This window comes from Balaenoptera ricei, chromosome 2, assembly GCF_028023285.1.
Source record: "Balaenoptera ricei isolate mBalRic1 chromosome 2, mBalRic1.hap2, whole genome shotgun sequence".
In the NCBI taxonomy this organism is placed as follows: Eukaryota; Metazoa; Chordata; class Mammalia; order Artiodactyla; family Balaenopteridae; genus Balaenoptera; species Balaenoptera ricei.
In genome coordinates this window covers 66,638,300-66,782,478 of record NC_082640.1, presented here as the reverse complement: position 1 = coordinate 66,782,478, position 144,179 = coordinate 66,638,300, and positions in this window count along the sequence as shown.

The following is a 144,179-nucleotide window of genomic DNA, read 5'->3' as shown; positions in this document are numbered from 1 at the left end:
GCCAAGAACACACCCTGTGTCTGCCGAGCAGTGCCTGTTGGAGGAAGAATTCTAACAGAGAATGTCCGGAGGGGAAATGGACTGCCTTAGGGCGCAGTCAACTCCTTGTCTCTGATGTGAGCCAGCGGAGGTTCAAGGTCCACTGGGGACGTGGGGGGAGCATGAAGAGGGGATAACGGCCTCGAATGGGGAGGCGTTGCGCTGGGAGTCGCAGGATGTACCAGAGGACTTTTAAGTCCCATCCAATTCTGAGAGTCCCCAACACAGAGTCTAATACAATTTTTTTTTTCCTCAAGTGGATGAATGGATACATTTTGGGCACTAAGAAAGTAAAGAGCTTATGAAATCCAATAGCCTGGCTTAATGAGCAAATAAGTATCTGAGCACTGATATCCTTTCTTAAAGGTAGAGTCTCATGAGATCAGCGTTCTCAGCTCTCGTGAGGTTGACAGAAGGGGGCAAGAGGTCACGAAGGGCTGTGAAGCATAGCTGTAATTTACACGTCAACCTCAAGGAAGGCTGAGGGAGGAGTCAGAGCCTTGAAACAGACCAAAGCCATCGTGGTAACAGCCCCATAAGGGGGACACTGGCGCTTCATCGCGTGGTAACAGCCCCGTAAGGGGGACACTGGCGCTTCATCGCGTGGTAACAGCCCCATAAAGGGGACACTGGCGCTTCATCACGTGGTAACAGCCCCATAAGGGGGACACTGGCGCTTCATCATGCACAGCGTGTTTTCCCTGACATCCTGAGTGCTCGGCGATGACTATCTCCAGGCTTATTATCCTGTATCATACATTGTCATATATCTCTGAAAGTATTAGCATAGCCTCAGGAGAAGAAGTGCTGCCATTCTCATTGTATAGATGGGCAGGGAGATTTTCAGAGATTTGTTTTCCTCCCCAAGATCACATAGCAAGTGAGGGTGAGATCCAAGACTTGAACCCAGATCCTCTGACTCAAAGTGATGGATTTTTAAAACAAAAGAGCACAGCTACTCCAGGCGCTAGAAGCTGGGGCTGAAATCAGTTCACACGCTCCTTGGCCCCTGAGGAACTTTCACTTTCAGCCTATAAGCCTGTGTGGGGAGAGATGTTACAGGGAGAGGAAAGCTCTGAACTGCTTCCAGGCAAGAGGGGTTTTCTTGGGAAAAGCCATGGACTGGGGGACACAGTCCTGGAGTGCAGACCTTGACCCTTTGACCCACTTCATGTCTGTGAAACCTCAGTTTCCTCATCTGAAAATGGGAGGAAAGACATTGATCTACCTTAAAGGATTTCTGTGAGGAAATCCAATAGAGGATGGGGTGAAAATGTTTTGAAAATCCTACAAAAGTGGAGGTTCTTATTTCAAGTAACAATGTTTCAGCTGCGAGTAATAGAACAGCTGGCTCCAGTGGTTTTACCAGCTGAAGCTTTCTTTTTCTCATGAAATAAGAAGTCCCTGGTGAGTTGTATAGGGCAGGGCAGAAGGTGATGTAATAATACCATGGAGGGCCTGGCCTCTTTCTGTTTTTCTGCTCTAACTTCATCCTCACACCGCTACCTCATAAACACAAGGTGGCTGCGGCACCTCCAGGCCTCATGCTCAAGTTCCAGGCAGGAAAAAGAAGGGAGAAGGAGGAAGAGTTGGGGCCTATAGTAGGAATGCAAACATTTTCTTAGAAATGCAATAACTCATTGGCCAGAACTGTAATCGAAGGGCTAGCTTCTAGGTACATAGGAGGCTAGAGGTGAGAGGATTCGTGGCCAGGCACACCATCACTCTGATCAAATCCAGGGTTTGGCTGGAAAAGGAAAGGCCAGGATCCATGGTGGGTGGCAGCTGGCTGTGCCCACCACAGCTGTGCTATTGAGATGAGCGCTGAATTCACAGGGATCTTTTATGTTCAGTCTCTGGATTGAAGGCAAATTGGGTAGCCTCATCCATTGAGGAAACAAATGAGTCACAGCATCCTACTGTCAGAATAGGAAACAGAGGCAGGCTGGGGACCAGAGGAAGGGTGAGTGTTGCAGCAGGTCTGGGAGGCCAACGGATAGAGGTTCAGTGTTCCCTCCCTCCCTCCCTCCACCCCACCCTCTTTCTCATTTGTTCAGTTTCACGAGTCCCGTTGGCTGGGGCTGGGAGAGCTGAATCCGGGGAGCTCATTTCTAGCCACTGTGTTTGTGTATGTCTCCACCCGAAGATGTCTAACCACAGACTTCCTCTTGACTCCTGGCAACAGAGAGAAAACAAAACCACAGCAGCTTTCATTGCTGAAAACACAAAACTGACTCGTTTGCCTAATAAGCCCAGACGGAAGGGCTTTATTTCTGGGAGGAAATGCTGAAGCCTCTGGTCCAAGGAGCCCCGGTTGGGCAGTCAAATTGCCACACTCTGCGCTGCGATGCCCAGGCAGAAGGCAGCCACTGGCCCAAGGGTCAGTAGGCCGAGGGGCAGGTGGCCACATCACCGATCGGTGGGGCCTGGCCTGACGGGCATGCTTGCGGAACCTGGGGCCTTTGTCCAGCCCTGCAACACCGTTAGTCTCTTTAGCCAGTTTTGGTTTCATGGAATCTGTGTATTTTCTTTTCTTTTCCCTTATTTTCTGTTATTAATTTCAGCCATTGATTAATTCCCATCTCGTACTTGCTTTTTCTGTTTGCTTCTTTTTCTCATTTCTTATGATGTGTCTTCAGCTCCTTTATTTTTAGTCTTCTTTAATAATGAAGGCATTTCAGGGCTGTGCATTTCCCCCTGAGTTGAGCTTTTTTCCAGATCCCATAGGTTTTGGAAAGAAAGTGTTCCCCTTTTCATCTCTTTCTAGATGATTTTTAATTTCAGCTTTAATATTTCTTTTGATCCCTGCGTTATCTAGAAGAATGTTTATTAATTTCCAAGTAGTTAAGAATATTTTCAGTCACATTATTATTTTTTGTATTTAAAAATTTTGGATTATAGTAATGAACTGTGGCCTGATAAAATCTCCAATTTTAAATTAAAAAAATTTTTTTTCCTTGTGTCCAAATATGTGATCAAACTTTATAAATGTTCTATGGGGAAGGGAAAGCTGAGCTGGTCAGATTGATATAGAAAAGAATGGAGTTACAAAATATCCTAGTTCTGCAGCCACATGGCCCAGTTTGAAACCTTCTGTCCCTTTCCAGCTGTGTGTCTGTCCATGAAGAAAACACAGAATTTTTCTGAGCTTTACTTTCCATCTTTAAAATGGGAACAATCCACCTCGTCGCCTTGCTGTAAAGATTATCCTGAGATAGTGTACGTAAACATGCCTAGAATGGGGCCTGGCACAGGGGAGGTACTCACTAAATAGAAATGTTGCTATTTTCATGGTTTTGTTATTTTTGCAAAAAGGGAGGAACCTTTACTGTCTGTGCCCTGAGCTTTATTCCTAACCCAGAACTGTGGTTTATGGTTATTGTGGGGATTAGAAGAAAAGAGGAAATGGATGGCTCAATGTAGCCATGGCCCTCCCTGTGAGGGGAGGCACCTGCAGCCCAGAAGGATGGGGCCACCTTCCCAAGGAAGCACAGCAATTTGGTGGCAAAGCCAGGCTTCAAAGCCAGGCCTCAGCCGGCCAATCCCTCCCCCTCTGCTGGCAGCTGCTCTAGTTCTCTCTTGAAAGAAGAGATAGTTGACCGAAGGTTGGCCTCTGAGATGCAGGGAGGGCTGGAAGCTCGGGTGGGGTGGCAACTTCTGAGCTGGTCATGTTATACCTTAGCCATGTGGGAAGAGTAACTCTGAGGTCAGTAAGTTCCAAGAGAAGATGTAGAACGAGGCTTGGATTGGGTGTGGTTGGCTGCTTCGGGCATCACTCTTTCTTTGCTCAGTGGGGGCAGGGGGAGGAGCTAGGCTCGATCTGTGGGAGGGTCCTCTAAGGCACCCCAGGAGGTGTGTGTACTCCTTCATGCCAGTCTGCCATGCTGCCCTAGCCCTGACACTGACCCGGGCAAAGGCTGGTCCTCCCCGGGACCCCACCTTCACCTCTCTGGCAGGTCTTCTCTGGAGCAGATGTCAGAGGCAGGAACCCTACATTACAGATCAGGGTGGCTTTGCTGCACAGATACGCTCATGGAAACTGGAGGGACTGGGGTGACAGCCCGAGTGGCACTGCGGAGGCCTAATTAATAAGTAAGGCAAAACGGAATGTGGGGCTGGCTATGCCCTCCAGCCGACATCTGAGAGGGGCTGGCACTGTGCCCTGGGGCACACAGAGGGCACGGGACCTTCTTTATGGTGGAAGGCTGGGGAGGGGAGGGAATTGCAGGACAGAATTACAAGGTGGAGGGTGGCTGAGTTATCTGATTGGGGCCATTGGCCTTGGGAGCAAATGACCATTTCTTGGCCAAGGATTCCCTATAACTGGAAGCATGTAACCACGCTGGGCACGGACCACGAGTGGACAAGGATGCCTGTAACAGATACAGCAGCACATGGTTAAGGCTCACGTGTGGACATATCTGGGCAGCCGGTCTCTGACCTCAGACATGGTACATGCTGTGGGTAAGGCTCGGGATTACAGGCTGATGCTAGTGGTTCCTCCATATTTAAAAAATATGGCTCCCTCATGATGATTATAAAAATTAAGTCAGTCAGTGTGTGCAGGAGTGCTTTGTAAATATCAGCACAAGTACAGAAGAAAGTTACGGTGTATAGAATTTGGTTAGAAAATGCTTCCTGATTCTCTACTCTGCCCCCAGCCCTTTGTTAGAAGCTGTAGAGGAATCAGGTGGGGTTGGGTCTTGGGCTTTCTCAACTGAAATGCTTTGCAAAGGTCATCATCCCTCCCTCTTCCTTTGAACACACTTGAATTACGCACCTAGCGTAAGCCAGGTTTTGGTGAGGAGCTGAATAATACAGCGATCACTGTCTACTAGGGAGAGACAGGAGCAAATGGGTGGGTACGAAGCCCAGTGTGGTAGCCAGGGACAGAGAGACGGATCGGTTCTGTGGGCACGAGGCAGGAGGCGACGGGCAACAAGCCCAGGAAGGCTGCTGGAAAGCTTCAGGTAGAGGGCGACACTGAGGTGCATCTTGATGAAGGAGCCGGGATGAGGAATTGAATCCTCATGGGGAACCAAGGCAGAAGGAACAGCATGGGCAGAGGCATGGAAGTGCAAAATCCACGCACACAAGGGCAGCAATGAACCGCGGAGTCTAAATCCAAGTGTTGATCCCAGGGTGCAGATGGGCAGTCTTGTTGGAGCTCAGAAAAGTTGATGACCCCAAATGGGACACACGTGTTTAAGTGAACTCCTTATGGTGACGGTGTGGGCCAAGGCCATGGACGAGTTTGCCCATTAAGTAGTGGGTGTAGTGGGAAAAGCACAGGGCTTGAAGCAGATGGTCCTGGCTTCTAATTCAAGCCCTGGCACTTGCTAGCTCTGTGACCTTGGTCACTATGAGCCCCTCTGAGCCTCAGTGTTATCATGTCTAAAATAGGGACAGGTGACACGAGCATTCTCTTGGAAATCTACGTCCTTGGTTGGAAGGAGTAGCCAGAAGGTGGCATGGGTGGGTGGGTGGATAGAGGCCAGTTTACACTGAACATGGCACTGGGGAGACCCAGAGATTAAGCTGTGATCTCAGCCCTTGCAGAGCCCACGGTGTCTTTTCTTAAAAGACAAGAAAGCACGGTCTGGTCTGAGTTTTGATAGGCTGAGCAAGGCCAGGAGATATGGGAGTCCAGGGGAGGAGCCCTTAGACCAGCCTGGGAAGTTAGAGTCTTCCTGGAAGCAACGTGTGTGGAACTAGGGGCCTTCCTGAAAGCCAAGGGGAAGTTATCACACCAGAGAAGGAAGCGAAGGGAATTCCAGGCAGAGGGAACAGAATGGGCAAAGGTATGGAGGTGGAAGCCAACTAAGACACAAAATCAGAAATGGGGGCGATGAGGCTGCAGAAAGTAGGCAGTGACCTTGAATGCTGTGTCAGGGAACTTGGACTATATGCCGTATGCAGCGGGGAGCATTTAAGAAAGAGAGACACAAGGGAAAGGATTAATCTGGCTCTGCCACCAGTAAGGTAGTTGTGAGTGGGCCAAGGGGAGGCAAGTTGCAGAAGCCCTAGATGCCAGCATGTCTGAGGTGGGACCCATCATACTGCGAGTCCAGAGCACCATGGAGGTTCGAGGGACGGGCAAGCTCTCTTCCCCACTCAGCCCTCCTTCGCTCCACAGAGGACAGAGGACAGGGCCCAGGGCCGTGAGAACTCCCCTGCAGGCTGGGGTCTTCAGAGCAGCCCTCTGCGGGGAGGGCTTCCTCGGGCCCTGGTGGTCTAGCTGGGGCCCCTTGGCTGCAAAGGACAGCTGTTTGCTCAAGCAAAACAATGAACTTGTGGGAAGGATATGGCAGTATTTCAACAAAACCCAAGGGTGAAAACTTCAGCCCTGCCTCTGAGGAACTAGGATCAGGAACTGCAAAGTCATGCCTGTGTCTTCCCCCCTCCGCCGGACCCCCTCCCCTGCCCACCCCTCCCACCAAGCTTCTCTTCCTCTTTTTTCTCTCCATTTCCGGCCAGCTCCCTCTGTAAGCAGGAGCGCACAGCTGGCCCCGCTCCTGCTTCCCACTGCCCAGTGTCCCATAGAGGCTGAGGAGAGAATCTGGGTCCTAGTCTCCCAGGGGATCATCTGATTGGCTGAGCCCGGGCAGCAGATTGCAGACCTCAGGGCGGGACCCCTGAAGTGGTTTGTCTCCTGGATAGCTCCAGAGCCCACCCCTGTGGGAGTGTTGGGAGTGGTTCTTAGGGGAGGGGTGCTGGCCCTGGACTAGCCCCCAAAAGTGGTCTGTTCTCTGCAGACCCTTACCCTGGGGGAGTATGGTCAGGCCAAGGGCATTTGGGGGAGGCGGTCCTCAAGACGCACAGTAGCCAGAATCCACAGAGACCTTGATTTACCTCTTCAGAGAGGGAGACAGAGACAGGGAAAATAATACTCGGAAGAATCTCCATGTTTAATATTGAGGTGTGCCCTCTAAACACACCTTGTGAGGGCAGCCAGGCCAAGACCTCATCACTCCCCGGGCGCAGCTCAGATCTGACCTTCTTCATTATAGCTTGCCGAAGACCTGGGAAGGAGTTCACCTCTCCCTCCCCTACTCCCCAGGCTCAGAATCTCAATGAACCTGTGCCAGAGAGAGGCAGCGTCCTGCAATGTGTGACAGTGCATCTCAGATGTGCCACTTCAAGGCACACCTCTACCTGTGTGACCTGGGCTTCTCTGTGCCTCAGTTTCCTTGTGTGTCAAATGGAGAGAATACAAAGAGTACTTTTTGCGTGGGGCTGTTGTGAGAAGTTGATACACACACTATCACAGACACTACCACCTGGCACCTAGGAAGGGCTCACTCAAGGTTGGCTATTTCTATAACATAATCTTCAAACACAAATTTTAATGGCTGTGTCATCTTCTATTGCGTGGGTAGATTATAATTTATCTAACCACCCCCTTGTTACTGTAGCTGTTTCCAATCTTTCACTCTTATAAATAATGCTGCAGTGAACATCTTGCGTATAAATCTTTCTGTTTATCTCTGATAGCTTCCTTAGAAGAACTCCCCAAATCTTGCTTGTCTTTGAACAAAGTCCTCTTCCCTCCTGACTTTTCAATGATGCCCTTTGAAATAAAAATAAAGCCTGTTTTCCTTCAGAGAAAGAAACATATGGAACACGTTAACCAAGAGGTGGTTCAGGAGGAAGGTAGAAATCGGTTCAAGATGGGTTTGGATCCATTTCAGGACATCTGACACAGAGTCAGTTATAAAGTTCCCCTCGAGCCCCCTTCCCAGAGGAGAGACAGCATCTTGATCCTCAGGGACCACTGCTTTCTTTCTCTGAGGCAATTCCAAGGGTCTTTGATGTTTTGGGCATTGGAAAAGCAACAATGACAGATCAATAAATGAAGCCAGAGTTTGTGGACAATACAGGACTCCTCCAGCCAGTAGGGGGCAGTATCGCCTGTCTCTGCCAGCCGGATGGGCCTTGGTGGATTTCTTGCTAACAAGGACTTTGCTGTTGTCTTAAAACTTTGGCTTACATTTTAGGTATTTCTCCCGCCTGCTTTCCTCCCCTTCCTCCCACCTTTGCACTTTTCAGATTCACTTTGGGTTCCCCCCTAGTCGTCCATTCATTCAGGAGAAATCTCTTGAGCGCTCCCCCTTGGCCAGACATCAAGATGGTGTTCAGACTTTTAAGACCTAAACACATGTTTTGGAAGCTCCACTCTACGCATATCAAACCTACTGAAGTTCACCCATATTCCAGATTAAGTATGTATTTTTTTCTGTTAAAAAAAAGAATTATTTTTCCAACCTTGCTTTTGAAATTATGTGGCCACAAGTAATTCATTCGATTTACAATTGGCTTTGATGCCTCAGCAATGATCGGGGTACTCAAGAATTCTTCCAAAGTGAAAAAATCCAACCTGCACATCGTTTTCAAATGTAATGAAATTTTTGTGAATTTTTATGAATACTCAGTGAAACCATTAATGAGGTTGATGTAATATTTTGTTTGGTAGATATTTCATTAAACTTTTATTCATTTCTATTGCAGAGTTTCCCTTCGTGTCTTGGATCCAATTATTTTGTTTTTAGGTATCCAACTTTTTCAGAGATCTTGGAGAAGTTCTCAGGCCCTGTCGTGCCTAGCGGCTAGCAGAGCCCTATCAGGCTTAAGATGGAGAGACAAAAGACTCAGTGTGGTTTTTACAGAGTTCCCAGGCTGTTGAGTGACAGATGAGCAAACTACTGTCACAGAAGAGTATGGATGTAATGGGGTGTGATCAGGGCACAGGGAAAGTATCATCTCCCCTAAGTCTACTTGGGGCAGGAGGGGGTCAGTGAAGAATTCAGGGAGCAGACACTGCCCAAGCCAGAATGGCAATGGCGAACAGGAGTTTTCTAGCAAACGTGAGGGGGAAGGGCATTGTAGGCAGAGGAAACAGCACATGCAAAGGGGCTGGCCTGGGAAAGGACCAACCAGTAAACAAAGCTGGCTGACCACCCAGCTCTGCCCACACTCATCTCTAGGCCCTTGTTGTTCAGACCAACAGCATTGGTATCGCCTGGGAGTTTGTCAGAAATGCAGAGTCTCAGGCTCCCCAGGACCCCTGATTCCGAACCTCCGTTTCGACAGCATTCCCCGTGATCCACGGCCACACCAAGATCTGAGAGGCAGGCTCTAGTGCCACCTGGATCAGAGACAAATCTCCTGCAGGCGCTGGGGGTCTGGGAGATGTGGGGTTCTGGGGGGCGGCTGGCTTGGGGAACTGCCACCCGAGCAGAGCTGCAGTGGTGCCTCAAGTTGTTTTCAGGTTTGGCCTGAAAGTTCGTCTCTGGGGCCCAGAGTTTCCTTGCTTGGAGCGTTGGGACTTTCCCACTTAGAGACTCTTCCACCCACTGGGCCCGCACTGTCCTTTCTGCTGGCCTCGGCTCCAGACAGCCGGTCTTGCCTGCTGGCTCCTGAGCCAGAGCCCCACTGATTACCTAATAGGCTGCAGGCTGTGTGCATAATTTATTCCTGCGAATAATTGATCACATCAGGATGAGCAAGGGGAAGTACCAGGAAGGGAAGGGAGAAGAGGCATCGATAACCAGGGGAAGGAAACCCACTACAAACAAGCAGCTAATTAGATGTTTCTCTGACACAGCCCTTTCAGCATAAGCGTCCCTCTTGCTGTTGTTGGCTGACCACGCCCCCTCCTCTGCCCACACGCATGTGTGGCTGGGCTTTCAGATGAGTGAGGGAGAGTGGAAAGAGCTCTAGACTGAGCTAGAAACCTTGGCTTCTAGACTACATGATCTTAGCCAAATCGCTTCTCTTGGGGGACTGGATTCACATCAACTGTAAAATGGGAAGGGCTGGATCCATGGTTTCCAGACACGGCTGATGTCAGAGAATCACCAGAGATACTTTAAAAATATAGATTCCAAGGGTGCATCTCCCCAGTGCTGAGACAGTAGGTACAGTGGGAGGCAGGAACCTGTGTTGTAACAAGCACCTCGTATAACTCTGACCCAGCTGGTCCGATGGGCAATGGGGAACCACTGGATTGGAAAGATAACCTCAAAGCTCCTGCCCAGCTTTGACATTTTCAGATTATCGATAAGGATGGATTTTCCCATAACCTCTTGCAGAGCATTAGTACAGCGCTGAGGAAAAAGAGATGAGAAAGGCAAGAGACCCATCTTCTTCTCCTGACTCTGTCATTAATTCATCACCTGATAACACTCCCTCCCTGAGCCTCACTTAACCCACCCACACATCCACTGACAATGTCATAGTGCTTTTATCTGAGCACCTGGGGAGATTTTAAAAACACAGCTGCCAGGTCCCCATCCACACAAAGATTCTGCTTCAATACATCTGGCAGGGGCTCAGGATGGTGTATGTTCAGAGGCTGCCAGGTAATTCCAAAGATCAGCCAGGTTGGTAAGCCAGTGACCTGTCCAAAGGCATTGCTCAGTGGGACAACTTGTGCATCCAGACCCAGGCAGATCCTCATCATCATTTGGCCTCCAAGTGAGTCTGGACAAATCCTGCCGATGGAGGACTCCACCGTGCTGCACCAGAAAGAACAGAAGACCTGTGTTCAACGCTGGGGCTGTCACTGACAGGGTAGCCTTGGGCAAGTCACAGGAGCAGCTTGAGTCTGTTTCTTTGTCTGTGAAATGGGGTCAGTGGTAATTCCATCCTCCCAGCCCAGTTGGGATTAAGCAGAACAACTTGGAACCTGTGCTCTAGGAGTGGTCACCTCCGTGCAGATTGTCCACCCATGGCCAGCTGCCCTCCGGCCACCTGCACTGGGACCAGTGGGAACCAGCTTGGCTGAGTGTTAACCTCTCTCCCTCTGATGAAAGTGGGCCCTGGAGAGGGTCTGTTGCTCCACTGGGCCTGGAGGCCAAAGGTCCAGTGAGGAAACAGAGTCCCAGCTGTTGGTCCAGGTGGTCATTTCTGGAATTACTCCACACAGCCAGCTGCCTTGCTCAGTACTTTTGTGTTTTCTCTGATCTTTTGGAGCCTTGTTGAACACCCGAGTCGGTCAGCAGGGGCCTGCACGCTGGCTAGTTAGTGAGACTGAAACCAATTCCAATGGGGATGAAATCCTGCATCTGTCACTTTCTCTCCGTGCTCTTTCTCATCATCCGAAGCCAGGGCACCTCCAAGGGACCATCATTGCCCTCTGCAGATGCGTTCTCCTCATAGCAGCTGGAGGGGTCCTCTTAAGATATAAATCAGGTCATATCATTAATGTTGACTGGCTCCCCATTCTCACTGAATAAAATCCAAACTGGTGTGTAAAGAATATCCTGGAATGCCTGGTGCATCATGGGACAGGGCAACATCCAGTTCACATTTCCTCCCCTGGTTTCCATAGCCCTGGACAACCTGGCCATCTATTTCTCATCTCATGCCACACTACCGACCCTTAGTCACTTTGTGAGGCAAAAGATGACATGTGTTCTCCTAACCTGTTTACTGTCCTCCTTGGTACATAGCTGGACTCCATCCCCAGCCCCTCTGCAGTCAGGCGGCACCATGCATTTCAGTTCCGGTGGATGGAATATGAGTGGAAGTGACGTACACCACCCCGGGCTTTGCCCCCAAACGTCCCAGGACTTTTCCTCTTTGCTCTTGGCTGCAAGTGGGGGATACAGTGGCCAACTCCAGGGAGATCCAGGGGATGGCAGACAGAGCAGCTAATTAGAAGGAGTTTGGGTTTTGAAAAACTGAAGGACCATCCACCAGACACCGGATGGGCTTTGACGAGAAGGAGGAATAAACTTTTGCTGTCTGAAATCGCTGAGATTTGGGCTCACCAGATGTGCTCCAGCAGCAAGAATCACTTACCCTGACTAATGACCTGTTCTCAGTGCCTGGAATGTGTTAAGATTCATTCTGCTTCTCCCACGCTGTTCCCTCTGCTTGGAATGCTTTTCCCCACTATTCCTCACATGCTTGTCTCGTCAGCCTCTAGATCTTCATTTAAAAGTCACCATCCAACTGTTAGCCTATATACTGAGTTCTTGTCTATTTTTTTAATAGAATTTTTAAAACTTGTGTGTTTTTAAAAATTTGTCTTTCATGGTGTTTCCCCCTAGCAGGTAAGCTCCCAAGGGCATGAATCAAGTCTGTCTCATTCCCCTTTGTATATCCTATGCCAAATAAAGTGTCTGACAAAAAGTAGTCACTCAGCAACTATTAGTTGATGGATTAAATGAATGAATGACCCAATTACGTACGATTCACTTCAGTTCAATTCACATGTTTACTGGGCACCAACTTTGTGCAAGGCACGTATTATGCAGTCTCTACTCAATTGTCATTAAACCCTAGTGAGGAGGTAAGATTATGATCCCCACTTTACATATGAGGCAGTGCTAACAACCGTAGACAGATCCTTTATTGGAGGATCCTTTATCCTCCAATCACCATCATATTCCGGAAAGGTAGGCACCATTAGCTTCATTTTACAAAAGGAAAAACTCATGCTCAGACAGACCAAGTCACTTCCCCAAGGTCATGCAGCTAATGAGGTCATGGAGCTGGGATTTAAACCCAGGCCCAGGAGGAGGGGATGGAGGAGAATGGGGACACTCCTCTCTTACAGCGCTATTCTTCCGAAAGTCTGACAGCCTCATTAGAAATCCCCAAGGAATATCCTGAGTGTGGGTAGAAATGGAGACATGGAATTTCTCCAGAGTCTTATGAGCTTAGTCTGCAGTGGGATTTCATTTTAAATGCAGGACCCATTTGTCCCCTGAGACGCCTGGGATTAGGGGGTGCCATTTTTGCATCCTGGGAATGCAGCTCCTGTGACACGTCTGAGCCTGGCTGGGCTGGCCACCACGGAGAAGCCGGAGCCAGGAGTGCCCAGGTTCATCTGGGGAGAGCAGCCGGAGCAGTGGATAGGCAGAGAAAATCTGTGATTAATTATGGCAGATGAAAGTATGAAGTAATGGATCCTTTTTGAGGGCTGGGCGAGCTGAAGCGTCTCATTCTCTGAATGCATTTGGAGACTGCACAACCCCTTCTGAAACCAGCAGTAAACTTGAAGGGCTGCAAGTTCTGTGACTTGGCAGGCTGGAGATTGGATGGCGCTTAGAACTCATGAATTGTCTGGGGTGGGAGCTAATTAGGGTGCAATTTTTCAATTATGGAACATTGAGTGAGCCTCTCCCCCGGTCCCCCGCCATCATCCCTCAATGGCTACACTCTATTTGTCTATTTTCCTTTATTTCTTAATCATTTGATGATATGACAGCAATTATTTGTCATTTGGAAGAGAAAATTGTCACCGAGCTATTGTTTCTCTCTTCAAACCCCAGGTCTTCTGCTGAGATGGTTACATTTGATAAACGTTTTGCATTCCCCCCACCCCTCTCCAACTCCCACTCGGGGTTGGTGTGGCAACAGGAAAACATTAGCCTGTGACGCGGGCCTGCTCTGATTGAAATGCCATTTGCACAGAGGCTTGGAAAGGAGCAGGACTGAGTTTAAAAGCGCCACAGCTCAGAGCGCCGGGCCCACCCACGTCACCTAGGTTGAGACTGTGGGACATTTGCTTTGGGAAATTCGGTCATTTCTCTAAGCTAATAAGCCAGCCTCAGGATCAGGAATGCAAAACAGAAATGGCTCAAAAAGAAAAAAAAAAAAAGGCAAAGGAAAGAGTAGCACTCCCCCAGAAATAGAAAAACTTAAAATGACTTTATTTAAATGTCATGGTACTCTCAAAACCCTGTTCTCATATGTATGCAAGTTAATTAAATGGAAAAATGTCAAATTAGTTGCTTTAAATTTTAATGGCAGGAATTATCCCTGATTCTAGAGCAGGCAGAATCGAGGAAACGAACCTTTCAGGGCTTAACCCTTTTCTTGGTCATCCTCTCATGAAACAGGGCTTTCTTTCATCCCCGAAGAGATCGGTGACTCTAAAGGGTTTGGTGGGCTTCAGGACAGGAGCTTTCCAGTGGGTTTGTAACCTGCCATTCTCTCTGTGACACAGGACTCCCTAGGGGCATTTATTTATCAGCTTTGCAGGGGGGATTTGAGGTCCCTGGAAAGGCCCAGTGATTATCAATCTGTCCTAATGGTCTGTTCTGTAGTGTGGGTAATTTGCCACTTTTTCTTTTGGTTTCTGAAGGGTATTTTGGCTTAAAGAGCCCTTTAAAGTGCAAAATAGGAAACGATGGCACAAAAAGGGGTGCCAGTGTTCTACTCGCCAAATAGTGATTCAGTACCAATGGGGTCCAGAGCCTGGGCTGAGCAAGATGGTGGGAAAAGTGAGAGTCACAGACTCGAGGGTTTGGGACCTGGTAGGGAGCCAGGGGGCCCCTAATCTAGCCTCCTATTAGCATGCAGGGTAACCGAAGCCCCAGGAAAACAAGGACTATTCCCACAGCCACAGAGCTATTGAGCGGTGAGTCAGGCTCATTCACTCCCGCAGCACAGTTCCTGCCAGCCTCCCCCAGGGTCTTCCATATATTAGGAGAGGACAGGGCAGAGAGACGCAGGACAGTGCATGCTGTGTGCCTAACACCGCAGAAGGAAGAGTGGAGGGTGGAAAGTGGGGTATATGGGTATCAGGGAGACTGCACCTCCTTAAGACAGAAAGCATTTACTGTCTGCCATGGCAGCCGACCAGCTGTCATAGTTTCTCTCCGCCCCAGCCAAGGCAGGCAAGGAAGGCAAATGCCATTTATTGAGAAATTATGGCTAGTCCCTGTGTAAACACACTCAAAATTCTCTCCAGTAATTCGATCATCAGTTTAGCTCTGACAGATAGACATTATCCCTATTTTACAGATTAGGAAAGTAGGAGACCACCAAGCAAAGAAAGTGGCTGAACTGAACCTGTAGGAACTTGTAATCCTACAGTAGACACTGGGATATCCGTTTATCACTAACTACAGATTAACGACAGAAATGGCCAATAATAGGGGGACGGCCCAATTTCCGAAAGTGGCATCCTCAGAAGAAGGGAGGAGATATTTTTAGATGTGGGGAAAAATTCCAAATAATTTAGGGAAACTCTACATATCCTTAGCCTTTTTTGTATTACTCTGTGCGGTAAACTGAATTACAACCCCAAATAAGCCACATACTAATCTCCAGAATTTATGAGTGTTACCTTGTATGGCAAAAAGGACTTTGCAGATGTGATTAAATTAAGCATCTTGAGATGGAAAGGTGATCCTGAATTATTCAGGTGGACCCAATGTAATAACAAGGGTCCCTGTAAGAGGGAGGAAGGAGGGTCCACGTGAGGAGGAGATGTCACAACAGAAGCAGAAACTGGAGCGATGGACTTTGAAAGTGGAGAGAGGAGCCATGAGCCGAGGAATACAGGTGCCACTAGAAGATGAAAAAGGCAAGGCAAGGGGTTTTCCCCCGGAGTCTCCAGAAGGAACCAGCCCTGTCAACACCTTGACGTCAGCCCAGTAAGGCTGATGTTGGACTTCTGACCTCCAGAGCTGTAAGAGAATAAACGTGTATTGCTTTTAGCTGCTCGTTTGTGGTGATTTGTTACAGCAGCAGTAAGAAACTCACATGGTCAGTTAACAGATAAGTAACAAATCATCTCAAGGCTGCTTTCTCATCTCTGGGCTAGGGGCTGCATATGGCAGCTCTGGTTCAGATCAGGGCTTGGGTTTTTGTTTTTGCTTGTTTGTTTTAATTGAAGTAGAGTTGATTTACAATGTTGTGTTTAATTTCTGCTGTACAGCAAAGTGACTCAGTTATCCATATATATATATATTCTTTTTCATATTCTTTTCCATTATGGTTTATTACAGGATTTATTTTTAATAGATATTTTTTGGAGTATAATTGCTTCACAATACTGTGTTAGTTTCTATTGCACAACAAAGCGAATCAGCCATATTACAGGATATTGAATATAGTTCCTTGTGCTATACAGTGGGACCTTGTTACTTATCTATTTTATGTATAATAGTTTGTATCTGCTAATCTCATACTCCTAATTTATCCCTCCTCCCACTTCCGTTTTGGTAACTGTGTTTGTTTTCTATGTCTGTGAGTCTGTTTCTCTTTGTAGAGAAGTTCATTTGTGTCATATTTTAGATTCCACATACAAGTGACATTACATGGTATTTGTCTTTCTCTTTCTGACTTTTCAGATAATCTCTAGGTCTATCCATGTTGCTGTAAATGGCATTATTTCATTCTTTTTTATGGCTGAGTAGTTTTCATTGTATATATGCACCACATCTTTATTTGTCAAATGGACATTTAGGTTGCTTCCATGTCTTGGCTATTGTAAATAGTGCTGTATAGCTTGGTTTTAAGTCTCTCCACCAGCTACATTCTGGGATAGTGGCTGCTAGGGGTGTGCTCTTTTCATGGCAGTGGCAAAAACAGGAGAGAAAACTAGCAGACACTTGTCATGTCTGTTCCCATTTCAGCTCTGAGGCACCCCACTTTGGCCCACCTTCCACTGGCCAGAGTCAGTCACGTGGCCAAGCTGAACATCAGCGGGAACTAGAAATATACGCAGCCTAGTCTAGTGGGAGGTACTGCAAAGTCACATAGCAAAGGGCAAGGACCTATGATTCCAGCACTGTGGAGGGGTAGTAAAAAGTTGGGACCTGCCACACTTTCCTGGAAAATGCACATGAACATGGCGCGAGCTCTGAGAAGCTCAGAGTAAACAGGCCTGTCTAGCTCTGTTAACACAGTGTTCCCCAAATTTCTTTGAGCACAGACTCCTACTACCATCCTACAGGATTGATATTGTGAGACATGCTCATGGAGACAGTTCATCTTCAGATGTTCAAGGGATGAGAAGGCTATGGACTTGACTGGGCCTGGAAGAATAGATCCAGCTGAGCAGTTGATGAAGTTTCCCCCTGGTAGAGCAAAACTGAAAAGTTTTCATATGAGTTAAAGTCCCTTTCCTCAAGGGATCTTTCTCATGAGAATCTCATCAAATCCTCCATTTCCCCATGGACCAGAAGAACCCAGGATATCCGCGTGGTCTGAAAGAGAACACAACTCTCTTGGAGTCTGGTCTTCACTAGTGCAAGGCCTTATTGGAAATTCCTCAAAAGGAGATGCAAGAGGGAGGAGATATGGGGACGTATGTAAATGGATAGCTGATTCACTACGTTATAAAGCAGAAACTAACACACCATTGTAAAGCAATTATACTCCAATAAAGATGTTAAAAAAATAAAATAAAATAAAAATAAGAAAAAAGCAGGCATGCACCTCTTATCCAAGGCCTGGGGCATCTCCTGCCAGCTTGGCTTCCTGCAAACACGCCTGGATTGGGAAGTGTTGCTGGATTGGAAACAGACAGGTAAGAGGTGTGTAAGACAGGTTTCCCACCAGAGTCTCGTCCTCTCAGGCCTGCTACTAGAAGTTCCCCTGGAATGGAGATGTGCACTCTGTTCCCCTTCCCATGAGGACCTAGGCTAGGGACAGGCAGAGGAGCAGGACACGTGGTCCCCAGCATGGATGCTTCAACTCCAACTTGTGCGGGAGGACAGAGGCACCGGGAGCGGCATCTCACACTGACTCTGGGAGGCACCCAGAGCAACAGCGCGAGTCCTCTGACACGTGGGGGCGGGGGGCTTCCTCTGCTCTGAGAAACAGGGCTGAGGAGGATGAGCTCTCCCTGCACCCTGTTTCCCTCCACCTCGAGACACCTCAGCCGTGCCTGGGTAGGGCTGGCCACTCTGTGGGATGGTGACTTATTTGACACACTTAATTAGCCTATTACCATGTAACACGTTTTAACAGAGGCCGTTACAGCCTAATAAAAGGAAACAATAGTGCCATAAATCCCAGGATCAATAGAAGAGAAAGCATCTAGGCTGGGAGCGACTGCCTCTGAAAGATTCAGAGGGGCTTCAAGAATGAAATTCCCCTTGAAACTGAAGGACAAGGGGAACGAATATTTGCCAGCTCGCTCACACACTTAGCAAATATTTAGAGAGCACAGACCATGGTGCAGGACACAGACAAAAGGCATGGGCTAGTAGGGGAGAAAGACACAAGAACAGGACTGTTACTGTTCAGTGTGGCCAATGTTATGAACAAGAGCTGGAGGGAGAGACTTCCCAGAAGCAGAATATTTGAATGGGTTTTGAAGGATAAACAGGAGTTTTCTGGCTGGAGATGGGAGTGCGGAAAGACAATGCTAAGACAAGGAGCAAGGCTCAGAGGCAGGAAAGGGGTGTGGTGAGCTTGGAGACCAAGGAGTGAGAGAGAAGCAGAGACTGTAGACGTGGGGAAGGGAAGGTGTGGCTAGCGAGGTATGTTGAGGCCCCGTGCGGATGGGGAAGAGCCTTCAGTGCCAGCTGGATTTTGGATTCCTTTGAAATCCAGAGAAGCTGAGGGAGATTGGAAGGCACCGTGATCAGAGACAAGTACTGCAGAGAGGATTCCTTGTCTCGGTTCATTTGGGACCCCAGGGGACTGGCCCGGGACCCAGGTAGCTTTGCAGGAGCTTCGGGTCCTGCTCTCCCAGGCAAACATGGTAGGGGTGCCATGGCCGCTTCTGCTTGTAGCTGAGCAGATGTGTACCTCAGCACAGCACCAGCGCACAGGTTTGGAGGCAGGACTGGGGTGGGGTGGGGGGGAAGACAGCAGAGGAGGGACTGATCCATTCACCTAGAAGGAAGGTGCTTGATCGGGAGACCCCTGTGAAGGTGTTTTGAGGGACACATGAGATGTTCACACTCCAGGTGGCTCCAGGAAACACCACCAGCTCTCCAGGAGGTACCATGCGAGTGAGTGGGTGCACGCCTGTGCCCGCTTAACCTAGCGGTGGAAACCTCACGTAGCAAGGTCAAGGCCACCAGCTCAGGCCACTTTCCCGTTAACAGTGATCAGAAATCTCACAAGTCCATTAGTTGTGTGCAAGAAGAGAGTTGGATCCTTAGCTTGCCTTTGCCATCAGCCAGTGACTTCACCTCAGATGATGCACTCCATCTGTCTTAAAGACAGATAAAGACATCTCAGTGTCCTTATGGTAAATGGATTTTCCTCAGTAGCTCTCTCCTTCACCCAATCATCTGATCTGTTGCCAAGTTCAGTTGGTATGACCACAGATATGTTTGCTTTCCCCTAGTTGAGGCCACTGTCATATCTCACTTGGGAGCTGCCAGAGCCCCTGACCTGCGCTTGACCTCCAGTCCTGCCTCTCTGCTCTCCAGGCTCTGTACTGAGTCTGTGAAGAGCTGGGTAATAGCTATTTAGGCTTTGGGAGCCACACACATCTATGTTGCATATTCTTCTCTGGTGGAAACAACACAAATGTCCATCAGCTGATCAACAAAACGTGATCTATCCATTCAATGGAATATTATTCAGCCATGAAAAATGATGAGATCCTGTCCATGCTATGACATGGTAGAACCTTGGAACATTGTGGTAAGTGAAAGAAGCCAGACATAAAAGGCCAGATATTATAGATTCCATTTACATGAAATCTCCAGTATAGGCAAAGCCATAGAGACAGAAAGTAGGGCTGAGGGTGAGTGGGGGGATAATGTGTAATAGCTAAAGGGAACAGGGTTTCTTTTTGAAGAGATGAAAATGTTCTAAAATCGACAGTGGTCATGGTTGCACAACTCTGTGAGTATGCTAAAAGCCATTGAATCATCTACTTGAAATGAGTGAATTATACAGTATGTGTATTATGTCTCAATAAAGTTGTAGTAAAAAATTATAAAAATTGTTTTTTTAGTTCACAGGCCATTAAAAAAAAAAAACAAAAAACAAGCTGTGGACCAGATTTGGCCCATGGGCTGTGGTGTGCTGATCTGGGAGGTTTACACTGCTGTCAATACGAATGGTCCTAAAATGCAGATCTGGTCTTGTCCCTCCCTGCCGGGAAATCTTCAATGGCTCCCCATCTCCCACAGGGTAAAGGGCGAAATCTCTGGCTCTCATTCATGGCCTTGCACATTCTGTCCCAAGCTTGTGCTTCTGGTCTCATGTCCTTCCATCCCTCTCATGCTACAACCACATAGATGAGTTTTCATACGCACTGACACTACCCTTTGATTTGGTTTCTGTTGTGCCCTCTGCCTTCAGTAATTTGGAAAGTTCTTATTCATCTCTCAAATTCTCACTCAGGTGTCCCTCTGCTCTATGGAACCTTCCTCAGTCTCCCCGGGAGAATGGATTGCTACTATGGGATGTGTTGTCTTATATGTATTTGATTAAATATATGTTTCCCTTCATAAGACTGCAAGCTCCTTGGTGGCAATGACTGGTGTGCAATCAAAGTTTAGTTAACTGCTTTCTTGAAATGAACTGAAGCCCAGTTCAACTTCAGCCCAGTTCAGCCCAGCCTGCTGTTGAGAGCAGGCTAGTTCAACTCTACAAGAGAAATTCAACAAAATCATACTGTGGAAAAGGCTCTTCAAGAGTCTCCAGTAGCCTAAGCCCCAAATTTTTCATGATAAAACCAAGGTCCAGAGAAGGGAAGTTACTCACCTGGAGTCACCCAGCAAGTAGGGGCAGAGGCATATCTAGAGCTGAGTCTCTACCACACCTTGGGGCTCTCATGTGCACACCTCCATGCCTTTCTACAATCCCTTCCAACATTCATACTCAAGGAATCAGGGTGGTTTGCCACAGCGAGGTTTTCTAGCCATCTCCTTGGCTCAGTTTAGCCAAACATCCCATGGCCAGCAGCCTGGTTCTCTTTTCTCCCTCCCACTCCAGCCACTCCGAATCTCCCAAGAAGGGGTCAGCTACCTCTGGAGTAGCCCAAGGAGTTGGCCAGCAGCTCTCGGCAGCAACACCGGCTGCAGGAACAGAGAGCTCAGCCCAGCCTTTGATGCAACTGGAACTGGAGGTTGGAACCCAGCTTGGATTTGGATCCCACAGTTTGATTTATTGCATCAGGTACTTGTTCTGCATGTTTTTCTGATGCTCGGTGTCACCCCAGGCTGACTGCAGTTTTCTCTTCCTTTTATCATGTGTGTACGTGTGTGTGTGTGAAAAAGAGAGAGAGACAGAGAGAGACAGAGAAAGAGAGGGAGGTGTATTTCTGAGCCAGATGCAGGATCAAAGTCCTTCCAGGCTGCTAAAGAATGCAAGACTACAGGATTTCACTAAGGCCTGTTCCTTCCATGCGGGTGCACGTACGGCCATCTTCAGCCTCCACAGCCAGCCGCTGAGCTTCTACTGTGTGCCAGGGACTCAATCCATTTCAGCCTCACCACAGTTCCAGGCAGTAGCAGGGATTGTTCTTGTGTTAAGGATGAGGCTTGGAGAGGTTACACGATGTGCCTAAGGCTCCTGGTTAGCAATGGTGGCCCCTAGACCCAGACTCTGGCCTTTGTTTCTGCCACACTAACCCTCTCACCCTCCCCTTTCTAGGAAGGGCCTCCTTTGTCCGGGCACTGGGCTTCAGTGATGACGAACATCTGGTCCCCACCTTCCTAGAGTTTCATTCACATTTGTCTGGTGCCACGCGCCTGCCAGCCTTGGGGATAGTTTTACTAAAACTGAGCAAACTCCAAGCTCTTTTCTTGGCCCACTTTTATGTTTTCTATTGATTCTCTGACTTCTTGAGCTTAGAGATCAGCTGTTCCAATGTCTCTCATTTAGCAGAGGAAGAAATCAAGGAGCTAGAGGTCAAGCAACATTGCAAGATCAGCTAGCTAGTCGATGACTGAGCTGGGACAGCAATCCTTGTCTCCTACCTCTCAGCTCAAGGCCTTTCTGTTCTCCTGGCTTGCCTTCCCATGACAGGCTTTCTTTCTCCATGGAAACTTATTGGACCATATCTAGTCCCTTCCCCTTTGGCTGTGGGGAGTGGTCCTCCTCATCTCAGGGTGTGTTTATATCTTTGCGATGCTCTCTTGTCTCCATGGGTGGAAATTGCACACCAGATCAGTAAGCAGGAAACGCAGGTTCTGTTCCTGGTTTCCATGCTGCTGGCTTTCAGAGGCCTCGAGTCCTTGCCCGAGCCTTCCCTGGCATGGATGCAAGGACAGATCTGGCAGGGGACTTAGACTCACTCTGTCCAGCCCTCCCCATCTTACAGATGAGATGTTGAGGCCAGAAAGGGTAGACGTGACAAACCCAAGCATATACAGAGATTGGAGTCCCATCTAAGACTAGAATTTGCTGCCTCTGCTGCAGGTTGTGGCTGCAGTTTTGAGGAGACGTTAACTTCTTCCGGGGTGTCCCACGTGGAAGAATGAGAACCATGGGTCCTCGTGAATGGGGAGGCAGATGTTAGCTCATTTGAGGAAGCACAGCCCGATGCCTAGTGTTTTCTGAATTGTGAGAAGATCGTCTGAGAGGTAGTAAGCTCCCTGTGGCAGGAGATGGCCAAGTAGAGGCCATATAAGCCCCCCAAGGGAGTGTGGAGCAGGGATCAGATTGAAGGGGGCTCAATGACTTCAGTGCCTAACCCACAGAGCCCATGACCCCCCCAGGATCCAAGACTCCCTGTCTTTCTATCTGGGAGACTGGGGGAGCAGGAAGGGGTGGGGCTTCCGTGATAGAAAAAGCCTTCTGCCTAAAGAGGTCTCATTGCTGGCTGTCAACCGAAGATTTTGTGGGATGTTTTCTGAAATGTAGGTCTGGGCTTTATAATTTAATTTTAGCCCCCAAGGGGGAGTCTACCTAGATGAAAGGCCACAGCACTTAGAGGACGTTCCAGAACCTCCTTCTGGGGAAACGAGCCCAGGAAATGGGTGGGGAGTGTCCCAGACACTCAGCTGGAACTGACGGGGCGGATGAAAGCACAGGAAATGGTCCATTGTTCAATTCTGGGCAGCAATCTGGACATGTCCAAGGCCCAGGGTCTATGGACCTCAGCATCCAGGGGTCCTTGGAGGGTGGGGTCCACGGAGGTCTCTTCCAGTAGGTGAAGCAGATCTGGATGCCTCCCGCAGCCCTGCGTCTCACTAGCTGTATCCCTGGGCAAACCACATGGCATCTGAGTGGGTTTTTGCACCCACATAATGTGAGGTGACTCCTCTCTCTCAGGTTGTAAGCACTGCCCAGGAGCAAGTAGATGGTGTTCCTAACACACAGCTGGGGGAAGAAATGGTTTGAATCCTACATCTTGATTTACTGAGAGGAGTAGTCACTCTTCGAAGTTTCTTCCTCAGCTTGGGGCCAGCCCAGACCAAACGTGGTTTCCTCTGTGTGTGTGTGTGTGTGTGTGTGTACATGTGCCTGCATGTGTGTGGGCAAGTGTGCGGGCAAGTGTGCGTGCATGTTAGTTACTTGCCTTTCACTGGCCCCAGGCTTCAGGTCCCCCTGAGGAGCCCAGGACTCCCTCTCAGACCTGCCCAACATGCCAAGATGTCCTGGGACCCAGCAAGACCAGGGCAGACAGACCCCGGTGAGTGTTAATGGGGTGTGTCTCTTGTAAGGGTGGGAGTGGGGTGGGGACATTGCCCTTGGAAAAATCATATAATGATGCAAGTCACAGAAAATAAAAAAAATTCAGTAAGCGAAAGAATTCTCTTCCTTTCAGTTTTGTCTCTGACAGATTTTCTTAAACCTTCGATACCTGGCGTTACCTTTACATTAGAATCTGGTGTACGTTTGGATCTGATTTGACACCGAATCAGCTATAAGTTACTTTATTTAACTCTCTCTAGGTCTTTCAGATAGTACTTTCGCTTCCAGACCATCTGCCCCCAGAAAGCTTTGAGAATCCCTGAGAGCCACTGCTCCAAAAGGATGATTATTCTTCGGAAGCAGGGAGACTTGGGATCTAGACGTGGTTCTCCACCAGCCCACCATTGACAACCCTCCGCACCTGGCTGGGCCTCAGTTTCCCACTTCCGTTTGGAGAACAGCAGTGCCTACCTCATCCTGCCTCGTGGGTTGGCACCAGGCTCGAGGGGGTGGAAGAGTTGTGAAATGCCAAGTCAACCTGTTCTAGCTGATTCTTACGTAAGTAAATTCCACCATGACTGGGTGCAGACTCTGCACAAGTGTCATGCTAGGCTCTGGAACCCAGAGATAGCAGGACCTACCCTCTGCCCCCATGAGCTCACAGGCTATTCTTGTTTCTAGAAGTGGACTTCAAGTCTGTGTGCTTTCTTGTGCCCATGTGGCATAGAGTCTGCTTGCCTGTGAAGTTTTGGTGAGGGAATTCTTAACATGCTTGCTTCCCCTCCTCCCTTTCCCCCCTCCACATGCTCGCTCTGCAGGAGAGGAGGGGGGGGCCGGCTAACACCCCCTGTCCTGATAGCAGGTAGGGCCAATGAGGTTCAGAGGAGTGAGTGACTCACCAAAACCGCATAGCAAGATGGTGGCCGATGGGAGACCAGGGCTCCTGCCTGATTTTTTTTTTTTTTTTTTTAGCATCTTATCAAGATTTAATGTACATTTATTCTTTTTATTTTTTTTATAATCTTAATTTCTAGGTTTTCTCTGTATGCTTTTTTTAAAAAAATTATTTATTTATGGCTGTGTTGGGTCTTCGTTTCTGTGCGAGGGCTTTCTCTAGTTGCGGCAAGTGGAGGCCACTCTTCATCGCGGTGCGCGGGCCTCTCACTATCGTGGCCTCTCTTGTTGCGGAGCACAGGCTCCAGACGCGCAGGCTCAGTAATTGTGGCTCACGGGCCCAGTTGCTCCACTGCATGTGGGATCTTCCCAGACCAGGGCTCAAACCCGTGTCCCCTGCATTGGCAGGCAGATTCTCAACCACTGCACCACCAGGGAAGCCCCTGTACATTTATTCTTAACACGTGGGACATATAGTATAAAGATTTCATGCTGAATAAATGATATTCATTAAGTCAAAAAAGAAAAAATGGAGGACTTTGCATTTTTTCGGCTATATTATTTGAAATACAAATATGCAGATTTTGTCACTGAGAAAAGCTGAACTGTGTTTCTTTATCGGGGGCTTCAACTGAGACTAGGACTTTTTCACACCTCAATTAGAAAGAAAACACAACAATAACAAAAAGCAGAAAAACTAGACTAAAAGTTCCTTGGCTTCTGAGACAGTCAGGCCGGTTCCACATCGTGTCAAGAGAGGTGACATCTGGCAAGAGATTAAATGGCTGTGTTGCACTTTGTGCAGGTCACCAACTTGCTAATTCATGATACTGTAAAAGGGTGGCCGGGAGGGGACCAAATTGTGGGGACCCAGAGGGTGTGCACAGCAGGAACGTCATATGTACAGATAGCAGAGTTCGTTTCTTTCCCAGCAATGAGTTGCAAAGCAGAGAGACCAGGGAAGCTCAGAGCTTGAGTGCCCAGGGCAGTCTCCGTGTCACTGGCATGACTGGGCTGCCACTGGAATCCCATCACGTGCCAGGGATGAGGAGGAGTGAGGGAGGGCATCTTAGGGAGGGCCCTTCCCAGCCTCTGTGGACCAAGCCTGGAGGAGCCAGTGCTGGAGAGGACCTCTGTGTTATCCAAGGCCCATGCAGGTGGGAGCAGGACCAATGTGCCTGGACTGGCCTTCCTGCCCTTCATCACAGGAAGAGATGATCCTCATCCCTGGCTTCCCCCAAAGACTGTCTCCTTGAGTTCTTCCACAGAGGTCACCAACTGGTGACCTGAGGGTCTTGTGTGGGCTGCAGACAGGTTTTATTTGAATGAATTTTTTTTTCAATAATTGCAATAGCTGTCAGCATCGAAATACTGAGTGTTTTCACATCAAAAATCTGGCCTTTCCTGAGAACTTGGGACATCTGACCACACTGGGCTGGGCTCCTGCACGGCCACCATCGCTGGGGCCAGTTGAGTCCCCACTGCCCTTTAGTATTATTGTTTCGTCTTTCTTTTCTTGGCCACACGGTGCAGCATGTGGGATCTTAGTTCCCCAACCAGGGATCGAACCCACACCCCCTGCATGGGAAGCCCAGAGTCTTAACCACTGGACCGCCAGGGAAGTCTCTCTCCCCCCTCCCCTCCCCCTCCCCCCACCCCCACCCCCCCGGAACAACTGCCCTTTAGCATATGTGTCTTTGTCCCCACCCAGCCAGGCTCACTCACTTTCATCACCTCCCTGGCCCCGTGGCATGGGCACCTGTGACCCATCCCCAAGTCTGTCTGTATTTTATTGATGGGGAAGGTGGAGACCTGGTTTAAAAGTCCTGGAAATCGTAACTCTGAGAGTACTCTCCCTCCCCCCTCCCCCCACCCCCCCACCCTTTTCAAGCAGCTCCAGGCTTCACTGGCCAGAAACAGCTGGGCCAGCAGGAGAGGCATAGAGGTTGGCTTCCACCCCACCCTCGCCGTGGACTGTGCCCTCTCCCCGCCCCCTACAGACATTGCAGTTTCCAGATGAAAGATTCCAGGCAGGCTGGGGCTTATTTCCCACTCAGTGTCTGGGGCATATTTTCTCCTTCAAATCACTGCAGGCTTGAGATCTCTAGCGACCCCAGGTCTTGAAGGCGGAGCTGCCTTTCCTGACAGCCCCCCGGGGGTGCTCAGACACCAGGCTTCCTTTGTCCCATTTCCATATGCCCCACTCTAGCCTTTGGTCTGGGTGTAGCCTGTCAACATTAAATAAGCGCTTCTTGTGGTTCGCTCATAACAATCCTTTACATTTTGGGAGCCAGGCTGTGGAGCTCTGCATATGTATAGATCTCATTTTCACACAACAGGCTGCTTAGCAGATGGGGACCCAGACCAGCCTCCAACATTTAGCTGTGAGTTAAGACGTGGGAAACTAGGTGGCTTTTAACCAGCCCGTATTGCTGTCAGTGCTCAACCTTAGGGAATTTTCACAGGGAAAAGAAAAAAAAAAAAAAAGAAAACGACCCAAAAAACCACCACCAACAACAACACACACACATAAAACCAACAAAACCACAGTTTTCCTTGCTCCCCCAAACCAGATGGCAGATGGTATGGAACCATTAAAACACAGATTCAAACGTTTGTTTATTTAACTTTGAACGTAATATGGCTTTGTGGTCCCTTGCAAGGAAACACCAACCTTCCAACCAAAGAAATGACGGATTACAGTCAAACCTCAGGGCGGCAGTTGGAGAAGTTTCTGGGGAGGCTTTGAAAGGAGGGGCCAATTAATGGCCGGACCCCAAGTCTCGTGGCCCATTTGCCTCTCTGGGCGAAGGCCTAGGAGGTCTTCTTGAGTGCTGAGACACTTGGGTTTTGTGGTTGGTCTTTGGTCGAGATTCAGTGCAAAAGGCAGCCGGCCACATGAGGAATGTTTCTGCGTCATTTCTGAAACAGCTGTGGAAGATGTCGATCTGGGCCACCAATGCAAAAGATCATGAGAAAAAGGCCAGAGCACTTGAGCAAAGGCTCTCTCTCTTGGTGCTTTGTGGTTGTGATATCAGAGAAGGGGAGCTTTGTGATGCAACGTGGTTCCCTTTTCGCTTTGGCTTCCAAGAGACCCAGAGCTAAATTATATGCTCAGTTGAAATAACTACATTCGTTAAGATGCTTTTGGTTACAAGTGGCAGAAATCCAACCCAAACTACTTTAAATAAAAAGATAATTTATCAGGTCAAGTAAGTGCAGAGGGCTTCAGAGATGTCTGGATTCGAGGGGCTCACTCTTTCCGGGGCTCCCTTTCTAGATCTCAGATAAGCTTTCTCCAGAAGGCAGCCCCAAATTGCCCCAAAAACTTACATCTTATGAGTTTAGCAACCCCAGAAGAAAGATAATCTTTTCCACCAGCTCTGGCAGCAAAGCCCTACTGGAGATTCTGAGTGGCCCTGCTTGGCTCATATGCTCATTTTTGAACCAGTCACAGTGGCCAGAGACTTGAGGTACTCTGATTGGCCAAACCCAGGCCAAGTGACCATCCTATAGGTGGGAAAAGCAGCCCCACCCTAAGCACATGGAATATATTCTATACAGGAGATGTGGGGAGGGGGAAGGGGAGTTATCCAAGCAGATGTCTACTTCAGCCTGGGATTCTGGCATAGCTTTTTGTCCCCTTCCCCTAATTCATTATATGTCGCTCTCTTTTTTAATGGTGTTACTAAATGTACGTTTTACATGGTTAGCAGTCCTAAAAATTATTGGAAGGAGAAGTAACTTATTCTGAATGAATGAAGGAATAAGTGAAAGATTGAGCATACTCTGAACTCTAGAGTTCCTTGGCAAAACTGAACTGTCATAGATTCAGAATACCAGAGCCAGAGAGAGCTATGGAGTTCAAACTGTTCATACCACTTGGATTGCGGATGAGATCATGGAGACCCAGACAGGGGCTGCTTTGCCCAAAGCCTACTAGCAAACTATCTGCAGAGGCTGGAACCCGGAACCTGATTTCAGGCTCAGGGCTCTTCCTGTTTCCTGTCTGACTGTGGCCTCTCATCTTTCTAAGTCTCTCTCTGTCTCCCTGGGCCTGACCCCACTTTCACTCTCCAAGCCCTTGTTCTGGAGTTTTGCTATGAGTTGGCTGGCAAAAATTTCTTGCCAAGGCACTGACATATTAGAGTGAAACTGAGTTTCCCCCAGACTATTTGTGACTTCCAGACCCCAAAGAATGCATCTTTAAGAATAATCTATCAGCTTGTTAATGGCTGAGTAGCAGAGCAGCTCAAATGCAGCAACTCAAAACAACACACACATTTATCATCTCACAGTTTCTATGGGTCAGGAGACCAGGCACATCTTAGCTGGGTCCTCTGCACCAGATCTCACAAGACTGCGGTCAAGGTCTTGGCTGGGTAGCATTCTCATTGGGAGGCTCAATTGGGAAAGGATCCACTTCCAAGCCTACTCAGGTTGTGGCTGAATTCATTTCCTTGTGGCTGTATGACCGAGGGGCCGGCTTTTTGCTGGCTGGGAGCTGGAGGCCATCCTAGAGCTGTCCATTCCCGGTTCCTTGCCATATGGGCTTACTAAACACGGCTACTAACTTCATCAAGCAGGCAAGGAGAATCTCTCTTTGCAGTCTGTCAGTGTGGAGTTTTCTGTAAAGCAACATCATTGTGAAATTGACAGCCTATCACCCTTGCCTTACAATGTAACCAAATCATGGGGGTGATACCCCATCACCTTTACCCTGGTCTGCTGGTTTGGAGCAAGTCACAGGTTCTGCCAGGGGTGGGGGTTATTAGGGTGACATTAGGGACTTCCTCCACAATCTCTAACACCTTGGTGAATCACCCAGCATCTACCTATCTCTATGTAACAGGAAGCCCTTGTTCCATGCCAGGCAGCACACTGGTCTCTGTAAACAGCCACGTGCGGAAGATGAACCTATGAGCAGAAAATGGCCTTATAATAAGGTAAATGCCCAAGGCTGTGTGTTTGAAGGGTCTGGGAGTCTGGGAGTCACAGAGAATAGAGTATCTCCTTGGGCGGGGAGGGCAGGGCAGGAGGGTCAGAATGGGCTTTCCAAAGGAGTTGGCACTGGCACAGCCTTGATGGATGTATCGGAAATTGACAGGAAGATGAAAAGTGTGGCAGAGAAGGCCAAGACGTGGAAACAGAGGGCAAGGGGCATTTGAGGAGGTACGAGTAACCTGGTGTGACTGATGTGAACACACTGCGGTAGTGGGGGCGAGGCCAAATCACTGAGGGACTTAGAAGCCAGCTTTAGAAGTGTGTCTTCCTTCTGTGGTCCCTGAGGGCCACCACGAGGCCATAAGAGGGCAGCTGGGGGTAGTGGCATGATGAGCTTGGGGCTGCAAGGAGTGATGGACCCCGAGGAACAGCCCAAGCAGGGAAGTGGCTCTGGGCAGGAGACACGCCTGGCTTGTCTGTGTTAAAAAGGAGCCCTCCGCTCTCCCCCACAAAAGCCCTGGGGGAGGCGGACCTTCTCCCAACCGTTTCAAGTAGCCAGGCTGTCAGAGTGATGAGTTCTGCAGCCTAGAAGCTGAACGAAAGAAGAAAGTCCCAACAAGCTCTGTTTCACTGCCCTTGACCTTGCAGTAGAGCTCTAAGTGCAAAATCTGTCATCTATTAATCTGTTAGAAGTTGACAAAAGGGACTTTGATCAGTGGTTGTTTCCCCCCCTCCCCCCCCCCCACTTCTTAAGTTTCCTGATGACACGTAATAGCCCATTTCAGCCGGAGGGCCGGAAGCACGGCCATCATTCTTTTGCTCACTTCAACCCCAGTGGCCTCCCAGCCCTGTGGCTTTCTCCCCGCCCCGATATTAATTGGCCTGTAAGTGGTTACACGTGTTCCTTTTTATGTGTCAGTTGGAGTCTGTTATTTGAACTTCACAGCTATTTGGGAACACAGGAGTGATGCTCCGGGCCATGTCACACTGGCTCTCACCTCCGGAGTTTTGTCTTCTTCTATCCCCAAGGCCTTGATGCCTCCCACCCTCAACCCCACTCCCACCTCGTCTCTCTCCTCTGAGTTACGCCCTCTGACTTTGCAGCCCAGCTCTTGGAGCCACAAAGTTCACAGCCAGGAGAAGCCTTCAGAGGCCCACACCGTAGCATCTGGTTTTAAAGGAATTGAAGCCTGGGTGGGACGGGAGGATGTTTTTTTTAATAAAAATAACATCTGTTGAGGCTCCATTATGTACATGTTTCTTACATGTGTTCTCTCATTTCATCCTCAAAATAACTCTGGGAGTTAGGAATCATGGCCATTTTTTCAGATGGAGAAACTGAGGCTCTGGGAGACTAAGCAGAGAGAGCTCTAGGGCCAGCTTGCCTCAGACCGTGTCCTGCCCCTGACACTTACCAGCTGTGTGGTCTTGGGCCAGTGGTTTCTGTGTCTCAGATCAACATCATCAACGACGGGTCTAGCAACAGTACCTACTTCCAAGGGCTGTTGTGAGGATTAAATTGATTTTATGTTTTTAGGGGCTTAGAACAGTGCCTGGTGCACAGAAAGCGCCTGATAAATGTCAGCGGCTGCTGCTTTGTGAGGCAGTGTAGCACAGTGGTCTGGAGCGCTGATTCCAGAGTGAGACGTCCTTGGTTTCGATCTCTCCTCTACCGGTTCACTGTGTGAACTTGGGTGAACTGCTCATTTTCTCAGTGACTGCACCCCAATCTACAAAGTGGGGATATTCCTGGTGGTTGGGGGGTATGTCCCTAAATGAAATGGTTAGTTCCCCACATCATTACCTTGTAGTGAATTTCACCAAGTGACAAGCCCCATTCAACCCCACAGAGCTTTTCATCTGATCCTTAGTGACCCATTTTCAATGTTTTTTGGACTTCAAAAAATTACAAGTAATATCAGAAAGATGAGAAGATATTGCATCCAAAAAGCCAAAATCAGAATGTAAAAAGAAACAGTGGAGGATCAGACTAAGAATTACACAGAGCTCTTGAAAATGAAAATTAACAGACCAAGAAAATGTTTTAAATAACACAACATTTGGAACACGAGGCGAACTCTCAGAAAGTAAAACAAAAGGGTAAATAGACTGAAAATAGGAAAGAAAGATAAGAAAATTGCAGGATCCATCTAGGATATTCAGCATCCAAATAATAAGAGTCCCAAAAAGAGAAAAAATGGAGACAACACAGGGGAGGCAATATTCAAGGAAATAATACAAAACAACATTCCCAGAACTGAAATCACGAGTTTCCTTGTCTGAATCCACCACATGCTTGACACAGCAAATGATGAAAAGACCCACATCAAGGCAAATTGTTAGAAAACCAGGGATAAACGGAATATTGAAAACTTCCAGAAAGGAAAAAATGAAAAACATAAACAAGATATGTATAATGGATCAGGATACAGGATGACATTGGATTTCTCAACAACAGTCTTTGAAGGTGATTTACACCCTTGGATTCTATACCCAGCCAAACTATTAATCCAATGTGGGCTTCCCGGTAGCAGCACTGAAAACTAGAAGCAAAAAAGCAACGTCTTCAAAATTCTGAAAAGTATTTGCAACGTAGAGTTCGTCCCCAGCCAAATAACACTCCAGCAGAGGCTCTAAAGACATTTCTAAAACTGGAAATTCCTCCCAGATTTGCCTCCCATTTTCCCTGTCTCATGATGCTACTGGAGGGAGTGTTCTGCTAAAATGAAGGAGGTCCACTAAGAAAGAGGCAGATGTGGGATCCATGAAGCAGGTGATCCAACAGTGGAGAAAGAGAAGGGATTCCTAGGATGATGCGGAGAGATGCCAGGATTGCTGCCATGGCCCAGGGATAGGGCTCCATCTCTCCCCGCCACCTTACTGAGACTGGTGCTGTGTATCCCCTGACAGCTGACTGACCCTCGATCAAGCCCTGTCTGGCTTCCCGAGTCACCTCCCACTGCAGCCCCTGGGCCAACCTCCTCCTGCTCCCCCCACAGAGCAATGGAGGGTTCTGGAGCCCTCTGTGCCCCACAGGAATTGAGGAAGACTCTGGTTCTGCCATCTGTGTTCTCAGTTTGAACGCCCCACCCCAGTTGCCTCATCTTTTAAACATGATAATAGTAGCACCAGCGTCACGAGGTCATTGTGAGGGTGACATGAGTGAATGTTTGCTAAGCACTCAGAACGGTATCTGGCACGTAGTCATGCAATATTGGTATTTGTTAAATAGAACACGTTACGTAGTGACATGAAGGTAAACTTGTACTGTAGTAGGTTAGAAAGACATAAGTTTAAACTTCAGCCGCAGCTGAGGTGGATTCTCCAGCTCCCCATTGTCCTGTATAGCTAGACGCTCCCAAATGTATTATTCTAGAGGCATCTCAACTTGTGATGCCAATACAAGTCTGCCACATCAGTTCCTGCTGAATGTGCTTTAGCGGCTCCTCATTGCTCTGAGGAAGAAGCTGGCGTCCTCTCCCCAGTCTGCCAGTCTTGCCCTGCTGTCCTCTCCAGCATCATCTTGACCCAACCCTCCGTTTCTGCCCGTCTTCCATGCCAGCAACCTCCTCCAGTCCGCCCCTCCGGAACTGTGTCCTCCTGCGTCTGAACCTTCAGCCATGCTGCTCCTTTTACCTGGGCTTCTCTTCCTGCCACCACCCCTCCTTCCTTTAGCTGGTTTCTACTCGCTCCTTGAATCTCAGCTGGATCGTCATTTCTACAAAGAAGCCTTCCCTGGACCCAAAGGTGACCTGTGACACATTCTCATGGCCCAGGATAGGTTTAATTCTTGTACTCAGCATGACATCTGCAATTCTTTGTGTCATTCGTTCCTTCACCACATACTTGTTGAGTGCCTATTATATGCCAGGCACTGTTCCTGGCCTTGATGATACAGCAATGAGCCAGATAGACGGACACCCGCACCACTGGCGGGGTGAGTGTGCTATCTAGTGATTACTGGATGTCTTCACCTTACTAAGCGTCAGCTCCATGGTTAACGCGTACCTGTCAAAAAACAGGCTTTAATAAATGTTTGCTGAGAAATAAACCACAGGAACAATGCTGCCTTCCCCAAGAGAGTGAAGACGGGGCTGAGGCCACCATCCCCCTCCTATTAAGCGTGTAAAGATCTCCTAGTAGCGCTGGCAGGAAGGGAGTGGAGTTGCTGACAAGCAGTTTCTCGGGCAGTTTAGCAAGAGGATGAAAGAAGAAAAGAGAAGCCCCATCCAGGTGGAAGGTCAGCGTGGTTTCCTCAGCCATGCCCCTCCCCCAGCTTCCCCTCTTCACCCCCTGTTCATCTGGCCTTGCTGGGGCCAGGCCAGCCTTCCAGATGAGCTGGGGCTGAAAGGGTAGCCGGTGGGGGGAGGCATTCGTGAGTGGGTAACCGTGACTAATCTGGAGAAACAGCGCTGGCCCAGCGGTTTACCCCAGGCTTGTTTGTGTCTAATTTCCCCGGGGGCAAATGGGCCCCTTATTTTCATTTTGAGGTTTAGGGTTTCCCCTAGAGCTGGTGGGGAGATGGGCCAGGATGTTTTGCATACGTGCGGAAAGTCTTGGAGTTGGAAGTAAGAGATGAGGTCAAAGTGAAGAGGTGAAGGTGAGCCAGGTGGGGGCACTCAGCTGAGCCTTCCTCGGAGGAGCTTTGACACATTCCCCAATCTCTCAGTTGTGTCTTCCCAGGCCACTTTGCAGAAGCATTTAACAGTAACACCAAAGGAGACAGAAAGATTTAGGTGTTTTTTTTCCCCTAGGGGAAAGGTGGGGAGAGGAATAAGAATTAGGAAGCACAAGGCCCTAAACAGATGAGAATAGGCTCCATCTTTTGTACCCGAGCCAGGCGTGGAACTCGGCATAGAGTGTGCATTTCACACATACTTCATATTTTCACACACAGTTCATTCCACACGTGAGCTGGAGGAACTGGGGATTTCAAAGCACATCTCCCTGGATTTGGGCCCAGCTCTCTTACCTCTGTCCCATAAATGATGGACTTCTTTTTTTTTTTTCAGGTGTCCACTCTGTGCTGGGCTCCAGAAGTACAGACACAAAGGAGATAATCCCTGTGCCTTTGTCCTTGAGAAAGTCACTTCACATCCCTGACCCTCATTTTGCCTAGGTGAACGTTTTCTCCGCCTGCCTCGGAGGGTCATGAGGCTTACACAGGATAGTGCTCTGCACATGACAAAGGGCTGCGGCACATGTGGTTAAATAGCAGAACCCTCTTAAACAATCGCCAACTAACCCCCTTGCCAGATTACTGGAGGCTCTCCATGCCCCTCAGCAAGCCCGGCGCCTGTGCCCAGGACACACCAAACCCTTGAAGCTAGCAGGTATTCTCCAATTTCCCCAGGCACATTGGTTCCAATAAATTGAGTTGTATAGGCTTATCAAGAATTCTTTGTGTTTGTTCTCAACCTGTTCCTATCACTTTAATTAAATAGTTCAATTATTATTCCATAATGCAATGAAATATGAATGTGTAAAAACAGAGTTGTTTCTTCATAAGCTAAGTTGAATGCTTGGGAGAGAATCAATGCATGTGATAGCGCAACAACTTCCTGGTGAATTAATTGTAAGTGATATAGCTGTAAAGGTTAGAGGGGAAAAAAAACCTGTCAAATTGAATCTTTGGCATTCAGTTTTATGTTCTCACTCCACCTTAAGGAAACGGAGCCTATAAATTGTCCACAATACTTAGTGGGTGTGGTTTTTTTGGGAAAGATAACAAAGGGTTCAAATCAGGGAACCCAAGGGATTCCCCACTTTCTATGACCTGTTGGGCCAAGTGACCCTCATCAAGCCAGCTCTCATCAGGTTCAAGAGAGCTTGTTCTGTACCTTTAATGGCTCTCCATGAGCTGGAAGGGGGGAGTGTCACGGCTGACTCAAGCCATATCATTAGGGTGAGCCCCTCAGAGCTGGGAGGGGCTTTGTAGTCACTGGGCCCAGGCTCTTCCTGCGGTGGGCATGTCCACCACGTGAGGTGGGCATGTCCACCACAGCCCCACTGCCAAGTGGCCGTCAGGGCTGTCTATGAATGCCACCAGGAACCCACCACCACTCAGATCAGAACCTGGCTCATTTTGAATTGTATTCTGGTAAGCATGCTTGATGCCCTTTTATCTCCGCTTTGCACTCTGTGAAGAGCCCTCCTTTGCCTGCAGGTGAAAAAGCTCCATTACTCACCCTTAGTTAAGAAGACAGCAGGTCCAGAAAGCAGCTAACACTCTAGTCTGAATTAGCTTCATTCATATAATCTCTAGGAATCAATTTTCCCAGCAGCAGCAGCAGCAGGGTCATCTTATCCCTTCTAATGATTCTTTATTCCTTCCTAGGGGCTTCCCACCTCTTCAGCCCCTTCTTCCGAAAGATCGACCCTTGACCCCATTTCTGCAGATTTCTGGCAAGAGTCTACCTGACCCCTGCTTCAAGTATATAGGGGGAAGTACTGTACTTTGGATCAAGACAGAGTCTAATCCTAAAACTTTCTACCTCTGAGAACTTAGACTATATACTTAACCTTTTCTGAAAGCTGTGGTTTTCTCATTTGTATAATGGGAAGTAAAATAGCTTATTGTGATGGTTCATTCATATAACAATTTTTTCTAGTACCTGCATTATGCCAAGCACCATGCTGCTAGGTGCTGGGGATACAGGAGTGGGAAAACCAGAGACCTTCTGGAACAGCGAAGGGAAGGAAGCTTTGCTGGGTGACTGATGTGCTGAGACAGGGGTTGGCAAACTCTTGCTGTAAAGGGCCAGATAGTAAATATTTTAGGCTTTACTCTGCCATTTTAGCACAAAAGCCAAGCAGACATAAGCAACACATAAACAAATGGGGGTGGCTATGTTCCAACAAAACTTCGCAGAAACAGGCAGCGGGCCAGATTTGACCTGCAGTTTGCCTACTTCTGGGCTAACGTGTTAATACTTTTGGACTGGAGGCCGGTTCCAGATCACTCCAAGAAGGCGCCTTCCAAATTGTCTACTTTTGGATTCAGCCTTGAATGCAAGGAGTTCTTCTGGAGGGTCTCCAAAAGTCTTTCTCTCCCTCCACAAAAGTTTCTTGCCTTTTGCTTATGTGGAGCTGGATGTATTAGATCCCAAGCTGGCTTAATTAGCTTTTCCAACCTGCTTCCCTAATGGGGAAGTGTGAATTCAATAGCATTCAGTGGTCCCTTTTAACGAATTCAACAGGCACGACAAAGAGGCAACCGGTTCTGTGCTGCTGGGCTGGGAGGGCCAAGTCAGGTCTCCTCTCCAGACTTCAGTTTGTCTCTCTTAAAATGAGAGGGCTGGACTAGTGGTTTCCCAAACTTCAACACTCATTGAAGGATGCAGGGTGCTTGTTAAAAATGCAGATTCCTAGGCCACCACTTTGGCTCCATTGTCTCAAATTCTAGAGATGACTTGGGGACTCTGGACTATTAACACGTGTCCCAGACGACTCTGGAGGACGACACCCCAAGGAGCAGAGAACTTGGCCTCTTCTAACCCTGACATTCAGTGGCTGTCAACAGAGTTGAGGGAGCCTGTGTGCCTTCTCTGGGCTGGGCTGGGCTGTGGTGGTACAGAGAATGGTGGTGGTGAGGATCATTATCTCGTCTGCAAGGACGTGGCAGGATGTGGTTGACCTGAACTTCCTGTGAATGGGGGAACCAGAGAACACGGGGACAGATTCGCACCCAGGCAGGCAGGAGGCTCAGCCCAGAGGCCTAGAGTGTGCTCAGTGGGTATCGGGAAACGAGAGCCTGACCCTACCTCCTCTCTCTGACCTTAGGCAGGTCATCTCACTTCTCAGAGCCTCAGTCTCGTCATGCATAAAATGGGGATGCTGATGGGTCCTTGCAAGGACACCATGAGGAACAGTAACGCTTATACAATCTCTCCCTCAATTAATGGTAGAAAATTCTCTTTCAGTGGAATGAGTGTCCCCCTGAAAAGATCCAAGGCCAAGGTTAGGAGCCTGCTTCAGGGGCTGGGTTTTACTGATGACTCACTGCTTGACCATGGAGTGAGTGAGACCCTTGGCCTTACTGGGCCTCACTTTGCTTGACTGTAGAATGGGATACTAATGCACTTATGCTTCGCCACCGCCTTTCTCAGGACTCTTGAAGGCTGGAGGAGACTATAAGTTAGAAAGTAGCAGTCAGGGACTACGGCAAAAATGTCCAAGACCTTCCTTGTTAGGCAGGGACGCGTCTGACTTTCATAATGCCCTTGCTTTCCATTTGTTCTTTTTCAGACAGAGGAAGTAAAACAACAGGATCTCTTAAAGACATCCTCATCAAATACAGCATTCTCTCTTTGACTTCTTTCCCTCTGAGTTTATCAGTTGATTAAGAAACTCACTGGATACCAACTGTGTACGAGGTGTAGGAAGGGGGATCCCTAACCATGAGAGACTCATTATCTAGTTTGGAAGATAACGCATGTGAAATAGCACTGCAATGAGGCTGCTGATGGTGATGGTGCTGGAAATGACGGGGAGAATGAAGATGACGATGGCGCTGATCATCCTGAACTGTTGTACAGTCACAAAGCATGTTTATGACCACGATCTTATTTCGTATTCAAAACTATCCAAAAGAAACCCAATTTCAGGGATGAACAAACTGAAGTAATAACTGCTCTGAGATCAGATAAGAAGAAAATAGCTGAGTTGGATTCCAGCTTCTTTTTTTTTGGCTCCACAAGTGCCATCGTCCCCGAGATATCACAACTTTTTTCCTTTCAGTTGCAACAGAACATTGCAAAATGCACATAATCATTAGACAGTAACTTGAGTAATTGCCACATGGGAAGTGAATGGGACCAGAGCTCAGAGAGCAGGCCGGTCAGGAGATGGGGCTGTAGTGATCAGAAGAGGCTTAGAGGAGAAAGGGGCAATTGAGTGCCGCCTAGGAAGCTGCACAGTATTTGGATATGCAAGTGGTGGACATGGGAGATGGGGTGGCATTCTTGGCAGGAGGAAACGTGTAAGTAAGAAAGGAAGTAAGAGAGTTCAAGGTGTATCAAGAAACGCCAGACCCTCGTCTGACCGGAAGGAGGGTATGTACAGTAGATCTGCTGGAGAAGAGGAGAGCTTGGGGATGGTTTCTTCCAAAGGCCTGGAGCATTTCCCTTCATTTTGCCATAGGTGGGAGGGTCCACCCATCTTCTCTCTGACATCCTTGTTGCCTTCAACCCCAAGTCCCTTTATAATCAAATCAAGCAGTAATCAAATCAAAGGACTGTCTGCAGTCTCAGCCCGAAGACAGAGCCTGCCACTTCCGACTTTTTTCTTTTAAAAACGTCAGAGTGCTGCTGAAACAGGAACAGCATTGAGGCAACAGCAGCTCTGACTCACAAAGAGCACATCAAAGAAACAGCAGCGATAAGGGGCTGGCAGTAATTGTGTGTGTGAGCAGAGTTTTCCTGACACTCTTTGAGGCCTAGGGGCCCCTCTGGGCAGCCTCGTTGTGGAAAGAAGCATGTGGTTTTCAGAAACAGGGTGACTCACCACACAGGCAGAGTTTGGGGACAGAGATGTAGTCTTGGTCTGCTGGGACTTTCAGCCAGGAGCCCAGGCTTAGGGCTCTGGGTCGCTGCACATCTCAGGTCTCCAGTGAGCTAGGATTCATCTGTCCATCCAAACATTCAAGCATCCATGCATGCATCTATCCATCCATCCATCCATTTAACAAATACTGTGAGCACACACTTTGTGTAGGCCCTGTGCTAGGTTCAAGATGATATAGTGGTGACCAAGATAGACACAGTCCCTGCCTTCAAGAGGCTGACAGTCTAGTGAAGAAGAGAAGTATTGAAGAAATAATTACATGGGTAACTGAATCACTACTGTGATAGTGCTGTGAAAGAAAATATAGAGTACCCTGAGGGGGCACATAATAGGAGAGCTGACCTGTTCTGGGAAGCTGGTCAATGAAATCAGGGGCGGATGCTAGAAGATGGTGATACTAATAACTGTATGATCAGCCTTTTAGCTACATCTCTCCCACCATCCGGGATGGTAAGAGTGTAGAACTCACCCTTGTTCTTTCAAACCCTCTCTTTCTCCCCCCTCCCCCTCCCTCTCCTTCTCTCTCTCTCTCTACACACACACACACACCCCATGATGAGTTAATGGAACAATCATGTATTCTTTTTTTTTTTAATGTCTTTATTGGAGTATAATTACTTTACAGTACTGTGTTAGTTTCTGCTGTATAACAAAGTGAATCAGCTATATGCATACGTATATCCTCATATCCCCTCCCTCTTGCATCTCCCTCCCACCTTCCTTATCCCGCCCCTCTAGGTGGTCGCAAAGCACAGAGCTGATCTCCCTGTGCCATGCAGCTGCTTCCCACTAGCTATTTATTTTACATTTGGTAGTGTATATATGTCCATGCCACTCTCTCACTTCGTCCCAGCTTACCCTTCCCCCTCCCCATGTCCTCAAGTCCATTCTCTAAGTCTGTGTCTTTATTCCTGTCCTGCCCCTAGGTTCATCAGAACCATTTTTTTTTAGATTCCATATATATGTGTTAGCATACGGTATTTGTTTTTCTCTTTCTGACTTACTTCACTCTGTATGACAGACTCTAGGTCTATCCACCTCACTACCAATAACTCAATTTCCTTTCTTTTTATGGCCGAGTAATATTCCATTGTATACATGTGCCACATCTTCTTTATCCATTCATCTATCGATGGACACTTAGGTTGCTTCCATGTCCTGGCTATTGCAAATAGAGCTGCAATGAACATTGTGGTACATGACTCTTTTTGAATTATGGTTTTCTCAGGGTATATGCCCAGGAATGGGATTGCTGGGTTGTATGGTAGTTCTATTTTTAGTTTTTTAAGGAACCTCCATATTGTTCTCCATAGTGGCTGTACCAATTTACATTCCCATCAACAGTGCAAGAGGGTTCCCATTTCTCCACACCCTCTCCAGCATTTATCGTTTGTAGAACAATCATGTACTTTTGATTCTAATAGACTTGGGTTCAAATCCCATATTCTCAGCTTCCTATCTCTGTGGATTTGAATAAATTACTCTTTCAGATCCTCAGTGTCTTCCACTATAAGGTGGGGACAACAATAATGGCCTTCAAGAGCTAGTTTAGAATATATAGACTGAAACCATTTCTATCAACTTTTTAGCCTAGAGTAGACCCTCAGTAACCTTGGTCAGATTTTAATCTGCTTTCACCTGTATGCAACTGTATGGAAATTTCACAGTAGGTTTTCTTCTCCAGAGATGGCCAGAGCACCAGTCCTTTTGTCTGAACTGGCTGGTGGAGTTCTAGAACATACCTATCTTTGATGAGAGTCTGAATTTGATGATCCCTGTTGCCCCAGGCTTTTAGAATTCTAGAAAGCCTTCATGAAAAAAGCAAAAACACAGGCTGGGAGTAATACACCCAGGCTCTAGTCCTGATTCTGCCATTGATAGCTATGGAATCTCTTTTGTCTCTGTGAACCTCGGTTTCCCCATCTGTCCAATGATGGAGTTGGACTCAAGTCCTTCTAGCCTAACAGTCTACGATTTTGTGATTCTCCAGGAGGCGAGGTCCTGGCCAGAGCTGGAGCCTGGTCCAATCGTGGCATCAGTAGAGTTTTACGTCACATCTTTTCCTTCCCCAGGATGCCCTTTCTGCCGGCTGGCTCCCAATGCCAGAGCTGCCACTTGCCCAGGTTCCTCCAGACAGAGTGGGGAGCAGGGCCAACCAATAGCTCAGGTTATTCACACTGTGATCCTTGCACATTAATGTGCTTTCTTTCCCGAAGGGAATGTGCCTTTGGAAAGATGAACCTGGGGAGGGTAATTCTTACCTCCACCAAGTCCATCAGTAATGGGGAACTCCAGGGCTTGGGGTGGGGAAATGTATGGCTTCGTTTCATATCACACCCAAAAAGGTGCTGCTTACTCTGTGTATAGGCAGGGTACCAACACTTAGGCTAAGGGGAGGGGGAGGGACCTGGGAGTCAGAGAGGGCAGAGCTGAAGGGGGCCTCCTGCCTTGTAGAGCCTCTCCCAGGGGAGAAGGAGTAGCATCTGCTGAGGTTGAGGCTTCTCTGCTTTATGGTCTGGCTTCCAGAGACCAGCCAGGGTGGACCAGGTCTAGGGGCATATTGTCCTAGACTCCCTCCCAGCTTGATTCAATTTCCTTAATAGTTATATATAAGTCTGTTCAGATTTTCTATTTCCTTGTTATTCAGTCTTGGTAGATCACGTGTTTCTGCGAATTTATTTCATCAAGGTTATTCAATTTGTTCATGTATAATTTTTGTTCATAGTACAGTCTTAGAATCATTTTTATTTCTATAGACTTGGTAGTCATGTTCCCACTTCTCATTTTAATGATTTGAGTCTTCTCTTTTTTCTTAGTCAGTCTAGCTAAAGATTTTTCAATTTTGTTGATCTTTTTGAAGAAACAACTTTTGGTTTAGTTAATTTTTTCTATTGTTTTTCTATTCTCTATTTTGTTTATATCTGCTCTAGTCTTTATTATTTCTTTTCTTCTGCTAGCTTTGGGTTTAATTCTTTTTTTTTTTCTAGTTCCTTTAGTTGTAAAGTTAGGTTATTGATTTGATATCTTTTTTGTTTTTAATGTAAGTGTTTATAGCTATAAATTTCTCCCTTAGCACTCCTTTGGCTGTGTTCTATAAGTTTTGGTATGTTTTATTTTTTATTTCATTTGTCTCTAAATATTTTCTAATTTCCCTTGTGATTTCTTCTTTGATCCATTGGTTGTTTAGGAGTATGTTTTTAATTTCCACAAATTTGTGAATTTTCCAGTTTTCCTTGTTAATGATTTTTAACTTCACCTCATTGTGAAGGTACTTTGTATAATATCTATCTTTATAAACTATTGAGACACTTTATGGCCTAACATATGGTCTATCCTGGAAAATGTCCCATGTGCACTTGAGAAGAATGTGTATTCTATTGTTGGGTAAAGTGTAAAGTCAGGTCTGGTTAGTTTAGTATGTTGTTCAAGTCCTCTATTTCCTTACTTATCTTCTGTCTGGTAGTTTTACCCATTACTGAGAGTGAAGTATTGATGGCTTCAATTATTATCATAGGACTGTTTAGTTCTCCCTTCAATTCTGTCAATTTTTGCTTCACATATTTTGATGGCCTATTATTAGGTGCATAAATATCTATAATTGTTATATCTTCTTGATATATTGAAACTTTTATTAATATATCCACTCCCATTCTCTTCTGTTTTCTATTTGCATGATATATTTTTCTATGCTTTCACTTTTAACCTATTTGTGTCTTTGGATATAAAGTGAGTCTTTTGTAGACAGTATATTGTTGGGTCATGTTTTCTTAAACCATTCTGCATTTTCATTGTTGAGTTTAATCCATTTACATTTAATGATATCACTAACAATGAGGCTTACTTCTGTCATTTTACTATTTGTTTTCTATACGCTTTATAGCTTTTTTGTCCCTCTTTTCCTTCATTACTGTTTATTTGGGGTTTTTTTGTAGTGAAACATTTTAATTCCCTTCTCATTTCCTTTTGTATATATGCTATACCTATTTTCTTTGTAGTTACTATGGGGATTACATTAACATCCTCAAGTTATAATATTCCAATTTGAAATGATACTAGCTTAACTTCAATAACATACAAAAACTCTGGTCCTTTAGGACTCCATAACCACCCTTTCAGTTACTGATATTACAAAATTACATATTTATACATTGTGTATCCAAAACCAAAGTAATAGTTGTTTTTTTTTTAGAGCATTAATCTCTTAAATCATGTAGAAACCATAATATGGTTTATTCCATAATATGGAATTACAAACCAAAAGTTACAATAATAATGTTATTGTTTTTGTTTTTCTCTTTTAGCATTTTGACTGTATCGGCACAATACCTCTGGTCTCCAAAGTCCCTGATAAGAAATCTGCTAATAATCTTATTGACAATCTTTTGTGCGGAATCACTTCCCTCTTGCTGCTGAAAGTGCATCTCATGTTCAGAGAATGTTGAGAACTATAAAAATATCTAGGCCTTGCTTTCTTTCAAAGCCCTCCCTGACCTCTCCAGTCCATGGTGCAATATCCATCCTCTTGGATGTCCTGGGCCGTGATGATCAGGGTTCCTCCTCAGGGATCAACCAACTCTCCTAGAATCCTAGGCCACATCCTAGGCAACTGCAACACACAGACCAATTCCTCTGAAAAGTCAGGCAGCCATAAAGGGCTGGGAAATATTTTAAGGACCATCTCCTTAAGTCTTAAAATAGCGCCCAGCTAGAAGGAAACATATTCCATATGTGTCTAATTCACTTGTGTAACAAAATACAAAGGTTGGAGGTCTCCCCCTCCTCTTTCTTTTTTATTTAAAAAAAATTTGTATACCTCTTTATTGGAGTATAATTGTTTCACAATGCTGTTTTAGTTTCTGCTGTACAACAAAGTGAATCAGCCATATGCATACATATATCCCCATATCCCCTCCCTCTTGAGCCTCCCTCCCACCCTCCCTATCCCACCCCTCTAGGTGGTTGCAAAGCATGGAGCTGATCTCCCTGTGCTATGCTGCTGCTTCCCACTAGTGATCTATTTCACATTTGGTGGTATATATATGTCCATGCTTCTCTCACTTCACCCCAGCTTCCCCCTCCCCCCCCATAATTCAAAAAGAGTCATGTACCACAATGTTCATTGCAGCACTATTTACCATAGCCAGAACATGGAAGCAACCTAAATGTCCGTTGACAGATGAATGGATAAAGAAGATGTGGCACATATATACAATGGAATATTACTCAGCCATAAAATGAAACGAAATTGAGTTATTTGCAGTGAGGTGGATGGACCTAGAGTCTGTCATACAGAGTGAAGTAAGTCAGAAAGAGAAAAACAAATACCGTATGCTAACACATATATATGGAATCTAAAAAAATATGGTACTGATGAACCTAGTGGCAGGGCAGGAATAAAGACGCTTTCTTTTTAAAAGGAGTTATTTGATGTCCCGGAAACACTTTGAGGCTTTTTACTGCCCTTGTAGACCTAACGGTAAGAGTCTAAGAGGCAGTGTTGGTAGTTCTGGGTGAAAAACCAAAGAACCAAAAAGAATCTGGTTACACGGAGGTTGGGAATCTCAGTGTTTTGGAAGTGGTTCAGGCCGGGGTTCCAGGCTAGTGTTCTGAGAGGGGGCAAGTGGTAAAGTAGAGGTCGTCTCTGTGCTGTGACTTATAGAGTGCTTTGCCAGCAGCTGCCTGCCTTCCCCACAATGCCGGAAATTTCCCATTACGACTTCAGGTGAAGACCAATAAAAGGGCACCGTGCCCTCCTCCCATCAGCATGCAGTTCTGTACTAGGGAACGCGTGAAAACTATACAAGGTGGTTCTCACTTGGGCCGTTTTGTCCCCAGGGCACATTTGGCGAAGTGTGGAGACATTTCTGCTTGTCACAACTGGAGGGTGTGGTACTGCTGGCGTCTAGTGGGTAGAGGCCAGGGATGCTGCTTTACAATCCACAGGGTAGCCCCTGTGACAAAGAATTACCCAGCCCAAAACATCAGTAGTGCTGGGGTTGAGAAACCCTGGACTATGGGATAAATGGATGAGTTGGAGCATCCCTAGAAACATTCATTTTACTCATTGGTAAATAATTTAAAACAATATTTAATATTAAAATAAGTATACCTATTAAGATGTAGTAAAGCAGGACAGGTGTTTTTTTTTTTTTTTTCTTCCCCTAAAACTCTGTCCTCCCTCCACCCTCCCCTCCTCTACACCCTCTTCCTGGGGCTTAAGACCCATCAAAACCTCCTCAGGAGGCTAGCCAAGCTGAGATAAAGGAGAAGGTCGTTTGTAATCTATCTCACTGCAGGCCTAAGGGCACACTGGATGGTGGAGCCCGGGAAGAGGGGTAGCACTGTGTATGTGAGGGGGAACAACGTGGGCTCAGAGGTGAGAGTCAGGTAAGAGGGCTGGGGGAGCTGCATGAAGGGCGAGAGCCAGCTGTGTCCTGCCAGGACCACAGGGAATGTAAGGAGGGAGAGGTCGAGGCAAGTACCACCCAGCAGGTGAAAGTAGAGTGGTACTTGAGAGACCACGGTTAAAAAGTAATGATCTGCCCTGCAGAAAAACTAATTACTCCATAAATCACCTGGGAAAGTTGTGGGGTGTAATGGGGGGACAGGAACAGAGAGAACCATCCAGACTGAGTAGGACGAGAGGGGCTACTCGAGGAGTAAGCCCTTCCTGCATCCCTGACCCCAGGTGCCCTGGGTGCAGCCTGCCTGCCTGGGCACTGACGCCTCGGGCTGGTCTGGCTGATCAGTCTCCTTTCCCTGCTCTCAGCCTTTCCTTGCCCCTCTGCCGTTCTTCTGGGTCCTCCTTGTTCAATACCACTCTCACGCTGCACTCCCCTGCTCAAGAACCACCAGTGGCTCCCGATGGCTCGTGTCATCACATCCAAATGCCTCTCTGTGGCTTCTGAACCCAATTATTAATTCAATGAGTCTTTATTTTTAAATCACATGTTGAAAATGTAACACATGAACATGATCAAATAACCCAACAGTATAAAAGTATCAATATAAACAATGAATATTGCCTCTCACTCAGATCCTCAAATGCCCCAGGGACACCAGAAATGTGCTATAGATATCAGATGATATATGTACATGCTTTTTCTTACAAAAATAGGACATTATATACTTTGTTCTTCACCTTGACTTTATCCCTTATAAATATATCTTTGAGATGCCTGCCTTTTAGCACAGTATTCCATCAGACAAGGCACCATGGTTTATTTAATCAGACCCCTACTGAAAACGTGGCTTCTAATCTTTTGCTAAGATAAGCAATACCACAGTAAACACCCTTGTACAGCCCCTTTTGCATATGAGCAATGCACAACTACATCTGAGAACTAATTCCTAGAAGCAGAGTGGCCATATCAAAGGGCACGTGTGTTTTCCGTTCTGATAGGTGCTACAAACCACTTTGCAGGGCAGGTGGAGCCAGCTTCCCTCCAGGCTAGTCAGCCTGTGTTCTCATCAAACGTTGTGATCTTTGCCAATCTGCTAAGTGAAAAATAGCGCTTGTTTTATTTTGCATTTCTTTGATTACGATTGAGGCTGGGTATCTTTTCATCTGTTTCAAAGTCATTTGTATTCTTTTTCCTGTGAACTGGCTGCTTTCAAGCCCTTTGACAATTCCTCTCTAAGGGTCTGGAGCAAATATTTATCAACATCCACTTATGTGCCAGATAAGTCAGTGATGGCCTCTGCCCACCCTAAATAGTCAATCCTCGTCCTTCCTAACCCACGGTTATCCCTTAATCCTCCCTCCCCAAACCCCACCTTCCATCCTGTACTTCTGTCATCTTCCAGACACCACTGGTCCTCACCACAGCCTCCCCTGCACAAGGTAAAGGCAGGTGAGTGTGCGGAAGGGATGAGTACCTCTCATTCTGTTTATATCATCCTTCAATTTCTAAAACAGTTAATTATTGAAAAATAATGCATATCCTCGTAGAACACATAGATCACATAGAGAAGTATAAGTAAGAAAATTTTAAAATCCCATGTGATGCCAGTCACACTGAGATAAACATCTTTAGGTTACTTCCTTCGCTACTGTACTCTGCATGTATGTGTCCTTCTTACAAAACTGAGATCATACTGTACATACAGTTTGTTTTGTCTTTTCCCACTTAATACTATGTTATTGAAAACTTTTAAACTATTCAAAACCCTCATTTCTATTGGTCAAAAATCTCTTTCATATGAATGTTCTAAAATTTATTTAACCAAGCCCCTGTTCATGGATTTTGTTTTTCTTCTCCCTTCCTCCCCTCCTCCCCCCACCCTCCCTTTCTTCCCTCCTTCCTTCCTCTTTACACACCAATACTGTTTATATCTCCAATTATTTCCTTCATGTGGATTCCTAGAAGAGCATCTACTAGGTCAAGGGCTGAATATTTTTTAAAATTATATTTATTAAACTATAGTTGATTTACGATATTGTGTTAGTTTCAGATGTACAGCTTCCGATTCTTTTCCATTATAGGTTATTACAAGATATTGACTATAGTTCCATGTGCTGTACAGCAAATCCTTGTTGTTTATCTATTTTATACATAGCAGTGTGTCTCTATTAATCCCATACTCCTAATTTATCCCTCCCCCTCCCCTCAAAAGATTGAATATTTTTACGGTTCTTGATTTGCTCGATTGCTGGTTCAAAACATATTCTACCTCCTTCTAACCAGTATGTCTAGATGTTGGACAGCAAAAAAACACGACTCCCTTTCAGTGTGGATTCTTGATGTGATTTTGGTTCTGCTATTGAGGCGAACTTCTGTGAGTGCGATTCAAAGCTAAGTCATGGGTCAGGGAGAAGGCAGGAGGGGCACGAGGCACCCGTTTTGCCAGCACAGATCAGGGCAGAAGTGGCATGGTCCTGGAGCTGTGAGTCATGGTGGCCATTCCTGTTCTAGAACTTTCTGATCGAGGCAGAAGCAGCAGTTCCATTGGTAGCCAGTTCTGTCTTGTGCTTTTGAGACTCATCCCTGGAAGCCCAGCCCAGGAAGATTACTTGCGCTTCCTGGTGATTCTGCAAGCTACCTATTTTCTTTAATAAATTCCTTTCTGCTTAAACTAGCTGAGTGGATTCTGTTGTCCACGGCTAAGAACACTGACCAACAAAATCCCCGTTTGTCAAGATGTCCACCAGGAAGGTCATATCAATTTATGGTCCCACAAAGTGTGAGAGGACGTGATGCTAAGGGCATTTCAGGAAAGCCTGCTTCTCTTTTCTGGAGAATGTGGTCAGGGAAGGTGTTCTTAAAGAGATCCTGGCTGGGACGGTCAGTGCTACTGCTTCATTTTTGAGTGCTTACCGTGTGCCAGACATTAATCTTATCAGCCTTTCAAGACCACTATGAGGGATGTAATATTATCTCCAGTTCACAGAGGAAGAAACTGAGGCTCAGAGAGGTCACATGACTTGTCCCAGGCCACGCAGCTAATTCAAAGGGAAGATCGGACACAACCACAGATTGGCTAGACCCCAAAGCCCATGCTTGGCTCATAGCCGTGGTCTACCTTGCGTGTCCAATTCTGTTCCCAGGGTTATCCGCCTTTCACTAGAAACTCTCTTCTGCCCCTGGCGCCTCTCTGAGCTCAGGGCACGTCACAACACCACCAGTGACATCTGGTCCCTCTGCTGTTATTTGCTGGGAGCCCCTTCCATCAGCAGGGGAGGGGGGCAGTCTTCTTGATCTCCAAGTCCCCTCCTAAGCCTCAGAAAGATGCTCATTGAACACCCACTGATGTTCACCAGGCACCTCCTCCAGTGTGCCTGGACGTTGTGCTCAATACTTTATTCACATCGTCTCATCCACTCTCCAAACTCCCCTGAGAGGCAAAAGTACAATCTTTGTTTCATGAGTTCAGAGAAATTAGATAATTTGGCCAAGGGCACACAGCTGGTGAGTGTTGAAATCCAGCCGCAACCCAGCTCTGCTTGACTTGAGTCCAGGGTTAAAATAGGATCGTATTCCCCAAAGAGTAGGAAAAATGGCAACTGTGCGGGGGAGAAAGCCTGCAGACACCACCTCAACCCAAAGTCAACCAACACAGCCATCCCCGGCGATGAGTGGGCTGACATCACATGTCCTGACTAGCGGCCCTGAGAAGGACTCAGCATCTGTCCTGGGATAGCCCTGCCCCAAGTGCATGTCCTGAGTCTCATCATGAGGAACTATCCTCAGACAATGCCAAAGGGAGGGACATTCTACAAAATAACTGGCCTGCATGCTTTACAAATGTCAAGGTCGAGAAAGACATAGAGAGCACAGGAACTGTTCCAGACCAAAGACATCCAACAAGCAAATGCAAGGCCTGATCCTAGATTGGACCATGGACCAGAAAAAAAAATTGCTCTAAAAGACATTAGAAGAACAATTGGCAAAATTTGGACGTAGGCTGCATACTAGGTAACAGCATTACATCCCTGTTGTGTCCTGAGTTTGTTGATGTGGGTATATGAGAAATTATCTTTGTTTTTAGAAAACACCTGTTAGAGTAAAGGGGAGAGGGAATAGTCATAGCAATAGACAGTGTGATATGTATAAATAGTGATAAAGCAAAAATGGTGAAGTGCTAAATTGGCAAATCTAGGTGAAAAGTACATGCGAATTTGTGGTCCTATTCTTTCAATATGTACTTAGGTTTGAAAAATTACAAAATAAAAATTGGAAAAAATATCGATCCTTCCTGAAGCCAATGATTTAAGCTACGGACAGAAGAGGAAGAAAGGCAATTCCCACTTACAGAGGACCTGCCCTGTGCCGGGGACTGACTTCCATGTTTAGATTTCCACAAGGCCCCTGGGAGTGGTGCTGCTTGTGCCCATTTTACAGATGAGGAAACCGATGCTCAGAGACCCAAAGTAACCAGCCTAGGGCACACGGCAGTTAGTGGCCGGGCAGGCTTTCAAGTCCACAGTTGTCTGACTGCTAAACTCATGAGCTTCCCACCTACCGTTGGACAGAGAGGCAGTGCAGGAAGGGTGTGGGTGGGGATGACAACCTTGATGTCTGGTCCTAGACTGGCCCCCATGGGCCCTGAGGGCAGAGACCCCAGCCAGTGGAGGGTACTTTGGGAGGATGACCAGTGAGGGGAGAGAATGTTAGGAGGGGACCCAGGTTTCCCATGCCTGCAGCTTCGGATCACAGCCCCTGTTGTCACCCAGGCTTCTTCTGAACGGGGCAACCAGAAGGCAAGAAGAGGGCCAGGGTCCGAGCCGGCAGGAGCTCAGAGCTGCTGGCTCTTTGGGGAGATGACAAAGCCTGGCAGCTGGGTCTGAATCCCAGTCCCACTCTCCTTTTATGGGCAGAGGCTACTTTCTCTCACTGAGGCGTTAACTAGAAAAATGACATGATGGATAATGGCTGTTCTCAGCATCCACTCTGTCACTGTGAAGCCATCTTCTATTTCATCATCCTAACAATCCTTGGAAGCAAGTATTGCTGTTCCCATTTTACAGAGGTGGGGACTGAGGCTCAGGAAGCCTAGGTAACTTGCTCAAGGTTGCATTGCTCAGGAGAAGCAGAGTTGGGTTTCACGAGGTCTGGGTGGCCCCGAAGCCTGCCGTGGTGCTTTGGCCCTGGCTCCAGACCCCAGCAGGGGGAAAGGGCCTTTGGAAACCAGCATGTGCCTCCTCTTATTTGGCAGTGGACAGAGCTGAGCTCTGCAGGGAGGCATGGAGACATGCCCAAGGCCCACTGCCAGGGAGTGGCCAGCCAGCCCCAGAGGCCAGGTCTCCGGGCTCCTGGTCCAGTGCTCCCTTTGGGAAGTGTAAGGTGCGTGCAGAAGCTGGGCTGTTGGACTAGGTGGGGCCGCCGTGGGCCAAGCTGTGCATTGGATGAAAGGGTTTCTGATGGCGCACTCAGCCACCTCACCTGCTTTCTCAGATCCTCCTGTACCCTCAGCTCTCTCATTGCAACCACATCCAAGCATACTCTGTCTACATGTTGCATTCTGGATGATAAGGGCCCCCTACTATGGTGACCAGTGCTCTAGTAACCCCAGCCCCTAGCCATCTGGGAGAGGGGTCTGCTAAAGAAACTGACAGAGTCAACAACTATAACACTATGTAGCATCCCTTACTTAACAGCCATCTTCAGGAGATCGTGATGCCTTACTTCCAATGAATAAAGCTCTAATGTAGAACTTCAGGCACTATGGTAGGCTCCCAGGGAGACACGTTGAGATGGAGCCTGTAGTTTGAAAAATCACAGTATCATAAAACCTCAAGCCACCCAGCGTAATCCCTTAACCCAACCTGAGGCTGGAATGCCCTTAAAGTATCCCCACCAGGGGTCATCTGGCTTGGTTACCTCTAGTGCCAGGGAGCTCATTACCTCATGAGTCAGACTAGTCCATCCTGAGTGACTGCTCAATAGCTTCGTTGTGTAACTCCTAACGTGATCCATTTTTTTCCCCAGGGCTCCAGCTGGTCTGTCCGAGGGCGGGCGGCTGGTCAGGGTTGACTCTATTCCAGCAGAAACAGGTGTGTTTTTCTCCCCGTGACAGCATGGAATCAGTCATCCTCACACCCGAGGTCAAACATTTGTCGCCTCTCCATGGTGGCGGCAGTCAGCCTGCCTTATTTTTCCATGTCGGAAGAATCCAATTATAGCAGGACCTTTCTTGGGTTACATGTCACAGAGTTCTCTGACATCAGGTCGTATTTACGGGCTCGGTGCCGGGACTGTCCCCCACCAAGCCCCACCTTGGCTGGCCTTATTTCCCATCAGTTTCTTTTGAAAACATGGAAGTAAAGCCCCCGAGTCTCAGTTGAGTGTAATATGCGTGAATGGTGGCGACAGAGGTCTGTGACCCGGGCCCACCCTACAGTGGCATACGGCGCTGTCTGGAAGGTACTATGCTGATGAAAGAGACACCAAACCAACCAGCTAAGGTCATATCACCCAACTCAATAACTGTCTTTCCACGCTTCCTGATGTGTGCCACACTCTATATTGGAACAAATAACACTAAATAAAATAGAATTCGGTGCATCAAGATTTGGTTTAGGCAATACGTTCTGGAATGCATGGTGTGGTATGTGAGGCAAGATATCATTGGTGTAATCAGGGGATACTTCCTCGGGGAGGTGGCCTTTGGGTAGGTTTTGAAGAATGGTTAGAAGTAGCTATGCAAAGTGAAGGAGTTCACCTGCTGTAACTAAAGGCCAACATAACAATGGCAGTTTATTTCTCCCTCATGTAACAGTAATAACTTAAGCAGTCTGGGGCTAATATGGCAGTTTCATGGTTTTGAAGACCGAGGATCCATCTGTCTTACTGCTCTGCCATTTTCTATCAGCAAGTTTTATCATATGGTCCACGATAGCTGCTATAGCACCTGCCATCATATCATGAGTTCAGTCTACAGAAAGAGAAAAAGTAGAAGCTGAGGAAGTGCCATCTCCATTAAGGACAGACATGACCTAGAACTTGTACACACCACTTTCCTCGTATCTCATTGGTAGAATTTTGTCCATGGCCACACCTATCTCCAGCCTGGCGAATAGAGTCTTTAGTTCTATTCCCAAAGGCCATGGGAGAATGGATCCCTGAGGGAAACCAGCAGTCTTTGCCACAAAAGAAGAGCTGAACCCAGGCAGAAGGAGATTGGCATGAACTTGGCCTGGGAGTGAGGGGATGCGTCTGTGAGGAGGAACATTTCCCCAAACGTGGAATTGTGGAACACTGGACCCTCACATTGATCTTTGAGAAAAAAATCTGTACTCCAATAAGTCTGGAAAATGATGCACATTTTATCTATCTCTACTGGGAGATCGACCAAGCACAGCAGCATATTGATGGTTCTGATAAGTCTTGCAGAATAGAATCTGATAGGCCTTTAAATCATTATTGTTTCCCAAACTTTCAGGATCAGAAAACAATCTTGTGCATCTGGCCCACCAGGCCACTCCTCCCATTCCTCTCTGATAGGGTTCCTCCAACTGGAACGAGGAGGATGGTTAATCGCCAGAGGACCCCAGGTAAGGTCGTGGATTATCTAAGTTGCTTAACATTTCTGTTGAGGTTTTAGAGAAACAATAAACAACACCCCTTATCTTGCCCCACTTGAGTTCAGGACACATTGAGAGGTGGCTGCAGGGTCACTCAGAGGGAGATCAAAATGTCAGCTTTATTCTGGTAAGTGCTACATATGTGTACAAGGCTCAGGCTCGTGGTCAGAGGGGCTGCTCACACCCCGCCTGAATCAGCCAGACTTTCCCACCCAAGCACAGACACAACAGGCTGACTGCAGGCCCAATTCTCAGTAGCAGGACTGAGGGCGCCCTCGGTACAGGCAGGCAGACCCCCAAGAGGGAGAGCCCAGAAGGGCAGAGCCATGGGGCTCAGTTCCTTCCCAAACTCACCACTCAGGTAAGTCACCGACCCCTCCCAACACACTCCACGCCTCGGTTTCCTTACTTGTCAAGTGGGATTAATGAAACCCATACTATCTGCCTCCACGGTTGCTATGGGGATGCCAAAGAGTACATAAGTTAGGTATAAGCTGGGAGCTGGAGAATAAAGCACAGATTTTCTGCTCAAGGAGAAAGAACAAGCTGGGCTCACCTGGTCCAAGCCCTCATCTGTGGGTGAGGAAGCAGAGCTTAGAACCATCAAGGGCCTCATCCAAGAGCTGGGGCAGCTAGGCCACTTGAGCCCCCAGGTTCTCCCAACATGCCACATCCCGCCCCACCTCTGTGCCTGCCTGACACCTTGAATGTCCTCTCCTCTCGACTCCACTTACACAAATTCTATCAATTCTTTGAGATAGCTCCAGACCCATTCTGTCTGCTATACCACTGTTTATTTTAGCCATCCCTATCTTGGCACTCACCAGACCCTTCTTATCGTCAATGCTCATCTTAGCCCTTGACTCTCTTCTCTGGTTTTACGAGGCTGTGTCATCTCCTCCCTTAACTGCCCCATGCCCCGGTCTCAGGCGCAGGATTGGACACGTAGCAGGGATCAGGGAGGGCTTGGCGACTGACGGCCTGCTGACAGATTTAGCCAGCCGGGAAAGGTGACAGTGTGGACATGATCTCATTTTCCTCTTTCGTTGACATGTTCCTAATTCGGCTTTATGAGATTTTTCTGGAGTGTCAGCTGTGCTGTTTTGAGCTGGGCTGTGAAGGGCAGAATGTCCAGAGGTAGGGGGTGGCATGTGGGAAGGGCTTGGCCGAGGGCAAGGGTGTCTGCAGCCTTTCCCAGCCTTCAGAGGGTCTCGGAATATTCTGGCCCACTTTGGAGTCTTAAAGGGACACGTTGAGAAAAAAAAATACTCGAGAGATTTGGGAATGTGGACCATAGGGAAAACATAATAGAGGCCCAGGGTAAGGTGCCCCACCCCAGGCAAATCACTTAAGACCTGTGAAGTTGGGGCTGTGAGAGGAATGCCATCCCATGATCAGAGCCGATGGGACGGGCGACCCGGAGGCTGGATTCCCCAGAAATGACTCAGCCGTGCTGGACCTTGGTCTGCGTGTGGTCTCTGATGGCCGCTACTCTGTGCCTCAGTTTCCTCATCTATTAAAAGGGGATGGAGTTGGATTCCATCTCCGGTTACCAGTTAGTCTCGGGCGTTTCATTTTTAAACTTGAATTGTTTCTCTATTTAAAAGTTGGAATATTTCACATTAAAAATTGTATTTTATAGACGTCCTTTAAAAAAAGTCAGAACGCCCAGAAATCCTGGGCCTGCAGGACAGTAGTCTGTGTGACTGTCACCACCCCTCTCCCTGCCGTGTCCTGGCTCTCCTTTCCCTCTGACGTGACCCTGTGGCCCCAATGGCATTCGAGTTTGTCTCCAACCCTCGCCCTGACCCCATGCTTCCTGTCGATTCTTCCAGCGACCACATCATGTGATCCTGAGTGGAGAGCGGGAAGAGCAGTGCCTAGGGGACCCGGGCTCTGCGTTCTGGCCCTGACCCTGTGCCGACCCGTCGATTGACCCCGGTGACGCACCTCCCCTCTCTGCCTTCATCTTCCTCAGCTGTTAAAAGAGGGAGTCGGTCAAATCCATCAATAAGGTCTTTTCAAGTTCTCACAATCTGTGACTCTTTGAAAATGCCAAGTACCAGAGTGAAATGGAACTATGATTTAAACCTTGTGGAATTTGGCTGCCCTGCTCCCTTGCAAACTTCATGTTGTGTGTGAAGGGAGAGAGGGAGGGAAAGAAGGAATGGGGGGTGGGGTTTGGGAAAATCCTCCCTAGTGAGATGGAGCAAGTCTTTGACTCAGGCAGACCTTCTGGGCTGTGGATAAAGTTGAAAGAGGCAGCGCCGTCTCCTGAAATTCCTTCCAGGTCAATTGAAGTCTTGGAATTCCCTCAACCCAACACTTTCCAGAAACCTGAGGCTCTGGGTTAAAATTGATGGTGTATATATACTACCAAATGTAAAATAGATAGCTAGTGGGAAGCAGCCGCATAGCACAAGGAGATCAGCTCGGTGCTTTGTGACCACCTAGAGGGGTGGGATAGGGAGGGTGGGAGAGAGATGCAAGAGGGAGGCGATATGGGGATATATGTATATGTATAGCTGATTCACTTTGTTATAAAGCAGAAACTAATACACCATTGTAAAGCAATTATGCTCCAATAAAGATGTTTAAAAAAAATGAAAAAAAGTGCTTTGACAAAAAAAAAAACCGGTTATAGTAGTAATAAATGTTCAGATGAATCAGAAAATTCAAATAAGCAGAGAACAGGTTAAAATTATGAATAATCTGAGAGAGAACTCCCGTTAAGATTTGCTGCATGATCTTTTGGAGTGTTTCTATACATATATACATGTATGTAATTCTATGTATCTTTTCCCAGCCAAAATAGAACTCATAGTATACACACAAAAAAACCAAAAAAAAATTGATGGTGTGCAAACCAAGTGTTCACAAGGGCGGACGCAGAGCCAAATTCTCTGTCTACTCTGTGCCAAGGAAACTTCCAGATGAGGCCCGGGGTCAGAGGAGAGCGTGGAGCCATGGCACGCAGCAGGAGGGGCTGCTCCGGGCTTGGGGCTATCTGTGTTCACTCCATCTCTTTCCTAACTGGCTATTACTTTATTTATCTGAGCCTCGGTTTCCTCACTTGTCAGATGGGATTGAAACAACCCCCAAATTAACCTGGGCTATCTGTCTCCTAGAGGGAAAAACATTAGAGAACAGAAGCCAAACTCTTGGAGAAGAGATGGATGGCCCACCCGTGGGCTTTTGGGGTTTCTTGGGAGTCCTCCCTGTGGTTTTCGTACCGCGCTTCTCCAGGACCACGAGGGCCTGCCTGGAGCAGTGCTGGCGGACAGGTGCCTCCCCACTGAGCCGTCCTATCAGAGGGGGCCTCCCAAGCAGCAAGAGCCCTGAAGAAGGACTTGCCATCCAGGGGGATCGTACACACCCACCACTAACCACCCCGGTCTCCTTCACAGCATCTTCACTGCCTCAGGACACCTCAGTCCCTGCATGGCAACTGGGCAAGAGGCCTCCTGGCTGGGGGAGGACCCCGGAGGGACCTGCAGAATCCCGGCAGGACTTGGCACCAGAGCCCTGATGCAGGCAGTCCTTGTAAGCTGGCCGTCGTGAGCTACAGAAGTTTGAAGACCTGTGGAGTCACCAACACACCTGGGTTCGCAGGCAGTAGTGTGAGATGTCACAGAGGGACACTGGATTTCGAGGTCTGGATCTGTCCCATCCTACCCCGGATGACGGGGTGTTGCTGGTTAACCATTTTGTTTATCCCTGAGCCTCAGTTTCTTGACCGTAAAATGGGAGAACATCTTTGCCTGGTCTCCCTCACAGCAGGGTTGTGAGAGCAAATGGAAAAAAGGCACCGTTCAGGCCTGCAGGGCAGCTGCTGCCAACAGGGGCATGGAACTGAGCAGGCCGACTTTGGAACAAGAGCAAAAGTGTGGTGGAAATGCCTTGGTAGAAGGTGGTGAGAATGGGGGAGGGAAAGAGGGCCCGCCTGATGGAGGGACACCCTGTCTCCTTCCCACAGAGGCTGCCTGGTGAGAGGGTGCGAGCTTGGACTTTGCAGCCAGGCTGGCCAGAGTTTGAATCCTGAGCCTGCTACGTAGAAGCTGTGTGGCCCTGGGCAAGCCGTCGTCCCTCTTGCAGCTCATTGTCTCTCTGTAAAATGGCGCTAGTTATTCAGACCTCACAGGGTAGTTTGGAAGATTAAAATGAGAAGGGTAGGGCTTCCCTGGTGGCGCAGTGGTTGAGAATCTGCCTGCCAATGCAGGGGACACGGGTTCGAGCCCTGGTCTGGGAAAATCCCACGTGCCGCGGAGCAACTGGGCCCGTGAGCCACAACTACTGAGCCTGCGCGTCTGGAGCCTGTGCTCCGCAACAAGAGAGGCCGCGATAGTGAGAGGCCCGCGCACCGCGATGAAGAGTGGCCCCCGCTCTCCGCAACTGGAGAAAGCCCTCGCACAGAAACGAAGACCCAACACAGCCAAAAATAAATAAATAAATAAATAAATAAAAATGAGAAGGGTAGACATATGTCAAATGTCTAGTGCAGAGCCTGGCACACAGTAGATGCCTGATAAGTGTTGCTGCTAATATATTCTGTGACTTTTTGCTGTGGCTCACTTCCTTCCACTAGGCAGCTCTGGGCAGGCCCCAGCCTGAGCCCAGCTCCTGGCCCAGCAGAGAGGATGTAAGATGCTCCCTGGCTGAGGCAGGAATGACGTCAATGATGTGTCCCTCCTGGGGCTGAGCTTTGTGCTGCTGCCTCGACTTCTCACTTGGTGGTGGGTGTCTGTCTTGCCTTGACCATCAGCACCAGGCATCCCCATTCCTGACCTAACGTATTCCTTCTTGACTCCTGGACCTGTTGTGGCCATTCCCTTTTCAGCCTGTCTTGACCCTGAGCGACAGGGATTAGGATCCAAAGGCCTCGGTCTTCCAGCCTTGAAGGAATCAGAGGAGGCTTATGGGGCTGTCTGAGGCCAGTCCAAGGCTCCCTGAGGCGGCTCTTGTCTCCTACCCTCCAGCCCCTGCAGAAATGAACTCATAGTTGCCTGGACAGCTGATTTCTATCCACCTGAAATTTATTCCGCAGGTGGTAGCCCAACAGACTCCTTTGAGTTCCTGTGAGTTTCTCCTACAGCATCCTGACCAAGGGTACATGTATGCTCTGAAGCCAGACTGACTGGGTTCAAGATCCCAAGACCACGGCTATCTAGCTACGTGACTTTAGGTAAGTTCCATAACCTTTGTGCATCTCATTTTCCCCAGGTATAAAAATTCTTCCTCACAGGATCCTCATGCGAATTAAACGAGACAATGCAGTTCTTGGTGCATAGCAAATATTATATTCATCATTCATTTTGCCCCATACCTCCTGAAATATCCACCTTGGAATTGTGTCCAAGTCTCCTCCCACCCACCAGCCCCACTTGGTGCTTCTTGGAGGGCATAATTCCCCCATGAACTAAGTCAACACTTGGACCTGGATTGGAAATGTCCAAGGACTGACCTAGAAAGAAAATGAGGGATGGAGAATTGAATGGTGGGATCAGCCAAGCGAGGGAATGGGCCTGGGCAGGTTGCCTCTCACCTGCCCGCCTTCACCTGGATATAGAAGGCAGAGAGGTCACCCGTTTGGATGGATTCGGACTTTATGTTGAGCTCCCTCTCTTCTGAGGCACCACTCTTTCTCCCTGCAATAAAATGGTGAACACATGCCTGGGCCAGACATGGGCAAGAAGGTGTGTCTCCTCTGACGAGGGCCTAAGCTCCAGAGTTAGGCACGGGAACTGCCCCCAGGGCTCCTTTCACCCACTTACTCCCTTCTTCCCTTTGCCCCTCATCACCAGAGATACCATTCATGTGTCATTCTGCACCCAAGCGACTGGGTCCATCTGCTAGCGAGTCAGAGGTGAGATGGTGGTCTTCTTCTGCAGTTCTGTGCAACCACGTGGCAGTGCAGGGGGGCTGGTGAGCACCCCTGGAACGGGAGGTCTGGGCAGGGGTGAGGCCATGGCAGCCAGCGTTAGGCCCACTTCCCTTCCTGGGTGAAGGCCAGAAGACCAGGCCGGGCAACTAGACTAGCCAGTCACGCGTAGGGCTGTGGTGGTACATGAGACTGTGAGGATGGCTTGGCTGGGAGAGGTGGGTCCCCACTGGGCAGGGTTTGGTCCCAGGCCTGGATTGCCCTGTGGGTGAAAGCCGTCTCCTGGGGTCTACAGGGGGAGAGAGCAGTCAGTGAGCTGGAGCTTTGCTCAGGGCTTATTGTAGCAAAGCCTCAGAACACCCAGGGATGGAGGGGCTGCTTACAACCCCTTTTTTCCCTGGCGTATGACTTGCCCAGTGTCACATGACCCATGAGCTGTGAGTCTGGGATTCACAAATACAAGGCTCTTCTGGTTCCAAACCCATGCTCTTTCCCATCCCAGGATCTTATAATTATCATAAAGGGTTTACCTGCACTGTGTGTGCAGTGCAGGTAAACATAGGAGATTAATTCATTTACGAATATTTTTATTACCTATTGATAGCCTGACTACTTGCAAAGAATTTTGATCCAACTTATAATATGCAGCTTACATATGCGAAATCTGAGAGAAAGAGAACATAAAATCAAGGTCTTGGTAATAGAAAGCAGAGGCAAGGGGTAGGAATTAATAAAGGCCAAGAGGTGAATCGCCACTGAGAGCCCCCAGGTGTCCAGCACCATAGAAGGTTCTGCGGGATGCGCAAAATAATTTGATACCCCTGCAAAAATAATTAACATCTGGATGATCATAGTTCAAACAGAATGAAATAGTTAAGTAAGAGTCAATATTCATTGACTTTATTTTGTGTCAGGCCTTGTTCTAAGCACATTACTTTTTTTTTAAAATAAATTTTTATTTTGGAATAATTTTCGATTTACAGAAAAGTTGCAAAGAGAGCACAGAGAGCTCCCTTACACCCATTTCCCCGGTGTAATTGTGATACATTTGTCACGACCAAGAAACTAACATTAGTATGTTAGCAGGCACATACTAGCATTAACTAAACTACAGGCTTTATTTGGATTTTCCCTGTTTTTCCACTAATGTCCTTTCCCTGTTTTAGGATAAAATCCAGGATTCCACATTGCATTTAGAAGCTTTATACTTTTTCTTTTTTGCCTCCCTCTCTTCCCTCTCCTTCCTCTCCTCCCCTCCCCTCTCCTTTCCTTTCTCACTTTCTTTTTTTTTTTTTTAACATCTTTATTGGAGTATAATTGCTTTACAATGGTGTGTTAGTTTCTGCTTTATAACAAAGTGAATCAGTTATACATATACATATGTTCCCATATCTCTTCCCTCTTGCATCTCCTTCCCTCCCACCCTCCCTATCCCACCCCTCTAGGTGATCACAAAGCACCAAGCTGATCTCCCTGTGCTATGCGGCTGCTTCCCAGTAGCTATCTATTTTACGTTTGGTAGTGTATATATGCCCATGCCACTCTCTCACTTTGTCACAGCTTACCCTTCTCCCTCCCCATATCCTCAAGTCCATTATCTAGTAGGTCTGTGTCTTTATTCCCATCTTACCCCTAGGTTCTTCATGACCTTTTTTTTTTTTTCCCTTAGATTCCATATATATGTGTTAGCATACTGTATTTGTTTTTCTCTTTCTGACTTACTTCACTCTGTATGACAGACTCTAACTCCATCCACCTCACTACAAATAACTCCATTTCATTTCTTTTTATGGCTGAGTAATATTCCATTGTATATATGTGCCACATCTTTATCCATTCATCCGATGATGGACACTTAGGTTGCTTCCATGTCCTGGCTATTGTAAATAGAGCTGCAATGAACATTTTGGTACATGACTCTTTTTGAATTATGGTTTTCTCAGGGTATATGCCCAGTAGTGGGATTGCTGGGTCGTATGGTAGTTCTATTTTTAGTTTTTTAAGGAACCTCCATACTGTTCTCCATAATGGCTGCATCAATTTACATTCCCACCAACAGTGCAAGAGGGTTCCCTTTTCTCCACACCCTCTCCAGCATTTTATGTTTCTAGATTTTTTGATGATGGCCATTCTGACCGGTGTGAGATGATATCTCATTGTAGTTTTGATTTGCATTTCTCTAATGATTAATGATGTTGAGCATTCTTTCATGTGTTTGTTGGCAATCTGTATATCTTCTTTGGAGAAATGTCTATTTAGGTCTTCTGCCCATGGGACCTAATGAAACTTAAAAGCTTTTGCACAGCAAAGGAAACCATAAACAAGACCAAAAGACAACCCTCAGAATGGGAGAAAATATTTGCAAATGAAGCAACTGACAAAGGATTAATCTCCAAAATTTACAAGCAGCTCATGCAGCTCAATAACAAAAAAACAAACAACCCAATCACTTTCAATCATCACAGTTAAAAAGGAACCGAAGTAGGAAGAGTCATTTTCAGACGGCTCACGGCCACACTGCTGGGACGTGGCATTGCTGAGTTCAGACCCAGACAGGCAGCTCTGCTCTTGGCCTCTGTGTTGGACAGACAACACAGCACAGGGTCCTTGCTGAGGAAGGGAGGACCGGAGGGGAAAAACAAGGTACAGTGAGGACTCGGAGATAGAGGCTTCCTGGAAAGTGCTACAGCACCTTTTTTTTTTTACAGAGGGAAAGGGAAAAAGGCGTTGGCTCCAGGGTTCATGCCTGCACAAGGTTAGGAGGGACATTCACCCCATCTCTCTCGCTGCCTCCCCCTCCACTGGCCGGGGAACGCTTTGCAGGGAAAGACCCAAAGCACAAATGGTCCTCCAGACCATTCCTCCCCTTGGGATGAAGGAGCCCTTTCCTTGGGATGGCTTCTTCCTTTTGCTATTGTTTTCATACCCTATAAGTAATACCTATTTATGTAAAAAAATCAAACAATGTAGCTAAAATATTTATCGTCCAGAAGAATGTTTATCTCTGAACTGTCATGCTATATATGAGACTTTTTAGCAGAAATGAAATGCTACTGGATGGACTACTGTGTAAGCTGTTTTTTCCACCCAACAATATTTCATGAACATCTTTTTTTTTTTTTTTTAATTTATTTATGGCTGTGTTGGGTCTTCATTTCTGTGCGAGAGGTTTCTCTAGTTGCGGCGAGCGGGGGCCACTCTTCATCGCGGTGCGCGGGCCTCTCACCATCGCGGCCTCTCTTGTTGCGGAGCACAGGCTCCAGACGCGCAGGCTCAATAATTGTGGCTCACGGGCCCAGTTGCTCCGTGGCATGTGGGATCTTCCCAGACCAGGCCTCAAACCCGTGTCCCCTGCATTGGCAGGCAGATTCTCAACCACTGCGCCACCAGGGAAGCCCAACATCTTTTTTTACGTTAATGTATACCTTTGTATAACTTTGATTCTAAAAGAATTCCATAGATGTACCACAGTTAATTCAACCAATCCCCTCTTGATGGACAAGTGGGTCCTTTCTAATTTCAATGAGTATTCCTGAATTCAGATATTTGAGTCCATTCTTTATTATTCGGTTGAGATGGACCACCCCCCCCCCCCAAGTAGGACTGCTGAGTCCAGAGGCAAGTGCCTGCTAAGAGTTTGCCTTGCACCTGCCGTAACCCTGGGCCTCTCCACACGAGGGTCTGCTGCTCTCGACAGGCTCCCACTACCCTCGTCCCCACAGAGTTGTACCTCTTCCTTTCTCACATGTGCCAAGCGCATATCATTGTTTCATTCTGGTTTCCTTGCTTTTCACCAAGATTGAAAATATGTTCACGTGTCTCCCGGCCACCCTCTTCCTACTGGGAATGGTTTGTTCATCTAGCTGAACTTTCTGTGTTTGCTTTGCTTTCTCTTGCCTGGAAGCAGTAGTTCCTGGCTGAACTGATGGCTAAGAGTTGAGCCAGGATGTGGGCATCCTAGCTTCCAGAGATTTCTAAGGTGGAAAGAAATGAGCCAGTTGGCCTGAAAAATCTGGGCGTGCACCAGCCTCCACTCCCTGCAGGAAGCTGGGTGGGACGAGCTTTCCACCGGATGTTTTCCAGGGAGGATGGACAGCTACTCGCCTTGATAGAGAGGGCTGGGCCGAGTGATTCTGGTGGTTTCTCTGATCCCCAGATTCCATGAAAGATTGGGAATGTGGAGGCCAAACTGAGATATGGCCTGGCTTTCAGATCTGAGCTCTGACCTGCTCTGGAATCAGGGTGGGGGAGATGGTCAGAGTCAGGGGGAGGGGAGGCTAGACAGGCAGAGGAGCTGCAAACTCATCATGCTCCTGGAGCAAGCAAGCACCCGACGTGGAGCCCGACTCAGCGCTTAGCTCCACGCGTAACCGTGGCCCCGTGGCACTGTCTGCTTTCTTTTCCCCTTTCCCTGGAATTTTTCTGGCCCCAGAAATATGACCACCAGAGCTAGAAAGGTCCTAAAAGATCTTCCAGAGTGAAGACAGGAGCCATGCAAAAAAAAAAAAAGAGTTAAAAACAGACATGAGCACACATGACAATGACCACATGTATGTGCTTATAGAAGGTTAAATCTATTTGTGCAGGATATCTAGAAAGAAAATGAATAAAACATTGTTTAACAAAAGACTTCCTTCCTCCCAATTATTCCGCTAAAGCTCCGTTTTTTTAAAGAAGGGTGATGGGAGGGATGAGAATCTTCCGATCCACCCCACCTATTTTATAGAAGGGGAAACTGAGGCCCAGGGCAGGCACACGATTGCCACACACAGCAAGTGGTGTTTGGTCCTGAATCTCCTGCCTCCAGGGCTGGGGTCCTTTCCTGTGATGTCTGGCTCCACTCTTTATCCCTTGAAGGGCTGCTTCTTGCCTTGGGATTGAAAAAATAAATCAGAGCAAGGGCTGTGTTAGCAGATGTACAGCCAAAGGAGAAGGATTCCCTTTTTATTCTGACCTCCTTCGACAGGACACCATTTTCAACCCGATGGAAAATGGTCCTTTTTTCCTTCCTTTTCTATATATAACTTCGGGAGTTTGTTTTTGAGCCTCGTGTGCCATCACTTCAAAGCTGACGACACAAATCACACAGACTAGAATCAGAGGGACAGACGGGGCTTGGGGGTGGTCATAGAGCTAGTGTCAGAGTCGGGACTTCTGGAATCTTTCCTGCTCACTAAGAAGCCTCAGAGACTTATTTTTCCTTCTTTTCTTATAAGTAGGATGCTGGCTTTCTGATATTGCTCCCTCCTCTTCTATGCGCATTCTAGAATGTTCTCTTAGGTTCTTTCTTTTCACTCTCCATGTCCTTAGAGTCCTTCTAACCTCCATCATTGGATCACTTTCTCCTTTTCGGAGCACTTTCCCACTGAATGCCTCATTGGACGTCAGAGTGCTCTGTAAGGGAGATGGAGCTGGCCTAGGGGATTCCTCCTCCACAGCGACCTTGCCCCGAGATCTTAAGGGACAGTCACCAAGCACATCAAGGTCAGAACTTTAAGACTTCTGACTGCAGAAATCAGAGCTCTCCCTCTCCTTCACCAGCAGGTGTGTGGAGGGCACTGGGGGGGTGGTGCGTTGCCAGGGGTTGGGACTGAGCCTCAGGGCTGAGCAAGCTTTCTTGGAGGATCCATCCTGGGGCCGAGCTCTCGGGGACGCACGGGCTGGGCTGAGAGTACCAGCCAGATGGCCTCTCTGGTGTCAGCCACCCTCCACATCTCCCAGACTCTGTGATTCATCTGCTTGCTGAATGCAACCTCATTAGAACTGCTGGGATTTCCAGGCTGACAGACTTTTATTTTCCAGAGTTGTCCTGAATGTGTTACTCTGCTGAGCAAAACCCTTTCTTCATGGGCCATTTCTCTTTCTTGGCTGGTGCTGCTACTTCCCTTTGGCAGAATGAAGAAGACAGTTGTCTTTGCTGCCTGCTCGCATGCCTTTTGGTCCTATGAGCCTGCCCAGGGTCCTTACAGCGGCTCAGTTTCCCCCAACTCCTGGTACCTTGCATCTGGCGTAAGCATCCCCCATGATACATCTCACATCTCCGTGATACTGCAGATAAAAATGGAATTCACAAGGCTGAAACTGAGCCTGTAGGCAAGTGAAGCCAGACTGCCCAAAACTCAGGCACAATTCAGCTCATGGAATTCCCAGCTCTCTGTATAGCCTGGGTACACTGTACCAACGGTCAGATGCCCTTCCCCTTCTCAACATGGCACCTCCCTCGTCCTTCCTGGTTCCCCTTGCCGAAAGTTTGTGTTTTTGGTTGTCTGCTCAAGAAATCAGCTCTAACATTTGTACCTCAGCTCTCCTATGTGTCTCTCGTCTTCCTCTCATAACTGTCACCTCTTTATCCTTTTTTTTTTTTTTTTTTCCTTGTATCCCAGGAGAGCTGGCCAAGTTCTTTCTCTGCTTTGCTGATTTGTTTTTCTGGGTCATCAAGTCTGTTTTTCATTACCTTCTTCCAAAGTGGTTTTTAATTCAGCTATTATGTTTTTGGTTACTTTATAATTCTTCCACTTTTCACCTGTCTCCCTTTTCACATTACCTCGTTATTTCAGCTTGAAATGAAGTCTATATTCTCTCCCTAAGGCTTTCTGCTCCTCTTTTAAGCAGGTCACGCCTTCTTTTCTATTGAGCTCACTGGGGAGGTAGATACGTGTTCCTCTCAGATCTATAGCTGGGGCAGGCAGGCTGGTGTGAGGGTTCCCAGCTCAGTCCCTGACTCCTGGTGTATCTGTGCTGTGCTGGGGTGGGATTCTGTCACCACCACCATCCCCGCCCTGGGATCTTGGACACTTGAAGCTGCTGCTGGGGTGCAGGGAACCCCAGCACACGCTGGCAGTTATGCTTCTTCCCTCTGGCCCCAGCTCCAGCTGCCGGTGAGAAAGCCATGCCCCGGAATGCATTTCTCCACCTGCTCCAGACTTCCGTTTTCTATCATTTGCCTGCCTGCTGTCTTGCCTGGCTGTGGACAGACGGTGACAAAGGAAGGGGAGCGCTACTGTGAGGAGAGGTTACAACACTCTGCTTCAAAGAATAGCTCTTAAGAGATAGAGAGGAGTAGCTGGCCCCATTTCTGGTGGGTCCGAGCCTGGGTCACTGACACAGGACCCATGAGAGAAGAGGCGTGAAGGATCCTTTCACCTTTTCCCAGTGGGTCCGTCTCTGCCTGATGGAGGGCATCCTGGGTAGGTTGGGTGATATTACTGGGAATTCTCCTAGACAGGCTTAGTGAGACGTTTCAAAGGCTAATTGGTGAGCCACTCGAGATTTTGAGCTAGATGTCTGTCAACTTTTAGTGCACACTTATTCTTTATTCCCTCCCCTGCATTGACTCCTTCATCTTACAACAACAGCTGATTTTTCACTTGTTACTAATCCTCTCTTAGTCCAGGTGACCTGGGTGGGGCTCTGGAGGTGGAGCACATGACCTTGACCTCAGCTAATCGGCACTTCCCATTCCTAGGCCATAGTGATTGGTTCAGGGGTGGGCATGTGACCGGAGGCTGGTACAATCAGAATGAGGTTCAGGACTTTTGTGGAAACTCCTGGAAAGGATGCTCAGGTTTCCCCTCTAGATCTGAGCCTGAAGGCTTGTGAGCTAAGCTGTGGCATTCCTGCAGCCTGGGAATAAAGCTGAGGACTGGAGAGGGTGGGTATCCTGGGGACAGTGGGGAGCTCCTGATCCAGCTTTGCCTGAAGCTGGCCCTACCCTTGGATCTTTTAGCGCTGAGAACCAATGAATTCTCTTTTATGTTTAAGCTCCATTTGAGCCAGATTATCAGTCACCTGAGGTAGAATGAGTCCTCATTTACACAAATGTGACCACAGGATTAGGAAAAACAAGACCAAATGTTTACACTATTATCTTTGGGTAGCAGGATCGTGGGTTATTCTTATTTCTCTCTTCATATATTTTATTGCATTTTCCTACATTTTTGTAGCAAGCATGTTTTGTGAATAAAGAACAAACAAACAAGGAAAACCTCCAAGAAATACTATATTAAAACTCTGCTTCGTCAACTTGGAAAGGCAAGAGGCTAAAGGGACCGGTGCTCAGGCCCTGTGGAAGCCATGGATCACCGTCAGGGGTTCCTGGAGGGCTGCACGGTGGAGGGGGGGGCCTCCCACCCAGCCCTGTAGCAGACATTTGAGGAGCTCCCCTTAAAGCTGGACAAGGAAATCCTTCTCCGTGCAGTGAGAAGCAACTTAAGGCAGCTGTTCTCTCCAGAGAAGGTACAAGTTGAAAACAGAAACAGTTTCAAGAGGTTTTGAACTGTTCCTGAACGGCAGTTCTGCTGCAGAATTGGAGGGAGGGGTGGTACGTGTGGAGCTGTCTCTCTTGGGGTGGGAGTCAGTGAGGCCCCCAGACTCTCCCTCAGGGCCAAGCCAGGACCGTCTGCGAGGCTGGGCCACTACACTAGACCCATCTGGTCGCCCATGGCAAGGTTTCGGTGAGGTGGGTGGCAGCACACTGCCCTCGGCCCAGCTGAGTGCCCGGGGCTCAGGAAAGCACACGCGTTTTTGCACTTGCTGCATCCTGAGTGGCGCAGAGGACGAATGAGCCGTGGAGAGTGGAAACCCCAAACCTTGAGTCACTGCTGACTGTTGCCACAGGCATAGAACTCCAGCCGCAGGCACTTAGCACCGCTTATGCCTGTGCATCCAGGAAGCTGAGCAGTGGCAGAAAAAAAAATGTTAAAATGGAGTCAGGCTGGGCCGGGGAGTTCGTGTGTGTGTGTGAGAGAGAGTTTTGGAAGTCATGCAGGATGTTATCTTTCCTCAGGTGACACCTGGGATCTAGTTTTCTCAGAGTGGGTTACATAGTGTTCTAGTTCTTGAAATGGGCAGTGAGGAAGCGTGTTTGCAGCAATATTCATTTGGGAGCTGATTTATGAATCCTATAGTCCTGTCTTGGAGAATCACAATGTACACTAGTGTACTAAAGGCTCTGAGAGGTCCTGCGGTAAAGGAACCTGGTTGATTGAAGGATCATAGAACTCATTTTGGGGGGATCACCCACACGCTGGATGGAATGCAGTGTGAGGCCAACTGGGCAGAGGGTGACTACTCCCCAAAATGTGGACACCTAGAGCATGTTGGAGTTTTGGGTATGGACGTGTGAACCAGCCAGGTAGGCTGGGCGATTCGGCCCCAGAGCACTAAAAGCATCAGAGTGACTGTAAGATCGTGGAGTTCATCTGATTTAAATTTATTTATTTATTTATTTTTGGCTGTGTTGGGTCTTCGTTTCTGTGCTAGGGCTTTCTCTAGTTGCGGCGAGTGGGGGCCGCTCTTCATCGCGGTGCGCGGGCCTCTCTCACTATCGTGGTCTCTCTTGTTGCGGAGCACAGGCTCCAGACGCGCAGGCTCAGTAGTTGTGGCTCACGGGCCTAGTTGCTCTGCGGCATGTGTGATCTTCCCAGACCAGGGCTGGAACCCGTGTCCCCTGCATTGGCAGGCAGATTCTCAACCACTGCGCCACCAGGGAAGCCCTCATCTGATTTAAATGCCTCACGTTATAGAGATGGCCACTGAGGTCCACAGAGGAGAGCTGAGTTACTCATTATTACCAGAGTTCTTGGCTATACACCATAGACGCCAATGCTGGATAACCCAAGGGGGGAAAGAGATTTGATGGGCATATTATCAGGGAGACTGCCAACCCATTGGAAGCCTGGAGAACCATGTTCAGAAAACAGGCAGGAACCCAGCAAAGGCGGGCTGCTGAGCCCGTTGCCAGACCGTGCCATGGAGTTGGATTAGGCTGCTTCAGCTAGAGCCAGGATGCATTAGAAACTGACCCACAGCTCTTTGTGTCGCCCCCCGTGGGAAGAGCCAATTGACTGAGCGCAGGCTGTGTGCCCCTCCCCAGCCGTCAGGGTCTGGGAGAACAGGTTTCTGGATGTTTTGGCTTCTGCAGCTGAAGCCTGGAGCCCGTTTCTCCCTGAGACTTGCAGAGGAAAGCAGCTCAGCCATTTGGCTGGGGGCAGAGAGAGGTTACAAACCCCATCGCTTATTTTCCAGTTCACATGATGCAGTCACGTGTACTCTTTCCTATAAATGTTTCAAATCTTGATTTAACTCACAACATGGACCTTGATGAATTTCTACCCACCATGGTAGGATCAAATTTTGAAATCATTTAAACATTCACCTGGACTGTTCTTCCTTGATGTTTCCTACCCTTTCCCTAGTCTTTACTCCCTGACCTCATGATACAGTCATCACAGCAGAAATAGAGAGGGAAACAAGTGAGTATGTAGGTTTTGAATTTCACGGCAGATATAGTTTGGGAGTCTCAAAGTGTTTCCTTTGGAGCATCTAAACCCTGAGCGTGCATGCCTCGGGAGGACGAGGGTGTGGTTAGTTAACCATTTTTTCCTATTTAACCAGATTAGATTAGTGTTTCCTTGAGCAAAAAAACGGGGCCTCAGAAGGAAAGAGTTAATGCTGACATGGAATTCTGAGAACGGTCCTGCCACACGCTTCATGCACCCACACCCTGAAGTTGAGGGGAAAGTAGGATACCCAATAGTTTGGGGGCTCTGAGAACAGAAGGGAAAGGTGCCCTACCCCCTGAGAGAAGTTGGGGGGCTGGAAGTTTCATAGAGAAGCCCCAGTGTTCCGTGAGGCCAGGCTGCATCGTGAGCTCTGGTGTCTCATTGGGGGCGGGGGCAGAAGGATACTTCTGCTGGTGGCCTGAGGGCCAGCAAACCTGGAGGGCCTCATGCCTGGGGTGGTGGAGATGTGATAGCAGGTGCAAGCGTGGGCCAAGAGCGGCAGAAATAAGGACACCTCACCAGCCCATGTGGGTGGCCACCAGGGACCAATGCCCTGCTCAGCGGAGGCCAGTGTGGACAGGTGACCGCAGAGAACCAGACATGGTCCCTGGGTGCTCTGATACCTGTTCCCCCCACCCCAACTGGGTGCCACCTCTGGAAGGAGAGAGGGGGGACCATGAGGTGACTGAAATAGAGGTTCTGCCAAAAGTGGAATGGGAGCCAAGGGGGAAATAAACTTTTGCTTTTTTTCCCATCTGAATTTGTGCCCTATGAAATTAATTCTGATATAATACAGCTAAAACTAATCCAGTATATTTTTTTTCAAAAAGGTTTCAAGCATCTTCCCTTCTTGAATTATTACCAAACACTATCTGACATTGGTTTTTCCTTACCCACACTCTGGGTCAAAATTTAAATGATGGACGGCGCATTGGCAGGTAGTTTTTGTAAAATAGGGCTGGCACTGGTGGCCACCTCTTGGGTTCTGCTGGGGGTAGTCCTGCCCCCAGCCCACCAGTGGCTGAGTGTCCAGGAGCAGACTGGGTCCCTCCTCTAGCCCTGCCTCCTGGGCTGAACACTCCGTGAGCCACTCTTGTTCCTGGTGGGGTGAACACGGGTGAGATGAGGCTGATGAAAGTACAGTCATCCCTCAGTATTCGTGGGGGATTGGTTCCAGGACCCCTGCGGGTACCAAAATCCATGGATGCTCAAGTCCCTTATAGTTGGCTCTCTGTATCCACAGCCCTGCATCCCCAGATAGGGAGGAACGACTATACATTCACTGAACAAAAAAATCAAGTATAAGTGGAGCAGTGCAGTTCAAACCCATGTTGTTCAAGGGTCAACTGTACATCGAAAACCCCAAATCTCTGCCTGTGGCAGAGCCTCCCCTTGGGACTCCGTTTCCTCACCTGTAACATTTGCTTTGCTGCTCACAGCGGTCCAGATCTCTGGCCTCCAGTGACTGCCAAGGGCAGGCGCCTTCCCCACAGGCCTCTTTTTTTGTCTTCACGACAGCCCTGCCAGTTTACGGATGTTGGAAGCAGGTTCACAGAGAAGGGCCTTGCCAAAGGCCAGACAGTCAATTCATCGAATTTAAGACTTAATAGATGGTGGGACACACTATGATTTTATAAACAGGAAAGAAAGAAAAAGAGCTGCCAATTATAACTGCAAGGGGTCACAGCTCATAAGGCCATTCTAATGTCAGAGATGTTAAAATGTGTGAAAAGCGGGCCTCAGAACTGACGGACTGCTGAGTTGAGCAGACAAGGGTGCAGTCCCAAGCCTGAGGGATACAAAGCTCATGGTCTTTAAGTTCAGTCCAGCTGCCAAAGGCTGATGTGAGTGAGACTTGAAAGAGCCACAGGACAAAACAGGACTTCTAATCACATAACGTGCAGTGCAGACACAGGAATCATCACAGGGAGGGACATGCCAACAGCTGGAATGGAATAAATCCCTTGCTGACTCTTACAGAAGCCACCTCACTTAGACAGATTTTCAGTGAATTGGAATTGGGGTGGGTTTGGGTGGAATTTGATCATAAGGCCAAAAACTGACTCTTGCCTATGGTGTCTGATGCAATCTCATGAGCCAACTCATCCAAGAACTGCTTGACTTGCCCCAGACCCAATTCCCTACAGGGAATAGACTCCAGATTTGTTGGAGATTTGAGGAGGCTTCCAGTTGACACGATGGACCAGAACAAAGTCCAGAAGCCTGCCTGGGCTCCCCCAGGCTCTGCCTTGCCCTTAGTCTGGGGCTGCAGGAGGCTCTGGGGCCTGCCTCTCACCAGCCCCTCTCCTTGGGGGGAGCAGGTCCCGCTTCCCTGGGGCCCACTCTTGACTGGGGACACGTTCGGGTCAAACAGAGGGTCAAGTATCCATGGACCCTGGAAACTGCCTTTGCCGTGAAACCCTCCCCCAAATTAGATCTGTCCCCTAGATGGAGCCTGAGTCCCCACAGCTTGGGACACTGGGATCTAGACCTTTAATCACTCCTCGTGGAGTACCCTGTCTGGATCTGGACCCGTCCTTTCCTGGCTCCTTCTCCTCCTCTGCCATCCTCCCAGATGGCCATCTGACATGAGTTACCGTTAACGCAGGCGGAGCGTGGCCTGTCCCAGCACTTCAGGGACCTAATTTCATCAGGTGTACTCAACACTCTCTGAAGTAGGAATTATCATCCCCATTTTAAAGATGGCAAACTTGAGGCTCAGCAAAGCCAAGAAATAACACATCCAGGGCCACACAGCCGCTAAATAAGAGAGGTCTTAACCAAGAGCGGTGCCTGAGTCAGCAGGAGTGCTTAACTACTTGTTAGATGACAGAGTGAAAGCTGCCTTATGATGATGATGCTAAGAATTTTGCTGCGAACTAATTGTTATTTAATTTTATTCATCTGAGCACCTGCTTTTGTGTCCAATGTGGAAGTGGGTTCTGGGCAACCGAGGCTGTAACATACATGCGCACACACACACAATCCTCCCTTAATGACCCGCCTGCAATTGATATACTCCTAAGTAGCATTTCGTGTACTGGGGAGATTCTATTTCCACACTAGCAGCAAACTTGACCTTGGTGTCAGCTGCCAGCTGCTTATAATTCTGACAGATGCAAGCACATTTCTGGGAAGCTGTAGCCACTCAGGACCTCACAGATCAACAGGCAATGTTGGCGGCTTTGGTAAGATTGATCGACCTTCAAGAATCCCATTTACAGCCCGAATAGAGCCTCGGTTTACCACGGCCCGGGGCCCTGATGACTTCGACAGCTCCCTTCTAAATCTGTCAGCTGGGGCTGGTGGCGATATTAAAGAACACTCTATTTATACGAAGCAGCAATTAGAGGAATGCTCACCAATGGGGCACCGCTTCCAAGTAAATCCCCGGCCTTCCAAATGGTGTCACGCTCGTGGTTATTTTAATCCGCTTGGAATTTCAGGGATATTAATGTGACGGGCCATCGCGGAGGATTAGCCAGGTTTATTTCTGCTGACATTTCAGAGAGCACACTCAGGTTCCCAAGACGGCCCGCACCTCCCTCCTGACACATCCACATCGCTGGGGGGGGTGGGGGGTGGGGGTGGGGGGATGGGGAGGGGGGGCGGTGCCGGGGGAGGGAGAGGCAGCTGCAGAGAGGGGGAAGCTCCCCCCATAGGCTCCGCCTGCCCTGCTCTCTCTTTCTTCCCCTGCCATCCTCCTCCTTTTCCTGCGGCACCTCCATTTTCTGCCCACCTCATCTGGGCCCCTCCACTCATTTCCTCCCCGTTCTGTCCTTTTCTTGTTCTCTCCAGGAAACCAAGCTGTATCTGAGATGATCTTCTGGACAGAAGTATAAGGGGTCCCATTTGACAGTTAATGGGGCACTGGTTATAACTGACCTAGGAATGGGATTGCCAGATAAAATGCAACATCTCACTTAAATGTGGATTTCGGATAAACACCTAAGACTTTTTTTTCAGTATATGTGATATTTTGAGACATACTTATAACACTAAAAAAATTTAAAAATCCTTCATTATTTATCTGAAATTATTTCATGGAGTGCCCTGAATTTTTATTTGCTAAATCTGGCAACCGTACATGGGGAGGGTGGGTATCAAGTAGACAGACCGGTGCTGGACCAAAAAGTGTCACACCTTAATGCACAGACTGAGTTGGTCCTTTGTCTCAATCACCTTATTAGAGCCCCCAGGGCCCTGGGCATCCCATTACACAGCCTCTTACCTTCTGATGATTTTTTTCCTGCTACATTGTGGGTCTCCTGAGGGCAGAGACCAGGCCTTATTTCTCTTTAGATCCCCAGGTCCTGACATGTGTGACATTTGGAGGTGATCAATAAAGATGTATTGAATGGATGGATGAATAAAAGCATGTTTTACTCCAATAATGATGATGTCATCTCTCAAAGCATTTTGGGAACCCTTTTTCATTCAATGATGAACCCACTTAGAAGAGCAGGCCCCTGGTGCTGGTTATGAACTCTTCAGTTGCAAGATTGTAGGGAACTTCTGGGAGGATCCTGGGAGGCCCTCAGGGAGATGAGGAGCTGACTGTTACTAGCTGGTATGGAAATATTTCAATGTTTTAGCTATAAGCCTGGTTGCATTGCTGTTTACAGCAGCTGAATATTGTTGTTTACCTCTTCTGGAAACAGAAATATGATCACCTCCCCCCCCCCCCCCCTTCGCTCCGACAGGTGAGCAAACTGAGACACAGAGAGGTTAGGAAGTTTGTCACTGGACACGCAGCTCAAGCTGCAGTGCCAGGTTTGAACTCAGGCAGCCTGGCCACAGCCTCCATGCCAGATTCCCTTTCCCAGTGATTTCTGCCCCTTTATTACATGCTTAGCATAGCTGTGCTGCCAGGTATTGTTCTAAGAACTTTCGTTTTCACATGCTGTCTGTCTTGGTCTGCTCTGGCTGCTGTAACAAAACACCATAGATTCTGTGTCCTCAACAGCAGAAATGTATTGCTCAGTTTTAGAGGCTGGAAATCTAAGATTAAGGTGCCGGCTGATTCAGTTCCTGGTGAGAACTCTCTTTCTGGTTTGGGGAATGACTTCTTGCTGTGTCCTCACATGGCAGGCAGAAAGAGAGAGAGAGAGAGAGAGAGAGAGAGAGAGAGATGGTTCTCATGTATCTTCTTGTAAGGGCACTAATCCCATCACAGGGGCTTCACCCTCATGATCGCATCTAAACTTAATTATTCCCTAAAGGCCCCATCTCTGGATACCATCACAATGGGGGTTAGGGCTTCAACACATGAATTTGGGGAGGACACAAACATTCCAGAATCCAGTCCTCACAACAAGTCTATGAAATGGGTACCCTGATTATTCCCACTTTACAGATAAGAAATTGAGCCGACCTGAGGTTAAGTTACTGGCCCAAGGCTATGCAACTAGCAGGAAGAGGGGTTAGGACTGAACCCCTGGCTGCAGGGTTTCTGCCCTCACCCAAACTCCTATGGGGCTTCTGAATGGGGGTCAGGACCTTATTTCTCAGTTCCCATAGAACTTATATTTGGGGATCATAGGTCCTGGGCCCTTGTTTGTTCCCCCAACAGGTGCTTAGAAAGCACCTGTGCCTTGCCAGGCACCGACCATGGTTGACAGTATGAAGGACAGAAAGGTGCATGGACCACAGTCCCTACCCTCAAGTAACTAAACCAGGGAGATGAGGCCTGTACCCCATCTGTTGCCAAGTACCAGCTCTTTATTCTACCTCTGGAGGGTCCTCTCCACCTCTTCATTTCTCTACAGCTTCTCCCACCACAGCTTGGCTGGGGTCAGGTGGGCCCTCATGGATCCTATCACAACAGACTACTAGCAGTGACATGATCTCTCTAACCCACCTTACACCCTGTCCCCCAGATCAGCCCACGGTGGTGTCCTTGCCTTCTCAGCATCCCTCAGCATCTCTCTTATTTGTCTTTGACAATTTTCAAAGACGCCTTTTGTTTGCACGTTGTCTCTCTGGGCCCTGCCCCTTCACTGTCTACAGCGTAGAGCACAGATCAGCTGGAGCTTCTGCAGTTCCAATGGCGTGGGGCCCAGAATGCAGCAGCCCATCCCTCACCCTGTAGCAGACCTGGGAATTCTGCCGAAACCCAGGGTTCCGGGAAGCAGGGTCATAGCCAATGGCCTGAACATACAAGATGGCACCCCACAGCCTGGCCTCGAGGCCTTCCGTGGTTGGGTCCTCAACTGCGGGTTCCCTGGATTTACCCTGCAAAGTCTCTGTTCCAGCCAAAACTGGCTGCTTCCTGTCTTCTGTACTGGTCTGAGGGGGCTGGGGTGGTATTTCCCAAAAGACCAGCTCTCCAATGAGGCCAAGGTCATGCCAACAGTCTTGCTGTGGAGGATGTTTCCAAGGGCAGGTGTGGGGAAAGGCCAGCCCTGCTGTGTGCCCAGCACCATGTGCACACTTCACGTGTAGTCATGGCGCACCCTCACTCCCACCTCCCAGGCTGTATTGTCAAGATGGGCCTCCAGGCGTTTGCATATTCAACTCTCTGGTCCTCTCCACTCAGAAATCACCTCCTCCAGGAAGACTTCCAGGACACCCAGACTGACAGCTCCCCCTCCTCTGTGTTCCTGCAGCATTGCCTACATCCTTGTTTGATTAGAATTGCATGGTGACTTGTTGGCCTCCCCCACTGGACTTCAACGTCTTTCCCTTTGCTGTGTCCCCAGACACCATTCTTGGCACATGGTAGATGCTTTGTCTGTGTCTACCCAGAGGATGTCTCCAAAACCCATGTTCTTCCTCTGCCCATTGAGGCCCCAGACAGCCTGGCAGACCAGCGAGGAGGAGCTTACTGGCTGGGACACAGGCCACCACCATATCAAGCCAGGGCTCCCAGGGTGAGAATCGTTTGGTTTTCTGTGACTTGGCCTGTGGCTGGGATGCTGGGAACCCCGTGACAGCCCATCTGGGCCTGTGGAAATGTAAAAGTCAGAGGGTTTTATTGCTGCTTTAGGAGTCTTTGGACAGTTCCTTCTGGAAATAATTTTAGAAATCGACCGAAGCCGAGAGGTATCCAGAATTCGGCAAGGGACCAAGAGGGAGGCAGGCATGGCCTCCGTGACTAGCTGCTCCACCCAAGCGTCGGGCCAGGAGGAGGTTTATTGGGACTCTGGCTCTCCATCCCAGAGACCTGCTCATAACTGTCCCAAATTTGCTCCTTGGGCGGAGCCCCTGTTCCTCCAGAGTGGGCCAGGAGGGGGAGGTGGATACGCAGCCGTCCATATGAACCCAGCCAGGGTGTGTGTGCATGGAGGGGATGGAGGTTACTGATGGAGAAAACACCGATTCTCGCTAGCAGCCCGGGTTCAGGAACCAGACCTGCCAGTTCCTCCTCGTCTGGCACTTGTGAGCAAGTCTTGACTCTCCAAGTCTTAGTTCCCTTGTCTCTACAAGGGGAATCATAATATCAGAGGGTAACGATGCAGGTTGTAGGAGAGCGGGATTTTGGAAGTGTCTGGATAACTCAAACATACCACTGGGAGGGTTACTCAGGCTATAACCGAAGGTTTAAACAAACTCAGACCTTGGCATCAAGAATATACAGAAATATGGACTTCAGCTCTGCCTTCAAGAGACTACACCCTAACATGGTTTCACAACCCCGGGAGAATTTGGGGCATCGTGTGCTAAGCTGAGAGTGGGCAGAGAAGGGAAGCCAGGTGAGACAGAAACAGTCAGAGTCTGCTCTTTCTGATGGAGGAGAGTGGGGGCCTGGAGCTGATGCTGGAGGGAGATCCTAGACTGGGGGAAGCCGAGGGCTGAGGACCAAATTTGGGAGGTGGGGCCGGGCAGCACAGAGCCTCTTAGCTGTCGGCAAGAAATTATTTTCCAGTTCTGAGAATTCTGTAGAGGGTAGGGGATGGGGAGTTGGGAAGCAGAGCCAAGGCCCCCAGTTCTACACAGGTCCTGGGAAGCGAGGCCTCAGACGGAGGGATACTTAGGTAGCCCTGAAGCCATGTCCTCTGTGTCTGTCAACCCCTGCTTCCTTGCCCAGAATTCCCCCCTGCTTTGCTGTGATCACAGAGAGCCTGTTAAATGCTGTCTTGTGTGTCTCTGTCAATATTCCCTTATTTCCATCCACTAAACGAGCACATGTTTTGGAAGGCAGAGAACACCACTCCTCTCCAAGACTTCCTCATCATCTGGCTTAATTTCCTGGTACGTGTGTGTGTGTATATATAATTTTTTTAAATTTTTCTCATGAGAGGGAAGGCCTATTGACTCTACTCTTAGAGCTGATGCTTCCATTCAGAAAGAGAGGGAGTTGGTCTCCCTTCTGCCCACCCTCAACCTCTGCCAAAGGCTTCATGGCAGGCTCCTGTGGAGACAGACCCACCGTGCCCAGAGCTGGGTGACGTGCCTGGTGCCCTATGCACGGGCCGAGGGCCACAAGCCCTGGTGCCCGGCCCCTCGACCTCTAGGCTGGGAGAGCTGACACCTCGTGCAGACCATTTGGCTTCTGTGCCCAGAGGAGGTGGGGATGTGTTGGTCTTTATCCCTCGCCCTCCATCTCCCACTCCCCACCCTCCCCCCACGTTCCCCCACCCTCACGGGAAGTGCTTACCACAGGGCGAGCTTTGCTCTGAGTGCTGGCTGGAATAAGGGCGCCAAGCCACACGTTCCGGGGGTCCCTGGCTGCGTAGCTGGTTTCCCTTTGAAATCCTTCAGCTGGAGAATGTCCTCAATAAAACCAGACTGGGATCGGAGCACAAGTCTTCAGTAACACTTAGCTCATGAGTGAAACCAGACAGAGTATAACGCTATTGGTTCCACGTGGGGAATCTGGATTTTAAATCAATCTGAAATTTCATTTGGAGAATTTCTTCTGGGTGGAAAGTTGAGCTCCACCTTTGAGAGTGAGGTCGGGCTGGCCCACAAGGGCTAGGAATGGCAGCCATAGGAAGCCACCCATGGGTTGGAAAAAGCTCGCAGGAGCTCATAGCAAGGGGGGTGAAATCGAGTGAGAATGGAATCCAGCCAGGAAGACTGGCATAGGGCAGCAGCAGGCCAACTTGGGTTCAAATCCCAGCACAAATACTGAAAAGCAAGTTGTTTACTATCTCAGAGCTCAGCTGAGGAGGGGGCGGGGGGGAGGAGTAAGAAAGAAGAAAACAAAACCCACGCACCCTTCTCGGACACCGCATGTGCTGTTGAAACTGACTGCGTTAATTCCTGGAGGAGTGTGTAAGTGTGTGTGCGTGCACGTGTGTGATTATACCTGTGATCAGCCATTGTTCATTTGTACTGTGTCCACTGATAAAACTTCACATTAGTTAAATATCCGTCGTCTCACAACCCTGCTGCAATGGGCCTCTTCACCTGCTGGGCTTCTGTTTCGCCATCTGTCCAATGTAGATAATAAAAATAGTTGCTTTCCCTCCAGAATCCACATGGTGGGAGGGAAAGAGCAGGGGTGTTGGAATCTATAGCCACAGATCAAATCTAGTGCTAACACGGACCAGCTGTGTGAACTGCTTCCCTCAGTCATCCAACAAATCTGACTTTACCTTTCTGGCTGTCAGTTCTCCCACACGTAGAATGGGTCAAAACTGTGGGCCCACACCATGGGGCTGTCACTGAAGGCACGTAAGGCAGTGGTTTTTTCCTGGCAGCCACCCAGGCAGGCACAGCTAACAGGGAAGAGCACGGACAGAGTGCAGTCTTAGAAAGAACAGGGACAGCCTACTTCCACTTCTCTAGGGATTCACAGTCTGGGCTTGTTGGTGAAAAGGATGAACTACAGAGTCAAGAACAAGGTTCTTGCACAGCACAGGGAACATAGCCAATATTTTATAATGACTTTAAATGGAGTAGAATCTACAAAAATATTGAATCACTATGTTGTACACCTGCAACTAATATTCTATATCAACTATACTGCAATTTTAAAAAAACAGAAAAAGCTTTAGAGCCCTACCCCCTACCTCTATGACCACTATGAGCAACTCTCCTAATTGCTCTGGGCCTCAGTTTCCCCATCAACAGAGTGGAGCCAAGCGCATCTTTGCATGCTGGGAGTGCTTAGAATGGGGCCAGGCGTGGAAGTTGCCACCATTACTATTTGATCAGACTCCACCGTGTCACCGAATCACATGTCACCGGAAATAGAGACTCAAAATAAGGGGAAAAAAGGCTGGGTCTCCTGCTTGTTTCTGATTTGGTGACAAGTGATCCAGTGAAACACGTGACACCGTCCCTCGGCACAGTTTGGGGAACACGGTGACATTTTAAATGAAGTTTGGCTACAGAGTGATTAACTGCTCGGGCAGGTCCTTCTTTCTTTCCTCCTCGAAAGCCACACAAATCTAGCCAAACAGATTACATGGTCATTATGTTGCATTGACATCCAACACTGTTCCCATTAAATGCACTCATTAGCTTGTAAAAGTTCAATAAAACCCCTTTAGATAGCTTCTCACTCCTCCCCCCCTCCCCAGGTTCCCTATCAAAAGACACCCCCAAGTTTCCATGCAGCCGTCAGAGACCTCCACCAGATCCTCCCGAAACCATCACTTACTAGGCTGGAGTTCCTGCCGAATGGAGAAACTGTCTTCAGAAAGATATAAATAGGGCTAATTTAGATATCTTTACGGCCATGGCTCCACCAAGGGACCGAGAGACGAGATAGATTCCTGAGACTTTCTTTAAATGTGACCTCATCTCTTAGCTATCTCCTCTTTGAGAGCAAATGGATTTCAATTACTCCACGCCTGAGCGCAGGAGACATGGAATTTATGCCTGAAATTCCCCCCATTCACCAGTGATTCAGGTTTGTTTGTGCCGTCAACGAATCTTTGTGCTGGCGATGCTAATGTGCAGAGAACAGGGTTTGATTTCACATAGAAAAGCTCCCCATTCAGCACGACTTTCCAGGTGTGCTGTAGCACAAAGGCCTTGATGTTCGGGTGATTTGTCATTGAAACCTGAAGTTGATCACACAGCTTTTGAGGCCCCTCCACCTGCCGTGTTTGTCCCCGCTCTACCTGAATGCCACATCGCTGTAGGGGCAGCGCATGGAGGTCAACACCAGAACTCTTGGGCCACTGACTAGTTGAGGTGACCTTCGGCGAGGTGCCTGACCTGCCCACAGGGTTGCTCTGGGGATGAAACGGAAGGGGACGTTGCCCTGGGAACCGTGCAGTTCTACACAGATGAAAGATGTCACTATCTTATCTGCCCACTCTGTCTACTCCTGTCCGCTTGCTTCTCTTGATGTTTTAGTCTGGATCACAGCTAATGCTCATACCAGGCAAGAACTGAGGGACTTCTAGAATGTTCTTTCTGTCCAAAGGACGACATATTAGTTTGAGTTACCTACAGTTTTTCCCAGAGGGTTGGTTTGTGCTTCATTTGCATCATGGGCTCCAGGGGTCCGTGGGAGTGAACAAAAGAAAACTTCTGGCTAGGCTGGCACCCGCTGGAGGACCAGAGCCTAGGAGAGAAAGCCCCTCAATCTTCTGAGGAAGGGGGAGAGACTCCCAGATAGGCTTGAGGGATATCACCCCCAACTAAGAATTGGGTCAGTTAGATTAAAGCTCAGAATTCTGCTGGTCTCTAGGAAGAGACAAGCAAAACTCTAGTTTCTGTCATTGAAGCCCTGATTCTATCTGCTGAGCCCTTGGTAACGAGAGCTCTGTGTTTCCCTGATAAGATTTGGATGGTGATGGCGAAGGTGAGCTTCCTGTCCCTCTGGTGTAAATGAAGGGAATGTGGAGAAAGCTCAGACCCTCTGAAGATGCTGGGCTGGCAGGTTCATGCTGCTGATTAGCAGGTGTGTTGACAAGCTTTCTAGAACCTATCTGCGGTGAGAAAGAGGGCTGTGAGGGAAAAAAGACTCCTAATGTTAAGAATAGCTAAGAGACTTCCCTGGTGGTGCAGTGGTTAAGAATTCGCCTGCCAAGGCAGGGGACACGGGTTCGAGCCCTGGTCCGGGAAGATCCCACATGCCACAGAGCAACTAAGCCCATGCGCCACAACTGCTGAGTCTGTGCTCTGGAGCCCGTGAGCCACAACTACTGAGCCCGCATGCCACAGCTGGTTGTCTTTGTGGCCAGCGTGGCTGCAATTTTGGCATCAAGGGACAGCCGGGTGGCAGGGCTGTGGTGTGGGGCAGGCTTCACACGAAGCCAAGGGAAAGCCCTGCCAAGCCCTCCCGGGCCTCCCACCTGGAGGCCGTGTTGAAGCAGGGCTCTCAGCCTACATCACACAGGTACAGAGACAGGTGAGCTGCAGGCAGGGGTGTGTGGACCCAGCTGCGTTCCCAGCAGCAGAGGACTGAGCCTTGTGAATACACATTCTTTCATCAGGGGGCTGAGGAGGAGGGTCAGGCTGGGAGGCCAGGAAACAATTGGTTCTGTTTGTGTGCACCTGACGCTTGGGTGGTTCAAGAAGGTGCAAATCCAGCTTTCCTGCTACCCTGACAGGGACCAAAAATTGGTCCTTAGCCCTAGACCTGGGTCACCTGGGAGGGAGGCAGAAAGGGAGAAATGGGGTCAGCTTAGTGGCCACAAGACCACACGTGCATCTCAGGGCACCCATGGGCTCACTCTCCCACCGTGAGGGGCTAGAGGAAGACCTCCTCCTCCCAAAAACCTTCCACCGTCTTCTACTGTCTATGGTAGAAAGTCTGCACATAGTTTTTGAGCCAGAGCCAGTTCTCACTCTACCTTTCTACTTGCAGATGCGGAAACTGAGGTCTGGAAAGTGACGTGCAAAAAGATAATGGCAAAGAGGTCCCTAGACTGGGTCTCCAGCCTCCAACGCAGGGCATTTCTCGAGCTTCTTTTTTTTTAGAATTTTATTTATTTATTTTTATACAGCAGGCTCTTATTAGTTATCTGTTTTATACATATTAGTGTATATATGTCATTCCCAATCTCCCAATTCATCCCACCACCACCACCCCCCCACCCTGCTTTCCTCCCCTTGATGTCATATGTTTGTTCTCTACATCTGCATCTCTATTTCTGCCTTGCAAACCGGTTCATCGAGCTGCTTTATCCACTCCTCGGCATTGGCCTTCAGGACCCTCCCAACCAGGTCAAGTTCCCCTGGCCTGTGGGCTTCTTCAGGGACAGGGGTTGTGATAGAGTTCCCTGATGTCGGCCTAGAACATGTGTGACAACTTGGGTTCCATAAATGCTTCCTGAATGGATGACTCCAACTTGGGGGGTGATTTCTCTTCCCTCGGGAGCCCCCTTTTTATACACAGTTCCAGGGATATGGGTACCCTCTCTGAGGGCACATCCAGGTGGCAGGTCCCTGGTGAAGCAGGGCTGGTGGTCACTGTGGGCTTGTTGGGGGAGGGGTGGTGAGCAAGAAGCAGGGTGGAAGCACCCCAGAGCATTAAGAGCTTTCCTGCTTATTCTAGGGGCTCCTGGAGGGCAGGGCTGGTCATCCTCACACGCTCCTCAGACACAGCGCTCAAACCCTGCAGAAGGTTTACAACGACCCAGTCATGGAGTTGACTGAGGCCAGACCTCCAGGACACCAGCTCCCAGGGAGCCTGGGATTATTCCCTGGTTGTCACAGAGGAAAAGTGCTGGCACTTATTTGAGTCAGATGGACCCAGGTTCAAATCCGGCCTTCTGTGCTTTCTACGTCTTTGGCCCAGGACAATCACTTGGCTTTCTGAGCCTCAGTTTCCCCATCTGTCTAACGAGGCTGAGAGGGCTGCCCTCCCAGGCCCTACGCATCCCAACACAGACCCTGGGACCCGGTGCTTCATGGGAATAGAGCCAGGGGCCCCTGCTTGCTGCCTGGATGCAGCTCTTATAACCTTAAGAAGTCACTTAAAACTTCCCTGTGCTCCGTTTTGCAGTCTGTAAATGATGGGTTTCAATTAGAACAGTGGCTTTCAACGGTGTGGTGGGTTCAGCAGCAGTCACTCTGAGACTCACAGGAGGCAGAAGCATCTACCAGCTGATGTCATTGCTGCTCTGGATGCAGAAGCAGGATTGCTCCTGGGAACTCGGTCTGCAAAACTGGGGCAGAGGGTCTTTGAGCGCCGGGCCAGCCCAAACATCCCAAATCCCTGAATCCTCTAGCAGGGACAGTACAAGCCGCAGTACCTGAAGTGTCAACCAGCCTCCTTTTCTGCCTTATGTGATTATGTTGCCTTTGCCTTGGAGATCAGGTAAGGATCTTTGGGTGCAAATAATGCAAATGACTCTGGGTAACTTAAGACAAAAGGAGGTTTTGGGGGAAGGATTTGGGGGCATCCATAGAATTGAAGGAGCTGCAGAACCTCCAGACCTCAGTAGCTTTGGAGACTTCAGAAGAGGGAGTCGGTGGAACATCTCTTTGAGTGCCGCCCCCAGTGCACCTTGACTCCAAACAGCCACCAATCTCTGTGGCTTTTGTTCAGTTTCAGGTCCCCACAGAGAGAATGTGATTGGCCCAGTGGGAGTCAGGTGTCCATCCCTGGCCCAATCAACTTTAGTTGCGGCTAAGGCATGGCCACTTGCGTATCCTGAGAGGAGTCCAGAGAAGGGGAAGTCCTGGTATCATGGCAGCATAATTGATGGCTAGGACATCTTGCCTCCCCAATTATATTGCCCATTCCCGGAAGATAAAAGCTATGGCCGAAATCTATACATTTTTAAATGCCTTTCCCAGAGCAAAGCAAATTGCTCCAAGTCCAAAATACAGGCACAAGGGCTCTAGAGACATGGTTCGGGGATGTGGGATCATCTCTTTCTCTGTTTCCACAAGTGCAAAAGCCTACAACTTAAAGTATGATGTGGGCAGAGCAATTTCATCCATTTTGTAGACAGACCAGTCAAAACATACACCTCACTGGTCCTGGGAGGAGTGAGTGTGAAAGATCTGAATGTGCCTTTGAATGAGGAGGAAAGGGTGTGTGTGTGACATCTACAGAACCTCAAAACACATCCAGACAGGCACCAAAAAAAGGAAATCACACTTATTTGAATGTATGCTGCTTTAAATGTCCTTTATCATTAATAATAATAAATAAATGGCTCAGGGAGTTCTAATTTTCTCTTGCTCTCAAAAATTAGCATATTTTTTTCCATTTTCCTAAATTGCTACCTTTTGGATAATGTGTATATAATTACTGAAAGCGCCCTGATTCCACCCAAACTCACTCTTTGTTAGGCTGGCTGACTTTGCCTGCCTGCTGTCAGACGCTGGTGAGATTTTTTAAAGCACTGTTATGATTGATGTAATTAAATCGAGACAAGCCTTCCATTTTGCCTTTTTTCCTCTTTCCTTTTCTTCCTCCCCTCTCCATCACAGCAGAGCTGAGAGAGAGAGAGAGAGAGCATTAGTTGTCTTTGATTTCTTGGAACCGCTTTACCAGAAGGTGCAGTATCTGCATTTTGCTCAAAGAACTTAATAAAACACCCAGAGCAAACTTCAGGCTGAATTGTTCTCGTCAATTACTGGTGCGGCTGGGTTTCTCCTCGTTAATTGCTGCGAGCAGGGAAGCCTTACTCAGTGCGCAGTGTACCCAAGCATGTATGGGGTTTAATGAATCATACTAACTCTGCACTCCAAGCAATTAGGTAAATCTAGCTGTTAGTTAGTGAGGCATAAAATAAATTTAATCTCTCTTCTAAAAAATCAATTATAGTGCTGTAATGTATAATTCAATTTGGGTCATGCTACATAAATTTTCTGTTTTTAGTATGTTTTTAAACTGGTTGTTATTAGATTTTGCAAGCTCTGTGTGTGTGTGTGTGGCATGCGTGTGTGTGGTGTGTTTGTGTGTGTGTATGTGTGTGTAGGCTGGAGGATGGGAGGAAGGGACAACTCAGAGAGTCTGGATTTATTAAGGAAATGGTATCTCAGAGGGTCTCTGTTCGTTTGGTTCGATGTCTTACATGAACACCTACTGTGTGCCAAGTCTCATGGAAGTTAGAGGGAAAGTATAATAAAAGTCTGCCCTCAAGGAGCTTATAGTCTAACTGATAGTGCAAAACCAAACCAAATAGGAAATGAGAAAATAAAACGTAAAGCTGGATGGAACAGACACAGGAAAGGGGTGTTGGAGAAAGAATTTGGGATTTCCAATCTAGGTATCTGGGCTCCATTTTTAACTCTGCTATTGACCAGCTGTGTGGCCCCAGGCAAGTGACCACCTGTCTGAGCCTCAGTTTCTTTATCTGTAAAGTGGGGCCTGATAGCCCCTTTCTCTCAGGGTTTTTGAGATGGATCTAGGTGATACTGGCTGGGAGCACACTCTGTAGTATCTTAAATCTGCTGCCAGCCTGGAGAAAAGTGGCTATAAATGTCTGGCCTCCTCAGCTCCCTGCAAGCACCCAGAGGCAGGGACCATGTCTTGCCCTCTCTCAGGCATTGTTCTTGGCCCCAGCCCTGGCCTGGCAGGCAGAGAGAATGCTCCCAATGTAGAAAGTGAGGAGAGGTAGATGGTACAGATCTGGGTGGGCTGGAGAGTGGATATTTGGCGAGTTAACCAGATAGACATCCATCCCAGGCCACTTTGCATCAGGTGCCACGCTCATCATCCTGGTCCTCAGAACAGCACAGCATGGATAGCCCTAGTTACAGGCAAGGAAGCTGATACTCAGAGAGATTAAGCCCCTTACCTAAGGCCACACAGTGAGAAAGCAGCAGGATAGACATTTGAACCCATTCTTTTTTCTCTTTACCCTGTCTTGTCTATCCCACATGGATGATAGGCATAGGTAGGAAAGATGAGAGAAGGCCCAAAGGAAACTGGAACTTACACCCCAGAGCTTTGTTGAGGTCCTGAGCCTAGAAACTGTCTCCCAAGGAAGCCTCCAGAAAGCTCTCCAACCCCCCACCCCAGCTTCTGCCTCCGTCTGCCCATTTGATTCTGTTAATGGAATTCTTAGGAAAAATTACACACCATTACATTTCCCTGCTAATCTCCCGGCAACAGCTATGGTACCAAACATTATTAAAATAGTTAAGGCTCCATCCCAGCTGTCTCTTTCCAATTTTCTTGCTTCCAGGGGGTGCTCAGCAAGGCGGTAAGCAGGCTTACCTACCGAGTGCTCCTTCATCGAGAGGCAAAGCCCAGCAATTGAACCCAGAGCTCCCAAGACAGCCGGGGGCACGTGGGCACGTGCAGCATGGGGACAAGGGACGGAGGTGTGGGGACTGGAGAGAAATGGACTTCTCAGCCTGGGTCCTGCCAGTCTACTGGGAGGCTGTGGGCAGATCGCTTTCCCTCTCTGGGCCTCCGTTATCTCCAAGGCCTGCTGGGTTCCCCTCCTGCTCAGAGGCTCTCTGCGTGTGTTCTTTGTGACTCTGAGGACACACACACACCACTGGCTGTGCTTGAAAATGGAGGCTCTGGCGTGCGCTCGGTGTTACTGTCTAATAAGCCATGAGCGGCTCAGTGTCGTCAGCTGAGTCACTTTGCAGAGCCTATGGGTCGTTAAAAAAAACCCAGAAAACCTAAAGTAGTGCGTGTGAACTAGCTTCCACAAAATGATTCCCATCACAAAATAAGCCTTTAATTAACAGAGTATCATACCCAGCTGAAGCACGACATTCACAGACATATACCCCGTGATGTTAATTATGAAATGAATTTGCACATGCATGATTTATGGGCCTTTGACTTTAAAGAGAAAAAAAAAAAAAATCAGCTGCCTACTTTATTTATGCTTTCTGCCCTCTGAGAGAATTCACAAGAGATACCATGGACGGTTCCAGTGTTTCTTGGAAACTTAACGTCCATTTCAGTGCCTTTTATGCTTTGCTTACATCAATCAGCTAAATATTTACTGAATTCTCAATTGCCCAGCACAGAGCCAGAGACTGGGGATGGGGGGACGGAGGTTCAGGACGAGTCACAGTTCTGGTGCTATGTGTAGATGAATTATGTACCCTGGAGGGAACTTGCAGAATGTAGGGTCGACTTTCCTAATTTTACAGACTAGGAGGCTAGCCAGAAAGCGGACTAACTCCCCCAGAATTGCACAGTGAGTCAGGGTTGGCGCCCCAGCCCTGGCCTGATCTCCTGGCTGGGTGCTTCCATGGTCCCCCAGCCAGTGCAGGAGGCACTCTGCTAGGCCCCGGAGCAGTGAGGAAGTACTGCACCCACGGCCTCGGTGGGTAGTTGAGACATGAGTGTGCATACACACACCCGCACTCTGCAGACACCCCTGCGGAGCATAAAATGACAAGATGAGTGGACTGCAGAGTGACACCTGTTGAGGGCCCCAGGACTGCGGGAGCTCTGAAGGGGGGTCCTCAGAGCAATCAGGAGCCCCTGGAGGAGGTGGCCCTTGGTCTGGCCCTTCGGGGAGTAGGACAGGCAGAGTGGAGGGGGCACTTCTGCAAGAAGCTGGCACCGGTTAGGAGCAACTTGCAGGCCGGGGGAAGGCGGATTTTGCAAAGCCTTGGTCCATATGTGTTTCCTCCTCCTCCTTTTGCCCACATGCCCCATCTTCCTCTGGGCAGCTGGACCAAGCTGCCAGTGAGTGACAAAGACAGGCTCCTGGCTTTTTGAGCTTCAAAAGCTGTAAACAGTGCATTCGGAGGGGATGCTTGCTGTTTTTGATTCCCACCCAAGGGGCAACGTGGGCCTAAGAGGGGAGGCGTTGAGTCGTGAGTGGGGAGCAGAAGATAATGAGAGAGACAGGACCCCCTGTGGGCCGCCCAACTAACCCGCTCTGCACCAAAGGCGGCTAAGGGTAGACCCCGCCCCTCAGATAGGCTTTGGGGAACTGCACCCCCTCCTTGTTACAGCCACACAGCATCCACGGAGGACTGGGCAATGGTAGCAGAGGAATAGGTCGTCGGGGGTGGCGTGTAGACAGACGGGACCAGACATTCGGCGGCATTCCCCATCCCGGCAAGCCGGCAACACCTGCACCTCGGAGACTGCAGGCTGGTGGCCTGGCGGGGGCCTCGCGGTGTGGAGAGGGCCCAGCAGAGGGTGGTTGGCCTTTGGCTCTATACCGGCCCCCGCCACCACCACCTTCGTCATCTTAGATCAGCCCCCGGGAAAGGAGGAGTGGGGAGGGCCCGGAACACCCTGACCTGACTGAGAAAACACTGGAATGACTGAGAAGACTCAGAACTGACCAGCTAATATTTCTGCCAAAGTAGACTCGAAACTGATTTATAGGAAAACGAGTTGAGATAGTTGAGGTACAAGCACCTAAGTCTGTGGACTCAAAGCTCCAACCCCGGTGTCTGCCTGGAGGAGGGGGAGCAGGAGAAATGGCAGGGAGGTGGTCGGCAGAGGACCTCGATGCGGAGGATGGGGGTCTCAAGTTGTCCCAATGCCTCCATTGCCTGGCCGGGCCTTCTTTCAACGTGGAAGGATGACAAGATAGAGTTCTAGACACCCCAGGGGACAGAGCCCATGGCTTCTTGCTTAGGTCTGCCACGCACTGGCTGTGTGACCTTGGGTAAGTGGCTCAGCCTCTCTGTGCTTTAGTGTCCCCATTTTAAAATAAAGAAGGTGAGCTTTTTAACCTCTAAACCATTGGTTCTCAAACTTCAGAGTACTGGACACTCATGGGGGAATTGGGTTAAAATGAAGGTTTCCAGCCATGACCCTCAGACATTTGGAAATGAGCGTCTGGATTTCCTTGGAGAACTGCTATTCCTAGGACCCGTTGTGATGACCATTTCATCTATGGGCTGGGTGGGCTCTAAGATCCCGTGTTTCTACACCTGGACTTACTCTCTCTCCATCGCCCCGCGCACACTGTGCCTCTGCCCCAGCCAGATTGCCTGCGTGCCCCCAAGGTGTCCTCCTTTCTCAGTTCCACGCCAGTGCCTGGAATCTCGTCCAAGTTGTAAGAGTCTAAGCTTCAGGACATGCCTTCTGGTTCCACTTCTTCCTCCATGTGGGGACCTCCTCCCCACCCCTTCTGCCTCATTCTGTGAAGTCAGCTTTCCTCCCTCCCTCCCTCCCCTGAGAGCCCCTGGGTGCATGTGGCGGGGGGCGGTGCTGAGACCCTCAGAGATGCCCCACATTAGCCCTTTCCCCTCTATCTCTGGACTCAGGTGCCCCCGTGGCCCCCAGCCTTCACCAGGCTCTTCCTCCGCTCAGAATACCTTTCTGGCTTCACAGACCCTACCCTCTTTTCTGTTTTAATTCATGATTTATTTATTAACCATATTTTTCTCCTGCTTACAAATATAAAAGAAGGCATGGTAAAATTTTTCAAACATAGCAACACAGAAAGCAGAAAACTCCTTACGCCTAGGACTCTCCTCCAAAATAACAAAAGTAGCAATATTTTGTGACATTTCCTCCCCAGTGAGCAGTTATATGCCCTTACTTACATATGCCCTGTTAAATGGAGATTTTCCACGGTCTTTTTCATAACTATCTATTATCACTGCATTGAATTAATTTATGAATTCCCCATCGATCACTTTGCAGGTATTATCTAATTTTTCATGGTTACAGACATCACTGCAAATAACATCTTTGCAAAGGTATCTCAGTGCCTTTGAATGGTTGTAGGATACATTCCTAGAAGTAGAATTGCTGGATGAAAGGGTAAAAATATTTTACATTTAGCCTATATTGCCAGTTTGGTTCTGAAAATGGATATTCCCCTCGGTATCCTTGGGGGATTGAGGTTCCCGGACCCCCACAGATGCCAAAATCCGAGGATGCTCGATCCCCTCATGTAAAATGCCGTCCTACAGTCAGTCCTCCGTATCCGTGGGTTCTGTATCCGCCGGTTTCACATCTGTGGATTCAGCCAAGCACAGGCTGAAATTAGTTGAATCTGTAATCGCAGAACCCATGCATAGGAAGGGCCAACTACACCAGCTTATTTTCCCACCAATATTCTCTGAGTGGCTCTCTCTCCATGCAACACCTCCCCCCTCACCAACTCTGGGTACTGTCTTTCAAACAGATAGATGAAAGCATCTTTTTATTTTTTCCTTTTCCTTAACTATTAGCGAGATCGATCAGCTTGGGACTGTTCTTTGACATGCCACAACACGACCTTCCTTTTTAAGTAGTTTTTAAAAAGCACGTAAGGCATTTATCTGCATAGTTAAAAATGCAGTGGTGCAATAGGGCCTGAAAGGAGCGTGGGCGCCCCCAACCCCAGGCCTGAATCTGTCCTGATCTCAGATTTGAACAAACTGGCACGTGGCGCCTGTCTTTGAGGAGGCCTTGCAGCCCCAGAGCTGAGAACTTCCACCGGGGCCAGTCTTTCCCTCCACACAGAAGCAGGATCGCAGGGCGCTGCCCTCCCTGTGGGCACACCGCTCCCGGGCCGTAACCGTGGCCAGAGCTGCATGAAGGGGTGGCGGTGGTTCCAGCTGGCGGCCCACCTGCCCCTGCGGGGTGTGCGAGCTGGGCAGCAGAGAGGCAGCTGGGGCTCGAGTTCCAACTTCGCGGTTAACTCTCTGAGACCGTTTAAGTAGCCGTGGCTCTTGGCCTACCTACTTGTAAAAGGAAAGAGTGATGTCAACTTCGAGGGCCTCTTGTGAGGCTCAGACCAGACTGTGCACAAATAAAACTGGAGCCTTGTATAAGCTGTGAGTCCTGAAGGTTGATGCCCGAAATTCCACCTGCAGATCACATCCCTTGTGGCTTGTATACAGCTAAATGCAGACTGCCTTATGCAGGGGCCATGTTTGGTTAGTTGCTCCAGATATAATACAGTGGGGTTAGGAGCCTGAGCCTTAGGACTAAGAGCTGGATTCAGTGTAGCTAGTGGCTGTGTGAATCTGGGCAGGTTACTGAACCTCTCTGAGCCACAGTGTCCTTCTACATAAAGTGGGCATCACTACTTCATGGTTTATTGTGAGGAGTTAATGAGCTGTGCTGAAAGGCTGGTGCAGGGTGAGGGTTCAATCAACGTCGACTATGTTATTACCATCCTTAATAAATTATTAACAATACTGACCTTAACCAACACTGGCGCTCGTGTTCTCTCTCTCATTCTGAGCTTGTTGAGAGCGGGCTCACGGCGAACTGGATCCTGCCAACTCCAGCGCACCTTCCCTTTCCTCTCTCACTGTCTGGGTTGAATAGAGTCAGCGTCTCCTACACCATCACCCCACTAACCCTGCCAGTGTTTATCCTGCTTTCTTGTTTTCACTCGGCACTCGGCACAGCCCTGTGGGCTGGTCCAGACCTGGCTGTGAAGGAGAAGGAGGAGGAGGTCCCTTTCATGGCATGACTTGAAGAGTTCTGGAAAGCCTTCTGTCTTTTCATCTGCTGTCTACAGTGGTGACAGAAATCCTACCATTTGTGGAAAGCCTTACATTGGGGTTGACATTTTTGATATTAGGAAACGGCTCAGGGCTCCGAGCCGTTTCAGTGGGGCCCCTGGTGCCTGCCTCTGCCTTCTCGCTGGAACACCTTGGGTGAAGTATTTCATCTGTCTCAGTTTCCTCATCTGTGAGATGGGACATAATGGCACTGACCTCAGAGGGGTGAGGGTTAATGAGTAAAGGAGCCAGCATGGCCTGGCACCCGGTAAGTGCCCACTCAGTGCCAGCAATGGCGAGTCTCACCTCCCAGGGGGTGGGGTCCACCCTCTCTGGTGGATGCTCAGTCTGTATAAGTCCCTTCCTCTGACTGCTGATGCCTCAGAGCTACCCCCGATCCTCGACCTCTTGAGTGGATCAGATGGCCTTAAAATCTCAATGCAGGAGCAGGGGGGATGGAGGGTGGGGGTGAGCTCTCAGGCTGGACCTTGGGGAACTGCCTTGGAGGGTCAGCTGCGGCAGCTCTTCAGCAGACAGGGCTGCCGGGGTGGCTGAGAAGCCAGAGGCAGGGTAGCCCCCAGAGAGGACTGGAGTCGGGGGGACAGAATGGGGGTGGTGGTGAGGTGTTCTGGAAGGAAAGGAGAGGAGAGATGGTTGGAAAACCCTGGAGTCATAGAATGGCCTCTCACCCGGCTCTTCCAACAAAGCTGCGGGCCTCTGGGTTCACCGTTTTCTGGACCTCAGTTTCCCAGTCTGTGGAATGGGAACACTGAGGTTAGGGGATGGTGACTGCTCATAGTGGATGAGGAGACTCACAGGGCAGGGGACGGGACCCGTTGTGCAAGACGGCTGCAGAGGTGGGAGGTGCGGCTGTGAGCAAGCAGTCTCTCTACTCCTGCTCCGCTGCCTCTTCGCTGCTCTGTGTCCCAGCCAGGTGTGCCCCTGCCTCAGGGCCTTTGCACTGGCTCTTTCCTCTCCCCGAAACTCTCCTCTATGCATTTTCTTTCTTTTTTTTTTTTTTTTAATTTTTGAATTTAATTTTATTTATTTTTTTATACAGCAGGTTCTTACTAGTCATCCATTTTATACAAATCAGTGTATAAGTGTCAATCCCAATCGCTCAATTCATCACACCACCCCCCCCACCCCCCCGCCGCTTTCCCCCGTTGGTGTCCATATGTTTGTTCTCTGCATCTGTGTCTCAATTTCTGCCCTTATGCATTTTCTTAAAACAAATCTTCTATTATTTCTCACAATTTGGTGAGTAAGGCATTCAGGCGAGGCTCGCGGCAGGTGGCTCTTCTGTCTCACGTGCTCTGGAGTCTTCAGCGGGTAGCTGGGACGGGACATCCGAGCTGTCCGCATGCCTGCCCGCTGCCTAGTGGAAGAGAGCGCAAAGGCCAAACTGGGCCTGACTGGGGCGCCTGCGTGCGGCCTTGCCAGCATGCCTGAAGTCAGACTTTTCCCCTGGAGGCCCAGGACTCCTGGAGTGAGTGTTTTAAGAGGCACAAGTGGAAGCTGTGAGACCTCTTTTGATCTTGCCTCAGAACATCACTTCTGTCTCATTCTATTGGTCAAAAATAAATCACTGAGGCCAACCTGGATTCAAGGAGGGGAAGAGAGCCCACCTCTCAATGGGAGAGGTGCCGTCTTCAATCCACCAGCACGTGCTTCCCCAGAGCAGGGTCTCTAGGCTGTTTTATTCACTGCTATACTCCAAGTGCCTAGCACATAATAGGTGCTCAATAAGTATGTATTGAGTGAGTGAAAGATGAAATGTAACCTTTACAGTCCACGCCAAGCCTGCCTCTGCCAGGAAGTCCTCCACTCCTCTCCAGAGCCATGGGCTTCTCTCCTTCCTCAGCCTCCACCTCCTGCCTGCCCTGCCCTCCCTCTGGGCCCTGGGCTCCGTTTGTCTCAGTGGATGACCCTAGAAAGCAGGCCTTGAGCTCCCCGAGGGCAAGCTTGGGCTCCACGTCTTGCAGAGAGGATTCAAACAGAAGTTCCTAACTGCACATATGATACAGGCATGTTTTATACATATCAGGTTCATAAGTCACAACCACTGATGAGGTAAATGCTGCTATCCCATTTTACAGATGGGGACACTGAGTCCCGGAAAAGCTGAATCATTCGCCTCAGGGCACACAGCCAGTCTAGCCTGAGTCTAGTCTGGTGTCTCCACAAAAGCGGGCACACTGTCTCTGTGGACTGATCGTGCCAGCCCCACGTTAGGGATGTGACAATGAAGCGCCAAGTCTTCCTCTTGGGTTCCAGGGCCCACTGGAGACAGGGGGCTCTTCTCTCTCCCGGATGCCACAGTTTCCCACCACTGAGAGGCTCTGGCAGGGGAGCTGGGTTTAATATTCATGAGCCAGCCAGGCATGAGTGATTAGCGGCTGCGTGCTGGAGGTGGAGGAGGAGGAATAATTGAATAAGGTATTTACATAACAAGTTAATGCTGGCGCCGGCGGGGCTCCTTGGCAGGCTCCTCCCACACCCAACTCGGCTCTCCTACCCTGTGCTTTTCCTCACCTTGGCCCCCAACCCGAGCTGGCAGTGCTGGGGCTCCGCACCCCTCAGCCATTGGGCCTGACATCTAAATTATAAATAATATTATTAGAGGAAGAGAATTCAAGTGTCTGAAAGAGGCCGGTAATAGGCTGGTTGGCAGCCTGTGCAGAGGGCTGGACCCCCAGACAAACAAACCCCTCTGCAGATCCTGAGAGCTGGTAAGGCCAAGAGGCCCACAGATGGATGGCAAGGTTTTCCTCCTTCCCTGCCTGCCGCAAGCCCTCGGGGGACCCTGGCACACCCCACCCCATTTCAGGGCTTCTCTCCTTTTCTGCAACAGCCAGGGCCCCAGCGTGACCCTCTGTGGTCTAGGACTCTCTTCCAGCCACTGGGTAGTGACAGCCAGGAGAGGAATCAGGGAACCCTGCCATTAAAAAGAGAATTCTTCTGTTTGTGGCTGCAAAGGCGAGGTGAGCCCCTGGCTCCCACGCCTCCCCGGGAGCTGCCTTCGGGGTTACCCCTGATCAGTGCTCACTTGGGGTTCTGGAACCAAAAGTTATTAGCTCATAATCACCTTGTTTGCAGCTGGCTGGGAGGTGTGCAACGCGTCTGACCCCGGGCAAGGGGAACACAGCCAAGCTCTCTGGCTGCAGTTAAAAGCGTTCCCCAGCCTCTCCCTGAAGGTGAACTGCAAAGTCAGGCTGGGGATTTTAGAGGCAAGGAGGAGGCACTAACCACTGGGGAGCCAGGCCCACCGCTCCCCATCCTGTAACTGCAACAAGCCAGCATCATCCAAGCCCCTGGAACAGTGATCAGTGCCCTGTGAGGGCCAGAATAGTCTGGTTCTTCTCAACCCAAGTGCAGAGGGGCAGAGCTGGGCAAGCTGACATCCTATGGGTCATGGAACTTGGGCAACATTCATGACTTCTGAGGCAGAGGCCCAGAATGGGGAGGATGGCAGTGGTCCCCTCACAGAGCTTGGATAAGGAGCTGCTGTGTCAACCATTAGTAGGACTTCTTCTAGAAAGATCATGGGGTCCAATATTAAGACTTGAGTTCTAGCCTCTCCTTGGTGACTAAATTATGAGAAACCTCAGGTAACTTTCATGGCTCTGAGCTTTAGTTTTCTCAGCTGTACGATGGGGATAGTGAGCCCTGTCTGGTGAGCTCGCTGGGAGGATTAAATAGCAGACGCGCTGTATAGAAGATGCCAGGGCTCCGTGCCTGGCACATAGTAGGTGCTCAGTAAGCACCCACAGATGCAGTACACAGTCTGCCAGGACCTGCTGGAGGCTGGGGCCACAGGTCCTAGAGAGATAATGACCCAGGGACCCAGGGGCCCAGGACAGCTGGCTTCAAATGGCTAGAGGGCCAACTTCCCTGCGGGAGAGAGCCTAGACTTCTGTGCATCTCAGGAGGGCAGAACTGGGTCCAGTGACTAAATGTTGCAACCAGAACTATTTTAACCCAAAGTAAAGGGGAGCCCAAAGTGCCTGATGCTCAGGCAGCACCAGTGGGTGTGAGTACCTTGTCACAGGATGTGTCCAAGCTGAGGCCGGATGCCATGTCCGAGAGGGGCTCCAATACCAGGGAGAATGGAGGCTCGCTGGTTGAGTCCTAAGGTTCCGTCTGTGATATGCGATCATGAGTTGGGAGGAAGTGCCCTCCTAGGAGCACAGCCTGGAGGGTGTGCAGTGGGGACCTGGCTCCCCATGCGCTGGAGGCTACTTTGACCTGGGTTGCTGGGGGGGTTACCAGGGGGCACATTAGCTCTGGACGGGCTTGGCCATGAGGTAGAAGCAAGGTAGACTTGCAGGAGCCTCCCCTTCATCCCAAACCCCCGACTCAGTGGACAGGAAGTTGGAGTCCAGCCTGAGACTGCACTGGGGGGAGGGTTGCGATTGTCTGGGGTGCTCCCTGTGTGGGGCTCTGGGAAGCTAAGCGGTGTGTTCCGTGGGGTTCGGGACCCATCACTCTCCCGTCTCAGCCCTGCTCTGCTCCCTGCTGACGTGGCAGTGGGGACTTCAGACAATGCAGAGGTACAGGTCAGACGGGGTGGTGAAGGCTGGCAGGGCGGAAGCCAGGAAGCAGCACCCCTCCTGACCCCCACCCCTCTACCTGCTCTGTGCCGGGGCTGCACACAGCCTTCTGGTCTTCACACACGTCATCTTGCTTGTAAGGAAGGGCTGAAGTGTCATCATTCCCATTGTACAGATGAGGAAACTGAGGCTTGGAGAGGAGCAGATGCTCGAGCGATAAGGCACGGTGGGGACCTGAGCCCAGGCTCAGAGCCCTCCACGCTGCTTTCTCTCCCCTCCTTCAGGCTGCCTGTGAATTCCAGCCCCCTCCCCACTCCCACCTGCCCGGCCCCAAACCGTCACTGCCACATTTTCCCTCCCCTCTTAACTTTCCCGAAGTGAATATCGTTATTAATATTATTTGCCTAATTAACACGTTGGCTGAATGACAGAAAACATGCAAACAGCTTTTGCCAAGGAAACTCTGTCTGATTAAAACTGCAGCCTGTGTAATTAGATGGAGATTCCTTCATTAGTTTCCCCATTTTAGGTGAGCTGTCTCCCTCCCCCCAGCCCCCTTCCCTTTGCTCTCACCCATCTTCTCCCTTCACGGTCCTGCCACCCCTGCCCCCTGCCAGCACCCCCTTTGCCTGAGGCAGCTGATGGCAGGGCTGACCCGCTTTGGTCTGAAGCTGGCCAGAGGACACCGCCAAGGGACAGACCAGGCAGGTCTTAGAACTGGAAGGGCAGAGCACGCTTCTAGTCATGTCTGAGATCTGACTTGGGTCCAGGGCTCCTGGCGGGGAGGGGTTTCTAAACATTCTCTTAGCAAAAACTCCTGGTTAACAAACAAATCAAAGCAAAACCAAGACCCTAGGTCTCCTCAATCAGATGCCATGAGCAACGAAATGTACATTTAATAACAATAGGAATAACACCAGATAGCATTGGTTGACGACCTACTAAGTGTCGGACACCTGCAAATGGTCTCCACAGCAACCCTATGAATGAAGAGTTATCACCACTTTACAGATGAGGAATCCGAGGCTCAGGGGAGGCTGGCAAGGAGTAGAGACTGGACTCAGACGCAGCACAGTCTGCCCCACACCCTGGTTTCTCCCTCCTGGGGGCCCCCCCATTTGGCCCCTAGAAGTCCCATCCTTTCCACATTCTCTCTCCCTTCCTTTCCCCCAGTGCAGTCCTCCAGAAAGCAGGAAGAGCTGGTGGGCATGGCCTGGGTGAGCCAGGGCAGTCCAGCGATGCCCATGTCGAGGTCAGTCTGAGCCTTGGGACTGGCTGGGGATAAGGAGCCAAGATGGGGAGGGGGCACTGGGCACCATGACAAGCGAGGCCAGTCACAAGTGGGGGCCGGGTGTTTGGCCTGGGAGGAGCCAGTGGACACTGGATTACCTGAAGGAGGTAGTCTATCCGGCGCCAGGTGGTTATATGCACATGTGTCTACCTCTGCGTTTTATAGATGAGGAACCTGGGGCTCAGAGAGGTTCAGAAATGAGGATAGGATCACACAGCTAGGAAGTGGCTGTGCTGTCTCCTGTGGATACAGGAGCAGACTGGCTCTGGTGACTGAGGGCGCAGGGGCACAGAGGGTGATGGCAAGAGGGGTGGGATTCAGCTCAGGACATGAAAAAAGGTTCTAACCATTGTGGATGGGTACCCCGGGATGGAGTGAGCTCTTCTGTCGTTGGAGGGGTGCAAGCAGGGGTGGATTTGAGCATTGCTGGGGGTTCTGAAGGCCACTCTCCTGACATGTCACTCATTCCACTGGTATCTGAGCACCCACTGTGTGCCAGGCACTGTGCCAGTCACTGGGGCCCCCAGGTGAACAGCACACTCATGGTCCCTCCCCGTGGAGCTGGCTGGCTAAGCCCTAGAGGCTTCCCCCTCCCATCTCCTTTGGGCGAGTCTTTCCTCCCCTCTCCAGGAATGCCCATCTGCCCCATACCCATCCCTTAGGACCCAGTTTCTTGGGACCCAGGACTCCTGACACTGCATGCCAGGGTTTGCCCAACTCCACCTGAATTCCAGGATTCTTACACTGGGGGCAGAAGAGAGAAGGTGTAAGGTGGGATAAGCTGCCCCTCCCTCACTCTCCTCCCCACAACCCATCAGCCCTCAAACGATCATCTGGAGCAATTAACCCCCTAGGTTACTCTGGGAAGCCACTTCCTGGGCAAGCGCAGTGGGAGGGCAGGAGGCCTGGTGGCCCTGGGGAGGGACACGTGGGCACAGATGGTTGGTTAGAGAAGCCTGACATGGTGACCCAGGTCCTTGAGAAGCTTTTCCAGGGTTTGGGGTTTGAGCCCCGTGTCTGAGAAGCATGCAAGGAAGGCCAGTCCCTGCCCTCAAGGAGACTCTAGTCTAAGCAGGAAAACAGCTCAAGGCCCTGGGGGTCCTTTCCACCCCCGCTTTCACCTGCGGTGAATCACAGCTCTGCCCTTGATAGCCCAGTGACCTTGGGTGCCTTTCCTAACCTCTCTGAACCTCTGTTGCTTTGTCAGTGACATGTGGAAACAGTAGTGCTTCACAAGGTGATTGCAAAGATTAAATAACTTCATGTGAACAAACACCTCTGGTAATCCCTGGCACGAAGACAACTCCATGCCAATGCTCTTCCAGTGGATGAGTGAAAGTTCACAGATGCCGCAGCAATGTTCTGAGCTCAGGGCGATGTCTTTGTCACCGAGGGTGGGAGGACGCTGTCTCTGACCTGTGATGGCTGACGTTCCTTCCCAGAATCCCCGCTTCCTTCCAGCTCTGGCTGTCGCACGGATGGGCCTTCAGGGGCTCCGAGAGTCAGCCTAAGCCTTTGGGCCTGACAACACCTGGTGGCTTCCCTAAGCCTCGCTGTGCGCTTCTGACGAATGCGCATGGGCCCAGCACTTCCGAGGTGGTTCGAAGCCTGTTGGCCAATTTCACCAGCAAGCCCGAGACCTGCAGGGAACACGATCAGAGGGCAGGGAAGACACACCCCATTAGACAGCCCCAGCCCAGTGCCGCGGGTGCCGTCACCATGGCAGCCAACCCTCCGAAGACCAGGTGGTTTTTATTACCTAACTTGGAAAAGTTTAAGGCGGCACCAACAATGAATCTTTATTCTGTTGTTAATAGCGTGTCTCTTATTAGCATGTATCTTTTCCCCTTCTTAATAACCTTTCCATTTCCAAGCCGCATTTATAATTAAGTCATTAATCCCTTACTGGAATTTCTTGTTTTTCCGAAGCTGCCAACCGGAGGCCCCGTCTGGCTGGCGTGAATGGGAGGGCAGACGCTCTACCACGTTGCTCTGGGAATGTCATTCTAATTATTGGATCCTGACCCAGCAGCGTGCTGATAAGCTCTGGGTTGGAGACGCCCTATCTTGGAGGAGCTCAAAGCTTGCTCAAGGCCTTTTCTCTCCCCCCAGTAGCATCCCTGCCAAGCAATTAGCCTCGCGGCTGCCTGAGACTTGGCAGCTGGGAAGGGCGGGTCCCTGCAGGGCTGTGGTGGGGAGGCCTGAAGGGTCAGGAATGTTCTCTGGTTGTGTCTCCTCCAGAAGCAGCCCTGGCTTGTCTGGATTCCCTTTCTCCTTCCCTTTAGTGCAGGCACTGGGTTCCAGGCTATGTAATGGGGATCATGGGGGGCTCTCTGTGGTGATCCGGGCTTCTGTGATGGACTGACTTGTGTCCCCCTAAATTCACATGTTGAAGTCCTAACCTCCAGGACCTCAGAATGTGACCATATTTGAAGGTAGAGCCTTTAAAGGAGTAATTAAGCTAAAACAAGTACAATATACGAGGATGGGCGCTAATCCAATGTGACTGGTGTCCTTCTAAGAAGGAGAGGTTAGGACCCACGTGCACAAAGAGCGCGTGAAGACACGGGGGAAGACAGCCATCTCCAAGCAAGAAACCAACCCTACCGACATCTTGACCTCAGCCTCTCCAGCCTCCAGAGCTGTGGGAAGGTACACCTGTCTTGTTAAAGCCCCCCAGCGTATGGGGCTTTGTTATGGCAGCCCGAGTGGGCTAGGACAGTGGACGGCCCACTGTAACGTGTTCTGGTTCTTCCACTGATGAGCTTTCTGATGCTCCAGGGCCAGGGGAGAGGAAACCAGGCCTCCTGCCTCCTGGCTCCAGGCTGTGCTCGAGAGACAGGGCTCACCCTGACACAGTGTGAGGCACAGAGAGCTTTCTCTTCTACAATTTCCAGTAGCTCCGGCCTCTGGGGTGGGCTTCTAGAGGCAGGGACTTGGCCATGGCGTCCAACCAAGAGCTTGAAAGTGAGTCCGGGCCAGGACCCTGTAGGCAGAGCCAGGAACCCCATGCCAGCTTCCCAGGGCAGGGGGGCCAACACGGAGTCAAGAGCTGGGTATCGGGGCAGCCGCAGGCCAGGGTCAGGAAGGGTCTGCCAGCCTTGGGGGTCTGCCGTGCCCAGGTTAGACACATGTGGCCTGGCACAGGGTGAGTAGGCTGGTTTGTAGGTCTAGAGAACAGGCAGACACCTAGAGACTTCCGGCCCACATGTCCTTCCTGCTTTCTCCTGGCTGCCTCCTCCTATCTGCCCCAGCCCTAAACGAGCCCCCTTAACCTCTTCCCTAAGAGCCTTCGGTGTCTCTGCTTTGCTCTCAGCATGACTTTCCAGCGGGTGTCCAGTCTGGCCCCTACTTTACCCTCCAGGGTCATTTCACATACCCTTCCCTCCTGTCACGCTACAATTTTCACCATCCTTATCATAACATGTTCTTTCACACCTCATTTATCCAGCCATCCAGCCAGCTCTCCAGCCATCCAAATATCTGCTCAGTCCCTGCCATGCAAGTACTGTGCAAGGCTCTGACAGCAATGCTAAGCTGACATTTGCGGCCTCGTCCCTCATAAAGCTCACAGTCTAGCAGGGGGGCTAGACAACAATGCCATCGAATGACTTACATCTAAGATTTTAGACCGAGAAGCGCCATGAAGGGAAAGATCAGGGAGTGGTGAGCCTACAGAACTATGGGGCTGACTGGGTTGGTGTGGAGATGAGCTCCGAGAGGAGGGGGTCTGTGAGCTGAGACCTGGACCTCGAGTGGGAGTCGACCAGGAGGAGGAAAGGGAAGAGCATTCTCGTCAAAGGGAACAGCACTGCGAAGTCCCCTAGGTGACAGGGAGCTGGAAGAAAGCCCGAGTGACAGGGGCACAGAGCAAGGGGAAGAGGGGCAGGGCTGAGGTTAGAGAGAGAGGCAGGGCTTCGTGCTGGACAGGGAGCCCCTGGAAGGTCAAGGCTGGATGCACACGTCTTCTTGTTCCTAGGACGCAATCTGGTTCAAGCTGGGAGCTAAGTATCTGAGAAATGCGTGAGGCTGTTACTAGTCAGCCTTTGCATGGGGAGGGCATCTAGTTGAAGGTCTTCTATTGCACACGACCAGACCCTTCCCCTATACACTACCTCCAAGGGGTGCTATTAAGGTCATCTGTCTACCATGGGCTCCAGAATCCTTTTCCCCCCTTTTCCAGCGTTAGTGTTTTGATAGGTTTTCCTCCAGATATACTGGGTGTGGGTCACTCAGAATTCTACAGGCCATCCCAGCCCAAGTAGTCACTTTGTTTCTCTGGCTCTGCTCGACATGTCAAAACATACACACAGACACGTGTGCATATACAGACTCGCACACTACACGCTTCTTGGGGTCTCATAGAGGTGTCTGACGTGCTCACAAACCAGGCCAGCCTGATACCATCCAGTGTCTGTGGTGTTCTAGTGCTGCCCTGGGTGAGACCTCCTCGGGGGCGGCAGTGCCTCATACCACCTCTGACACTTCCCGGTGCTAAAGGGATTCTGAGACAGCCAGCACGAAGCTGCCACACGGGTTTCTGCCTGGAGCAGAGAATGCGCTTGTTCTGTACTCTACATGACAGCGCCCGGTGTCCCTCTGTAGCTCTCTCCCCTTGGGGCTTAGTCTGTGGAACAGTTTACTGAAAGCAGGTGGTGCTGGGTCTCCAGGGTCCTGCCCTTCTGGGGCTCACACACTCACAGGGGCGCCTTCCCCCAGCCTTCATGCAAGCCAGCACGTGCCGATGCACCCCTGGGCTGGGCATCACCCACCCAAGATGACCAAGCCTGCTTAGAAATATCTGGATTCTCACACAGATATGACTCAGGCTCTGGCTTCACTCTAGTATGTAATAGATCACCATCAGTGTGCATTCAATATTGAGTGCTCCCCACCTCAACTCTACATGATAAGCATGTCCACGTTATCAGTCCTTGTAAGCATAATTCCTAACAGCTGACAGTCCCTTAAATGGACTTCCCACTTTAACTAAGCACTCCCCTATTGCTGGACATTTAGCTTCTTTCCAGATTGTTGCTGTTATAAATGATGTGAATGGAATGTCTCCCTATATTGGTTGATTAGGATATATTTTCGGAAGAAGAAGGACCAGGTTAGGAAGTTTGAAAGAGTGATCCATGGAGATCAACTGCCATCCAACTGGCTTGTAAAGCTGCTCACAGCTCCACCACCAGTTTACGTGGGTAAGCACCAGATCGTTAACTGGAATTGCTGTAGGGTCTGCGTGGCTGGATTACTGCTCCTTAATAATGCCAGAAATGATTCTTGAAGCTCAGGGTTTTATAGAAAGCAAGAGCAATTGACCAAGGACTGAATACAGACCATAGAGTCACCTGTGTAGATTTTCTAACCAGGCATTTAAGCATAAATATGAACCAAAAATTATATAAAGCTATAGCTACTGTGGGGATCTTGTGTTAACGGCAATCTTGCTTCCCAGGTTGTGTGAGTGGGGAGGAAACCCCTTACTCAGCTAGGTTGTCTTCTGTCGTCTGGCGTGGGGGTCGCCCCCTACTTGTCTGTGCTCGCCAGGCCCCAGTTTGGACGGTCTGTACCGTACCAGGCATTCACCTGCATCGGGGATGGCAGAAGAGTTCTCACGCTAGAATGGTGCAAAACCCACATGTCAAGGGCAGGGCCTTCAACAGCCGCATCTCCAAGGTTTTGCCTATTTTTGCTCCTATTTTAACCTGCTGCAAGAGCCGAAGGTGTGACTTTCCTCCAATGTGGCACTTATGTCTCCTACATTTGCTGGTATAAAATGGCCATCTCTCTGTGCATTTTGGTGGTAGGTGGGGCTTACGAACCTTCTAGGCTTTTCACAGGAAAAGAAAATCTACTCCATATACATATACTCCTAATTTATACTTAGGCCATTTTCTAGGTTCCGTTAAGTAAGTATACCTGCCCTCTCACCCCACCCCATACGGAAGCCATGGTTGAAATTTCCACTTGTGTCCTTGTGTATGTTTGAAGAGGGATGTTTTAACTCTTTCATACAGCACGCTCACTGTTTATTAAACTAAGGTGATAACTTCAGAGTTAAAGAGAGCACCCTTCCCGGGGGCTGTCTTTTTGAACGGGACAATTCTTATGATGATCTTTAAGAACGAAAAGCAAAGGGGACTTCCCTGGTGGTCCAGTGGTTAAGGCTCGGCCCTCCCAATGCAGGGGCCCATGTTTGATTTCTGGTCAGGGAACTAGATCCCGCATGCCGCAACTAAAAGATTCCCACACGTGGCAACGAAGATCCCACGTGCCACAACTAAGACCTGGCCAGCCAAATAAATTAAAAAAAAAAAATTGTTTTAAAGAACCAAAAAGCAAAGCTATAATGGGAGAATGACAGGCAGAGATAAGGGTCTAAATCACCCTATAGGGGCACCTCTCTATTGGGCATTTTTTGGTCATCCTTGAATGTGTTGGAAAAGATGATTTCCTATTTGGTGAGCCATATCAGAGACCACAGCTACCTGTCAAAGACTCAGGAATAGGTGGGCATTTTATTAGTGACCAAGTCAGGCTGGGGTCGGACTGCCTGAGCTCAGATCCAGGCTCCTCTGAGTATGGCTGTGTGACTTTAGTAGAATCACTTAACCTTTCTGGGCTTCAACTTGTCTCATATATAGATCTGAGATAATAACAGTATTTACTTAATAATACTGTAAGAATTAAATGAGATAATTCATGTAAAGTGCCTAATGCAGTACCTGGCACATGGTGGGGGCCTAATCATTGCTTGCTGTCATTGTAATTCTGAGCTCTCATTTTCAAAATCCCTTCCCGGTGCTCCAGCAATAATTGCACACCACATACAGTGTCTCACAGCTCCCGGGTGACTCTCATTCCATTAACCCTTTGAATTCTCACAATAATGGGGAAGGAAAGTTAATCTTCTTTTCTTGCTCTCAATATATCATCCTCATTGCTAAACTGTGAGCAATTCCACCTCCCTCCCTCCTTTACAGGGCTGCAGCGAGAATCCCACAAAAAGGTCTGTTAGAAAATGCTGTAATTGCCACCAGACCACACAAATGGAAGCTGTGTGACCATTTGCACTTGTATTCACAAAGCTAAATCTTTTATCTAACCACATAATAAGTTTCTCAGGCACACACTGCAGCCCTGTTTTGTCCACAGACTGGCACTTGAAGGCCGCGGGGCACACTGGAACAGGGAGGGGCACTGCAGTCAAACAGACTTGGGTTTTTTCCTCTGTGACTTGAGGCAAGTTACTAAATCTCCGAGACTCAGCTTTCTCGCTTTAAAATCAGGTGGTTCTGTCTGTCTCCCAAGTTGTAAAAATTCAGTGAAATAATTTAGATAAAACACCCATTTATTCAACAACATCGTGTCTCTGCATTAGACACAACTGTAGGGCAGTAGGAGTAGGTGCTGAGTAGAGATGAGAGCCCTTCCCTCTTGGACTGGTGGAAACAGACCCGAACCATGTACAGTCGTGGTTCCAGTAACATAAAATTGGCCTCCAAACAGCTTCAACAAACCAGGTATTTAAACATCCTACATAACGTATCCAAAGACCGGACTATCCCAGGGTTGGTTAATTCACAGCTCCTGTGTAATCAAGGCTAATTCTTTCCACCTTTCTTCTCTGCTGTCCTCAGCATACTGACGTTTGTCTACAGACCGGTGCCCTCATGGTCACAAGACAGCTGCAGAGGCTCCAGGCTGGCATCCTTACATGGCATTAAGAAAAGGCCAGGGGCTTCCCTGGTGGCACAGTGGTTGGGAATCTGCCTGCTAATGCAGGGGACACGGGTTCGAGCCCTGGTCTGAGAAGATCCCACATGCCACGGAGCAACTGGGCCCGTGAGCCACAATTACTGAGCCTGCGCGTCTGGAGCCTGTGCTCTGCAACAAGAGAGGCCGCGATAGTGAGAGGCCCGCGCACCGCGATGAAGAGTGGCCCCCGCTTGCCGCAACTGGAGAAAGCCCTCGCACAGAAACGAAGACCCAACACAGCCAAAAATAAATAAATAAATTAAAAAAAAAAAAAAAGTAACAAATGTTCAAGTACAATTGGTGTCTTAAAAAAAGAAAAGAAAAGAAAAGAAAAGGCCAGGAAGGCAAAGCCTCCTCCTTGGCATCCATTTTTTGTTTTTTCTTCTTGCGAAATTCACATAACAGAATTAACCATTTTGAATTGTACAAGTCAGTGGCATTTAGTACTTTCAGTGTTGTCCGGTATCAAGTTCAAAAACATTTTCACCATCCTAAAAAAGAACCCGTATATCCATTTTTAAGAAATGTTTCCTGGAAGCTCAAAGGACATGCTTGCAAGTCTCACCAAACCAAATTGAGTTCCGTGATCATTCTTAAACCAGGCCTTGGCAAGGAGAGTGGAATTATGATGCTTGGCCAATCAAAAGTTCCTCCAGTTCAGCAGCCCCTGCAGCACAGGACCATGACCATGACCATGAGATTCCTGAACAAATGAATAAATGAATAAACTTGTCACAGGGTGGGGCACAGTAAGTAGATGCCCAGTGGGTGCTCCTTTCCCGTATTAATGACTGTTAGACTCATGGGCAGAGCACACCTCAGCCTTTCCAGCTTGCCAAAATAAAAAACAAAACAAAACAAATAAACAATAGGTGTAGCCAATACGGCCCCTCCAAGGGAATGCCCGGTTAATTTTCGGCGCCTGGGGTAGGCATCTTTGCAATCAGGGAACAGCACACACTGTTTCAGAGACAGCAGAGGAATCGGCATCTGGAGCCTGGATGTCTTGCCAATCTCTCATGAATTACCCAATTACACCGTTTTTCTGATCTTTTTCACTACCCCACACTGACTGCTCTTCTATTCTTTTTTAAAGATGTTACTCAGAAATAGTAGACCATATTATGCGTTTTTGAGATACCTGTTTGCAATTGCCTTTTATGGAGCTATTTTGAAGCTTGTCTTCAGGAGCTACCTAGAAAGCCAGAATGGTGTAGCTAACACCTGCACAGAACGTGCTCTGTGCTCCATGCTGGAGGGCGCGCTTCCCTCTCTTCCTGGCGTTATGGTGACTTGTGAGGATGGCGGCACCCTTACCCATCTGATGGTGCCTCAAGTTTAGGGAACATCCTGCATCACCCCCTTCGGCTCCCACCAGGATGAAGAGCTAATTAAACTGGCACTTTCCCTCCCTCCTGTCGTTCCTGGGGTGAGGCCACCCCTGGTTCCGGGTGACGGTGGGCCAGAGACGCCCATCACAGGCAAGCAAGGGTAGCGCCTTGGCCAGCAGGGGTTGGTGACACATCTCCCATCTCAGAGAACTGTCATTCCTTCATGTGACAAATACCGATGGAGGTCAGATATGGCTCACTGCTGTGCTAGGCTGCAGACACGTAACACTGTGGCGTGGACTCTGCCTCCTTGGAGCGTGAAGTCCATAGAATCAAATAATCTTTCAAATACACAATTACACACCGTGGAAACTCTTCACGTTTGCAACATCTGACTGGTCCAGTCCATTACCAGGAAAAAACATCAGCAGTGATAATACTGTGGACAATTCCAAACACACACGGAGCCCAGACGGAGTGGGGAAAGTGGCAATTCACCTTATCTTTGGCCTTTTCACATCCCTTTGAGGCTGTCTCAAAGGAAGTACAGACACTCCTTCTCAACTTATTTTGCATATTAATTTTTGCTAGTATCTGGTTTGCAAATTTTTCATAGCTGGGTGGATATGTAATAAAGTACATGCAGTAAAATATTAGTTGTATAATCCAAGAGGTCAAACTTTCTTAACGGGTAAGAGTAAATATTTTCCCACAACCCAGGTATGGTCTCTTTTGTAACTTCTCAGCTCTGCAGTTGTATCATGAAAGCAGCCATAGACAATTTGTAAATGAATGGGACTGTCTCCCATAGTTTTATTTAGGGACTTGACAATCTGAATTTTCACGGGTCACAAAACACCATTCTTTTGTTCTTTTTCTTCAGCCATTTTAAAAGCATAAAAATCACTCTTAGCTTGGAGTCCATACAAAAAAACAGGAGACAGGCTGGATTTGGTCTGTGAGCCATAGTTTGCCCTTCCTTAATCTAGGTGCTGGGACATAAGTATTCTTGCAACTGTGAGGGATATTTGAAATTTTCCACATAGAAAAGATAATTTCTCAATGTCTTAAGTCAATGGCTTGTCTTTTCTTTGTGTTTCGGTGTTTTATTATTTTTTTAAAAAATCTTTGTTTTGTTGGCCATACTGAAGACAGTTATTTGTAACTAGATTAGTCAACGTTTTTTTGGTGGATTGTGATTTTGTACCTTGTTAAGGAATTTTTCCCTACCCCGACATCATATAGGTATTCTATATGATGATAGATATCACAGAAGTATGTGATATAGATTAATCTGTGGTCACCTATATTTTCTGTAATCCAACTGGATATGCCTGTGTGTAATGAGAGCTTCCATGAGGCAGCTAAGTCACCAGGTGCCCTTGGTTACTGGTCATCTCTTCCTGATGACTGGAGCTGTTCTCGGTCACCTGCTGAGCTCCCCCTCATGGCAGGTCGGCTTCTGGCCATCCATAGCCCTTTGCCCATCCCTGAGACAGGTCTCTTCCCCTCCCCCACCTTGTTTCCCCTCCCCCGCCTTTCCCACCCTCTCCGATGGGTCCCTGAGTGGTGACAACAGCCTTCCTGGCTCTGGGCAGTTGTCCCCGCAGTTCAGCCGAGATTTGTTTCGGGGAAGGCCCTGGCTACCCACACCTTTGCTGCAACATTGCTTGGATGCTTTGTGTCTGATGAAGCGTCTGTCTTCACTTCACTCTGCCTTACCCAGGACCCCTCCCCACTAGGGGCAAGAAGGAGAAGAAGAAAGGGCCCTGAGGTGGGAAAAGAAAGTGCTGGTCACTTCCCGGAAGGAAGCAAGCAGGGAGGTCCCACACCTCCTGCCGGCCTCCAGAAACCCTGGCAAAGGCCTGGCTTCCAACCTGCATCTGCCTCTCCCCACCGAGGACCCCAATGTCCTCCTCTGTGAGGGGGAGGGACAGGCCTCAGCTTCTTAACTCAGGGTCCACCAGCGTCTGCCCTTGACTGACTGAAAATGTCCCCTTCCAGCCACCGAACTGACTCACTCCACGGTCTCCCCAGGGTTTCTCAGACCTCAGCCTCCCTCTTGAGGGCACAGAGCCGATATGACAGGCATCTCCGAGGTGATGGCCTTGTCTCTGCTTTTCCGGCCTCTCTGCCTTCCCTCTGTCCCCTTGAGTTCAAAGCCCCCTCCCTGCATCCTCCCCTCACTCCCTGATTCCTCCAGCAGCACCCACATTGTTTTAGTTTTCAACGTGCTCCCCCCATTAGAGATCCTCAGAGGACACAGGCAGGCCCTGGCATTAAAGTGCCCTGTGACCTTGGGCAAGACCCTTTCCCTCTGTGGTTCTTTGTTTCTCTTCTGGTTAAAGAAGATTTTCACCCAGATGACGTAAAATTCCAGGTCTCAAACGGTTCTCATTGCTCAGGTCCTACCTGAGCTTGTAGCCGCTCACTCTTATACGGAATGCTTTTTACCTTCAGACAATCTGACTTCCTGCAATCATCAGATATTGGGGAGGGGCCCAGGAGTTTCCATGGCCCCCTGAAGTAGTCTTGCCCAGCCTCCTCCTAACATTGCTGTATCCCTTCTGGCTTTATCTCCAAATTAAAACAGGTGTCTCATTCCCCACAAACATTCTGGCAGAGGCTAGCTGTGGCACAATGAAGGCAGGCAGCCTCTCCTCAGCCATGCGGACCCCAGCTCTTTACCCTGTTCCCTTGGGCTTTCCATTTAATTTGGGAGTAGGATCGCTGCCACCAACCCAGCTCTGAGTTAAGACTCATCAAAACTCTGCTTTTTTTAACTTCAAAGAGAATGTAGTAGGGAGATGCAGTCACAGTCTGGAAGTTCAGGGGAATTGCTTCCTGCACCCGTTTAGCACCAGGTCCCAGTGCCCCCTGGACTCGCCCCTTTACTGCATCCCTGGGGCACCAGCCTGCGCCCACCCCTCCTCCCAGGGCATCCCTCATGTAGGAAAGCTTGCCTTCGTGCCCTGGAGGCAGAATGTGTTTGGACGCCCAGGGCTAAAGGAGCTCACCTGGTGCAGAATTTGGGGACACCCGCCATGGCCTAGCCACCACAGGCCCTGCTTCAGTTCTGGGCACCACGAAAGCACCAGGAACCCAAAGCTCCCTAGTAGGGTGAGGGAAAGGTAGATAACAAGAATAACTGCTGTAGAATTTCCACCCACCCTGGGATGACAGGCTTCAGACCCAGATTTAAGAAGACAGGGAGAGAGAGAGGAGCACAGCATTTCTTGTACATCTGCACTGTGGTCGCACACTCTACATTATCTTGGGTGAAAAGCCAGTGCCGAGACTGGCACAAAGACTACTTCCAGCAAGTGGGAGCTGTTCTTGGTGTTCCCGCTCTAAATTGGGGATCATCAGGGTTGTTGGGAGGGTTAAGGAGGCTATTTCCAGGGCTCAGAATAGCCTGACACAGAAATAAGCACCGTGGAAATGTCTGCCATCCCATTTAATCCTGAATTCTAGTTCGCTTTCTCCCGCACAGGGAGGGTCTGAAGATGGAGGGCTGGCTTTGCTGAGATCAAAGGAGCGTGCCAAGGGACCTGCAGCATATCACCACCACACTGGCAGTGTCATTGTTCCAGGTTCATCTAGGGGGTGGCGCCAGTAAAGGTCAGCAGGCATCTTTGGGCAGGTACCCACATGCCTGAGAGGCAGAAAAAGTTAAGAGCAACTAAGGATGATTTTAAACAGGCTGACTTTGTCTTCCAAGGTCATCTATGGTAAATTCTCTTGTTAGGTGGAGGAAGGGGTTCAGAGTATGACTAAACCAAGTTCGTTTGCCCTACGAGCAGCCAGCTGAATGCTGAACCACTGAGATATGAGGAGAGGAAGGGTTTCTTGAAAAGACAGAAAAGCAAGAAGACAGAAGAGCAAATCTCAGACCCACCTCCCCCCAGGCAAGGGGTATGTATGGGACGAAGGAGCAGGGTGGTCGGTCTTAGGCGTGGGGAATGTGGGGATTGCTGGGAAAGGTGACTGGAAATAAGAAAAAGGTGAGGTAATCGTAGTTCAGTGCAGGTGTAACTGAGCTGCAGGCTTCTTCACCGGATGCGTGTTCAGAAGATGATGGTGAGCACGATCTGAGGGTGGAGTTTTTGGTCCTCTGACGTCAAAAGGTCACCAAGCGGACACTGGCGCATACCCAGTTGGAGGGTCGGTGGTCCCACCCAGTCTTAACTGGCTTGCTCTCAAACCGGACACAGCTGACTCCAAGTTCCTAAAAAAACTAACTTGGGCAAACATCTTGTTTAGGCTACGTGCAGCTTGGAGGACATACAGGTTCTTGTAGTAACAATTAAAGCGAGCTTGATTAGCCGAGGCAGGTTACAGGTGTAACGGATATAACTGATGATTCCCCAGGTTTCACGAATGTGGCTTGCTGTTGCAGGGGGTTTCTCATGCCTTTGCCACACGGTTGCCTCTGTCAGTGCACACAGGACGCAAGTGGCCCGGTCCAGGTGGTGCCGTGTATCAGCATCAGCCAGGACGAGACCTGGGGGGACAAGGAGACCGGCGGTGAGCAGGGGACCACTTTGAGTACGTGCAAAGATGCTGAGAAGCCACGAAAGCCAATTGGGCAACAGGGAGACACAACGTGAGCAGCAAAAACCGTGGAGTGATTGAACCACAACCAGCTTGGAGCCTGGAGGGGAGAGGTAGGAAAGTGGGGGTCGGGGCTGCTGGGGAAGACATCAGTCTGGGGGTCATGAGGGATGGGACCCCAGAGGCAGGCAGGGCCAGCCCTTGGGGAAAAGTCCTTACTCTGTCCCAGCTCTAAGTTCTGGGCCCCTCCATGGCTCAGCTGACCCAGCTGAGTCTGCGTCTCAGAGCCAGCTCTTTCTCCAGCCCGCCAGTCCAAGGGCACTTCTGCAGGACTCATTCCTGGGGAGTCCTACTCAGTCACTGCACTGCCCAGCTTTGACGTGAGGTTTCACAGACCAGTGGCATTCCAAATGTAAATGTAACGGGCAGTTAGCATAAGGGGACAGGCTGCTTGCTTTGCCAAGTAAGGGCATTTGAAAACTCAGTTATTCCCATGATTCCATAAAGTAAGGGGGTTTTTTTTTTTTTTTTTTTGTACTACCTGAACATTGAAAAGATACGATCCTGAAGTCAGCGTTGGCCACCCTTCTCTTGCACCCACACTCAATCTGCTAGCAGGTCCCAGCTGCCCTGCTCAGGCAGGACCCAGTTCGATTAGGTATTAAGAAAAAGAATGTCAGATTCCAAATACAAAATTAGGTATCAGAGTGAGAATTACTTAGAATGAGAAATCACAACAAATCACAGATCACATTTAGAAAGCTGACAAATGCAAACATGACAAAATTCAGGGGGAAAACCCCACAATATTTCATAGTTAACTGCCTGATATGCCTTAAAGATATTTTTTCCTCCAGACTCTTCAATCCCCTCTTCACATGTCAACAGTTGTGTTACTTTCTACAGGGAGAATAAAAGGACAATTCTGTCTTCCCTTTGATATTGTCAACTGGATTTTTTTTTTTTTTAGAATTTCACTTTTTAAAAATTTATTTATTTATTTATGGCTGTGTTGGGTCTTCGTTTCTGTGCGAGGGCTTTCTCTAGTTGCGGCAAACGGGGGCCACTCTTCATCGCAGTGCGCGGGCCTCCCACTATCGTGGCCTCTCTTGTTGCGGAGCACAGGCTCCAGACGCGCAGGCTCAGTAGTTGTGGCTCACGGGCCCAGTTGCTCCGCGGCATGTGGGATCTTCCCAGACCAGGGCTCGAACCCTTGTCCCCTGCATTGGCAGGCAGATTCCCAACCACTGTGCCACCAGGGAAGCCCCTGTCAACTGGATTTTTTATTACTGATCACTTAGAGAAATTTCTTCTAGTTTCATAACTCATTGTTGGTAGGTCATTTAAATTTTCAGACTGTTGTCAAATCTGGGGAAACCCCTATCCAATTTCCTGCACAGGTGAGCTGTCAATGTATCGTGCATTCGTAATTGTATACGCAGGATTATCAAGTATATTCCAGACGGGAAAGAACTTCCATCTTGGCCAGACGTGATGAGAACCAGATTCTCTACTTCGAAGTGTACACAGCTGATGACAGGCAGAATTTTCCTTAGACTAGCTTCTGGCTCTATACATTCAAAACTTCTTTCTCTTCCACGATCCACAGACAGAATCTGGTTTTACCCAAAAGGTCCTACATCCTTATTTCTCTCACTTGGTGGCAGGCTGCTGCTAAAGCACCTTCAGTGACTGGTTGGGAAACCTGGGTACCAGGTGGCATCCCTTAGATCCTGCTGGCTAATCTGGGCATGCTGGACCATCTCTCCGAGGTGATTACCTTTCAACAAGGGAGAAAAAAAAAAACTTCCCTGTGGAATTCTGAGCCCAGGATAGACTGGTGGAGGGGAGAGTTCTCAGACAGAAGGATCCTGCCAGGGCCTGCCCACCAGCATCCTGGCCTGCCTATGCCTGCTGGCTCCAGCTGGAAACAGTCACAATGATCGTCCCAAGAACGGAGACCCCTAATGAGGCAGCCATGGATCCACAGCCTGATGCACCCCCGCCCCCTACCTCCCCCCCACCCCAATTTTGGAGATTGATTCCTGGGCCTGTTCTTTTGTCTAAAAAAGCAATAATAAGGCATTCTCGCTTGGGGGGAAAGATGATTAAATTTCAAATTACTCTGCCTGCCAGATAAGATTGAAACCTCGGGATCTAGGCAGGCCGGAGACCCGCTCTGCACACAGGAAGCCCTCCCAGCAGCTTCTCTGCCACGTTGTGGGGTGACTGAAATGGAGAGGCGTGTTTAAAATGACATTAAGGGCCGCAAACACGGTAATTAGGGCATTTGCTATACTGTAAGGAGCTTTCCAGAACATGGAAATTATGAACATGGTGATTATGGTTATGAACTCGGTGAGGGAAATCAGATCCAACCCCCCCTCCCCCTGGCCCCCTCCCCTTCACATGAAAAGGCAGAGGGAGAATGGAGGAGGAACAGGCGGCCTTTCAGGGTCTCGGTGAGGGAGGAGTCATGGAAAGCTATTAAACGCTTTAATAATGCCGAGAGTTGCGGCTTCAGCTCGGGTTTGTGGAGGCTTTGATCAAATCCAGCTCATGGCATTGCCTGCTTCCCCAGGGAGGCCCGTGGAGGAAAACCGCAGGCGGGCAGGGCGGGGAGCCCAGCCTCAGATTTCAAAGCTGCACTGAGGATGCCTGGTAAGCGGCCGGTGGGCCTCCTTTTCTTCCGAATGCTTCGCAGGCAGCACCCAGCGTCTCTTTGCTATTCGGGCTTGTCATCCACACTCAGACTGGAGGCAGGGGTGTGTGTGTGTGTGTGTGTGTGTGTGTATGTGCATGCACGGTCAAAATCTAATGATGGGCGTAAATTGTGAGCTTTGTGTGCAGACAGGCTGGTGTGTGGCGTCCTTGCACAAACATGAAAACTAGGCAATGAAGGGTGGCCCCAAGCCCACTGAGCTCAGAGATGGGAAAACTGGCATCTAATCATGACAGCCACTCTGAGCTTAGTAACACTTAGCATCTCTGGGCCTCGGTTACCCATCTGTCAACTTATCTCCCTCCCTTAGGGAAGCCTTCCGACCACGGGCATTGAGATCTCTGTTTACAAGTCTGCACTTCCCTTTAAGTAGCGTCCGATCACTCACGCCCTTCCCTGCATACTGCCACCTCCCCAAGCAGCTCCAAGCTCTGCGTGCGTGGCCAGCACCCCGCAGGACCAGCCCTTAGGAGGCCCTTAGTCAATGTTTGAGTGAGTCCCTGATGTCTAAAAGCTATTTTATTAAAAATTCTACTTTAAGCTGGAGTATTTCAAAAGTCTGGTAATATGAATTGATAAAAATAGTAAACAATCAGTACGTTGATAATCAGCATGGGCACGAAGGCATCTTCTGTCATGCCCCGTCCTTTGTATCAGGACTGGAGACCCCTAACGTTTGCAGTGCCCAGAGCAAGAATAGGAAAGACAGCCTCACCCCCCTCTCGTGTCAGCCCGGCTGCACCCCACACCTGATAGGCCTCGCAGCCACGCCTGTGATCACTCTGCCTGCCATCTACCCCCCTCTTCCCGAATAGCCGCCCCCCAAGCCACCCCTTGGGCCCAGGGTTGCACACATTGGTAGTGTGGTCAGACCTCGGGGAAGACAGACCCCAGAAAAAAACTTCTCAGGCCCCAGAAGCACAGTCAGGACCATTTGGTCAGGGAATTGTAGGGTCCCCGGTTCCAAAATGTGGCCTGGAAGGAGAGGGCCACTAGCATGAAGTGAGCATAGCCCCCTCTGCCCTGTGGCCTCCTTGCCCCTGGGGTGGATCATGGCCAGGGGAGGCCCTGGGCCTGTTTCCCACGTCTAAGGACAGTGCAGACTTGAGCGCAGGGAAGGACACCTCCCCACCCCACCCCTTCGTGCAGAAATGGGCTGTGAGCCCAGCACTCTGCTACTGGCGGTCATCCCTTTGGGTCCACCATGGCCCCTACAAAGCCTCCCTTCTCAGCTTTCTCCTTCTCCTCCTCCCAGCCCATCCCCGCCCATGACAGGAGGACAGAGCCCCCATTCCCAACGCCACAGTGCAGCAAGACCCAGGCCCATTTCCTGTTGAGCATTGAAAATGGAACTGGGGAAGACGGGAGGCAGGATAAAGGACAAAATACGCTTTTTGCTTTATGCCGACCTTAGCTCTGAACAGTGTTTTGGGAGTGGCATGGGGGGCCAGTGTGGTGGGGCACACTGAACAAACTGGTCATAGAATTGCAGAGCCAAAAGGGAGCTGGGCATCTTTCGGGCGAAGCAGAGCTTCAAGGCAGGAGAAGCTTAACTCAGACCTGGGGCCTGGGTTGAGTGCCTTGTCCTTGCCTCCCAGGAGGGAACCTGCTGTTGAGGACGTTGTGAGGATCGTTCAAAGTGTTCAGCACCTGACCTGGCACAGAGAAGGGGTTCCCAAACTGCCTATTAAATAGAGAAACACATAAACTGCGTGTGTGAGGCCTGAGGCCGACTCCCAGAGCTCTGGATCTGCAGTCCAATGTGTTTCTCCTTCTAGATGGGGCTTATGTTCCAAACCAGCCTGGCATCTGCACGTGAGGGACCCTTGGTCGTAACCCAGCTTCCTGTTGTAAAGATAAAAGGCTATTAAAATTTCCTGTAAATTGCACGTAGGCTCCAGATCAAAGGGCCCTGCGGGAACTACTGATCTAAACCTCAGTCGTCTTAGTGGGGAGCTCCCGGGGCCAGGGCAGTGGATACTGACACAGGGAAGCCGCAGAGTCTCCCTCTGCTGCTGGTGGTAGGCGCTGCCCAGCAGGGGCTTACACACCTGGCAGCCCTGCCCAAACCCCACCCCCCCAGAGGCTGGCACTGATCTTGGCACACGTTAGGAGCTGATAAATATGTACTGATGGATTGTGTAGCTGATTCCACGCCCTGTTTGGGTCCCATGGACTCTTACTTTGCACGTGCCTCTAATGAGCTAGTTGAGGGCTTGTCCATCCCATGGCCCATTAGTAGTAACAGATCAGGAGGGGAGGGCTTCTGGAGGGCAGCACGCTGATGGGAGGGCGAGAAGGTGCCAGGACAGCCGGTGGCAAGGGAGGACATGGCAACATTTGGCTCAGAAACATTAGTTGCAAACCACAGAAGAGCCCTGGACCACTTGGAGAGGCAGGGCCCTTGCTGGTGGGATGGCAGGAAGCTCACAGAAGGGGAACCAGTCTGGGAAATAGAATGAAAGCCAAACCAGTGTGTCCTGGGTCTCAGGCTGCAGGAACTGTGGGCAGGGATGCTCCTGGACCTTCCCTGCCTTCTCACTTGCTCCTGCAGCAAAGCCCCAGGAGGGGTGGTGGCCTGGCTCAGCTTGGGCCGTGGGCCTGTTCCTAGCTGGGGGAGCTACACCTCTCCTGAGAGCCCCTCCAATGCTGCACCCAAAGGGAGAGGCTGTGGGTGCATCAGGCAAGAGGGGTGTTTGCTGGGCAGCTTGGAAATCAACAGGGGTAGGACTCGGGAAGGGGGTTGGGAGGCATTTCTCAACTGACTGCAAACTGAACAAAAAGCATAAACAGCCCCCAACTGTTTGGTTTTATGGGCAAATGATGTGCGATTTCACCAACTAGCATTTTGAGGACTGTTCAGAGGTTGCTTCCAGGTAATCCAACACATCCAAGTTAGCCAGGGGTCTTCAAGATAGGTACAATTTTCATCACTTCACCTCCTCTAATTATTTATTTACTTATTTACTTAGCCACCTTCTCATTTCCTAGAAAATGGGAATGAATCAGGCAGGTGAGTCATGGATTTTTGCCCACCCAAGCAGGCCAAGGTCAAAAAACTACAAAGGCCTTCACGCTCCAGGTACCCCCTTTACTATAGACTAACACATTGGGTCCCCTAAGTACTAGAGCAGGAAAGAATGATATTTTAGAATGATTTCCATATGAAATGGTTAATACTTCTTTTTTTTAAAATGTGGTCCTTAAAGTGAGAACCTGCTATTAGCTGGAAATTGACTTTTTGGTCAATTTTCTTGCTCTCCAGGGCAATGAGCATTCATGGTGACTCTGACCAACTGAGACCCAAAACTGAGATTTGGTGAAGGGGGGCATGGACCTCCCCTTTGTTCTTTCCACCAAGCCAAGAGTTATCAGCAAAAGCGCACCAGACAGTCGAGTGGACCTGAAAACTAGTGTCAGCCCTGCCACTAAGAGCTGTGAGACCTCACACAAGTAACTTCAACAATCTAGCCCTCAATTGCCACACCTGCAAAAGGGGTTGAACAAACCTTGGGAAGCCTGAGAGTGGGATGGGTAACTTGCCATTAGCTCTGGGCTGCTTAGAGCATTAAATGCGATACAGTGTGTAAAGCGCCTACCAAAAGGCCTGCTATAGGGGAGGTACCAGTGAGGTGAATTGAATGGGAAGGTGGGTCGGAAGGAGGAGCAAGGGCTGGCTGCATCCCTGTGGTGTGACAGCATCCCAGCTCCAACTGGACTTGCCAGCTGCTGCCTGGAATCCCACCATTAAGGCCTCCTTCTTTCAGCCTGAAGCACTGATCCCAATTAAAATCCTCATTATCTCCAAGGCTCTACTTTTGAATTTTTCTTTTTATTAGTCTGTCATTGACCCCAGAGTGTGAATGAGGAATCTGAGAGCTTCATCTCATGGATTGAGGACAGAGAAGATGGCCTATCCCCCCAATGCACCCATCTCCCCAACCCTTTCTCCATCATCCCCCATGTGAGCCCTGCTCTAGTCAGATATTCTTCTCACTACCACCTGCATCCCCCACGCCCATCCCAGCTTCCAAGCCTTTGGTTTTGTCCTCCTCCCTGCCTGTGACGTCCTCCTTGTTCCTCTCTGCCTCACCCTCCAAAGCCCGGCTCAAATCCCACCTCCTCCAGCTCTCACCGCTTTCTCTTTCCTCTCCTCCTCCAGGGTAGCCTCAGTGCCACACACTTTAGTCTTAATGAAGGGTAAATGTGTGCTGGGATGGCGATTCTGGGAAAGGTTTGCATGTGGACAGGAATCCCACATTTCACAGGCAGCACATGCAATGGAGACAGTGCAGCATGGAAGGGAGAACGTGGTCCTCGGCGTTGGGCAAACTTGGGCTCACATCCCAGTTCCACCACCACGGAACCATGAGCATTCGTCAGCATCTCTGAGCCTCAGTAATCAGCACAAAAGGTAGTGCCATGATGTATGTAAAGGTCCTGGTATATAATAGGATCCCAGACATATTAGTTGCATCCTTTGTCTTGTTCTCCCCTTTCCCATCGATTTTCTAATAACTGTGTGAGGTAGTCTAAGCATTATCATCCCCATTGGACAGATGGATTAACTGAGGCCCAGATTGGTAAGGAGACTTGTCCAAGGTCACATGGCAGTGAGGGCCATCCTGGTCCCTGGATCACCTGATTCCCAGGCTTATGCCTCGGGCAGCCCCTACCCGGCTCCTGCTCTTACTCAGGAGGAACGGTCTGGGGCAAATCAGCCAGCTTGGAGGGATTCTGGTGACAAGAAAGGAGAAGCAGCTGCAAGGGTACAAATCCAAAGCCCCGAAGAGAAGGCTCTTCTCTGGGAATTAATTAAACTGTGACTGTCATTTCTAGCAGGCATTCCATTTAGTAGGCATTTTCTAACAAGGTTTTCTGGCTCCCACGGTTTTTCTGGAGTGGAGTTAATCTCGGTTTCTTTCTGCACTTCATCTGTTGACGCTGAGGCCCATGACGAAGTGGGCGGCTTTCTCCTTGGAGGAGTGGGAGCTCAGGTCAGAACGAGGTCAGCCCTAGAAGGGTCGGTGCTCCTTCTATTACAGGTGGGGAAACTGAGGCTGGAATGGACCAAACGAAGCCCTCTTGGCAAAGAGTCACACACGCCTGCTAGCCAGGAGCCAACTCGGGCAGGGGAAAGAAAGGGCAGGGCAGAAAAGGAAGAATACACGAATGCCCATATTCATTCCTGTGGTCCTTCATCACAGCCCCATGGCCCAACTCTCTGCTGGCCCGGGAACCCGGCTAGGGGCTCCCAGCATAGCTGGGAGGGGTCAAAGCAGCCTTTGTTGAGCAGGTGCTGCTTCTTGCTGAGTTTTGGAGGGCAAGTCCCAGATACCTAGAAATCCTCAGCCTGGGCACTGTCGACCACTGGGCTGGATACATCTCCGCTGCAGGCTGTCCTGTGCACTGCAGGTGTTCGGCGGCATCCTCGGCCTCTTCCATCTGGATGCCAGCAGCACACCTCCCCACCAAGTGGGGACAACCACAAATGTCTCCAGACGTTACCGAATGTCCCCCGGGAAGCAAAATTGCCTCCACTGAGAACCACTAGAGGAAGAAAGGAGAGGCACCCTAGGAAGAGAGCTCCCTGAACAATGTTGGACACATCTGGGGAACCTCACAGTTTGCCACACACGAGTGAGATGTTCTCCAAGGAATGGGGGTAGACGAGGCTGCAGACATACTCAGGGCCCTGAAGAAAGGCTCCGTACGCTCAGCTCAGGCTTTTGAAAATTGTTCTGGAAGTTACTGCTCTGCTCATCTGAGCCCTTCCATTGGCAGCAGGTTTCTTGCCTTATCCACCTGTGTTGAGGCCTCAGCAAATGCCCTGGGGCAGAGCTTCTGTGGGTGCTCTGGGCTCTGTTGTCTCTTCCGGGGCTGCACTCACAGTCGGCAGGCCCACCTTCACCTTGAGAGCAGCACAGATCCTCCCAAATCATACGGTGTCCCTTTCCTGACTCGGCCAGTGTAAACTAAAAGCTGATTTATTCAACAGATGGAGCAAGATGGAACGTGGGCCGGAAGAGGGGAAGGGTGCCCAGGCATCTCACAGCATCCAGGCATGAGGAAGCGGATGGACTCCTGCTTCACAGGTAGATTCCCTCTTCAATCAGAGCATCCATTAGAAAGTCACCTGTACCAAATGGATAAAGGAGGTAGACATTTTTAAACCTCAACAAAAGATTAGCCCAAAGAGTTCTTTAATGGATGCCTGTCTGAGCGCATGTAGAATGATAACCTACAAGGGACCAGTTTGCCGGAGATGTTTCCAGGCAAAGTCATTGCATAAAGCGAGTTACCTCATGTTTATCTGTACCTAATTCCCAGCCCAAATACACTTGACTATTTTGGTCTAGACCACACTTGATCATCGCAAACAGCCACCAAATCCCTCTCTTCTCCTATTTACAGATAGAAGCAGCTGCTGTATTTGCATGCCCTGCTCCTTAGTATAAACACGACTCTGATTTCTTAACTTTCTTTGGGGAATTCCTCCTAGGCGCCCATGTTTATTTATGAAGCCAGTCTGAAAACACAGCAGGCATGACTAATTTCTGGGCTTTAGTGGAGATTAGCTGGGGAGAGCTGGCATTACCTGGATGAAGACCGAGTAAAAGGTGAGGCGGTGAGCCCCATCCCCAAGGCATCAAGTCTGGCCCCACCTCCAGGAAAGGATCAGGTTTCCCTTTACAAGGATCCCCCAATTACCCATTACCTTTCTTTGGTTACTTCATTTTGCTTTGGCTGCCAGGAGGCTCAGAGGTAAATCAGATCTTATTCCAGGCTCCTGAAGAGTTCTTCCTCCCAATTCTCTAAATGGCTCTGGAAACCTCTTTTTGGTTTTACTTTTGGCTACCTCATTATATGTTTTAAAATTGTAAACTGCCTTGAACACTTTCAGGAAGCAGGAGGGGTGTAAGTCATAAGCAAATAAATTCCCAATGCACCAAAGGTTTCCTCCCACCTCCATCAAAAAGTCATTATCTGTGTCTCTTTTGCTGGAGGAGTCCTCTGTATTAGCTGACAAAATAACCCCCAACAATGTTGAGACTGGGAGGGTTGGAGCTGAAATGGACCACAGGACTCAGAAAAAGGGAGGGATTAACATTATTAACTACCCCAAGTCCTTTCCTGATATTTACAACCCAGGGATGAGAACACCTACACCTAGAAAAAAAGGAAGAGGGGTTTTCAGAACCCGCATCTCCCAGCCCCTCCCAGCCTGATGCTCCTTGCATGACTGGCCTGCCTGTGTCCCTGAGGCTGATGAGGCCGTGCCAGCCAGTCAACAGCAGCCTTCTCAAGCCAGCATACTGCTCCAGAGGGGAGACCGCTGGGAATGCCAACAGGAAATCTGAGATTTCAGTGGCCCTGTTTGCTGTCTAGATTCTGAGTTCAGGCGAGAGCCTCCACAGTGGTACCCAGCTAGCTCACACTGGTCCTGGGTTGTGATGGGCAGGGCAAGCTGGGAGAGAAGAGGCCCAGGCATTTAACCCCGCAGGAGAGGGCAGCAGCTTTGAAAGGTCTGGTAAGGTCAAGAGTCAAGCCCAAAGAAGACAATCATGGCTTCTCAGGCTGAGACATCTGGCCTTACCTTCTGCATGATGCTTGAATTTAACCCTGCAGCAACTTGGCCACATGTCCGTCCAGCCTCACCTTGTACATCTCCAGGGATGAAGGATTCATTACCTACAAAGGGTCCTGAGCTAGTGAGACACGGAGGAATAGACAGGTGCCGAATGCCCTAACTCATGGGGTTCAGGGTCCCAGAGGTCAAAAAGATATGGTGATGTAGCATATGGGTGGTGTATAATTCTAGAACGGAGGCAGCTCCTTGGCTGTCTTCTGGGAACTTTCAGATCCCACAGGAACTGGAAAGAGCTGGAAGGATGCCCAGAGGCAGGTGAATGGTCCCTCTGATGAAGGGAGCCGAGGGTACTTGGTCGCCTCTCTGGGGAGTCCACTGTGCAGTGTCTGGCCTGCCTCAAGAGATGAGAGTGGGATGCCAAGGATGTAGCCATGAACATCCAAGACAGTCTGGAAAATGAGGCTGCTGTCTCTCCTGGACAACTTCTCTGTGAGAGATAAATCTGGAGTTAGGTTGGCCTGATGCCCTGATTTGTAGTGTTTGCTGATTCCCGAGGTGTAAATACTCCCACCACGGTCAGTCTCCAGTTGGTCAAGCTGCCAATGCAGGGTCATTGAATCAGGGTTGGGAGAGGTGCTAACAGTCATCTTATAAGCTGGCCTCACCTCACAGGGGGAGAGCGTGACCTGATCTCAGTTGCTGCTCTGATTCTAACCTGCCCTATAACTTCAGGCCTGTTTCCTCAGCTGTGTAACTGGGTGAAGAACAGCTGTCTCCACGTGCCCCTCAGGGGTCATCAGAAAGAAACTGAGTGAAAGGGCTTTGCTGTTTTTTAGAGAACTCTTTGAAAAGAATAAAAGAGCTTTAAATTATCACCAATTTTGACCTCCTGGGGCTAAAAAAAGAGAAAATGCACACACACGGGACCAACATGACGGAACAGAGAGGCTTGAGTTTTGAATCCAAAACCCCAGGCTTGAGTCCCAGTTTGCAGGCTGTGTAACCTCAAGTCTCGGTTTCCCCACCTGCAAAACGTGGGTCCCACTTTACGCCCCAGCACCCTCCGGGGGTGTGATGAAACCCAGGGGGATTGAAAAAAATACATACTTTCAGGAGCCCCACACAGAAGGAGATGGTGTATTACTATGACAGAAAAGACGAAAAAGAGGGCCAGCCCAACCATCAACGGGACAATTCGCACTCCAAAAAACTAATCCTTAATTATTCCTTTCAGTTCTATGGAGACAGGGGCCCAGAAGAGAAGCCGGCAGCTCATCCTTCATGTGACTATTTAAGCCCGAACCAGGAAGAGGAACAACTGTACATACACAGGCTAGAATCTGAATACCTAATTTGATGAGGCATATAAATTGGCAGTTATTCAAATGAGTACATTTGCATATAAAGGGTTTAAGGCTACATTGTTCCTTAATGTTTCTTCCGTAGTGCAGAGTAAGGACTTTAAAATCTTTCTCCCTCTTTTCAAGGGTTTTCGGAAGGGATTGCAAAGGCAGCTAAATGGAGCCCGGGCTCTGGGTGCGTCAGGATGTGGGTGTGGGGTGAGCACCCAGGGGTGCTAAGCAGCCCTCCTCTGGGGTGGACGAGGTGGTGTCACTTTCCTGGGAATCTGTTCACGGCCGTCCAGCTTGGCAGTGCCAGCCAGGGGTGCGTCCTCTGCCTCTGAGGGGTGGCAGAAGCTCCAGGCTGGCTGCTCTAGGTCCCAGTAGGATGGGGCACTCAAAGTGTGAGCCCCTGACTGGCAGTATCAGCATCCCCTGGGAGCATGTTAGAAATGCAGATTCTCGGGCCCGTCCCAAACCTACCGGCCAATCAGAAACTCTAGGGGTGAAGCCCACAGTCTGTTTTTTGTTTGTTTGTTTTTTAATTAATTATTTGTTTGTTTTTATTTTTGGCTGCATTGGTTCTTTGTTGCTGCGCATGGGCTTTCTCTAGTTGCGGTGAGCGGGGGCTACTCTTCGCTGCAGTGCGTGGGCTTCTCATTGTGGTGGCTTCTCTTGTTGCAGAGCACGGGCTCTAGGCACACAGGCTTCAGTAGTTGTGGCACGCAGACTCAGTAGTTGTGGCGCACGGGCTTAGCTGCTCCGTGGCATGGGGGATCTTCCCGGGCCAGGGTTTGAACCCGTGTCCCCTGCGTTGGCTGGCGGATTCTTAACCACTGCGCCACCAGGTAAGCCCCACAGTCTGTTTTTTAACAAGCCCTCCAGGAGATCCTGACGCTCGTTCAAGTTGGAGAACCGCTACCCTGGGACATCCCTGTCCAGGGAGTCTGTTTCACATACGTTGGGTTTAACGTTGCATGATCCTTTGGATTTATCTCCCGAGACCACTCCAAGTTCTCATCCGGTGCCCTTCAGGGATGGTTCTGACTTCTGGTGAAGGAGGAGGGAGGGTCCTGGGTTTCCTTCAGGAACAGGAGGAAGCACCATCCCTCCAGTGTGTGGCAGCCTGGCCATTAGCAGCCAGTGGGGGGACCTCCCAGCCCCGATTCCCGTGCTGCCTTCCTCACCAGCCAGATCGCTTGAGCCCAGGCTGGGCTGCTGTCTCGGATGGATGGAGGCACACAAGGTCGCAGCTGAGGGACCCGAAGTTGTTGGAATTTCTCAGCCCTCTCTGCTGGATCCAGGCCCTGGCCTGTGCCCTCTATCACTCAACAAAGAGCTCCCGAAGCCCACCCTGGGCCAGGGACTCAGCCAGATGGTGGGCACAGAGCGCAGCCTGCAGCGTGGGCCCCCTTAAGGAGCGAGTGCCCAGCAGGGGAGGCATCTGACAATGAGAGCGTTCAACCAAGAACTGAGGGGCTTGGCAGGGGGCGTACAGGGGTCTTGGGACCAAGCAGGATGGAAATTCCACCTGGTCCAGAGGTCAGGGAAGGCTTCTTGAGGATGGTGGGAGGGAGAAAGGCACTCAGGATGGACAGAGCTTGACACTTAACCAGGAGACAAGGCCCAAGTAGCCAGTGAGCTTCTAGAGGCAACAGGGAGGCTTTGGAAGGTGCTAAGCAGAGGAGGGAGACGATGAGATTTACGTTCTGCAAAAGCCACGTGGACTGCAGAGTGGAGCTTGGGCTGGAGGCAAGTTAAGGTTGCAGGGAGGGATTTCAGGGAGGGGCAGTTACGACAATCCAGGAGAGAGAGGGCGGCAGCCTGACCAGGAAGTGGCAGTGGGACGGAGAGAAGTAATACCTTTCAGGACTGATTAGCAGTTGGAGTCTCCTGGATAGGGTGCTCCTTTGAATGGTGTGGTGGGAGGTGGAGGGTGGTGAGAGAGGAGCTTTCTCCCAGGCATCTGGCCTGGGCATCTGGGAAGCTGCACAGTCTTTTACCAGAGCTAGGAAGCCCTGGGTTAGGATCAGCTTTGGGGTCCCGAATGTGTGCTTCAGGACCAGGGCCTTGCCTAATAGCCTTAAGAACTGGATTTGTGGGTGCAGTCCTGGCTCTCAGTACAGGCAGCTGGGTGGTGTCACCCCCAACCTGGGGTGGATGCGCTAGGCAGGAAGGATGGGCTGTCATGTAGACCAGGGATGGAGACCCGAGGCAGTCAGGGAGGGGAGTGGCAGCCACAAGAGTGGACTCAACAGGATGAAAAGGGATGCTTCTGGGGTCATGTGAGTGAATCCGAGAGGAAAGATAGCACCTGGATACAGGTCAGAATGAAGGAGCTGGGACTGAGGTTCCCCAACCTATACCTGAGATAGAGTTGGTAGGCCCAGGTAGGCCAGAGGGAACCATTTGCTGACTGCTTAGGGTGGTCCTTGATTTCATCAGGGACCCAGGCTCCTTCCACCTCTCTGAAAGTGTGACCCCATCTTATTCACAAAATGGCTGCTGCAGCTCCAGCTATCATGCCCATGTTCCAGACAGGAAGATCCTAGGAGGAAGGAAGGAAGAAAATCACCTGTCAGTCGAGTCAGCCCCCTGTAAGGGGCTTTCCTGGAGGCCCACCCAACGGTTTCCACTTTTAGCTCCTATAGCCACTGATAGCTGCAAGATAGCTTGGGATATGTAGCATTGTAGTTGGGCATATTGCTACCTCCAAAATATAGGGATTCTGTTATGAAAAGAGGAAAATGGATATTGGGTAGGTAACTAGAAATCTCTGTTGCAGAAGGAATAAATAGGCAAAATTAGCATCTTTTTTCATTAGATTTTCCTTTTTAAAAATTAAAAAAAAAACTGTACACATTAGTAAATGAGGTCAAGTTATCAAGAAAATCGTGAATGTCTTAGGTAGAAATCATTTAGTTGCAAAGAACAGAAAGCTACTTGACTGCCTTAAGTAAAACAGGGAGTTTATTATAAGGATTCATGGGACTATCTTAGGGTGAAGGGCAGGAAGCTGGTGGGCCAGTGAAGGAAACTGGCCCAAGGATTTGTCTTCCTTTTCCTCTTCTCAGGGTCCTAATAATCTCCTGTCTCCAATTCCCTCTGACTTTCTCATCTGCTTCAATTCTTTCTCTCCCTCTCTGATATTTGTCTTTCTCTTCCCTATGTACATAGCAAAAAATGGTCACCCTGACCTACCAGTTCAAGTGCCAACAGGAACTATGCAAAGTCCCCATGACCCAATTCCAAAATCCCTGAGATGTCATGAGTTAGCCCAAGCTTGGGTTAGATGCCCACCCACCCTGGTGGGCAGGTGCAGCCAGGGCAGGCCACTTGGGGCAGATCACCTGAGGAGCTCGGGTGGGCAGGTAGGCATTTAGGTCATATGTCCCTACAAACACTTGAGGACAGCATTGTCCTTCAGGCAACCCTAGCTTTCCTAGCAGACGTTGGGGAAAGCTTCCTTTTAGCTCCCTCCATTCTCTGTATGAGCTGGCCTCTTTCCAGAAAGGCTCTGAGGTTCTAGGGCCAGACAACATATAAAGTCTCCTTGACACCTGTTGCTACATTTACTTTCCTCTACCAAAGGCTAACTGTCCTTGGCCCCAGGGGCTCAGAATCTGGGGGAGGAGGACAGATGTGTAAACCCATGACTCCCGGGTAAATCGGGCGGAGGGCTAGCCTGCTGCATCCTGTGCCCATGTGAAGTCTAAGCATGTTGAGCACTTGGGGAAGTGACAGGAGTCGCCTTGACAACCTCTGGATGCAGAAGATGGGAACAAGAGCAAAAGAGAGATGCCGAGTCGAGCCACGGAGAATGGACCAGAGCTGATAAAATTAAGAAAAGTGGCTGAGACGTGGTGGGGCGGGGGGGTTCCTAGCAAATGATAGAATTAATGTAAAAAAGAGCACTTGGACTTCAATTTCTCAAAATTTGAGTAAATAAGACATGACACCACCAAAGCCAAGAAGAGGCCTGAGGCCTCTATAGACGGCTGGATAAACCAAGCCAAGCTCATACAGAGACTGGAAGGGAGTTAAAAGGAAGCTTTCCCCACGTTTCTGCAAGGAAAGCTAGGGTTGCACGAAGGACAATGCTGTCCTCAAGCGTTTGTAGGGACATATGCCCTAAATGCCTACCTGCCCACCTGAGCGCCTCAGGTGATCAGGGAATTTTATCTCATTGAAGTGCCACCATATGCTCTTTGCCCTTGGAAGGATTTCTTAAAATTGAATTTGCATAATAGGTAATATATGCAAGTTGTTTGAAATTATTTCGAAATAGAATTTCTGGTTTATTTTTCCAAATAATTCAAATTCTTTTTTCTCTTTTTTTTAAATAAATTTATTTATTTATTTTTGGCTGCATTGGGTCTTCATTACTGTGCACAGGCTTTCTCTAGTTGCACCGAGCGGTGCACAGACTTCTCGTTGCGGTGGCTTCTCTCGTTGAGGAGCACAGGCCCTAGGCGCGCGAGCTCAGTAGTTGTGGCAGGAGGACTCAGTGGTTGTGGCTCGTGGGCTCTAGAGCACAGGCTCAGTAGTCGTGGCGCACGGGCTTAGTTGCTCCACGGCATGTGGGATCTTCCCGGACCAGGGCTCGAACCCGTGTCCCCAGCATAAGCAGGCGGATTCTTAACCACTGCGCCACCAGGGAAGTCATCAGATTCTTTACAAAAGTTACTATGAGTGGAGGTATATCCCTGTTCAGCTTTTAAAGTTATTTTCCTGTATAGGAGAAAATGGTTCATCTCCCTACTTTACCCTATTGAAGCACCGCTAACAACTTCATGAACAACACCAGCAGAAACCAGGAGGCAAAGTAAGAACTCCCAGTCTCCCAACTGCCAAACCAATGGTGGAAACCTTGCAAAAGGAATGGCATCCCCTTCCACACACATTAAAATAGTAATACACAGTGCTGGTTAATTTGTGGAAAAACACACGTCCTTATCCAATGGGGTAGCCCCAGCATAAATTCCTCCAGAGAGAACTTTAACAATGCACCCTGAGAACCATAAGAATGCTTTTTCTTTTCAACCCTAGGAATTTATCATAAGGAAATGATACCCTACCACCACTAAAAGAAAAAAATGAAAAGGTATCTATTATAAATAACTACATTTATTAGAGGGGAAAATTGGAAGCATGTGTTTTCTTTCAGTTTAGGCTAAGCAGGAGGCATTATTTCCCCTTCACAGTTGGAATCTGAGGTATAAAAGGTCACAGAACTGGTATTAACTGAATACCAGCCGCGTACCCAGTGCTTCACTTTCCTGAGCTCAGTGACATCCCTCCCCCCACCTGTTAGGTGGGTAGCATTGTCCCCTTACAGACAATGGCTCACTATGCAAGTTACTGGGAGTGGCAGGATTGATTTCCAGCCCAGTGTTTTTCAAAGACCTGCAACATACTCCAGTATTCTTGGAAAATCTGCCCTTGGCATTGAGGCATCCCACCTGGGCTTCCACTCAGTTTTGAAAGGAGAGAATATAATATTGTTTGATAACTTTATCAAAACGTACTTTACAAAGGAAAAAAATTCCAAGTTCAAACACACGGAGTTTTTCTCTTGCTTTCCCCCTTCCTTTTATTATGCACTTTATATTCTCTCAGAAGTTGGGGCTCATTAATTACAGCGGTGGTAATTATAACCCACTTGTACTTCTGCAGAGCCCTTCTGAGGAGCTGAGAGTCCTTTATAAATACGAGCTCATTAATCGTCCCAGCAACCCTGCAGGTAGAAGGCAGCTACTGTCCTTAGAGGATGGGGCTCTGAAGCTGCCTAGACTGGGGCTACCGGTGCTCTGGTGCCAGGGGCCTGGGCTGCCTGGAGCCCTTTGCAGGACAGCCATTTGCCCGAGATATCAAAGGCTAAAAACTGCCTGGTTACTGGCTTTAAGGGCATCTAACTATCTTGGAGTTCCACAACAAAAGCCCTTGGCTTAGTGATCCTCCAGGCCACACTCACAGGCCAGGGCTAGACAGCTGAGTCTGTACACCACAGCCTGGCCCCAGTGCCATCTGATGTTTTCTGACGTCTGCACCTTTGCTTGTGCTGTGTGCCTTGTTTGCTATGCTCTCCCTCCTCTTTTCTAAATTAGCCCACCCTTCAGCTGAGGTTCCGCTGGTTCTACAGCCTCTCTCCCTCCCTGACCTCAACCAAACCGTACAGTCTGAACCATTTATTTTTCTGGTAACTCTGAGCAGTATGGCATCTCTTGGGTTGCTCTCTTGCATTGCTATTGATGTTCTGAATCACTATTTGGCATTCTTTTGAAGCACAGTCTGGTCTTCCTCCTGACTGAGAGCCTCTGGGGGCTGGAATACACATCTTTTCCATGTTTCTGGGAACTTTGGTGCCTAGCACAGGGTTTGGTATACAGTAGGGGGTCAAGAAATGTTGACTGATGGGCAGAATGGGTCCTGAGTGGCTGTTCTCCAGGGAGTACTGACAGAGGAGATGGACGTCACTGCTACCTTACCTGGCTCCATCCCACCCATTGGGCCAGAACCCTGAGCCAGAGGAGCACACTTGCTGCCTCCCAGGTGCCTGATTTGCACAGCTCCCCATCTTACTTGGGCTGCTCCTTACCACTCCTGCCAGGCCTGCCTCTGATACCAAAGTACACTCACCCTTTTAGCTTTCGCTCAAATGCCAAATTTGAATGAAATCTTCCTGAACCCATCCTTCCTCCATGAAAAGTCATCACCCTCTTCTCTGAGCCCCTTATTGCATAAGAAATGGTCCAAACTGTGGCTCTGTCACTTCCTAGCTGCATGACCTTGGACAGGTCCCCATCTCCCCAAGCCTTTGCGACCTTGTCCTTTGATGGCAACCATATGCCAACTGGATAAGTGTGTCATGAGCATGAAAAGGGAGAGCTTGGTACCTGGTGCTTACTACGTCATCACTGCTCGAATTTCTGTCTTAGCTGCTGCACAGAGGGTAGTGGTGCTGCCTAATTCATTGTTGGGATGGGGTGACCCCTGAATCTCTTGTTTTTAAAAAGCTTATCAAGTGACTCTGATGTACAGCTACATTTGGGGACCACAAGCCTAAACTAGATTCTCCTGTGAGGGAGGAACCAGGTTCCAGAAAGTGGAGGCAGAGCAGGGGAGGGTGTGTCCAAGGTCAGCACCATGAATAAGGGTTGGAGCCAAGGTGAGATGCACAGAGTCAAAGGTTGGAAGGGACCTTCCACGTCACCAAACCAACAACATACCTGATGCTCAAATCCCACCAAATATTTGATAAGCCAGAGAGCCCTTTTTATTTTTCCTTCTCTAGTTCTATTCAAACAAATAAGGTCCAATCAAATCCTCATTATAGAATTATCATCCCAAAGAAAGAATCTCCCTTGATGCCCATCCTGCCTCCTCCCCACTAGCATTGGGTTTTCTGTGGATCCTTCCAGAACTTTTTCTGGATGTTCAATTATTTTTTTATTTTATTTTAAGGGTACATGAAGAACTTTACAAAGATTACGCTATACAATTAATTTTATTCTCAAGTTAATATAAACCTGACTTGTCTATATCAGGTGATGAGGGAAGTCACAGACTGGGGTGGGATCCTATTCAGTCACAGCCACAGCTGTTGCCACATTGACACTCCATTTGGGAAATGTTGCTGAGTGTCTTGAGGACCAGGCACTGGGCATTAGTCAAAGTTCTCTGAGTTATGCTAAACTCAGGTTCCCAAGGTTTCTGCCTGCATTTCTCCATCTCACTCATCAGGATGTCCTGAGAGTCCATGTCAATTACTTTATAGAAATTTAGATCTGTTACATTTATTGTGTTTCTCTGATCACCTTTCCAGTTACCTTTTCAAAGAGTGCTGCTTTGACACAGGCTTATTTTGATTCAGCTATTCTTTGTAAAGCCATCTTGAGCCCTGATGATCACCATGCCATTTTCCAATTCCTAATAAATCATGGTTTTAATCACTCATGCTGCAATCCCTCCCTGGAGCAACAGCAGGCTCACGAATACATGATATTTCTATTACCATTCAAGTTTCCTCATCCCCACAGTCCTCCTAAGATCACCACTAGCTGTTCCCAGGGGAGATAGCTCTTCGGCCTTAGGAGACTGGACTAGGTTCAGGATTCTGACCTCCTCCCTCCATCACAGTTGCACCACCAGCTCATGGCACTCTTTCCTTTCCAGCCTGGAAGCTCACTTTCCTGGCCTGAGAAGAAATCAGCATTAGAAAACATCCATTTCCTCTTCATCCCCTGACATCAATGGGAGGTATAGTGGGAAGGTCATGGGCCTTGGGAATCAGACAGAGACCTTGTTCAAATCCGAGCTCCACCACTGGCCAGCTCTATGACCTGTTGAACCTTGCTAATCCTTGCTCTCCAGTTCTGTAAAATGGGTAGAATTAGCTTAAGATTGGGAATAATGTACTTTCTCCACAAATGATAGTTACAATTACCATTATCAGCCCAATTGGCTTGAATGACCATCTCTTGAAGCCAATAAGGAATACTTTTTTCCCAAGTTAAGCCACTCACCAAAGCAATCAGCCATTGCCTGCCTAGGTCCTTCCCCAGCGTGGGTCCTCTGCTGTTGTGACTGATGGAGAACAGAGATGGAGTTCTGAGCTTCCATAATAAACACCAAGAGAAGAACAAAGTAACTCAGGACACTTTGGGGTAGAGGGCCATTCTCCTCCTGAATCGTTTTGTGGCAGCTGCTCTCCTGGTCCCTGGATAGGGGGATGCTGTGATTGGTCCAGTTTGCCTTACTTAACCCCATCCTCTTTCTGTTCTTCATGGAGAAGACCCTGGCCACAGCTCACCTCAAATACTGCTCTCCTTCATCAGGACTTGATGAGGTCTTTGCTATCATTACTTAGTCAAACTCCTTTCAAATGAGGAAACTGAGGCTCAGAGGGGGGTGATTTAATCAAGGTTCTCCAAAAGTTTAGCTGTAGAGCTGAAACTAGCACCCAGGAATTCAGGGGGGACTGTCTCTTGTTCTGTGCTCACTCCCCTCTGATCCAGCTCCTTGTAGCTGACAGGGAGCTTTCCTGAAGCCTGAAGGCTTAACGCAAACCAGTCTCCATCACTTGCCCCTGCTCCTCCTTCTTCATGCCCCAAGGGTGTGCTGGGAGATTGGCCTATGCATCAAGAATCCTATCTCTGCTGTGTGACCTTGGGCAAGTCACTGTCCCTCTCTGGGCCTCTGTCCTCAATGAGGAAGATACATGATCTCCAAAGTCACTTCCATTCTGATAGCCTCAGGTTCTGTGCAGGTGAGATCCACCCCCAGGTTTGGAAGATCCCCACGCTCACTTCGGCCCATAGTGACAGGTGAGCATTCCCTTCCAGTTTGCATGCAGGTTTCATATCTTAATCACTGAGCTCAAGGGATGGGGACCCCTTAATGCAACGATGTGCATACTGTGAGCTTATATTGCAGTCAACTAACCAAATCCTCCCCAATGCAGAATTTAGTTGGAAAGACTCCATTCTTACCAGAGACCCCTGAATGCACCACCCGATTCCCCCTAAAACCAGCTGGGCTCCTTTGGGGGACCCTCAGGAAGGCCATTCTAGAACTGGGGCTCCCTTGGCATGGCCAGCATCGGGTCATTAGCTGTTAAGAGCCAACTCTGGACGATGGCCCCAGCCCACATGCACACACAAACCTCCCTGGGCATCATCCACCCCCAACCCCCTACCCCACACCCCTCCTGATCAGCATTTGGAAAGGAGCAGAAGTAGCTCCTACTGGGGCCCAAGTGACTCCCTGCCCAGGAAGCCATATCCCGCCAACACCTCCCACGCTCCCCCCCGGGGCCACACCTGCAGAAGGATGATAAGGGAATCGGATTCTCAAGCAACACCAGAGGCACAGTCCAAAGATTCAGAATATTTAGCTGTGTTTACCCACAATAATCAGCTTCTCAAAGACATGTTGCTGGGCAGCTCTTGCAACATTGATTATGCCGCCTCATATTTTTGGCCCCCGGGGGCAAACAGCTCTGATTAATATTTCACAACACAGGTTTTTTTTTTTTTTTCATATTCCTTTCTTCATGTTGTTGCTTTTCTCTTTTTTAATTTTTTTCTTCCTCCTGAGCCCCTGAGAGCCTGATAGAGAGACACGGAATATTTTACCATCTCTTGTGTCTGCCTGCTCCAGTAATCAGCGGACTCGATCACGCTTGCAGTGTTTTTATGAATTAGTAACAGGCACTTTGGAGGGCTAGCGGGGGAGGCAGGAAATGCAATCTATGGAAACTTAATGAGCGCCGTGGGGAACAGCTACCTCACTGCCTCCAGCCCTGCCACGCCGCGCTCTAAATCACCCTTTCAGAGATTACCCACTTCCAGAACAGCCTCGACAGCTTGTGTGGGGCCCCTGAGTGCCCCTCTGTTCCCCTCCTGAGGACCCCTCCAGGTCCTCCCAGGAAGAGGGATGTGGGAGAGGCAGCTGAAGCACATCTCCATTTTAATTTGAAAAAAGGGAGAGAGGGGATCTGGCTTAGCCCGAGAAACTGTCCTGCCCTTGCAGGCTCTTTGCATCTGTTGTTCTTCGACAAACTGGGTGCAGATGGGTGAGGGTAGGGCAGGGAGGCTGGGCAGGTGGACCAGGCAGGCCCCCGTACGGAGATCTGCAATTCAAACCAGGGTCCTTGCAGGGGGTCTTATTCTTGCAGGCCTAGAAATCTGTTCTTGTTAGGGCTCTCCACTAGATTCTAAAGGACTGATTGACGCCACCGAAAGTCCCAAGGATTCAAGCCATATGTTGTGAGATACCACTTGAAAAAAAAATCCACTCCATCATGGTCTGATGTTCGGTCCTACTGTGTGTGATCAAGCCCCAGTTCACACCACATGACATTCACCACTCGAATCTGACTACCCTCAAGCCCTGTTCACGAGACCCATCCACTGACCATGAGCTTGGACGGTAGGGCAAAGTCATTGGCTACAAAAGTTTCTAAATTATTTACCCTCGATTACCTTGTATTCTATGCCCAATGCCTGGTAACGAACAGTTCACACATAGGCTCTGATCCCCATACCACTCTTGGGGCAGTGCTCATCCAAAGTTGAATGCCACATTCTTAATTCGCAAAGGGAAAAACAATCACCAAGTAAGCCAGAACCACGTGGCCAGGATCAGAGCCGCCCTTACCAGAAGGAAGGTGGGTAGTCAGCTTGTAATCAGAAAGTAGTATGGGAAGCACGACATGTGTTGATCTTTCTTTCTTTCTTCTCTCTCTCTCCTTTCTTCTTTCCTTTCCTTTTTAGTTTGGCAAATGTCATCTACACAAAAATAGAGAGAATAGTATAATGAGCCCTCACATGCCCATCACTGAGCTCCAGTCATCAAGTTAAATATTTGTGACCTGACCTTCCCTGTAAGGACAGATCTTCCCCCCAACCAGGTGCCCTGTGCCCAGGATGCTGGGAGACCAATGTGTTCCCCCAGGTCCCCCTCTTTAGATGTACCGTGCAGCTCGTTCCCTTCTGGTAGCCCAGGCTTCCCCCTGGCATTAACCCCTCCCCAGTCATTCTCTCTGAAGGACGCCCCGGCCATGCAGGTGGGAGAGGTCCTTCAATCGTATGTTCACAGATAATCAGCTGGGCTCCCATTGTGGTAGATGACTGGTTTCATGCACTACATTTTGAGTCTTCCTTATTCATCCTCATGTGGTAGCTTCCAGGACCAGGGAAAACAAGAAAACAAGAGCTTGGGAGCAGTGTACACGTCACCTGGGGCTCAGAGGTGCCTGCCACGAGACCTGCAAACCCAGCTCCACACGGAGCTGTTACAACTGTCAAATCTCTTGGTCCATGCCTGATCCAAGATGTGGAGCTCCAAACAGAGGAACACCTGCGTCTGCCCTCAGGGGCTCATCATCCAGTGCTAAAATGCCCGGGATTGCGGGGGAGTAAACACTGATCACCTGGTGAGTTGATACGTCACCCCTCCTCTGGGAACCAGCTACTGGAGAAGAAACACAGAGATGATGATTCGATGATGAAGAGGAGGAGGAGGAGGAGGAGGAGGAGGAGGAGGAGGAGGGAGAGACTGGGAGAGAGGAAGAGGGAGAGATTGATAGATAGAAATGTATGTACACACATAAACACCACTCAACACGCAGAGGCAGATTAGAGCCAGAGGCTCAAGAAAACCTGAGCTAGGGGGAGGTGACAAAGCAAGGGGAGGGGAAAGTGGGGCAGGGGATGAGGGTGGGCAGGAAGATTTAGTTCACACTGGACTCTGTCAGGGTGGGAGGGTAGGGCCCAGCAAGGTCTCAAAGCCCCATCCTGCATGCACATCTTAACAGTTCTTAAGACCACAGCTCACTAAGCAAGTCCACACAAAACAACAGATCCAAATTAACAAACAGCATCCCCATGTGTTAGTCACTCTCCTCTCACAAGGGAGCAGTGCCTTTTTTCAGAATTCCTCCCAAACCACCAAATCCTACAGTGCTTAGGCCTTCGGCCAAAGCCAGATGTTCTTGGGAGAGTTGGATTTGCTGTTAGTTATTTTTAGTATTATTATACTTGTACCACAAATGTGGACCTCAGACTAGCAGTATCAGCCTCACCTGGAAGCTTGTGATAAATGCAGATTCTCAGGCCCCTCCCAAGCCCCCTGAATCAGAATCTGCATTTTAACTCCATCCCCAGGCCATTTGTGGGCACAGTCAAGGGTAAGAAGCCCTGGTCTTTCACATTCCTGGGGATCCCTTCCTGGAACACCAACTTTTCTTTATCACTTCCCCACCCCCTCAGCTGGTTTGCTAGTTTGCTGCCAGCTTGGACAAGTCCATCTCTTCGGCCAGGCTCTCGGGGGCTCAGAGATAATGGCTTCATATTGATGTCTCCCAAATGCATTTTAGTGAAAATGTCTTAAAAGATCTAAAAGCCTTTAACATCCCAGGGAATGCATTTCTAATGATACAATTTCAGGCCCCTTGACAATCCTTGACAAAAGGTATTTCTAGATAGGCAAGGAGGCCTTCCTGACATTGCTTAAATGCCATCATGTGGTATAACTGGTATTTGTATGGCATCTTAATTTTACAACGTGTGTTTATTCCTTCACTCCTTTAACGCTTCCATCACATGAGAGATAAGCAAGGCAGCTTTTAGGCTCCTTATTTTATGGTGAGAAAACTGGAGCTCAGAGAGGTTACGAGACTTGCCTGTGGCCACCCACAGAGAAGCAGAGGCAGGCATGGACCCCCAAGTCACCTCCCCAACCCCGGGCTTCTTCTGGACAGAGCCACAATGTAGAGGACAGTCCTGCCAGAAAGGACTATGTGCAAACTTACTTTTTTCATTAGAATTCCATCTTAAAATCGCAGGAGTCAAATGTCCATTTCAGCAGAACTATTTCCCTTATGCACTCAGCCCTAAACTAGGAGCCAGGCAACGGGGGTGCCCGAGATCCAGCGCCTGCATTTGGGCTTCATTTATTTAAAAACCCTTTGATGGAGCAAAAATGTGTTCTCAAATCATGGCATCACCAAAAACCAAAAACAAAAACAAACAAAAAATTTTTCTTCCATAAGAAAGCAGAAATCTCTCTCCTCTTAAAAATGAAGAACAATTCAGCTCCCAGTTCCCCCTCCCCCCACTCCCAGCCAACAGGTGTTTCCCATGATGCCTCCGGCCACGTGTTGCTTGCACGGGACACAGGCTCCTAGAGCGATGGGTCAGCGCCTTTCAGACTCAGCTGAAGAGTTCCTGGTGCCAAATCTAACTTCTACAAAACACGAAACCTCTTTTTTGTTTTTTTCAGCAACACATTTAAATAAGCTTTTCTCAAATTGGATTTAAGGTGGTTTCACTTCCCTCTGTTCTTCTTCTAATCAAAACTTACCTGTGCTGTGTCCCATTTCCTCTGAGCCTTCCAGATGATTCAAAGCTAATTTTTGCAAACCACTTTGCATTTTGGAGAGTTTAATCAATATTGGTATAATATTTCACTCCTCCCCAAGAAAATACACCTTTCTAAACTCATCACTGCAGCAATCCAGCATTTCACAAAATGTGTGTCTACAGAGCCCTGGTAAGGGCTTGGTGAAGATAGTGCCCTGGTCAGTGGGGCTGGGAAATCCTGGAGGCTCCAACCTGTGCCCCCACACCCCACATTGGATCATTAGCAAATTAAAGGCTCTGACAAGTCCTGCAAGGTAGAAAAGTCTACATTTCTTTAAATCAGCATTTCCCAAACTTCTCTGGGCACAGAGCCCTTTCACACTTCACATATCCCAGGAATCTAGTGCTCCCCCACCTTTGGGAAATTTTATCAAAACCCAATGGCTGACTCTCCCCAGAAGGATTTCAGGTCTGCAAATGGGTGAGGCAAGACTTCCTCTGTCCCTCAAGTCACGCTGCACCCATGCCATTCCCCTCAGACTTTCCTCAGGGTCTGTTGCCTTTGCTCCAGAAAGGCTCCAGAGCTCCTTTCTACCTTCGGCTGGCTGTGTGACGGTGGGCCAGTGACTCAGCCTCTCTGGTACTCACCTGCGAAATGGGAGGACAATGCCTGTCCGATGTATCTTATGGGTCTCAGAAACAAGCTGTGCTTCCGGAGCACCCCAATACACATCACCCTGGATTCCACAGGGTCCCCAAACAGCTGGTTTCTCAACCACTGGGCAGTGAGGGGTAAATGGGGCCTTTCCCCAGAGAGGCTACTGCAACTCCCCAAACTCGGGATGACATTTATGTCCCCTCGTCCCTCCTGCAGAGGCCAATCTTAGAGCTATAGCATTGCCCAGAATCCCACATTTTGGCCATACAGCGGCGATCGTGCCTTGCACTCGGTCTAGAAGGGGGACCGGGCCAGGCTGTGGGAGAGAAGGGTGGTGCGTCCCCTCTGCCATCTTTCCACCAGCTTCTGCACAGTCATCCCACCTGTCCTTTGCTGTGTCCTCCCCCTGAGCCACACCTGTTGGCAATCTGCACTGACATGTGTCGTGCCTGTGTGCACAAAAGCCTGGCTGGAGAAATCCCGGGGGATTTATTTTTGTCACATACATACCTTGTGTGCAGTCACATGGGGGTGGTGTTTATGTCTCAGTTCTGTATTGCAAAGGGGAAAAAAATACAGTGGAGCTATAAATGTGTACATTTTGAACAGCCGCCCCCATGTACTGTGTATATAACTCAGCTGCAAGAAATTTAAACATAAACGAGTTTTCTGAGATGGGATGGAGGAAAATGTGGCCACTGGCATCTCAAAATTATTTTTCTGCACCAAGTGCCAAAATCAGGCATTAAAATGCAACACTTCCACCCCCGGAAAAAAAGAAAAAAACACATACACATATACACAACCTAATTTTCTCTGGGGAAAAGGTTGCTGTTGTTGATACGACATGTTTTGTAGCACATATGTTGGCTCTTCAGCCCATTTTGCTCTTTTATATACATTGAAAATGGGAAACATCTGAGCGAACAGGCACCAGAAGTTCAGAGCACTTTCCCCCAGCCTTGCTGTGCGCTTTCCTTGCAGGAGAATCTGCTCCAGACTCCAAGGCAAGCTCTCCAGGAGTGGAGACTGTACAACAGGGTTTATTAGTTGGCACAGAAGGAGAAGGATCTCATGTTCATATCAGGGTCTGAGAGCGGGCAGTCAGGAATAATTATAAAAGATGGAGGTATGAATGGGGCAGAGGAAGAGGAGGTGACAGGGACAGTGGAGGTGAAGGAACGTGACTGTTATATGGGCCAGTGGAGAAATCAACAAAGCTAAGATGAAGTGCATAGGTATCGGGAACTATCTTGTGGGTGCTGGAAACGGAGATGGGATGGATTAGGCAAGCAGGCTTCAGACACAGATGGACCTGCGTTTGAATTCTGACCTAGGAAAGGTCCTCCCTGGGGGGCTGCCTTTCTCCTGGGAGCCTGTGAAGACATTGAAGCAGAAGCCCAGTCCCAAGTCCGGGTGATACCCTAATGGTGGCCCCTAAGCTTTGTTCTTGGTGCCCTCAGCTGCCATTTTGGATTCATCCCTCCTTCACAAATGGCTCAAAGGCCCTGGTACTCCTCGCCCCAGTCGCTCCATTCACATTCGCTCTCTGGAAAGGCTCTGTCTTCTCTACCTTCCTGGCTACACACTTGTAATAAACACCGTTAGGGGCAGGGCCCTAGCAAGGCACAGTGGGGAAACAGGGCAGGGTCAGCCATGGTCCCCAACCCCAAAGAGCTGCTCCAAGGGAGGCAGCAGGTAGGCAAACAACCCACTAAGATGCAGCCCAATAGCCTACTGACCCTTTGTCTGAGAGAGTGAAAACAGGCTTGCATTTCTATAATCATGGATGTTGCTGGCTCTCGTGCCCTCTTCCATGAAACAGCACAGCCACTCTCGCTGTCAAGCATTTCCAAGGAGCCCAGCGCTGTTTCCCGTGCGCCTCCAAACCAGCATGGTGGATCTCCGTGCAGTGAATGCGTCCACTCCTTGTGGGCTCCATGGTATCTGCCAAGTAACACTGCCTTTGTCTTTAGTCGTTGCCAATTCCTACCCAGGCTGGCAGTCAGTTCCCTTGGGGTCCCCTGCTGTTCTTCCGTCTACCATGGCCAAGACCTGGGAAGCTCAGAGGCTAGGCTGCTTTTATGGCGTGAAGGAGAACTCCATTTTTCTGGAGAAAAGCCCAAAGCAGGACTGCCTGCGCCCACAGTCTCATGCAGCTCAGCAAAACCGCCTCTGAGCCTCACGTCTGAGTTCTTGAGGGGCAGGGCCCAGCTAGCAGGTGGAGGGTTTTTTCTTTTAACAAGGGTGTCTTCCAGAAGCCTCTGAACTCACAAACCAACAGCTACACCTGCCAATCATAAGGCTGGCCTTCTGTGTGGTGCTCCTGGGTGCCCAGTGTTCAGTAGGTTCTCCAGAATTGTGTGTCAAATGGGCAGCAGAGCATTACTATCAGATCTGAAGTAGGAGGGGAAAGATGTTGAGAACGGCGATTCTCTTACATTCTGTCAACTTTTATAACATACATTTTTTAAAGTTTGGAAACTACCAAAAAGTAGGGGAAAAAGGTAAAACTTTAAAAACCCACTTAAAATCCCATTGCCCAAAGGCAACAATTGTCACTGTTTTTCTGTATTTCTTTTCAGCCCTCGGGGAACGTTTTTTCAGGAAGATCCTTCTGCAGGGGCAGCGGGGCTTCGCTCAGAGCCCAGCAAATACATCAGAGGGAGACGGGAGGAAAAGTCTGAACAGGAATCCAACCGGCCTTGGAATGGAGAGGAAGGAAGGGCTGGGTCCAGGCTGCCTCCCTCCAGTCCTCAAAGACAAACTGAGCGAGCTTTCTGGAGGAAGAGAGGTCAAGCGGGAGACGGGATGCTCTTAAAGCAACCAAAGCAAGCGTACAGGATTCGGGCTGTGGAAGAGCCAGGGTGGTGGCCTCCTGGGCGGGGTCAAGGAGCAGGCGGGGACGCAGATGTGGGACGGGGCCTGCACATCTCTGCCCTGTGACAGCAGGACAGCTGGCCGGGAGCATGGGAAGCGGCAAAGATGGTCTGAAAACTAACGGCAGATAAACCCTGCTTAGTGCTCGCTCACCCGTCTCTCTCTCTTGTTCTCACCCTCGTGGCACCTTGCTCTCTCTGCGCAGACCCATTCATTCACACAGGCCCCCGGGGTTCTCCGTGCTGTCTGTGTGATCGCCCAGACTGCCCATCGCCCACTGAGGAACCTGTCAGAACTTCAGGACCACCTCCCTGACCATTTTTGTGACCTGAGAGAAAAAACTCGCTAAAGCTTGGCCTGCACGGTGTGATTTGAGGGAGATCTGGGGTCCCTGCCCTTTTTTAAAAAATTTAATTTTTATTGGAATATAGTTGCTTTACAATGTTGTGTTAGTTTCTGCTGTATAGCAAAGTGAATCAGTTATACACATACATATATCCACTCTTTTTTAGATTCCCTTCCCATTTAGGTCACCACAGATCACTGAGTAGAGTTCCCTGTGCTACACAGTAGGTTCTCATTAGTTACCTATTTTACACATAGTGGGGTATATATGTCAATCCCAATCTCCCAATTCATCCCACCATCCCCCCTTCCCCCCTTGGTAACCGTAAGTTTGTTTTATACATCTGTGGCTCTATTTCTGCTTTGCAAATAAGTTCATCTGTACCATTTTTCTAGATTCCATATATAAGCGATATTATATGATATTTGTCTTTCTCCGTCTGACTCACTTCACTTAGTATGACAATCTCTAGGTCCATCCATGTCGCTGCAAATAGCATTATTTCGTTCCTTTTTATGGTTGAGTAATATCCCATTGTGTACAGGTACCACATCTTCTTTATCCATTCTTCTAACGATGGACACTTAGGTTGCTTCCATGTCCTGGCTATTGTAAATAGTGCTGCAATGAACACTGTGGTTCATGTTATCTTTTTGAATTATGGTTTTCTCCAGATATATGCCCAGGAGTGGGACTGCTGGATCATATGGTAGCTCTATTTTTAGGTATTTTAGGAACCTCCATCCTGTTCTCTATAGTGGCTGTACCAATTTACATGCCCATCAACAGTGCAGGAGGGTTCCCTTTTCTCCACGCCTTCTCCAGCACATATTGTTTGTAGATTTTTTGATGATGGCCATTCTGACCAGTGTGAGGTGGTACCTCACTGTAGTTTCGATTTGCGTTCCTCTAATAATTAGTGATGCTGAGCATCTTTTCATGTGTTTTTTGGCCATCTGCACATCTTTTTTGGAGAAATGTCTGTTTAGATCTCTTGCCCGAGGGCCTGTACTGCCACCGCCATCCAAGCGCTTTAAGGGGCAGTGAGATGATCTGAACACCCAGAGGGGAGTCAGGGCACAGGGTCCTTGTCAGGGTCTGTTTTTGACCCTCTGAATTATGACCTGCAGAAGTCCTTTCACACCCTGGGTTTGCTTTTCCCATTTGGTTAAAAAAGAAAAGAAGATTGGTATGAGGCAAACCAGAAAAGCAGAATCAAAGATGCCGTCCAGGAGCCAAAGGCAATTCTGCAGGACCCAGTGGGTGGGCCAAGACCCCTTTGGAGTGGGTATCCTTCCTCCTCTCTCTTTGGGTCTGTTGAGCCACTGGGAGCTGCTGTTCTCAGACCTGAGTGTGGATGAGTGTATCAGACCCTGCCTCAGAGCCAAAGAGCCTGGGGGAAGGGGGGAGACAGGTGCTCATAACCAGCTGAACTCAGGAAGGGGAAAAGGAGATGGGGAAAGTGGGGTAGGGGTGTCTCAGCCCCAGGAGAGGAACCAACTCAGGCCCAGGGCTTTGCACCGGACAGATTGCTTCAATGTCTCATTTGATCTTCAAAACAACCCCGCAAACAAACCCATCTTACCCATGGAACCCTTCCAATGCCCAGAGAGGGGAAGTGACTTACCCAAGGTCACACAGCTGGAGGAGCCAACTCTCAAAAGTCCGTTACCTGACTCCAAACTCCAGGTTCTTTCCAGATCTCTGCACTGTGGGAACCCGGGGTGGGGGGAAGGTTAGGGCTCCTGGGTGCGTGCAGGGCCCCACCCTCTCCTGTCCTCTCTCATGTCAGCAGCATGGTGACACCACAGCTCTCACCAAAAGCTAAAACTGATCTGAAATTGCCATCTGTGGAAGGGCTCTGGGGAAATCTCTGGGCAGAGGGGACATTTTTCCTTATGCAGGAGCAAAGGAAGGAATTAGGGCTGCCTTCAGTGGGGCAAAAAAAAAAAAAAATCAGGCCGCTGTCTGATGAGAGCCAGATGCAGTGGCCCTAGGACCTGGATGGGGTGGTCCGGTTCCCCTGTCCACAGGGAAAAGCTGAGGCTCGGGACCCCTGGCCCAGACTTAGTGTCAGGACTCTAGAGCCCGCCTCTTGCCACCCAACCCTCCCACACCCTCCTCTGGCTCCCTAACACTCTTCAACACCCCTTTAAAAATTAAGGGTGCGGCAGAGGTGGGGCAGCTCCTGAAACAGACGAGAGCTAACTGCATGCCTTTGACTCCTCTTGATGTGAAAATGGGATTGGAATGACTCACTCTGGTTGAAAGGTTAGTTGAAGGTTATTACAGGAAAATTGTTATTCATACATTTTTTCTGTGTGGCCAGATAGCCTAAAAGATTAAATTCACAGAGTGCATAATGACCCGTCAGGGCGGACAATGGTAGGGGCGTCCCCGGGGAGGGGAGATAACGGAACAGAGACTTCTCTGAATAATTCATGCTCCAGCAGACGCGGCACTAACAGATTACACAAGGGTTTTCATTAGAAAGGAGAGGAGAGAAAGGCGCTTTGAAAGCAGCTGGGTGTGTTTCTCAGCATCGCATCACAGGCAGTGCCGGCCCAGTTTGCTGTGGTTTCAATCAATGCCGGTCCCCACATCTTGGGGGGCCCCAAGGGGGTGACAAGCGAGATGAGGGGCATCATCATTGTTGTCACAAGGCAGGCGGGTGACAGACACCCCACTCCTGATTGGGTCTGAGTTACCCGGCCTCATCCTGAGCCTTGAAGCTCCCGAGAGGCTGAGGCCAGGTTCATCTTGTGGGGCTCTGGATGCATTTAAAGTGAAGAGATGGGTATGGAAAATAGTTTATCGAGAGTGATGTGACAGATGTCTCCTTCCTGTCCCATCCGTACCTCTAAGCATAACCTCATCTGGAGATGGAGCCAAAAGTCAGAACGAGAGGCTCTGGGGAAATGAGGGGGCAGGGCCAGGACGTCATCCCTCGGGGAAGGCCCCAAGTCCTATCTGTGACCCTAACTGCCAGCGCAGCCTGGGCCAAGTTGAGACCCTTTCTCAGACCAATCGGAAGATAAAATGCCGTGTCAGTGGCAGAACTGTCCACCCCGGGGTGGCTGCAGACCCCCACTCCCTGTGCAGCCCGGGGGCCCCCAGCCAGTGCACCTGACTTCCCTGGGCTCCAATGAGCCCTGTGCAAAGTCCTGCAGGTAAATCGCAACCTTTCTAAAGCAGGTGAATCCCATTCTCTCTCCCACGAGAAGGCTCACGTGAAAGGAACCCGGTGGCACAACTCAAGGGCTGGGGCCGGGGGCCCGCGCTCGCCTCTGTGCAGCCCGCTTTGCACAGCCCACCGCTCTCTCCTCCCCGTGGCCTCCAACGGTCCACTCCAGTGTCCCCTTGGAGGAGGACAGGAGCCTGGGACACAGCATTCTGAGGTTTGTCTCACCCAGACCTCCCCTCTCCTGACCCTCAGACGCCGGGCAGAGAGGACCAGGACACTGTCACCTGCAGATCCGACCACACTCGGCGTCCCCGACGGCTCCCCCGACATCACCCACCACTTGCTTCTGGCGCTCAGGGTCCTCACTGCCCCCACACAGGCGGAAGCAGCAGTCACACTGGCTTCAGCGAAGGCCCTATGGCCTTGCTTCCCCGAGTCAAGGCCCCAGGACGGTGCCTGTGCCTTAGCTGGCGATGTGCATCACTCAGGGCTTCCAGACCAGGGTACTCATCCCACACCGGGCCAAGTGGACAAGAGAGAGATGCTCCCCCCATCCTGCGTAGGGCAACGCAGAGCACCGAGACAAAGGGAAATCTGCACGCGGGGCGGCCTAGTCTCAGCTCTACCCCCTCGTGCACTGCGGCACCTTGGGCTTGTCACTTCACCCCTGAGTGCCTCAGTTTCCCCATCTGTAAAAGGTGTCAAATGCCATGCTTACCTTATTGAGGGGCATGGAAAAACAAACTGTTCCCAACTAAGTATACGCTGCCGTTACTGCTTTATTTATCAGCAGCCGTGGGTCAGGCCCGGAATTAAACACTCTCCACGGCTGAGCTTTAATCCTCACAGCAGCCCCAAGAGGTGGACAGTCTTATCCCCGTTTCACACGAGAGGAAACAGAGATTCAGAGAGGTTACGGGACTTGGCCAAGAATACAAAGCTGATAAGTGGAAGAGCCAGAATTAAAACCCAGTTGT